Source organism: Polypterus senegalus, chromosome 8 (genome assembly GCF_016835505.1).
Source record: "Polypterus senegalus isolate Bchr_013 chromosome 8, ASM1683550v1, whole genome shotgun sequence".
In the NCBI taxonomy this organism is placed as follows: Eukaryota; Metazoa; Chordata; class Cladistia; order Polypteriformes; family Polypteridae; genus Polypterus; species Polypterus senegalus.
Window position 1 is genome coordinate 60,522,532 of NC_053161.1, and position 121,896 is coordinate 60,644,427.

General features: G+C 37.5%; 2 protein-coding genes across 2 annotated transcripts in view; both read right to left on the minus strand.

Moving 5' to 3' along the window:
* The window catches only part of LOC120533973 (V-type proton ATPase subunit S1-like), a 65,208-nt gene extending 30,547 nt beyond the window's left edge, over positions 1-34,661 (minus strand). The window contains exons 1-6 of the mRNA XM_039761144.1: positions 34,494-34,661; positions 29,834-29,960; positions 29,680-29,748; positions 26,051-26,244; positions 13,437-13,477; positions 5,306-5,391 (exon numbers count right to left, since the gene is read on the minus strand). Of these exons, the coding sequence (XP_039617078.1) occupies positions 5,306-5,391; positions 13,437-13,477; positions 26,051-26,244; positions 29,680-29,748; positions 29,834-29,960; positions 34,494-34,597 (621 nt within the window). The 5' untranslated portion in view covers positions 34,598-34,661. The remainder of the gene's footprint in view (positions 1-5,305; positions 5,392-13,436; positions 13,478-26,050; positions 26,245-29,679; positions 29,749-29,833; positions 29,961-34,493) is intronic.
* Positions 34,662-45,061: 10,400 nt separating this feature from the next.
* On the minus strand, positions 45,062-121,554 carry LOC120534555 (IQ and ubiquitin-like domain-containing protein). The gene is made up of 13 exons (XM_039762149.1): positions 121,434-121,554; positions 112,909-113,084; positions 109,197-109,352; positions 101,639-101,849; positions 98,711-98,886; positions 95,359-95,529; positions 90,081-90,257; positions 87,744-87,992; positions 83,777-83,962; positions 53,132-53,691; positions 52,921-52,999; positions 49,469-49,582; positions 45,062-45,157 (listed from the first exon to the last, which is right to left on the minus strand). Exons 1-13 carry the CDS (start codon positions 121,552-121,554, stop codon positions 45,062-45,064), a joined length of 2,472 nt encoding a protein of 823 aa, XP_039618083.1.
* Positions 121,555-121,896: the final 342 nt, after the last annotated feature.

A 121,896-nucleotide genomic window follows, 5' to 3' on the forward strand; every position in this document is an offset into this window, starting at 1 on the left:
TCAAAAATTTGAGTGCGAGACAAACTGTTATCACTGTACACTGTTTTTATCATTTCATAAGTTTTTGTGGCCATTTTATTAAATTTCGCAAGAAATTTGATGTTGATTCGCTGTTCAATTTTTTCACCTGACATTACAGCGGCAACTCATGTAGCGATTGTTGTGCAAACATACTGACTGGGTTTATTCCCAGGATATACCTAGCCGGTCGGCAGTTTGAGAGGGCAATATAGTTCTTTGATTCACATTCGGCTGACCTCCAGCCTCAAGCCCAGTCCGGTTATTTTTATGTCTCACCTCGTATTACTTGAAATCTATGAAAATCAAATTGCTAGCTTTTTTCCAGGAAAAGAACATGTATGATTTGTTTAATTTAGTATCATGAATTTTAATTTACTGCTACTTCAGTGCTGATCATATTTGCCCTGAATGAATACTCCAATTAATTAAGAGTCTGCATGAATGTGGGGCTAATTTAAAGTGTGCTGCCCACTTCAGATAAATACATATACCCACACACGGCCATCTATTTTCCAAGGCTAATTAGTGACTCCAACTCCAATTGGCATGTGAGTGGAGTTATGCATGTGTTATGGCCATGTGATAGATTGATGCTTTTGTGATGGATGTGTGCTTTTCACACACGTGCGAATAGGAGTCAACCAAAGGGCTTGAATAATGGCAATTCCACATCCGACCAGGGGGTGGCGGGGTGCACTAACTGTCTCTCCCGATCCCTTCCAGACCATTCTGGGGAAATCTCACAGGGTTCCGGTGCCTTGGGTGATGTCACTGCCAGTTCTGGCACCTGAGCTAACATCACTTCCAGTCCCACCTCTTATGACAGCACTTCCAGTTCAGCCTCTGATGATGTCATTTCCCCCACTGGCCTTTAAAGCTGCCTGTATTCGTCAGTTCTGTTTTGGACTCAGTTGTGTAAACAATGCTCTGTTCTACTAAAAGCCTTTCTGCAGGTAAAGGACATTATACGGGTGGCTGCCCCAAACCTTTACGAATGTCTAAGTGTCGTTCTTGTCACATGCTAAATTTGGATTTAGTAGAATTATAAAATGACTACATGAAGCCTTTTTCCTGCCAAACTTGAAACCCATGTCTCAAGCACTAACACCAATTCAAGTTGTGAGCTGCTGATTAAACTGACTTTGATGTTTGTGAATAAAATGGATACCTAATGGAAACACATGCATAGGTGCAGAGGACCAGCAAACACTAGTGTCAAAACCAATGGTCACTTTGGAGTCCAAATGATGTTGTGGTGACGTCACTACCCACTCTACCATCATGAAGACATGTGTCTATAGAAGTGGGTCTGTACTGTCCATACTTACAGCATATTTACAGTGTAGCACATGACATGACAAGATCTACCCCTGTCTACGACTTAAGCTTACATGCTTGTACATTCAAGCCTCCACTTGGAGTGAAAAGGATGGTCACATAGCTTGCTTAAGTAAATGAAGGATAGCTGCAGACCCTCTTCCTTAGTGTGTGGTTTAATTGTGCTGTACTCACCTAATATAGTTTGTTCACCTTTTTATTTTCTCGTTAAATGCTATATAAAGTTTAACCAAAAACAATGTAGAGAGTATTATGCTAGCATGGAAAAATGAGAGAAAGAAATAAATTGAAGGCTCATTTGATCATTAAACATGACCTTTGCGATGCTTTACCAAATTAAGTAGAAAAGAATGCCATGTTCAGCAACATTTGAAGTAATGTCTTAACAAATGAATTACCACACTGGACTAAACATATTTTAAAAATGCAAGCCTATTTATTTTTCTGCGTACATTTTGAAGGTGATGGCCACAACTACTGATTTTGTTTTGTTTTATAAGCAGCTATTTGTTAAAACTAGTAGAACATTAAGGACTGATCATGTGACTTAATATTTCACTGTTGTGTGTACAGTTGCTTCTTGAATTTGATGTTGCTTAAATAACTCATCCCTTGACCCTGACCTTCCCTCTACTGCCATTCACTCAGTCTATACCAGACAGAAGCAGTTTAAACTGAAATCAGCAAACAGAATGCTGATCATTAGGAAATAGCAGAACACATAAGTTAAAGAAGTCTTAATTAAGATTAGAAAGGTTCCATTTTCTTTGACTGTAAAATCTAATCTTTGAAATGTACAATCCAGATGCTTATCAATTTGATGATCTGTATGCGTTAAGAGCACCGAAGTCAGCCCAACATACACAACAGTCAAAAATGTTAAAAATAAAGAATTGTGGTGCTCTGATGACACACGACTAAAGTGGAAGGAGATGTTTGACTGAATTAAAGTTTAATAAAAGAGTTTAAATTTGAACTGTACCATATATAAGTACTCCCAGGAAAAAACAAAAGGAGTGTGTCTGATCACATCAAAGAAACACACAGAAATAAACAGCATGGTATTGTAAACTGAAAGCTAATCAAATTAATGGCAATTCAACAAAAACAAGACTGGTTAACAAAACTGAACTGAAACACCATTTGATTTGTAATTGTCTTGAATACTTTGGTTCCTTTAGGTGTGCTAGAGAACGTATCTGTCTGACTTCAACAGCAATATTGGGGAGTAAACCAGAGGTGTGGCAAACCAAAGATTTCTTTAATGTAATATTTCAATAAAGTTGAAATGTACATAAACTTTTGATGGATTTCAGCAGTAATATTATGGCTCATTGCCATTACATTGTGTGCTATTAGGCATGCAAGTCTCATGCTGTAAAACATTTTGCTGTTTAATACTTCTGTTAATTGACATTCAATCAGTATGCTCAATATAAGGAACTGCATCTACAATAGCATTTGTTTCCGATTCCAAATTGGTTTGCTGCAAATACAAATTTGCCCATCTCTGTTATTTAGTGCTTTGACCTTAGCTTCTGCCAGACTATTCTTTTGGTTTGCCTTTTAATCTCCACCACTCAATTTGCTTCCCTGTCTCAGTCGCACTTTAACAGAAGGGCTGTCAGGGTCAGGTTTCAGTTTTAGGATTTGCTCAGACACAAATGCAACATTGCAGATTTACAACAGACTTACAGTAGCTTTACTATGCTGGCAAGGAACCACTAAGGCCTGACGTGGAAAAAAGGCCTGAATTTGTGCGTATATTCTTAGATTTGTTTAGGTATACATCCATTTTTAAAACTGTTTAATTCAGTTCAGTACAGAAAAATACATAAATACATCCAAACATCCATTTTCTAACCCCGTTCATGAAGAGCAGAGTTGCAGGAGTCTATCCCAACTAGCATCAGGTACAAGGCAGGAAGAAGCCCTGGACAGGGCCCAGCCTATCACAAGGAGAACAGACACACACACACATATCAGAGGTCAGCTTAGCATTGCCAATCCACCTAACCTGCCTGTCATTGGACAGTGGGAGGAAAACGGAGCACCGAGAGGAAACCCACTCAGACATGGGGAGCACCCAGGACTTAAACTCCAGTCTTCTTGTTGCAGGCAATCTGAGGCATTGTGTTGCAACATAAATGTATAATACACAGAATTAAAATGCTATAGATTGACATTTTATTTGATATCTCTCTATTGTAATAAAAAAATTCTGGGATAAAACAAGACTTTTTAGCTTGGGACAATACGTGACTTTTTCAGAGAGATATTTTCATGAGACTTTGTACCAAGAGATTTAACCATGCCTGGGGCTGGAAATAAAAGACAAAGAATAGATGACAAAGTAGAACATCATAAAGAATTCAAAAACATTGGCGCAATACACATGCAGAGCAGGTTAGAGATCATGAAAGTACTAAAATTCGAAAGTCTCAATAAAATGATACTAAAGATCGCATTAGCGCAAACAAACGGAAATTATTACACAGTGAAATAACAGAACAACGAAAAGAGATTGAACATATTGTTTGGATTTAAACTTTTAAGTCAGAGACTTGTAGATCATCTAATTTGTGTTGCCATCAGGGACAAGTAGTGTTTCTTCCCAATGAAGAGGCCTATCCGCAAGAATGAAAAGATTTGTTGATTGGTGAAAGTGAAATCCACATATGTGAGTGGCAGAGATGCAAAACGGTTGGCACATAGTGCAGGCCGGAGGGGGGTGCTGTGTTGGCGAGTGAAGCGAGCAGGGGGCGGAGCCCCCTAGTATGGTAATATAGTAAGAGTTATTAGGTGCAACATTGGTGTTGTGATTAGCACTGCTCCTGCCTCATGGGTCCAGTGTCCTGGGCTTCAAATCCATGCCCAGATATTGTTGGTGCTGGACTTTGCATGTCCTTCTCATGTTTGCATGAGTTTTTCCCCAGTTCCCTTCCAATATCTCACAAGATGTGGTTAGTTTAGATGGTGACTCCAAACTGGCTCCAACATGTGTGTCTGAGCATGAGTGTGTGTATGTATGTACCTGGTAAAGGACTGAAACCCTTGTTCTACCTTGCATTCATTGCTGACTTGATAGGCTATGACGCCCCACAGTGCTGAAGCAGAGTAAGATGTTTTAAGCATGTATGTACAAGTATATGGAGAGTTATCTGGACAATAGCTTACAGGATAATAAAGATTATAAATAGTATGATCAAAAATATTTAAGTTCAAGTAATAATTGGAAAATGTATAAAGACAACATAATACATCATCCTCAAACTAGCTTAATTTAAGTCAGCATTGCAGGGTGCCAGACCCTATCCTGTCTGCATTGGGGGTAGGGCAGGATAGAGACTGCCAGTCCATCACAGAGACCACTCAAGTGCACCCACACTCACACTCATACTCAGCCAGTTACGAACCAACTAATGTGCATGTCTTTGGGATGGGGTAGAAAAGGGGTCACACTTTAGCTTGGGTATCTATTATAAACCAAATGTTTACAGGCCATAAATATTTTTGAGCTTTTATCAATAAATCATTATCAGTACAAATAAAAGAAAAATTGTTACTTCCATTTTAAATTATGTTACAAAAAGCTGGTTATAATATGTTCTATAACATGCATACTGTTCATAGCTGCTTGTAATGGATACCTCGACTCAAGTATTAGCAGAAAAGAGCAAATTGTTTTTATTAAGAATTTGAAGTGCTTTATAGAAACATATATCCTATGCAGTCTTAGCTTTGGTTTACAACAACCATATCTAATGAATGGATGGTGGTCTTCCAGCCCATCAGTGTCAGAGGTCATCCTCTCAGTGTAAACACTCCCAACATGTTTTTAAAACTTCTGAAAATGATACTAATCCATCAGATTTTTCCCCTTAAATTAATTTGCAGCCCAGAACTGGATAAAAACATTTTAAAAATGTTATGTTATTTTACTTACCACAGAGGGCTGAGACGCTGTAAACATTGCAGTATACTGAATTCCACTTGCTTGCAGAAGTGATATGAAATCTTTCATTATATGATCTGAAACATAAAATGAGTAATCCATACATTAGTTTTTCATTTTCATTTTTCAGCGCTTACATCTGTCAGAAACAAACTGTTGTCAAGCAATTTAGTGGAAGTTAAATTACACAACAAACAAATTGTCTTAAAAATGAACTAAAATGGACTGAAAAAAAATTGATATTTGTTATTCAGTTGTGTTTTTATTAATATAGAAAGTGTACAGTATAGCTAGAGAGGGGCACCAGTGCTGTAAAACTATTGGTTGGTCTTTGAATTCTTGGGCGAAAAACTGGCCTTCTGTTTTCTGTTCACACAGACGTAATGCCAAACAGGATGAATATCACAAATACAAAGCTGGCAGAGAAAAAGCCTTAACATGGAGACAGCACGGATGACAGGTCCAGCAAGGCTGCTCATGTGGGTGTGTGTGTGTGGCTTGTAACCCTGCAGTTCGCTATTCGGGTTTTACATGGGTGTGTTTCAAGTTTGTGTTTTGGCCTTGGCCATTGTTGCACTCCTTCTCTTTTCTTGTTCTCTCTTACTACATTTCTTTAAATCTCTTCTATAATACTGGTCAATCATTCCGAATATGAATTCTCAGTTCTTCTGTGAGATGGAGTCCACTTTCTGCTCCAAAGGGTTATGTTCCAGAGAAATGTTCCGAGATTTACAGTGCCTATAAAAAGTATTCAACCCCTTGGACGTTTTTACAGCTTATCTTTATGCAACGTTGAATCACAGCAGATTTAATTTGGCTATTTTGACATTGATTAACAGGAAAAGACTCCTTAATGTCAAAGTGAAAACAGATATATACAAAGTGGCCTAAATTAACTACAGATTTAAAACATACAATAATTGACAGCTTTAAATCATCACTGGTGTGACCAATTACTTTTAGAAATTACATAATATGTTCCATAATTGGAGTATAAATGCAACTGTATATGGAAGGTCAAGTGTCGGCCAGTCAGTTTCATGGCATAACAACCTACACAATGAAGACAAAGGGACACTCCAGGCAACTCTGTGAAAAGGTTAATGAAAAGCACATGTTAGGGGTAGGAGACAAGAAAAAATCCAAGTCACTGAACAACCCTTAGAGTCCAGGTTAATCAATCATTAACAAATGAAAAAAGTGTGACACAGCTGTAAATCTAACTGGAGGAAGTCATATAAAAAATGAGTGACTGTGCATGAAGTAGAGTAGTGTGTACCAAGAGACCTATGATAACTCTGAAGAAGTTAAAAGCTACAGCAGCTGAGATTGGACAGCCTGTACATACAACAACTGTTTCCTGTGCTTCACCGGCTGCAAATTTATAGTAGAATGCCAAAGAGAAAAAAACAAAGGCTAGAGTTTGCCAGAAGGCACTTGGGAGATTCTGAAATCATCTGGAATAAGGTTCTATGGTGTGATGAAACCAAAATTAAACTTTTTGACTAAATGAAAAACACTGCACATTATCACAAGCATACTGTCCCCACAGTGAAGCGTGGTGGTGGCAGCAATATGCTGTGGGGATGATTCTCTGAAGCAGGCCCTGTAAAGTTTGTAGGCTAGAAGGTAAAGTGATGACTGGACTTCAGAAGTGCAGTTCACTCTTGATGAACATGAAACCTGACAGAGTTTAAACAGTTTGGCTAGGAAGAATGGGGAAAAACTGTAGTGTTCAGATGTGCAGAAAGTGATAGAGGCCTTTGCACACAGACTCAAGGCTGTCGTGGCTGTCAACAGTGAATCTACTAAAAACAGAATAATTATGCAATCAATAATTATTTTATGTTTTTATTTCTAATTCATTAAGATCACTTTGGCAGAGTTCTGTTTCCACTTTTGCATTCTGTAACTTGAATTAAGGAGCATTCCTCTGGAACATAACACTCCTTAAACAGGATACAGTATATCTATCTGTATAGATTATAGATGGAAACAATTTAAATCAAAACCTTTCTGTTATCTCCCTTCATTTGTCTGAAACTGTACCTTCTAGTAGTGTTTTAGGTATGTGTGGCAGATATTCATCATCTCCTAATATTTTACTAGATGGAATTTCCTAGGGGCCAGTAGTGCTGATCAGAATGATAATATGATAAGAATCATTTGCTATAGGTACCCTTAGGTTAAGGGACAGAATTAGTGAACTGGTTTTCTTAGTGCAGTTTTGTCAGTTTTCTTGAAAGTTTAGTGCAGCTGTTGGTTTACCGAGATGTTTTCAGGAGAGGATGCTGGGACAGAAATTAAACAGTAATGTCAATAACTGCTTTAACACATTTGAATTATTGATGTTTCAAGGACCGTGACATAACTGTGAGGATTGCACACTAGTAAAGCACATTTTATTTATTGGAATCATGGCCAACTGATCTGTATGCTGTTGTGTCCTTATAAGCAGTAGTAGACACCTTTCAAAGAAACACAGGACAAGTTAAAATTGTTCTTACAATTTAGTTAATCATTCATTGAATATCTGACTAGCCTGTTAATCTCTCCTTTTAATTTTCTTTAATAACTGCCCTTTTCCCTACTTTGGTCTTTCTCTCTTTCCCAATCTTCTGGCTTAATTTCTCCTTCTCTCAAAAAAATTGTTTGAAATTAAATTATGTATCTTTTCCTTTTGCAGATGCAAGCTGCATTCTCCTCTAAAATCTACATGTAAATCATACACTGATCAGCCGCAACATTAAAATCATCTGCCTATTATCCATTGGCCATCAAAATAGCTCTGACCCGTCTCAGCATGGACTTCACAAGACCTCTGAAGGTGTCTTGTGATATCTGGAATGAAGATATTAGCAACAAATCCTGTAAGCTGCCAGGTAGAGCCTCCATGGACCAGACATGGTTTTCCAGCACATCCCACAGATGCTGGATTGGACTGAGATCTGGGGAATTTGGAGGCCAAGACAACACCTTGAACTCTTTTGTTGTGTTCCTCAAAACAACCTTAAACAGTTTTTGCAGTGTGGTAGGGCACATTATCCTGCTAAAAGAGGCCGCTGCCATTAGGGAATGCTATTGCCAAGGAGGGGTGAATGTGGTCTACAACAATTTTAGTTAGGTGGGACATGTCAAAGTAACATCCACATCAATGCCAGGACCCAAGGTTTCCCAAAAGAACATTTTTCAGAAAATTATACTGCCTATATCAGCTTGCCTTCTTCCCCTTGTGCATCCTGCTTTCCCAGGTAAACAATTGACACACACACACTCAGCCATCTATATGCTTTAAAAGAAAACATCATTCATCAGAAAAGGCCACCTTCTTCCATTGCTCCGTGGTCCAGTTCTGAGGCTCATATGCCCATTGCAGGCACTTTCAAGGGTGGACAGGGGTTAGCATGGACAATCTGACCAGTCTGTGCCTATGCAGAACCAGATTCAGCAAGCTGCGATATACTTTGTGTTCTCATATCCTTCTGTCATGGTCAGCATTAGGTTTTTCAGCAATTTGTGCTACAGTAGCTCTTCTGTTGGATAGGGGAAGGCAGGCCAGCCTTTGCTCCCCACACATTTCAATTTAGCCTTGAGTGGCTATGGCCCTGTCGCTAGTTGACTGGTTGTCCTTCCTTGGAGCAATTTTGGTAGGTAGCAACCACTGAATACGAGGCACACCCCACATGATCAGCTGTTTTGGAGATGCCCTGACCCAGTTGTCTAACCATCACGAATTGGCCCTTGTCAAAGTCACTCAGATGATTCTCCTTCCCATTCTTTCCTGCTACCAACACATCATCTTCAAGAATTGACTGCTACCTAATATATTCCACCCCTTGACAGGTACCACTGTAACGGGATAATCATTGCTATTCACTTCATCCTTCAGATGTCTTAATATTGTATCTAACAAGTGTACAGTGTGTGTGTTTATACGGTATCTATAAACATACAGTAAAAATTATTGTAGTTTAGTATTGGCAGGTTATCTTTTAATGCAATAGCACACAAATTATAGCTACATTCAGAAACCATCACAATGATTACAAAAATTGCAATCAGATTGAATCCCATAACCTGTTCACCACTGATTTGTCTTCCCTACTCTTGAACAAATGAACTCATGCTTGTTAGTTCAGCCGTGGAATCACCTACTGTGCTACGTGTCCCACACCAGTTGCACTCAGGAGGTGGAAGTCACAGTGGGCACCTATTACAGTATTTATGAAAGAGGTAGCTGTCTTCTAGATCTTACATAAAATTGCTTTGTAAATAATACATCTTAAAATATTTCAGCAGTTTGGGAATGATTAGCCATCACAGATGCCTATGAGGAATATGATCTCACATGCAAAACCAATAATTTATTCTGCAATCAGTCATACTGAAAAAAATTTACAGTTTGGATGACTGCTGTGTGGAACATATTACAGCAGAAGTTGAAAGGCACAATTACCTTATGCTTTAGGACCATACTTGTGCTTTACAACACTTAAATCAAAGACTAAAAGAATGAGAATATAGGAAGAGTCTGCAAGAATGTCTAAATTTTTAGGTATCAGACCAGTAAAGGGAGTAAGTATACTGTAGTCAGGCTTGTTTCCACTTAAGGACAGGTAGTATACAGCATAGACCTGTCTCTTGCAATATTAAGGCCATAGGAGTGCAGGAATTCCAGAGTTCTAATTTGCCATTCCTGCACAAAAGCCACTGATGACTGTTAAAAGTACTTCCAGAACTTGATTGCAAGTGAAACCAAGATGGAATTTAAAGCTAAGCAAAACCAGAAAATTGTGCCTGCAGTCAGGAAGAGAACTGAGACAAAGGCTCAGTGGTTGTAAGAAGAAGTAAATTTTATGAGAGACACTGACCAATGAGAAGTTGTTGGTGATATTTGGTGGGTGGGCAAGTAGTTAAGCAACATCACCAGGATGACTGTAGCTCAAGACCATTATATGTAGGCTAGGGGAGGCAACAACATTTTTTTATTATTTTGTTTGTACTTTATGTATACCTTAAATTTCTACTGCAATATTTTTTGAAGTAGAAGATACTGAAATCGAAAGCTAGTTTGGAAATTAAAGGCTTCAAAGTAAATACAGAAAAGACCAAATGATGGGTGTAGATGGGGTCAGTGCATGGTTATGCAATGCATATGGAAGAAGTGTTGGAAGAAACTCAGTCCAATGGATCATTTGTCTGAAGTGGGTTCATAAAAGATGTAGTGTTGTGAAGAGCAGTCTGCAGACTGCAGGTGCTCCTTTGTAGAAAGTGTATGAGAGGTGGCAAAAAATAATGGAGATCTTTTGTAGAAAGTAAGGGAGTTATACTATTTAGGTGGCATGTTGAGTGCAGATTGAGGTGAAGACACAGCAGTGATAGTCAAGTTGAGTGGTGCATGGAGAAAACCATATTCTGACTTTTAAACAAGTCTCTCTGGCATTGAATGGAAAATTTTATGAAAAAACTAGGAGGAGCAGTGTGATCTATGCAAGTGAGGCATGGGTGAGGATAGGTGAAAATGGAGAAATGATAGAAAGAAGTGAGATAAGAATGATCAGAAACTTGTCACACATTGAGAAAAAGATAAGTACATAGTTATGAGAAAGACTTGGTTTGTAAGTTTGTCACCTCAGGAATTTGCCCAGTGCAAAGCCCTCCTTCTCAGCACCTCATACTCTTTAAGGCATCAGTTGTAGGGCTAGTAGATAACAGAGTACCCTTTTACTACAGAGGTAACAATGGGAGTTTTCATTTAACTACATTGGTGAAGAAGAATGTTTTGTAATCCGAAGGCAATGCTGCTACTGTTTCAGGGAGGGCAGGAAGCTGAGTGATGGGCATCATCTTTAGCAAATTCTTGAACAGACACAAATAGTGTTGTGATGTGGTTTTTACTTAGAGATGGAACAAGTGTGATGGGATGGACGAGTGTAGCACAGCTGAGAGACAGTGAGAGCCTATTACTATGTAAGGCATCACTGCAATAAGAAACCCCAAATGGCCATGGTACCAAAAGGAGTTCACTACTTGAAGAGGGCGCTCTGTAATCTGAAGCTCCCAAAGTTTGAGTCCTGTTGGTGTTGTCTCAGGAAGGATGAACAGCTCAGAGGGGTTATCACCTTCAGTGACTTCCTCGTCAAAGACAGGAGATGATAGATTTTGTGCTGAGGAGAAACAGAGTAAGGTGGACTTAAGCCTGTGGATCAAAAGGCAGAGGATGATTAAGTGAAGGGGTGCACCAAAATGAAAGGGAGGAAGATTAAGAAGACATTGTTATAAGCGGAGGCTGATGAAGTGAAAAGAATGAGTCTTCAGGACCACAAAATGTGGTAGAGGGCAACCGACCAAACTGTGTAAACCAAGAAAATGGCCAAAAAATCAGTGATGATGATTTTAATCTGTCTGTCCTTTATACTCTGCGGTGGGCTGGTGCCCGTCCCGGGGTTGTTTCCTGCCTTGCGCCCTGTGTTGCCTGGGATTGGCTTCAGCAGACCCCCGTGACCCTGTAATTAGGATATAGCGGGTTAGATAATGGATGGATGGAAGTCCTTTATACTTCTCCTGTTTTTTTTCCCTTGTGAGCTGTTGTCATAAAAATGTAGCTTGAATCTCCTTGTCATCAGTCTGTATGGAGAGACATGATGAGAATGTACGCAGGAATGCTTTCTGGTTATTTAATGGTAAATGTGTTAGCAGGCATGTTGGAAGGAATACATTTTGTTTCCTGGATTACTTCAGCAGTCTTTTCACTGGGGGAAACATTATATTGTACATGAAACAAAATGAAAGCAAGGTGAGCTTGATGTAAGTTAAAAGTAAGAACAGTTGAGCCTTAGAGAGGAGTAATTATCAGTTGGAGGCAGCATACCATGATGAGAGGAGCCCCACTGTAGCTGCTTGGGGTGATTTATTCATCTCGTTAAATTTTCAATTCACTTGTAATCATCCCTCGCTTGAATGAGTGCATTAGTTACACAGAGAATAAAAAGAATGTTTGTGCATTTATTTTGTAGCTGGCACTTTTATTTGGGAATTATACGAAAATGTGTTGCTGCTCTCCGTGTGATTAACCTAATTTGATTGTCACAAAGGCAGAGTGACAAAAGAGTAACAGAGAACAGGAACACTACTATCTGGAAATGTGACACCCTGGAGGTGCTTATGCAGCGCTCTACAGCCCACTTTGAAGATGGCACAACACTTTGAAGAAGAAGGAAAAAAAAAAGAAAACATCTCCTGAATAATTTTAATTAGTGTAGCAAAGACAGACATTCACAAAGAATGAGGATAATACATTGGACTTATTATTTGTAAAGCTAACCTACACTAGGAAACTAACACTGAAAGTCAGATAATTAGCTCTAGCACACAATAATCGATCTGATGTTTTTTAACAAAGAAAGAAAAAATCTTTGGGGGTTAAATTAAAATTTCATTTAATGTGTTCTATTAGAAATATCCATTGTGCAAAGGCCATTCAAGTAGAAAGTCAAGTTGTTCTTACCATTCAAGCCTTTACAAGGATCTGAGCATTTAAGTACAATGATCTGCGGTCACAAGCAGTAAAAAGCAGCTCTGCGAAATGCCGGGATGGAGCACTGTGATAATTATAAGTTGTTTTGTGAAAGTGCTAGCTGTGAATGATGCCATATCAAACAAAGACTGATTGATTGGCTCTAAAGCTGCTGTGCACTTCTTCTGAGTCATGTACACTGAACAAACACTTCAGCTGTAAAGTGCTTTTTCCTAACACACTGCCGGTTAGGAACAAATTCAAAGCACCCCTTACTGTCATTTGATTAAGCATAAGTGATTTCGGATTGATTTTTGCAATGAGCTAGTCAACTACAACCAAATCTTGACAACCTGTCCATGCCCGAGCAGAAATGAGGATAAATAAAAAAAAGCATCATACTGTCACACATTCTTCATTAACAGACCTCAGTGTCGCAGGCCTCACACATATTGATTTTACGTTTCTGCACAGAGTGCCATCATGGGAATAATGGCACTGAGTAAATCACACCAATTAGATCGGCATTTCTTATTTTAGATTGTAAAAGATTAGTGAATTATGGCCATGGCACTTTAAATTAAGGTGTGATTGATTTGGACTCACCATTTTTTGCTAGGGCGTCTGCATTTAAAACAGGAGCAATGCTGAAAGAAAATACAAAGAATTTAAAATCTTAAAGTAATGCATGATTTTGAAAAAAATAAATAAAAGGTAATAAAATACACCATGCAGGTAACAGCCATTTGTAAACTTATCAATACATTGGATGAAATGAAAATGTGCCGTAAGAGAGTGTATGCAGTGAGAACTTAGGCAGTGCTTTACGCTGCAGTAAAGATGCTATTTGCAACAGTCCTGATAGAGCGAGGAAACACCTTAAAAGAATGAAAATGTCCACTTAGAGCCCCCCAAACCTCCTAAGGGTGCACAATCTGAGATTTTTGACTGTCAGTATTTGCATCCAATGTGTGATAGTCAATACAGAAACAGCAATCAACTTACAATATAAGCCATCAAAATATTCGGAGGACAAACTTAATTTGAGGCTTCAAACATCTATGGTGCATATATGGACAAATGTAGTCAACTGATGGGTGATATAAAACCAACTACATCATAAAAGGAGATAAAAATTCTTTAACGTAATAAAATGGCACAAGTTTTGTATTGATTATATGTGGACTCCAATAGCATTCCTTGGCTAAAATAAAATAAATGGTCTTTCTTTTATACTGCCATTAAACAAAAAAGAGCAGAATCTTTGTGACTATGATTTAATATGCTCATACAGTGTATATTCATTAAGCAACTTTATCCTAATAAATATATTGTTCTTTCATTAACTCCATATTATCATTTTGTGTTGATTTCTAATTTTGTGCTTTAAATATTTTGAAGCTGAGAAAACTATTTGTCAATGTTAATAATTTCAAATTTCAGTTGATTCTGAAGAAATGGCTTATGATTTCTATTTAATTTCTAAATTAACAGTTTTCAGAGGAATTCTGTTTTTACCGTTTAGTTATTCATTTATTTTTACAGTACTAGGGTGTTGTACCGTGTTAGCCATTATTGATGTAATGAGAAGTCACGCAAAATGACCTTTTATTGGCTAACTAAAAAAATGACAATATGCAAGCTTTTGAGACAACTCAGTCCCTTTTCTTCAGGCAAGATACAAACCTTACTATATATTCTAGCAAATACATCTGCGATCTGGATTTCAGCATACATGAATTTAAACAACAGGCATAACTAATTTATATAGTACACGAGTAAGATCAAAAAGTCATGGCAATTAGTTTTCATGGTCTCACGCCCTTGCTTTATGCAGGCATTAACAATTTATACAACCTATTAAAGGGAAAGATATTATTTTCTTAATAAACAGAAAGACAAAATACACTTAATATGCTGTGCTATTTGAATACCAATGTATAATTCTGTATAGCAAAAAACAGTCAAATAAAGACTAGAAGTGGTTCAGTTGTTAATCCACAGCATGCTGAGAATTACTGAGAGACTGCAAATAAACTGGGAGACAAGTTAATTAAAACAAAACAAGCAATTACGAAGTCAGGATAGGCAAAATATCAGAAGCGGATATCGTAAGAAACTAGCAACCAAGAACCAAACAACAAGATGAGAAGTCAAAACCAACAACAAAGTTGAAACCACATCTCCTTGCATTTCAAAACAACTACACTAAAGACCTTTATGAAGGAGTTTTTAACCCCCAAGGGAAGGGCATACTTTAGACACCGGCATATGTACAGTATATCATAGGCACCCTCGACACTAGAAATACAACACTCGTAGTAATCATGTGATGGATCAAACAGGCATCATGTAAACAATGAAATACACGACAGGAAAAAATAAAAACTTTTTCAAAGATGAAATGAAACAAAATGTAAGATTCAGAAACATAATCTCAATAATAAAAAACTGCTACAAAGACCAGAATATATGCGAAGAACAAATTAATATCATATCAGAAAGACGTTATCAAGTAAGAGTGCGACAGGCAGAAACGAAATTTGTGATATCAATAGCTGTACTAATTAATGACAGACATATTTTGCAGAAATACTTTTAGACATCTTCTAAGAAGGTTAGTTTTAAACTCATAAATATCTGTAAATAAAGGGTTTACAGCATCATCTTTTACATAATTCTGTCAGAGATTTGATTAAAAGAAAATTTTAAAAATTCAGATTAAAACAAATCATGTGTTTTACATTTCATATTACTTCACCTCAAACACAGATTTTCTCTCTAAAATCCTACTACTGAAAACCTTTTTCTTTTCTGTGGGTTAAGCTCTATCTAAAAATCAGGTGAGTTTTGAAACATCTCATACATAAACGTAGTGCACAGTCTCCATCGTTATGCATTTCATTTCGCTTCACTTTCACACTGCTTATCCTGGTACCAGTCCAGGCAGAAGTGCAAATAGGGGAGTGTGGACCCACAAATAACCTCACTGCTCCCCATTGCTCTTCTTTCAAATGGGGGTGGTCTTAGGTATCCCGCTGACTAACATATCACTATGGGGCCAAAAAAACATTTTCTTGCATAACCACAACTAAGTAGCTTGATGTGTCCAGGGGATTCATATCCTCAGCAGCTTCTTCCAGCTCCTCCTAGGGCATTCCTAAATGTTCCCAGGCCAGTCGAGATTCATAATAATTCCAACTTGTCCTTAGCCGGAACAAAAATTGTTAAATTGTTGCTTAACGTTATGTATTTGCATAGAAAACAGCCAAAAAATCTCTTATCAAAAATTCTCACTTTTTACTAACAGCTTTCCATAGTCATGTGGTGAGATATTTGCATAAGAAATTAAGAAATGAAAGTAATTATTTACTGATTAACAGAGAAATAAAAAAAAAAAAAGCACATACAAATTAAAATGTCTTCTTACATCACAGAAGATATCTCGCTAGATCATATTTATGTTTTCAACAATGCACATTAAAGCAAAAAACTGAAAAAATGCAGCAAACCCCTTATTGACAGTATTGGGTATAAAGTGGCAATGCTGTGTGACTTGTAAGACATTTCCCATTTTATGTTTCAGTGTTTCCTAGAAACCTTTCTCCTTACATATAACAATGAAACAGTAACATCACCATGACTGCCAGATACTGTATGGCCAATGTTTGTAGCTCAAAACGGCCTAACCTCTGAAGGGCAATAACTGCACTGCTGTAGGAAATTAGTGACGGATTCCTGTTTTGCCCCATGATGTGAGAAGAAGAATTGATTGATTGATTGATGTTAATCAATCAGTTAATTAATTATCAGGTTTGCTTTTGGCAATGCCAGTAATTATTTAAATAACTTGGTAAGGCTCCCACTTTATTTTCCTTACTTTTCTTTGTATGAGAGGCTTCTGACCACTAAATTTACATCAAGGTAAATGAAACCCACTAATACAATTTATTGATAAACACACTGATTATAGAAATGTGATAACTGCATATACAGTATATCAACACAAAAGTCAGGACACAAGACAGATGAAAAAGACAAACATATAACACAGAAGAGGCTGGCTGTTTACTGACTATTTAGAGTTCTAGTTTATCATGGCACAGATGTTTTTATGATACCAAATCTTTAAGGATGGTACCCAATGATGTGTGTAGGTGAGTGCTGATGATCTGGGTTCAGGTGGATGAATCTTCTTGCATTGGTGAGCACTCTTAGCCTTTGTCATGGGGTGGCATGGTGTTTTCCTCAGCTCACTGATAAGCTCATTGCTGTGCATTCTGCAATTTCATATGGAATTGTCTTACTTTTTCTGACATAGGAGTGTGGGTTCTGAAGCTTCCTTCTTGAAATTATGGTTATTTCTCAGTCTTCTCAGTCAGTGAAATGGAGTTTGGTATCACAGAGTGGATCTTAGAGCTGGTTCAGGCCTTCAGGTCCAAGACTCTTAGCAGAGTAGTTTCCTGGCCAAAGTAATTCTATGAGCTTTATACCCTGCAGAGAATGGCTGGCTTATCACCCCAAAGAGAGCAAATTGTTAGCTCATCAGCTGACGAATCAATCATCAGCTTTCAGTCCCAAAATAGAGACAGAAGAAATGAATGCAGCAAGTTTTGAACGAAGGAGTAAGCTCTGGTGATTGGAGCAAAGTCACTCCCAGTTGTAGATCCAGTGCCTACTTATAGAGGCTTTATTTTCTTCATCATATCCAGCTAGAGTTCAGGTTTCATTTACAAGCCTAAAATGAACTTCCATCTGAGCACCGTTTTGTCTGAAAGAGTCCCCGCAGAGGTGTTAGCTCAACTCTGATTTACACCTTTGTTATCAGGGCTCGCCAGTTCAGCCATTCACTCTGGAATGCATGTGAGTGGGGCAGCTGAACTTCTGAATCCCTGTTAAATCTACTGTCTTAGCAGGCCTTGTGTGCCACTAAAGTCTGGTAAAATGGGTTATGCCCACTTCATCCTTCACTGCACCCTCACTGGAAACAAGCATTTATTTCTTTATTCCTTACCATAGTGTACCTTCACATACTCTCACTATTGACTTGCACCACACTCATTTGTACTTTATTTATGTACTGTATTCTTTATAGATCCTAAAACCTGGAACATTTTTCCAGCAGTATATGTTGGCTATTGTATTTACTTGACCCTGTTTCATTAGATCTGTGAAGCCTTATCATTAGAACTGTGCTGTGCTGAACACTTTTAGGACCCCCCAACTGTGAAGAACTGCTTCTCCATTGCCAAGGCGACCACAGGTTCACATCGCAGCAGCAGAGTGCCGCGGAAACAACTATGAGCCAATCGAGATCACGCTATATGCGCCTGTCACCGATGGGTGATGCATTATAAATGCAGGGAACAGTATAACTTAGCCACTGACCTGGCCACGACTATTCCCGTTTGCTGTGTCTGTGTATAGGAGAGTGGTAGCTCTCACTGCAATAAATAACCTTGCTGTTCCTGTTTCAAGCTGAATAAAGCTGGTTTTGCTAAAGTACTGAGACTCAGCCTTGTGTTTATGGGTGCAAGAAAGTGACTCATGCATCACAATGCTAATAAAGACTACCTGAATCTACTGCTTGAGGTAATGTTTAATGTTTATTGGTGTTCTAGTGCTGCCCACTGTGGCTGCAGGTTTTTGTCTTTTGTTTTTTATCTTAAGTGGACTCCTAACTCAATTAAGGAAGCCATTATATAGGAAGGAAGGGAGCCTTTATTGTCATTTTACCACTACAATAAAACTGTAAAAGCTACATCTGTAAACGGTGCAAGTACAACAAAAAATGACAAACAAATACTATAAAAAGCACACATCCTATGACAAATAAATACATACACCTAAATAAATAAGGGATGGAAAGTATTATCCACTAAAGTAATCATCGGACATACAGTGGAAAAAAAATACTCTTTTTTTATGTTTTATTATAATGATCTGGACATTACAAACAGTTTATACTATATTTTTACGGAATGAAGCAGGGATTTATATGTATTAGATGAGTAAGAATTCATTCTTCTTCCTTTTAAACATTCTTTTTTTGTTTTTTAATGTTCTGGTTATTTAGACAGTGTCCTACATGTGAGTATGGGAGGAAGTCTATGGGCTTAACTAAAGGTAAAACGGCAGGTCAGGGGTTGACGATGTGCACTAATGTCTCTTCTCCCTCCTCTGCAGAACCCCAGAATCGAAGACCAGCTAAAGCCTAACCAACTTCCACTTCCCTCTCCAGACCACACCTTCCCACTGACCACACTTTCGCTGGTGCCCTGCTGGACCCTCCTCTTCCTTCCCACTGCCTATAAAGCCAATCAATTGCCATCCCCAGTCAGTTCCATTTTGGACTCAATCTTTTGAGACTACTCTACAGAGCTATTGACTAATACTAATGACAATATACAGTGTGGATCTCCAAACCTTTTTCTTTTTTCGGTGTTCTCTTATACAACAGTTATTTACCAATAAGCACAAAAATGGGTAACACTGAAGTAGTTTCTCATTTGCACTGGTGTCTGCTCTGCCCAACATCAATGTTAGTTTTCAGATAAAATTAAGAAAGCAAACTCCAGAGAAAAAGTGTTTACAAATACAGAAGATCTAGTAACATGGCATAATTCCCTATAATTGTAAATATGACACTACTGCACTTTTCTAAATGCAAAATAAAAGGGAAAAAATGGATCAGCAAATTAGCCAATGAAATCAATTAACAGTAACAATGACTGACTGATTGAGAAACTGGGTGGAACAAAAGCCTGGGGGACCCCCAGGACTGAAGATTGAGAGCCATTGATATAGAGAACAAAAAGGGTGCATCTGTTAGTTATAATTTTTACCATCAGTAAGCATTTTTGTTTCAGGTTTTGATCTTTGACCCAGTCTTGCCCAGCTGTCAGCTCTGCTGGTTTGTTTATCAATAACCTACAAGGACACGAGAGCTGCTCACTGATCACATGCAGGGCTTCTGTAATTTACTGTGTATTTAATAAATGTAATCAACAACTATAATACCTTTTCTGTACTACATGACCCTGTTCACACTGAAATTCCAAGCCAGTATTGTCAGAATTATTTGGCTCTGGACAGCAATTTCAAAAGGCTCTATTTTTGGGGGTTAAGATATTTGGGTAGTGTGGATAAAAGGTGAAAACGGAGACTAATATCTGTTTGGTTTTTTTTTTGGCCAAAGAAGCGTTTCTCTGCGTGTTCTTTTTACATATTTACTTTAAGTGTTTGAATTTGTTTTATTTTCTATTTGGGGCTGATCCTTAATTTAGTGAAGCATGTTGATGTAGGGTTGCAAAAATTAAAGATGCACCCTGTATAGCATAAAAAAATAATGAACAAAATGAAATTGAAAATAGGAGCATTTAAATCAAATCAACACAAACACAAATTACTATAGAGGTAACGTCTTCCATATTTGTTGATATGTGCACAGATACTTCTCTTTCACATCTCTTTAACATTAATTCTTGATTCAGATTATAATTTATTCCTACTGTTAATGGAAAAAAAATGTTGACTATAATTAATCAATACTTTATTTTTATTGTGAAATTGGCATCCCTTGTAGTCAGCGCTTCTGCAAAGCATGCAAATGGCAATGCTGTGTCTGAGAGGTACAGAAAGTCCCAGTTCTTGTGGAAAGGGTATGGGAATGGCACTCTGCATAGAACGTTGCACGGAGTAAATTCTAAGAAAGTTTTCTTAAAAAAAGGCTGCCTGGGACCCTTATTGATAATGTTTGCTCAGCTCTTCTGAGAAAATTGTCCACATTTTAGTGAATATATGATTCTGTTTATGCCTGATGGATGCATGAGTGCTTATTTTATTAAAATAACAAGGTTCTAAATACTCAACTGTTAATAGTGACATAATCACATTATTTAAATTAATAAGAGCAGACAAGGCAGGGACTTTAGGAGGACTGCACTGTCATTTGAGTTAATAGAGAAGTAACATTAGATCATTCAAACAGTATTTCCAATATCTGGGATGCTCAAGAAGGACTGAAGTGTAAATAGCTGTATATTTTACTAATTGTGCTTGATTTTAAACACAATTTTTAAAACATTTTTATTAACATGATGGTGATATTAATGTTTTCTGCGTATTTCGTTCAGAAGATCAATGATCAACTCTGCGCAGCAATCAGGAGCCAACTAAACAGCGTCCACGCTGGCTGACAGTCCAAAGGATACAAAGCGTCTGTCTGCACGCCTCACTTCAGACTCTACAATCAGGCTAATGATTCCTAAAAATTGTATTTTTTTGCTTTATGTGTAATTGTTTCTTGGTTATATCCTTACCCTTTTTCTCACTGCTCACACCTTATTTTTCCAGTCATTTTTGTTCCTATATTATTGATGTTTGTATTTTATAATTGTAATTGGTCACTCACTGTAAAATCTTTGTTTTTTCATCCACATTTTACTTTTGTCCCAATAGTTTATTTTTATTATTGTTTGTTCTTTTCTGCTATGTTTGTTTATTGATGATTATTATTTTTATCTTCTTTCAAATATTTTCAGCCTTATTTTATGTGCCATGCATTACTATTTCTACATTTTAACAACCATGTTTTTTAGTATTTACAATTTCCAGTTCTTATATACTGAAAAGCCTACAGTAAAATGGAAATAAAAAATATTTAACTGTTTGTAATCTTATCGATCCCTCTTAAATGTGTGTTTAGTTTAAAATGGTAATATATATTACTAGGGAGCTTTGCCCAGTGCTTACTTCGCTCACTAATCCCCAGGCCTGCACCATGCACCTGCTACTTCACGTCTCTGCCGCTCACACTTTCACTTTCACCAAACAACAAATCTTTTAATTTTATTTAATAGACCTCTTCATTGGGAAGAAACACTACTATTCCCTAATGGCAACATGACTTAGACGCAAAACAAGTCTCTGACTTAAAGTTTAAATCCGAACAATATATTCAATCTGTTTTTTTGTTGTTCTGTTATTTCACCGAGTAATAATTTCTGCTTGTTTGCGCTAATGCGATCTTTAGTATAATTTTTTTTGAGTCTTTTGAATTTTAGTATTTTCTCTAACCTGCTCTACATGTGTATTGCGCCAACATTTTGGAACCTCTTTATGACGTTCTATTTTGTCATCTACTCTTTCCCTTTTATTTATGGCCCCGGGTGTAGTTAAATCTCTTGCTACAAAGTCTTGTCTCGCGAGACTTGAAAGTATCTTTCTGAAAAAGTCACGTCTCGTCCCAGGCTAAAAAGTCTCGTTTTGTACCAGGATTTTTTAATATAATAGATGTAATAATAGAACACTCTACAAGCAACGGTATCACGTTTTAAATAGTAGTGGGAGTTACATTATATAAAATGAACATTTAATATAATAATATATAGCATTATCTTGAATGTGGGAGTCTATGATTCTTACAATTAGATTGTGCTGTCCATTGATTTGTATATATTTTATGCATGAGGGAAGATATAAATGACAGCTCCACTTGGTGTTTTTTTTACCACTTGTATTAAAATGGCTCATGAAACGATAACGGTAAGGAATTCCACTTTAAAATTTCACAAGAGCATCAGAGTTTTTCACTCATTCATCTTTTCATTTGCACAAGATGGCAGCACACATACATGCAATGACTCCAGTAGTTCCCTGATGTTTGTGCACTCTAATTGTTATTTCAAGCATTTTTCTTATGATGGAAACTCAGCTGCTCATGTATGTATGTATTACTTATGACTATCAGACTCTGTTGAACTTTGGCACAAAATGCAAAAACCTGTTAGTCAGCTTACAGATGTGAACTTTAAACTCTGTTCTCTTCTTAAATCCCATGATGCAGCATTTAAATTTGGCAAGAAGAAGGCACTGAGAGCAGCCAGGAGCAGCTTCAAAGCTGACATCAAAACTGTAAAATGCAAAGAGAAAACTCTTTCCCCAACACCATAAAACCACAGGGCATGGGGCAACGCATTCAGGGAGTCGCAGACTATAACAGTGAAGTCTTCTGTGCAGCAACCCTTAATTGATGAGCTTTTCATCTTCTGTTCTGAATCAAACAACTCACAAATAGCAACACAAATAGCTCTTCCACATGACCAAGTTCTTAAGCTGTCTTTAAATGAACTGAGAAGATCTCCAGTGAGAAGGAACACTCACAAAGCTGCATGTACATTCTCTATCCAAGGCACTGATCAGGTGCTGGGCATATCTTATGCTATCTTCAGTATGCCCCCAGCTTGAGTTACAATGCCCACATGCTTTAAGACAACCACAGCCATCATTGTGTTTGAATGACTACCAGCTTGTGGCACCAGTCCCTACTATCATGACATTCTTGAAGCACTACATCATGGCACAGATCAAGTCCAGAATGCCTGAAACATTGGATTTGCACCTTTTTGACTAGCACAGAAGGACATATCACCCACAGATATTCATATAGCATTAACCTGCTTTTACAAAAGAAACGTGAGAATGCTAGTTATTGCCTTTAGCTCCTCATTCAATACCAACATCATGGAGCTAGCGGCAAAGCCCAGTGCGCTTGGACTGAACACCAACCGGTGTAATTGGATTAAGGACATCCTTACTGGTAGACTTCAGAATGTCAGGTTTGCTGAAGACACATGTAACTGTGTCATTTTGAACAACGGAGTACTTAAAGGCTGTATGCTAGGCCTATGGCTGATTTTCATGTTTACACATCATTGTGCTGCCAAACAGGAAACAAACTCCTTGGTCAGGTTTACTGATGACACAACAGAAGTGGGTCCTGACACCAAAAGCAACTAGAAAACTATGGAGAGCAGCATAAACATCTTACTGAATGATATAATAATGCCAACTTTATATGCAAACCTAAGAAGCTGATTGCGCACTTTAGGGGTCTTACAGAACATCGTGCAACAAAAAGAGGGTCCTAAACCTATGAGATAACAGCATCACGCAATTTATTAATGAACGTATAAACATAAATTTCCAATTAAAAAATAAAATTTGTGTAAAATATATTTTAAAAAGGCATATCTTAAAGTATGTTATAAAATACTATTATATTCTCCTTTGCATATAGATAGATAGATTACAATATACTTTCCAAATTAAAAAAATATACTTCTTAATATCCTTTAAAATAGTAGATACATTGTAGAAACTATTATATTTTTAAATATACTGTAAATACAATTTATATTGTTCTATGTAGTTTTGAGTTTATATTTTAAGATGTTATTTTTGTATATTGCAGTGTATTTTTGTAATATTTTAACTTGGTATTGATCCAGCTTGCCTGAATTTCAAAACGGCAACTCATAATTTGACTCAGAAGTGTGTATGGCCCACACCTGTCTGTATCCACTCCCGACAATTTCTAGTCATTCTCCTGATGAGACGGAGGATGGTGTTCTGGGGGATCTCCTTCCAGATCTGGATCAGGGCATCAATGACCTCCTGGACAGTGTGTGGCGCTACTTGGCGGTGTCGGATGCAGCGATACATAACTTCCCAGAGGTTCTCAGCTGGCTTCAGGTCTGGGAAATGTGTGGGTCAGACAATGGCATCAATGTTTTCAGTATCCAGGAACTGTCTGCACACTCTGGCCACATGAGGCCGGTCATTGTCCTGCACCAGGGGGAACCCAGGGCCTATCGCACCAGCAGTCTGAAAATGGCTCTGATGATTTCATCCTAGTACCTAACAGCAGTTAGGGTACCGTTGCATAGGACATGGAGATCTGTGCCTCCCTAGACCATCACTGACCCACAGCCAAACCAGTCATGCTGGATGATGTTTCAGGCTGCATAACGTTTACCTTAGCATCTCCAGGCTCTCTCACATCTGTCACATGTGCTCAGTGTGAACCTGCTCTCATCTGTGAAGAGAACAGGACGCCAATGGCAGAGCTACCAATTGTGATATTCTCTGCTGAATTGCAATTGAGTTGAATGGTGAGTAAAGGTCCATCATAAAGTCTGTTTCTGACAATTTCGCCAGAAACATGCACACCTGTAGCCTGCTGGAGGCCATTTTGTAGGACTCTGGCACTGTGCCTCCTATTCCTCCTCACACAAAAGGAGAAGATACCAGTCCTGCTGTTGGGTTGATGCCTTTCTACAGCCCTGTCCAGCTTCCTTGTGTAACGGCCGATCTCCTGGTATCTCCTCCATGCTGTTCAGACTGTGCTGAGAGACACAGCAAACCTTGTGACTGTATGTATGATTGTGCCATCCTGAAGGAGCTAGACTACCTGTAAAACCTTAATTGGATTCAGGCAATGTCTCGCTCTACCAGTAGTGACAAGGACACTAGCAAAACACAAAACTAGAGTACAATTAGTTAAAAAGGATAAGGAGAGAGCAATTTTCTGTGGCCACCAACTTAAAAACCATTCCCATTTAGGCGGTGGTCTTGCTGTTGCCTCTCCAGTGCACCTGTTGTCACTTTCATCTGCACAAAAGCAGGTGAAATTGATTCACAACCACATGTGCTTCCTAACCAGACAAATTGTAATCCCTGAAGCTTAACTTACTTGGTGTTAGACTGTGATGATTAAGTGTTCCCTTACTTTTTTTGACCAGTAACTCAAAGATATGTCCAAAGATATTTGCCTGGGATACAATCATAGAATGGCAAAATTAGACAGTCAATTGTATTTGATGTGGAAACAGGTTATCATCTGTAAGAAAAATAGCTCTCTTCACAAGAAGGAGTGAATATGAGTGCTAATAAGCATTTACACTAATTACTTAAAACGAATTTACAGGGTAAACAAGGGCACAATTCAAAGTAGTAACGTACGGCATAAGAGCATTCAACACAGGTCTGTGCTACGGGAGCAGATTGATATAAATACAGCAGAAAATGATAGCAATGTTCAAGATGTGCCTTATTTGCTTTCCTTAAAGGTATACATTAAGTATACTTAATATTTTGCACACGATTCCCTCATGTTAGTGTATCTTTGTTCAACTATCTTATTTTAGTATGATTGTCAGTTGTGTTCTGAAATATAAAATCTCAGAAATGAAAAAATGGCTGTGAATCTGGAGGAAGGGTGTCATATTTTGTTCATTAATAGCCACAATCTTGTGGTTAATACTTAACAAAGACATTGTTTATGCTTTTATGTCACCTATTGTTGCATTTAAAAACAGCATTTGTCAGCACCACATATCAAATTATGTGTGGGTACCTATTAACAAGTGAAGCTTTACCTCCCAGTAGCTGGCAGCTTGACGATGAACAAGCTGGGTTTGGTTAAATTCGCTTCAAGGGTCTTAACAGGAAATTGCTCCACGTTAAAGATTTGCCATTCAGCTTTTTCTTGCAAATACTGAGGTAGTTTTGCTGCAGCCCTCCAGTTTACAGCTGGTAAAATCAGGTGTGAAGCAGATGACTCAATCTCCTTCTGTGAACGGAAAACAAAAGAAATGTCACTGGCAAAAGGTGACATGCTTGAGCAAGGAGTCTTTAGCAGACAGAATTACTAAAACACACAGTGTGTTTCTGTGCTGCATTTGAAGTCTAAACATAAGATAACTTTTTCAAATCCACTTAGGTTAAGGGTTGTGAGCTTTTATTGTGACCCCTCAGAAAAAAAACTGTATTAGCTAAGCCATTGTGAAATTTGGTTATCTTGAAAATTGAACTGAAAACAATGATGAAAGATATTTGTAAAATAAAAAGGACACTTTACACATTATTTAAAAGAATAAGATAGCAGAAAATGATAACAGAAAAAACAAAGCTATATTATCATAACACTATAAGAGTTAAAAACATTAATACTGAAGATGGATGAGACAGAAAAGTTGTCAATTTATGTTTAAAAGAACATTCAGATAAAGAGTTCCAAGACACTAAGTGACGTGTTACTCCAGGAAGATTGTTTGGTCTGCAGGACCATTGCATGTACTGTACTTAATGAGGGGAGCAAGATGTGATGGAGTTAGTTTATAAAACTCTGAAAGTAATGAGAACAAGTTTATATTCGATATTTGAAGAACCAGGCAGCCAGTGCAAATGGTAAAGAACGAGAGTGGTGTGTTCTGAGTGTGTGAGAACTCTAAGAAGCACATTTTAGTGTATTTAAACAGGGAGTTACGATAGTCAGGATGAGAAATAATGAAAGAATGCTCAACTGTTTCTGCATCTTACTGTTAGATTACCAGTAAAGCTAAGCACTATTGAGAAGATGATAATACGTTTTTTGGTAAGTGAGCCTATGTGAGACTCAGTGGTAAGTGATGAGTCAAAATGGATACTTAAATTAGACACAACTTCTGCAGGCTGAAACAGTACACCTATGGTATTAATGATGAAGACTGAAATCTGGAAGGCTAATGACATCCAGTTTAATAAAATGAATTAATTAATGTTTAATTAAGAAATATCAATGTTTTAAAATTCTTGTAAGAAAATTAAAAATACACCATGCTATAAGACTATAATAGAGGATTTCTTGGTGCATCTATTAGTCAGTTACTGCTCTTGTAACAAGACCTTGACAGGCTTAAGAAGCACTATGACAAGACATATAACCCATCTATTATAACATTACACCCTGCGATGGACTGCCGTCCTGTCCAGGGTTTGCTCCTGCCTTGAGCCCTATGCTACTTGGGATAGGCTCCAGCAGACCCCTGAGACCCTGATCTAGACTTATTGGGTTAAAAAATGACTGACTGACTCTTAGAACATTAGAACAATGCTGACAAGGACAGAACATTCAGCCTAACAAGGTCTTCTGTCCCATTCATCTTGATTGTCCAAAATAACATCAAGTGAAGAGTTAAAGGTCCATAAAGTAGAACTATCCAACAAACTATTTGATTATTTATTCCATGTCTTTAGAGTAAAATGTGTGAAGAAAAACATTCTAACATTTGCCCATAATTTGTCCTTAACAAGTTTATAACCATGTCTCTGTTTTTTATTTTAAAGTAACAGCAGTTATCCACTTTACAAATTCTTTTTATAATTTTGAGCATTTCAATCATGTCATCTATTAATTTCAGTTTGTTTAAATTGAAGAGGTTCAACTCCTTCAATCTCTCCTCATAGCTCACTTCATAACCAAACGTTTGTAGACATCTGACCATCACACCTACGGTATATAAGCTTGTTGGGCCTCCCATTGCAAAACCATTGGTATTAAAATTAAGTTCCCCTGCTTTGCAACAGTAGCAGCCTCCACTCTTCTGGGAAGGCTTTCTACCAGATTTTGGAGTGTATCTATGGGAATTTATACCCATTCAGCTGAAACAGCATTTGTGAGGTCAGGTACTAATGTTGGATGAGAAGAGCTGGCTTGCAATGAGTATTTCAATTCATCCCAAAGGTGTTTAACAGGGTTGAGGTCAGGGCTCTTGTGCAGGATGTTCAAGTCCATCCACGCCAAACTGTCTTCATAGACATGGATTTGTGTACAAGGGAACAGAAAAGGTTCTTCTCCAAACTGTTGCCACAAAGTAGGAAGAGCAGAATTGTCTAAAATGTTGTTGTATTCTATAGCATTAGCAATACCCTTCACTGGAACCCAATTGAATAACCCTAATCCTGAAAACCAGGCCATTATTCTTCCTCCACCAAGCTTTACAGTAGGCACTAAGCAGTCCAGAAGGTGGTCTTTACCCAGCAGCCACCAAACCCAGATTCGTCCATCAGACTGCAAGATAGTGAAGTGTGATTCATCACTTCAGAGAACACATTTCCACTGTTCCAGAGTCCAATGGCTTTTGACCACACATGGTATTGCACATAGTGATCTTAAGCTGTTTGTGGCCAAGGAAACCCATTTCATGAAGCTTCCAATGTGCAGTTCTTGTACTGATGTTACTTCCAGAGGCAGTTTGATACTCTGTTCGGAAAGATGCAACAGAGGACAGACGGTTTTTACGCATGCAGTTCAGCACTCTGCATCTTTACTCTGTGAGTTTGCATGGTCTACGACTTTGAGGCTGAGCTGTTGCTGCTCCCACACTCTTAAAAATAAAGGTGCCAGAGTGGTTCTTCAGAGAGTTGCCACAGGGGAATCCATTTTTGTTCCCAAATAACCCATCCACATCATAGTTCCAGGAAGAACATTTATTTATTTGGATCCATAACAGGATCTATAGAGGAAATAACCATGAAAAGTTTTGTGAATTTGTGAAATACAGATAGATCATGATTTGAAAAGGACAGCTGCTTACAGGTTAAGTCTATGTTTTCTTAATCTGTTAGTGTCCTACTAGGTATCTATGAGGAACCACGCAACCTAGTAAAGAACCATACAGTGCTATTAATGAACCAGTATTTTGCAAGAGTGTAGACTCTTCTTCTTCATAATAATAGCACTTATGGTTGATCAAGGCAGATGTGGAGAAGGTCGCACCCTAAGACAATGTCATGTTTAAAGTCACTGAGCTCTTCAGTATGACCCAATCTAGTGCCAATGTTTGACAATCGAGATTGCATGGGAAGATGCTTGATTTTATGAATACCTTTCAATCTGGAAATCAGCCCAGTCACTGTAATATGGACTTAAAAATTGAACATAGTGCTTCAGATCAGGCCTAACCAGTGTGTTATATAGCTTAAGCATAAACTCCCTTGACTTGCACTCTACAACTTGCTTTTATCCTTAAACTTCATCTGCATTGTTCTACATACTGTACAGCAGTTTTATGTGACTAGCAGATGCACTACAGCAAGTCCTTAACACTCGTGGTCTAAAGTGTTACCCCATAGTCAATGACAAAGTTGACTTCTTGTCTAAATAATAACCAGTAAAACCCCCTAAGATTTCTTGAATTGTGTGCCATGTTGCATTGCCCATAATGTGCTAAAGGGAGATACTTGCCTGTAAGTTCTGAAATGGTCCTGCATTTCCCTCATGTGTGGCATAGCTGTTAAAATCATCAAGACTTAGCTGTAAAATGAAGAACAAGCAAATATCAGAGTCATTCTAACAGTCCAAGAAGATAATAGGCGGCTTTCATGCCATTTGATTGGACCTGATCTTGGAGAAAGAGCACAATATTCCTGTTATTCTGTTTAAAAAGCGGCTGCAAAACATCTTTCAGCTCATCTTCTGTGGTAATGTGGCCTTCATAAGTGTAGGCTTGGTGTTGCCAGACAGAACTGAAAGAAACAAATTACACATAAAAGAGAATTATTTTGTAAGTAAGCAGTACAAAAAATGTAAAGCAATGCAACTGTATTTTGCAAAAATACAATTTAAATAGCTTTCTGAACAAGAAAAAATAAAAATGCATTGGCCAAGATCTTTATGAAATAATTCATGTAATAGTGATTTGTGTATCCAAAGTATATTGTGCACTGCATACTGCATAAATAACGATGAGTTTAGTGTGCATTGGATTAAGTAATTTAAGAAAATTAGGCGAAGGGTTAGAGCAAAGCAAGTTGTAGAAGGATGAGGTTAACTGTGGATAGCTCATCTTACATGCCATATTTTCTAAGAGCTAATTATTCAATACAATGAATATGTTTATGGTTTTGTGGGGATTAGAAATGAAAACCTATAGTAAGGTAAGAAATAAGCAAGTTGTAAGTAAGGGTGTGTTTCATATCATGCATGATGATACTTTAAGCATTCCAATCACAATTGGATGCCTGATCAAAGCATAAAACTATCATTATTATTTTGAACATTTGGGTGAAAGCTTAAGTGGAACTGATGAACCTTTCTGTGAAGGAGGCACCTAGAGGTAAGTCGGGCAGGATGAACATAATTTTAAAATGCCAGACTGTGACATTATAAAAGATTCTGAGAAAATATTGCAATGAAATATGGAAATCCTCTACTAGGAATTTGGAAACAAGGAAGAACATGACTTTATATAATTTATGATTCTCAAAGTAGTTGGGCCAATAAAAGGAGTCATTTTGCTTAGCTTTTCTCTACAAAGTAGGTAAATAAATCATAAATCTCTCTCACCGTAATATATATATATATATATATATATATATATATATATATATATAAATATATACAATATAAAATATACATAAACACAATATATAATTATATATATATACACAATATACAGTATAATGTAAACATAGATGTACTGTATATATTGTACATATATATTGCACTCAATGTGTAATGCTATATTCATTGTCTTGTTTTCTGTGCTGTTATAATGATACTCTCATCAGTAGTTTGTGAGAGACATTCAAATATGGATTTCATTGTAGTTTATTCTCATGACAAGAAACTTGAACTTGACCTTTGTTAGCAGTGCCATAGCTGTCAAGTTAAAGCTTTTTAAAGCACAGAGGTTGAGATCATGTTCATGTAATGCTTGACCTTCCCTTGTCAGCTTAATTACCATATAAAGACATTACGAGAATCATTCTTTGGAAGCCACAAAATCTTTCAGCTAATGTACACTGGAAGATTTTTTTATTTGTATTCAAAAAAAAATATGAACACATTGTTACAAGTTTTTTTGCATCATTTTGTCCAGTTCCTCCTGACTAACTCGTAGAAGAAAATCCCCATATATGTTAAACCATTCAACTTGTCTTAATGTCTAGTTATGCGAGACACCAAGCTTTTTGGGTTAGGTTTAGGGTCCATCCTATTTTTGGCACTCTAAACCTGAAAACCCATCATTTGCAGGCCAATTTAGATTATATTTTGTACAGGGAGTTACACCCTTAGGATAAAAAGTAAAGCAATAGGTGTCTTCAACATGGTCAGAAGGATCTGAAGTTATGCATAACACATCAACCAACCCCAACTGTTAAGCCCCTAAGAGGGGTCATAGTTGAACTTCCTTTCCAAAATCCTTGAAAAAAATGGGAATCAGTAACAAGAGGCATGTGGAGTGTTCATTTTATGCTTTTCCAAGGTTGATGATCATGAATATGATAATATTTTTAATATTTGATTCTTTAATGGCCTGTGACCCTGTAGTTAGGGCATAGCAGGTTGAATAATGGATGGATGGATGGATTCTTTAATGGTAGTCCTCTAAGAAGGTTAAAAAAATTACAAACTTCAAACATTTGTATGTGAGGGGTATCATTTTACACAATTTCAAAGCCATTGATTACAAACATCAATGTTATTTTTGATTGATGATCCTTTACTAGGGATCTAGCCCTCTATGGACCTCTATCAGAGGGTGAAAAATGACAGGTTTCTAATAGAATCAAGAATATTTAGACTTTAAACATTTATTTTGAAGCACGTATTTTAATATCTCAAATATCTGAGGCAACTATTCTTATTAATTACGTACTTCTACCTCATCATCATTCCATTTCTTATGAGCACTCTGAATTAGGGCGACTTACGTAAATTTAGACTTTTCTTTATTTTATTTGATATCCATTTGTTATCGAACAAGCATAATGGAATTCTGTATCATGGAGGGGTTGGACAGAGTGTAATTGTGTTGAAGAGCCGACTCACACCCACAAACCAACACACACTCATAGTGGCTGATATAGTACCACCGACTTACTGAATTTGCCCGTCTTTGGTAGGGTAGAAGGAAAACCTGAGCACCTGCAGTAACAATAGTGCAGACTCAGGGCTAATGTGCAATCTCCATGGAGGTAGTGGCTTGATAATAAGGTCCTAGGTGTGTTAAGCAGCAGCACTAACCACTGCACCATCTTGATAACCTTTAACTAGAGCATATGAAGTGGAGGTGACAGACTCCAGAGTACAAACATAAGAATTAGCAGGTCCCATGGATGTATAATTAGGTGTGTAAGGAGACTCCTTTTAGGATCACAATTACACTGAAATGAAAACCTGTTGATGTTCAGGTGCCTCTTGAAAGTACATGTATTGATAAAGTATCATGGGATATCTTAGACATCTTTCTGCATCTTGACTTTTGTCCTGGATATTAGAAGCAACAGTGGAAAAAATCAGTTTTATTTGAGTTGACCTTTTCATCTATTCTTGGTCTCTAGTTTAAATTTTGCTCTCCATTAAATGTGAGGTTTTGTACTTTCTAATCACTTGTGTTCAACGTATTATGGTTTTCTTTGTAAGTCACCTTGGATGAATATGTCTGGTAATAATGAATGATTAAACAAACACAATAATGCCAGAAGATCTATACTGTCCCCTGGATTAACGTTTAATTTATTGTCTACCGTTCTATGAAGATTCACACTGCTTGGGCCTTAAAACTCTTCTTAAAACCCTGTAACTCATCTAATAATTCAATCAACTTCTGGCAGTATGTGGAAATATAGTCAATACAAGATTTTAAATTTAAAGTACCTCTCTGGGCACTGCTGCTTCATGACACCACCAGAGATCAGGGTGTCAGTCTGGTCTCTGTCTGTGTTCAAACTGCTCCGTTTCCCTTTCTCTACATTTTTTTTTCATATATCAAAAAATGCAAGTTAATGTCTAAATTGTGTGTGGGAGTGATTGTGCCATGCAATGAATCACATCAGGGTTAGGAGCCTGCCTAGTGTGTGATACTTCTCAAAGCTCTGTGGTGTAAAAAGACAGTAAATCAATGATTCAATTTTTAAAATCACAGACAAGAAACAGAAGTAAAGTAATCTGGGAAAGATAAACTTTAAACTTGAGTACAATTTGAAAACATTTTTTGCAATTTTAGATTGTGTTGTACTTTCAAAGCAACTTTTATCCCATTGTAAGACTCAAGAGTTAATAATTACCTCCATAGTAGGCTGCTTGCAACAGCTTCTCCTAGGACACAAGGCACATTAACCTGCCTGAAACAGCTAAAATCCACTTGGAACCGGACTGACTCTACTGTTACCAAAACAGACAGAGCAGAGATTTCCCCAACAGAAAGTAGACAGAGCTGTTGTGAAAACATAGTGTTTTCTATTTGGACCTGGCCACACATTTAAAGGTAAATGCTGTGATGTTTCAGTATTAATGCATCTTAAGCTAACTTTAATCTAATACCCCCTGCATTTACAGAGATAACAAAGTCCTTACAGCAGCTATTAAACTAAACATTTTCATCTATCCATCAATTTTAAAACATATTGAATCTAATTACATGGTCAAGAAGGGCCAGAGTATCTCTTTAGCGTGCAAGGAAGGAGACATTCTTCTGCGGTGCTAGGTCACTGCAGACAGGTCCATGTGCTGCTCTGTACATTTATGACTGCAAGTCCTACATTTCAAGCACTATGTGATGAATTAACATCCTTCCCATAGCTGGTTATGGCCTTTACCGGGTGCTAAAGCAGCCCAGAATTGAAATAAGATGGTTTAATAAATAGACAAATGGATGGATAAATGGATAAAGAAGCTGCATATCTTTAACTATATATACAGCTTGTTAGACATACCAAGAGAATGTAAATATCTCTGTCTGTCTATCTATCTATCTTACCTAGAGAATATCTATCTATCTATCTATCTATCTATCTATCTATCTATCTATCTATCTATCTGTGTAATGCACATGTACTTTATTAAGGCTGTACCCTGCCACACACATTGAAATCATCTCAGAATGGACGGCTTTTTTTCAGTTCGTATTCATGCATTTGTTTGATGCTGTCATGAATCTGCCTCAAATAACACAGGAATAACTAGATAGCTCTCCTCCGAGCTTACTTTCACCGAGTTTTCTAACCCTTTCCCACTAACACTGCATTCTCCTTAAGCAGTTAGCCTAAACTCACCTTTCCAAGGACCAGATTAGAAGAGGAATTTGCTCCACGGCACATGACGCCTTCCAAAAGTTGGTTCCAAAAACACAGATAAAGATTGCCTTCCACATTCTCATTTGGTACCTCTCCGAACAGCAACTGTTAAACTTTTGTGGCAGGACATGACAAAGTCTGCAGGCTTTCTTGATTTATAAGAGGAGACCCGCTGTACTGGTTTTATGTTCAGGGCTTACTGTAAACAAGCAGCTTTTGACCTTTTGTGAACGAAACCAGTTGTTGCCTGCTCGGCTGTTCAATGCTATCAACTTGAAAATCTGCATTAAAAAGCTAAGCATTATAACTCTTACAGTCCAAAAATGTGTTTTGGAATGACACGTGTATCTCAGGTAAGGACAATAATTTTAAGTATCAGGTGAAATATTAATCCATCCATCCATTATCCAACCCGCTATATCCTAACTACATGGTCACGGGGGCCTGCTGCTGGAGCCAATCCCAGCCAACACAGGGCGTAAGGCAGGAAACAAACCCTAGGCAGGGTGTCAGCCCACCACAGGGCACACACACACACACACTAAGCACAGCTTAGGATCTCCAATGCACCTAACCTGCATGTCTTTGGACTGTGGGAGGAAACCCATGCAGACACGGGGAGAACATGCAAACTCCACGTAGGGAGGACCCGGAAAGTGAACCTGGGTCTCCTAACTGCGAGGCAGCAGCGCTGCCCACTGTGCCACCGTGCCACCCTTGAAATATTAATATTCTTGTTTATCTTTTCAGAGCACACTTTATTTTGGCTGGTTTAATGCAATGTTGAAAGTGACAGTGATTTAACAATAATAATTTTAAGAAGCTGCTTTGGAGGTTGTGCATTCACAACAGGCAGTACTAATTAATCTTCATTTAGTTAAAAAATGGGGATTTCACTGTATTAATCTGACTGTAATGTAGTCATGTTCCTCATTTGCAATGCAAACAGGATCTATCTGGCAGACAACAAGTCTAAAGGAAATGTAATCAACCTGGAAGAAAAAGTGCAAATTATTGACCGTGTCTCTCCACCACATCCCCATTAAGTATTCAGCATTTTTTAAAATGTCACATTTAGAGTATGAAAGCAGGGTGTTTTTTGAAGGAGTTCATTTTTTATATTAAAGTTAGAATGGTGAACAGAGCTGCTGACTCAGGGGCCCTTGAGCTCTGTCAGTATGGAGTTGGCAGGTTTGGCCAAGTCTGCTTGGATTTTCTGTACTGACTTTGGACGCCTTGCACTTTTTTAGGTAAATACAATGTGATAGCCTGGTGTCCCATTTCAATTCAAGCTCTGTCTTGCGTTCTGAAGTGAATGCAGGCCACCATAACCCTGCAATGGAATAATTGAGACATTTTTCAGAAGGTGAAATGGTGGCACAGTGTGTTGCCTCAGAGCTGCAGATGCAGTTGGTTAATCCAAATCCTTGTGAGGTTTCTTTCATATCCCAGTGGTCTGCATATTAGTTTATTTGAGAGTAAGTGTGAGTGAATGTGTGTAAGAGAAGGCCCTGCAATTGACTAGCAGCTCCCCAGGTTTTATTCTGAGCTTGTTGCATAATATGCTAGTAGGTTAGGTAGGCCCTGAAATAAACTGCCCACTCAGTAAATGGAGACAAGAATTGTGCTGACAACCTGTAGCTTGTAATTGTCATCACAAATAGGCTTTATTCATTTATTCATAGAGTGGTGCCTCATTTCTAGATATCCAAATCTGTGATTACAAGGCATTTCCATCACATATTTCACCTATGGTATTGGGTATTCACTTGTGTTTTAGAATGCTGTCCTAAAACATTTAATACTCAAGACATTTTTTATTTAAACAAGAATTCGTCAATTAGTTTAACTTGAATTTGTCACAAATTATTTTGCAATAAGGTTTAAAATAGTATAAAAATAAATGATAAAGTCAGTAGCACTGATTTAACTGTTTGCCTGTGGGCTATCTAAAGTCTTGAGCAATCTAAGTTTTAGTCTACAAAAATAGTAAACAAGCCTAGAAATTTTGTATAAAAATTCAATTATGCATATAGAAACCCCGATAAATAAACTTAATTTATGAAATGTATTCATTTATGATTGCTTGTATTATTTGTCCTAGGAGTCTGTATACTCATTTGTTTTTTTTTTTTCTGCTGCTATATACATCTAAATTTCGCCTTGGGATTGATCAAGTTTATCTAATCTAATCTAACATTATAGATATATAAATATGTGTGCTCTACATTCTGTTTAGGCTGTCGTTAACTGTTTTCCCCCCACATGCCAAAGCCAGGCAGGTTAGATAAATCGACAATGCCCCAGTGTAAGCGTCAATGTGTGTATGTATGTGAGTGGGCTCTGCGGTGGACTAAAAATCAAAATCTATTTGTCTTTTTTCTGCCTTGTGCTGGGCTAATAGGATAAACTCTGCCCTGCGTGATCTTTAAATAGCGTGCTTGAGAATGAGATGTTATGCTGTGTTTAGTACTGCATTGCAGATTAGTGTTTCTATATATAAATTGTATATACAACACCTATAGTCATTTAATACAGGCCACCAGGATGTTTGCACGTGTAATTTTTATACAACATTTAATCACAGTGGATTTGTTTTATTTTTTTGACACTAATTATACATTTTTGGCTTTGAAATTAACACACAAATTAACACTTTTACTGTAAAACTTCAGTAAAAACAATTTTTTTAATTAACTTTTTGTCAATATTGCATTGAATATTGACTACGTGTTTGGACTTACATCGTGACAACGCAAAGTATAATTGCCCGTGAGTGAATATCGTTTCTTTCTCTCTAATAAATAAACCGACTTTTTCTTATGTTTGTCCCTGTGATTTGTTAATTGTCATAGCAAAAGCTATTGTAACGAGAAACTGTAAACGTTTTAATATGAATGACATATCAAGGTCTCCTTTGGTGTATAATGTTATCTATGGAAGATGTACCTTTCTTGTCGCCTGTTAAAATTTTACATGTCATTGCTGTGTAAACGATCGACAATTTTTGCATAAATTTTGTTTGACTTAATCGTTTCTCTGTGCTAGGATTACCTGTGTATTCATTTTTTCTATTGCTAACCCTTTGGGATGAAATTCTTCAATAAGATTTGGACATAATAAGTCTTATTTTATTGGGAACAAAAATTTGTAAGAGCTGAGAGTGCAGGAACTGTGTCTGACAAAAGCATTCACACGAATGAGAGGTGAGAGGACCGTGGGCGTGGTTGAAAATGATTGAAAGGAGGTCGGGACTTGAAAAAACTCTCTTGGCAATAGTCTTGTCTCAAGATTTTCTTTTATAATAGAGAGATATGCTGTTGTGTAGCAAGCCCTGAAAGGCTTGTGACAGTAAAACAAGTGCAGCAAAATACAAGGAAATAAATGGAGGAACAAAAAACAAAATGATGCAGTCTTTGGATACCAATACCTTGGACACCAAACATAAAGCCAAAGGTGCACAGGAATGGCTTAAAAACATCACTTTTCATGTTGTGGAGTGGCCAAGTCAGAGTCCCGATGTCTCTCTTGGTTAACAAAGTCTGCCTAAACAAGCCAAAATGAGAACCTCAAGCCAAATGAAAATTTGTGGCTGGAGTTGAAAAATGCTGCTCTCTCACAATCCCAATGCAACCCAAGAGAGCCTGATGTGTTTTGCAAAGAAAAATGGGAAAATTGCAATGTCCAGCTGAAATTCATTAAAAAAATACAGATTACAATTTTCATTGTAAGAAAATGGTGTAACGATTCAGGTATTTTATATGTACAAACTGCTTTATTTTCATTATCAATTTTCTAGGTAAAATAACGCCATTAAACAGGATTAAAATCTACTGGTAGTACTAGCTTATCGGTCATCATAAATTGAGATTCTGATTATAAAACCATGGGGACTATGGCACTTTCAGAATGGGGAAAAGAGACAAATCTAACTTTATTAGCATATAAGATCAGTTCAGATATTCAATGTTTCAGTAAACGAATACGGCCTTATTTCCATAAATCAGAATATAGCACAACAGTAATGAGAATATTGAACATAACAGTCATTGATTATCATTATATAGTATTTAAGGTATTGGCATGTTTATTTAAATAGAACTTGTAGATTTACTCACAGTATGGTGGTCTGGGAGAAGGCGTTGTGACATTCTGAGCAGCTCCCCACCTTACCGACAGAGTGTCCTAGGATTGAACCCCATACCCCGTCACTATGCATGTGGAGTTTGCATGCTGTAAGAGGTAACTCTGCTGCTAAAGATTCAGTTTGTGACAACTTGAGCTTTTAAAATAACATTTTCTGATTCTAAACTATGAATTGTTCAATTGTAAAAAAATAAGTCCTAATGGATGCATTTTTGGGGTAATGTGGCCATAAGCACTTTTCACTTACTTTTCCATTGTGTTGAAGGAGGGGAGGTTGTTTGAGCATTCTTAACAGAGAGTAACTTGAAAAAAAAATAATTTAACGAGAGATTAATCCACTTTATACAAAACAATTGCAGAATATACACAAATGCAAATTGTACAAACAAAAAATACAGTCAATAAATAGCACAAAAAATCAAATCTTGGTTTACCAGGTAATTTTCTTTTGAAAAGTGCCCCCTCTCTTACAGATTTCCCTTTTGTTAGGAATTCATTACAACTATTTTTGTTTAGTGACCAGACATATAAAATAGTGAGTACATGACATTATTGAAATAACGGTAAAAAATTAATGAAGAAATTTGAATTAATAACAATCAAAAAATGTAATATATTAAACTAAAATTCTTGTTCAAAGAACTCAGCGCCTTGAAAAATATTGTCCAGGATCCAGTTTTTTAATGCTTGTGCAAGATTTCTGGTCCTTCAGTCAGGAGGGGTGGGTAAAACTCTTGTCTTGACTTCTTAGGCATCCCTTTTTTCAGTGCTGTAGCTCACTTATCTCCTCTCAGATCCTTTTTATATTTGTACATGTTGTCATATAAGTGACTCAAAGATGCAGAGCAGCAGCCTCACCAGTTGTAGGATGCAATGAAAGGAACTTTCTCTCTCTTAAGCTTTGGTTGTGAGAAAGAAGAACTTACATTGAATACCAGACTCATAACAGTCCACTTTTTTAATCTTGGGCAATAACAAATACCAGAAATATCACATGATAAATCTTTGAGTCATTACCCACAGCTCATGACTATAGGACAGAACATGGATATAGATCAACTAGTGAACTGAGAGTTTTGTCATTAGACATCACCACTACATAGTGCCTGCAGTACAACTGCCACACTACAATCCACTTGACAACCACTTGTTCCCTTCTTCCATCACTAATGAACAAAATCTCAAAATATTTGAACTCCACCACTAAGGGCAATTGCTCTCCCATCACTCTTTTCTGAGAGAGAACCATGACCTCAGACTTGGAAGTGCTGATCCTCATTCCTGATGCTTCACACTTGGCAGAAAATTGCTTGATTGCTTGCTGAAGGTCACAGTGAGAATGAGATTATGAGCTGAAAAAATGAGGCTTCCTCACAGATCCACTGGGCTGACAATCCATGATGGGGTGAGAATCTCAGCAATACAAGAAAGTCTCAGAGTAAAGTCAATGCTCCTTCAAGTTGAAAGGAGCCAGTTGAGAAGGTTTGGACATGACACAAGTATGCCTCCCCTAGACGTCTGCACCTGGAGCTGCTCTGGGCATGTCCCACTGGGTGGTGAACCTGTGGCAGACCCAGGATGCACTGGATGGATTGTATCTGATAGATGAGCGGTAATCTGTAAATGGGGAAAGTTGAGACTGGCCTGCTGCCACTGTGATCCTCACCTGGAGAAGAGGCCTCAGAAGATGAGAAGAGATCACACGCTAAAATGTTTTATGGCAATTACCCTTAACACATTCAGAATTAGATTCAGAACCAAAAGTACAAAGAAGAAACGAAAAGAAGTGGTCTTTGTCCAAATCTTAAGGCACATGCTGTACACTTACGTTTATTTATTTTTGGGGGGTTTTGAATCTTCAAAATTTTCTAGAACTACAAATATCAGTAAATTAAAATTAAGTGCAAAGTCATAAAACCAGGAAGTTGTAATACACTTCCAATTACGCATAGTATGTATGAACATTTCTGAGAGGCATGTGAATAGATGAAGACACCTCCAAGACTCTCTAGTCCATGGGTTGTGTTGGTGGGTTCTTTTGGCCAGCTTGAGAGACAAAAGTTACGAGTTAGGAATCTAAAAAAGAAATTTTCTTCTAATTTCTGAAGAGTAAATGCAGATTCAAAGGACAACTAGGTCACAACGAGATAGACCAGCAGGCAAAAACGTTTCCAAACCATAATGCAAATACAAAGATAAATAAAACATAAGGTTAAATAATGTGAGTTTTGAACAGTTCACTTACACTGTTACTCTTTAAAACTGTCTTAAAGACAGGGAGCTCTCTGAACACTTGGGAACAGTAAGTTCCCTTTTATTAAGTCACATCTCCCATCATGTGACTATCAAACAGCTGGCAGGTAAAGCATTATCAGGGCAAAAACCTTTAGAAGGTAAGGGATGTTGGCATGAAACTGGTCCATTGTGACAGAAACACAAAGCGGGAAAGAAAAAAGAAAGTGAAAATACATAAACAAGTCATCAGAATAGATAATCTATGATATGATTAATCAATTACATTATATTTTATTTGTGAATATGCACACAGGGGTGGCACGGTGGCACAGTGGGTAGCGCTGCTGCCTCGCAGTTAGGAGATCCAGGTTCGCTTCCTGGGTCCTCCCTTTGTGGAGTTTGCATGCTCTCCCAGTGTCTGCGTGGGTTTCCTCTGGGTACGCCAGTTTTCTCCCACAGTCCAAAGACATGCAGGTTATGTGCATTGGCGATTCTAACTTGTCCCTAGTGTGTGCTTGGTGTGTGTGCGTGCGCCCTGCCTGGGGTTTGTTTCCTGCCTTGCACCCTGTATTGGCTGGGATTGGCTCCAGCAGACCCCTGTGACCCCATAGCTAGGATATAGCGGGTTGGATAATGGATGGATAGATATATACACATTACAGCATTCATAACACAATCTTTTGAACCACTCCATTTATTTAAATGTACAGAATTCTCATAGATTGAGAGGTGTAAACAACAATGGACAGATATTAACACACAAAGTCACGAAAGTGCACAGGGCTGAACAAAAGACAGCCCTATAAGACTGTGGAGAGCTCTAGCTAATATTCTTCCAACAAAAAAATTAGCTCTCTCAGTCTTTCTTATACGATTTGCGATGGTCATGCCTCTCCTACATTCCAAGTAGAAACTGTCCCCCACTGAGAACATCACAGCTTGTTTCACTTTCAGCTGGAATACAGAAGACATGGTCTTTGGTATGACTTTGTGAGTCACATTAATAGAACATAATTATGTGTTCATGTTCAGTCCCACATTGAATGCATTGTCAAACAGTACTCAAGTACAAGGTGAATGTCACTATTTTAAAAGGCATCAAAGCACACACACACACACCAAAGTCTCAGGACATTGCAGATAAATGTTGAGGATATTAAATGCAAATTCCCAAGCACAATAATATGAATGTAGCTGCATATCATGAACTAAACAACAGCAAACTCTTGTTAGGCTCTTCAGCTTAGCACCGAGGATCACTTAGCACCTTGATTCACCCATCCGTCATCCAGCAGAGTGTACTCTATTGTTCATATTCCAAATCAAAGAAGAATCCATATATAGCTTCTCCTGCTACCTAGAATCAGGAATTTTAAGAAATACCAGAGTCTTTGTAGAAGCCATACAGCCTTATTTTATTGTTGTCATTATACAAGTTCCAGTCAGACCTGCTGCAGAAAAACAAAGATAAAACAATAGTTCCTACATAAAGATATGATACAGGGTTGATGAATATGTTATGTTTTATTTTATTAAATGTTCAATTTAAATTCTGGTATAACTCTGATTTGTTCTACAGGCTGTCTCGGATACATAGAATCTACAAGGCATTCAGATAATTTCAAAGAAAAGGAACAAGTTCTAAATTAAAAACCATAGTTAGCAGCAGATAAAACATGCATCAACAGAATACTAGAGCCAGAATAATATATTTTTTATCTGTTACTTTATAGCAACAGCCAAGATTTTTTGTGTCTTATAGTTTTATTGAGAATGGAAATAACAATGTTTTTACTACAATAGGTTTCAATTGGGTCCAATGCTGAAGAAATAAAAAATATCAAAACAACCATGAAAAAAATCTCCATTTACTATTGTTGCACAATCCATATACCACATATCCAGTCAAATGTTCCAGCTACATGTATTTTTGATAGTGTTATATTAGATATTGTTAAACATACCACTTCCAGTAAATCCTCTCACGAACAGCTAGGGAACACATTCAAATGGAATACAGTTTTTCAATTGAAGACGCACCTCCCCTCTCATTTGCTGGTTGTTAATAGACATACGCAATGCCTTATTTCCAAATTTTTCATCAGTTATTTGAAAACCTGCACTGTTGAATGGATGTTCTACTTCATGTAGCACCTTGGGTAGTCATAAATATGAGGCATACCTTTCCATATGAGTATGTTTTCATTAGCTTTTCTTTAACTTTTAATCTCTAAATGTACTTGCCTCTAACACGACACTTCACAATGTGGATATTATGGAAGGAAAAAATGTATATGTCATAGCATATTAGCATAAATAGCCATAAAAGTAATTAAAGATTCTGAAACATTAGATTAAGCATAAATTAGAATGTTAAGCAAATAAGATAAGTCAAGCAAATGGTAAACTAAAAAATCAGTCATATTGCATTATTTTTTTAAGCTTGAGGCAGAATTGCTAGTGTGGGAAAGAAGGACAGGACAGGACAGGAATGATGCATAGAAACTGCCTGTGCACCTGTGTGCACAAGATAGGAAGCTAAGAACATGGTGGCCTTGGTAGACATGTAAGAAACCAGCTGGATTAGTGAATCAGCAAAAAGACAGCAAAAGGCTTTTGCTATAGACAAGGTCAAAATGATGTAATGCATGAATAACAAAATTAGTATATTCAAGCACTAGCATAAATAAATATAGAAAAATATATTTAAATTAGTGCAGAGATCAAGCCAAATCAAGCATGCCAAACAACTGATTAAATAAAGGCACACACCGTATTTCTTTCAATTAAAGCTTAGCTTTAGGCATCAGACAAACCAGCTTAAAAGTCTGAGAAAGAGGAAGTGACGAGAGGAAAGCCCATAAATGGAAGATGAACATCTGTACTGGCCTTGGCTAGTGAAAGAAATAAGCAAAAATAGAAACTAGAGATAAACAATGGACAGTGAGGACAGGTGCAGAATGAACTAATTGAACGAGGTCGGAGTGATAAGAAATTACTATATAAGTTTTGAGTTTTGAACTGTTCGAGTCTCAGCTCAATTTGGCTGTATTGGGTTGAGTCCATGTTACTATTTGTGTTGTTTTATTGCAATAAAGCTTTAAAACTCTGTTTGCCTATCCTGAGTCCTAATAGCCTTCATTTTCAGGTAAAAAGCCTTCTGGTGACAATTATCATGTGAGGAGAAAGATAACCAATTAACAAGCTGTAACCAGGAAAGACTCCTGACCAATGAACAAATGGGGAGGCGGGGCCTTATTTAAAAAATTCATTCTCATTTGAGCACGCTCCCCAGCTGTTCACAAGCGTGTTTACCGCAAGTGGTGTATTTAACAATATTTTAGCAAAATTAAATAAATGTATGTCTGGAAAGTTGTCAGCATATAACTTGGTATCTGACAGGTGGGTTGTGAGAAACGAGTAAATGGAATTTTCTTCTGGTACATTTTGATATTGTTTGCTATTTGTTCAGGATTGGTCCCCATTGAAGCCATTTGTGCCAGGAACTTTGTTATCTCTGTTCTCCATTAAAATGTGAAGTTGTATTTTTTTTCTTGGCCATCATTACAAAGTGTGTGGGGTAAGTAACATATTTTAAGCCTCCTTATCTTTCTCAACATCCATTCTGTCAAAGAACACTGTAATCCGTTAATGTGTATTTTCAATGCTTCACTTTCTATCAGACATCTTACAGTTTGGTTCAACTTTATATTTTATATCATTATCAGCTGATTTTATTAAATTATAAAAAAATAAAAACAATCTATTTATACAGAGTGGCCAGTAAAATTAAAACATCGACTTGAATATGAATGTTATTATTGAGCTTGAAAAATATTATGGATTGCTTGAATAAACCAAAGGATACTAGTTTGATTTAAAGCAGTCTTACCTTTTCATTTTTGTACATCAATAAAATCCCATGGCTTTTAACTGCAAATGTGCACACTAAAGTATGATATTATGTGTGGCTTGTTCTTTTACTTTTAATGATTTTTTTTTGTTACTTCTTTCAGGCTTCACATAAAAGGACCTGTTGGTGTTGCAATAACCATACTGATAGTCCTAAGGTCCTAATTAGTGTTTTGAGGTTCTGTGAAAACACCTTGTATGGTTTTGAAGGGATGCTGCAGAAGTATACAGTGCAGTTTGGAAGCATCTAAATCCTATAACTGCTTAGCCATAATTTCAATCCTGGAGAAATATTTCTTTCCCAAAACATGTTTCTGCTTGATGCTTTGAATGAACTTCACTTCATAGTCCTGCAAAACAAAACAAAAAAAACTTTTATCATGTAATAATGGTAACTGACAGATATTGCTAGACTTGCACTATTCTCTAGAGAAGTTGTTCAGATATTTTCACAGTGTTAAGCCCATCTTAAAAAAGCCAACTTCTATTATAGAAAAAATACTGTTTTAATGTGATGCTCAGAAAAGACACCAGCATAGCTCTACAAACATTACCAGTCATGTTCAGTAAAACGTGCAACTGCGAATACAAAAGCATAACCAAAGGTTAACCATAGAGTGGCATACTCAGCTGTAGTATAAGAGGCAAAACCCCTGAAACAGCAAATGCACTTACTGCATATATTTCTAAATAGGAATTTGTTGTATTCTGTAATTACATGACATCACAAACAACCCTTCTGAGTATTCGCCATAACATTCCTGGCATGCACATACAATAACACAGAATTCTAACATAAAATGCATTAGAGCTCCTTGACATTTAATTTATATCAAAAAGCGCCCATCTGATGGTGAACACGTTACATCTAAATGACGGTATATGAAATAAACACAAAAAATGACTTCAAATGATAGATAGATAGAAAAGAGAACTTGTAACATAAATAATTTCAAACAAAACCGCCAACACAGTATATGCTGTAAGACGCTAGGGGTCGCTGTTGCCCCTTTCAACCCAACAGACAGACACACTGAACACAGGATAAAATCACCAAGAAAGTTTTTAATTATTTTTCTTCTTGTTGTAGTGCCCTGAAGCACCTCAGCCACCATACACAGGCAATACAATAATAATAAATACAATTAACCATCACAAATCTCTCCTCCATACCTCCCAGCAATTTCTGTCCTCTACCTCCCAACTCCAGTTCACTTGCTGGGTCTCCAATAGTCCTTTATATAGTGTCTGACCCGGAAGTGCTTCAGTTCTTCCGTCCACATTCCCGCACTTCCAGGTCAGCTGGAGGAGTTGAGTCTTCTGTCAGCCCGGAAATTACTTCACAACTTCTGTCCCAGTGACTTGATAGTACTTCCAGGCTATGGAAAAGATACAAGTCCCCAGGTCACCCTGCAACGTCTCCTGGAGGCACCCACAGTATCCAGCAGGGCTGAGAAGTCGAACTCCAAATCCCATGGTGCCCTGCAGGAATCCAGGTCACTGCTATGCTGCAGGGAAATTGCCATCTGGTGTTTTGGTTGGAGGCAGTGTCCCACAGTAGCTGTCTTTGGGCGCTCTGGCCAGGTTGAGCAGCTGACCGTCTGCCACAATGCAATGGACAATAAAACCCTCAGACAAGATCACTGAATTCAAAGTACCATTCAATGCTGAAGAAGAATGGATCTACTGGTGCAAAAACTGAAGCAAGCCATATTTAATTGAATTCAAATTTTATTTGTCACCTACAAATTATCCTTACAGTACAATATGTAGTGAAGTGCTTAGTTGCAAAACACCAAGATTGTGCACTTAAGAAGAATATAAAAGGACAATAACACTTATACAAGACTTTATACATATCAATAAAATGTGTTCAATGAATGTAACAGTATGCTTTATAATAGAATTACAAAGTATGAAACCAATTAAATAACTTGATAACGCAAAGAATTTAATGTAAGAGAGTTAACAATAGGACATCATGTGGTTCTAGACACTTTCCTTATTCAAGACAGGGATGGACTGTGGGAAGAAGTTCAATCTCAGTCTCTCTGAACTGGTTTTATGGTAACGGTGGAATTATCTGCATCTCAGCACAGACAAGTGGCCATTGTGGGGATGGCTGGTGTCATTGATAATTTTCTTTGGTCTGGTCTGACATTGCTCGGTGTAGATGTCTTGCCTCAAAAACAACTCAGGGGTGTAATCTCCTCAGCTCATGCCATCATTCATTATATTGTAGTTTTGATGTCACTTTAATATTTTCATCTTTTAAGATAACTAAATATCTAAAATGTACGCTCTATTGATCCTAAGATGTGCTCACAAAGAGGCAGAACAGGCATCACTAGTAATGAGTGAAACAATTACAGTGAAATATAATTTACATCAATATTGAATGTGCAGAAGAAGGCAGCTGTTTCAGCTAAGAATGAATTCTTAGAAAAAAATATCCCTCGCTTTTCAGATCAAAAAAACATTAAAAACTCCCTAAAAGCCTAATTTTAGTAAGTTTTGCATTTTGCAATTGCAAAATCAGACACACATTGAACTTTAGGAGCAATTTCACAAAACTGTATGCAAAACAAACCACTGCTGTTTTGCCCCATTAGTAGGCATCACCAAGCACATTGGGACACCATCTGGCATCATTTTTTGTCATATCTCAACTTCTAGCACATTATATGTTTAGAAAAGCATTTTCATTTATAATTGAACTGAAAACAAACCATTTATGATGTTATTTATTTAAGAATTTTGAGCAACATTTAATTGGATTAAAACACAAAACGTTTTCAATTTGGCTTTCATCCTGGACACAAAGCAGAAACAGTCTTGACTCACTTGTTAATGATATTTTAATACTCTTAGATGTTACTAATATTATATTTTTAGATTTAAGCACTGGCTTGATACTGATGGCTTTAACATTGTTGCTGGTTCATTTCGTACATAATAATAATAATAATAATAATAATAATAATAATAATATTTATATAGCACCCTTCCCATGCTCAAAGCATTTCACAGAAAATCAGAAAGAACAATACGGCATATAAAACATTGGATACAAATAATATCCACATAAAAAAACTACATACTGATAAATACAAGATATACCGTACAAAGCATTAAAACAGAATAAAAGACAATCAGAAAAAAAATAAGAGAAAACCCTGAACAAATAACATAATTTGTGGTAAAATAAAAGTCTTTCTGGGCATCAAGACATAGATGGAAAACTGAAAGAAGGGTCAGAAAGTCAGAGCAAGTTTAATGTCTTTCTGAACAAATTAATTTTAAATTGTTTTTTGAAAGAATGAATTGAGTCGGCTGATCTCACTAATTTAGGGAGGTTGTTTCAAAGTCTGGGCACTGTACAGCAGCTGTCACCCACAGAGCCCGATGAGATTGTCAGAACCGGTGGACCTTACTTGTGAAATACTGTTCACTACATACAGAGAGGGCTGATTAGCACTCCTCATTACTGCCCACATCTATACAGATGATTTCTCCAAGTTCAGTCCTGGGAGGAATTCTTATTTCTTTTCAGTCATTGCCATTAGGAGATACAATTTGAGAAATCTAAAGTGTCTCCTATCAGCCACACAGAGAGAGAAAGACTTCTAAATTATAATTCTTGTGAGTGTATTCCCAAGCAGTGTATAAGATAAAGTTAAATAGCAGTGTACTTTACTGTTACATACATTACAAAATATATTCCAATAGATAGAGAATCACAAACATTAACACTGAATACACCCAATGAGGTGTAACTGCCAGACAGATAGAAATCAGTCTTACATTGTATTTGCCCTTTACTAAGTTTTAGTTTCAGTTTGTCTGTTTTCATGGTTATAAGGCATTTGCTCCAGCATTCTTAGGGACAGTGTCAACCTTTGAAATCTGCCATCTACTGAAATGAAAAAGCTATTGCGTTTTACTATTACGTGCATTTCTTGGATTAGAAGAAGATGGTGAAGAGTCACTGGCCATTGCTAGCACAAACACTCCTGTTCGGATGTTGATAGCGTATGAGGTGCATCAGGTATGTTTGGGTAAGGAGTACGACAAATTGTGCGGGGCAGTGGACCCCAAGGACTGAGATTAAGAAACCCTGCACTGTAAAGAAGAACAAAAAAGTATTCCAGATAAAATACACTAAATTAACCATATATATTTACACAGTAAAAGATTTTAATACAATAAATGGTTAAAACAATATTTTTAAAAAGGTTATATATTTATATATACATATTATATTTACATTTCAGCAAAGTTTTAACTGCCGATATCAATAAATTGTGAGTATCTCAAAGTGCAGGAGTATTTTATGGATAATGGTTGTATTATGACATATTTTCAATGAGCTGAACTCTGAGAAGAGAAAGGAAGAAAATGAAAGAAAATAACATAAGTTAGTCTCAGAGTTCAGCTCATTGTGAATATATCATAATACAACCATTATCCACCATTAAACACCATTAAGTGATTTAACGTAAGGAAGTTGTAAAAAGAATTTAACTCAAAATGATCATACTTGCTGGCTACTACTACTTTAAGTAGTTATTTCTAAAAATATTACTTCTGATGCACCTGAGGAAATCTGCAATTGTGTGGCTTGCTGTATTTATGTTTTTTTAGATTTTTTATTTTCTTACAATTTTCTGGGGCATTTCTTTTGGCAGATAATTCCACATCTGCAGCTTTGCATAACGGATCATCCGTTTTGCGGGGAGGGCAATGCTATAAATTATTTCTGGTGATCCCTGCAGCTTTAGTTAGTGGGAAAGAAAGTTAAACAATATCAATATCAAACAATTTAAGCTACTGTGGGTTTTGTTTGGCTATGGAAGCTGATTTATATTGGGTTTTGTTTAATAAATAGGCAAAACCTTCACACCCTACATCACAAAAGCAACCTTTCCTTCTCCTCACAACAACATAACTGAAGAAACTTAAGCATTGGTTTGTTTTATTATGTGAAAATGGTTGTCTAATAAAGGTAACTTTGTGTAAGTATTGTTTAAATATGACCTAAGTTTATAAAGGTTATAAGTATCACAACTACTGCATGTGCAAACTATGAAAACTGAATGAAGAGTGATACAAAATAAGTGAGTTACATGAAAAGAATAGAATTAAATCATATACCGGAAAAAGTACTGCACCGTGATGCTATAATAACATAACAAATTCATACAGAAGTAATGTTATCAAAACATACATAATTTACATAAATAAATTTAACTGAAGGAACTTAATTTTTATCTTTTGAAACAAGGCAGTATAGGGCACCATAAAAGCTAACAATTCATGTAAAACCAATGCTCACAATTCAATGAAGTAAAACTTGACAGATGTTTTCTACATGTACAGTATACATAGGGGTATGTAAGCGTACAATTTATTTATCCATTTACTCATCTTTCTTTGGTGCTTACAGCCATGAGTGGTGTTCCCCAGTCCAATTTTACAGCTTTCTTTGCATAGACTGTTCATTATTAACTTTCAGCCATATGCTGAAGGCACTCCATAGAACCAACTGATTCTTCTGAATTTGCCCTTTTAATTAATTGCTAACAATAAAATGCTGGATGACTTTGAATTATATCAATATAAAAAAAAACAGGCATTCTTTTAGCAGATGGTAATTACACAAATAGCATGACAATGCCAACAAATTTAAATTGAACTTTACTTTGTGTGAATCCAAATGAAATGAATGTGTTACCTTTGACACAAATTTTATTATAGTTTAATACATTTCTTCGCTTTTAAGATCTTTCTCCAGCTTGATAAGCTAGTTCATTCATTTGTGTAGGAAGCATAATTAACGATTGTAATGCATGTTCCAATCAGTTTAATCAGTCAATGCTGTTCCAATCAGCCAATTACAACAATTAATTTAACTCCACAAACATCAGCAAGGGTTATAAGTATATATAGTTAATATTAGTTTATCAGCTGATTGCACTGGAAATAAAATGCTCAATTTCATACAAAATACACTACAATACGGCCGGGATCTTGTCTGAGTCTTCTTTAAGCTTTAATTTATATTTCTTTTTTCATTTTCATATACATCTTTTCAATAAAGGCCTTTATTGATGAACTCATTTTTCATGCTTGAGACATTCACATGAGACATCTTGCCTGAAGAAGGGGCCCGAGTTGCCTTGAAAGCTTGCATATTGTAATCTTTTTAGTTCGCCAGTAAAAGGTGTCATTTTGCTTGACTTTTCACTATTTTATCAATTGCAACTGTGATACACAGAAAGAGAGAAATATCCCCCTAAAATAGTGTTTGCTTATAATGCGATTCCCACATCTCCTCAACTAGATACAAATGTAGGCTGACTCTCTAAACCTCATTCTAACTTATTTGCATTACTTTTACTATACACTAGCCAAATTACCTGGCACTGCCTGGGTATAAATAAACAGGGGAAACTGTCTTTTGGAAATTCAACTTGGCGCAACACAACACATGATACACATCAAAATAACCTATTGTTAGACAAAAGCTGTAATCCAGCAAGACAATAAAATTGTTCTCTTGATTAGTTGAGAAGAAAATGCTGTACATACTGTGGTCATTGGCAGTTATAAAACTTTGTGTATGCTAAAGGTTTCCTCCCATCATCCCCAGCACATTTCTTCTGCCTAATGGGAATTGTAGTTTCCTCATATTCATTGGTTGTTGGGTTGCTGCCATCAAATAATAAGTCCCAACATACCATATTGTCTATCTTCTAACTTTTACCAAAGGCAACACTCAAGCAAAATTTTGTGAAAATCAGTTCAGACATTTTTGCATAATTTGGCAGACAAACAATCAGACATCCAAACAGTATAAGGCTTTAGTTATATAGATGTGATACATTATAATATACATATATACTGTAATATATATATTGTGATGGATGGCTGGCAGTTCAACCCGATTGAAACCCCCAAGACACTAGATGGCAACTTCCCTGCAGCTTAGCAGTGCCCCGGATTCCCGCAGGACACTATGGGAGATGGAGTTCGGCTTCACGGCCCTGCTGGGTACCGTTGGTGCTGCCAGGGGATGCTGCAGGGAGACACAGGGACTTCTGTTTCCAATACAGCCCGGAAGTACTCCCAATTCATGGGGATGGAAAGACAGAAGTAATTCCGGGCTGAAGAAAATACAAGTCTCCATCTGACCCAGAAGTGCTGGGGAATCACATGGACGGAAGGACAGAAGCACTTCTGGGTCAAAGACTATATAAAGGACTAGTGGAGACCCAGCAGGAGAGCCAGAGTTGGGAGGGAGTGTGACAGAGCTGCTGGGAGGAGAGAATTGTATTAGTGGTTATTGTTTATTGTGGAGGTTGTGGTGCTTTGGGGCACAATATTGAAAAAAGAAAAAATTAAAATTAATTCTTAGTGATTTTATCCTGTGTCTTGCTTACTGTCTGTTGGGGTAAAGGTGAGCAACAGCACCACCAAGCGTCCACTTTGTGGACCGTTTTTACTTGTGTACCACACGGCCTCGTGTAAGACGTGCACCCTAATTTTTACAAAGAAAATCGCGAAAATCGTTTTGCTCCGTGTACGACGCGCGTTGTGACTGTATAGGAAGCTTTAAGGGCACGTTTTCCGCGAAATGCCCTTCTGTTTTTGTTGCATGCCGAAAGTTTTTCTTTCTTGCGTTGCCAATCTCAAACAAATGACTCTGGAACACCATACTTGCGACCTGCTGCCCGATTTCCTATCTCCTCTGCTTCCAAAATCACTTTTAGTTTCTCTCCAACTATGAAGGAGCGTAAACGCTTGCTACTATCCATGCTGAATGATGACGCCAAACTGATTCAAAAACAAGAGCGAGAGAGAGTGAGAGCACGAGAGAGAAAGCGAGCGAGCCCAAGCACAAGAAGTAAACATTACAGAATTACATTTCTTCGTGTATGACGCGCACCTGATTTTCTAATGCTAATTTTCGGGAAAAAATGTGCACAAGGTCCATGCGTAAATATGGTACATATATATATATATATATATAGTATAATATAAATATATATATATATAAATATAAATATAAATATATTTTCCAGGGGTGTCCCAGCCATCCATCACGTTGCACCTCCCTTAGCTGAGCAGCATAGGTCGAAATGGCCTTCTCCAGGAGGGGCTGTCTGCAGCAAGTAGACCGTGGCTTTGTCCTGTAACACAAGAAAAAGAGAACTGCAGGGAAATATTGTGGCTTTGTTTGCTCTTATTGTCCTCCCCGGTTCTCCGTGGATATTTCCTCCACAAATGGCCCGGCCAGCGGCATTCATAGCACAGCCACCAACCTCCTGACATTCGTGCTCTGTGGGTTTGGAAGCAGGTGGATTGGCTCCCCGCCCTCGTGGAGAGCGTCCCTCTGTAGCACAAGAGCATTCAACTCCACGTGTCGCACTGTTAGGAGATCCCTGCTTTTCCTCGGGATCCCCTCTTTTATCTGGGGCTTAATCACAGTCTGAGTTTCTCTATGAGTAAAAGAGAGACCCCTCACTGTCTGCACCCCTTTAGATTTACAGATGACCGGTGCCAATGTCTCAAGGGTCGAGATAACCTGGAAGTCAGCACTACCCAGTTGCTTATCCGACCCTTCCACCGTACACTCGGTCATCACCCCTTTATCACTTGTAGGACACAAGGTTACTTGACAGCTGATATGAATAAATAGTGATGCCTCTTCACTCTGTGTCCCCTTATTCTGTACGGTACCAGTTTGACCCACCTGTACTGCTGAATTCATCGTCTGGAAAAGCTCCCGACCAAAACATCGCAGGTACTCCTCCACTAGTTTTAATGGTGCCTTGGCCGTCGCTCCCAGCTCCTCAAATATCTTCTTGATTGAAGACACAATCTGAAAAAAAACTTTGCATGGGCTGGATTAGTCTTTCCAGCTCCCTCACATCAATATTATTACATGAATCGACCTGAGGTGGGCTCGGGCCATCATCAGCCCCACTCTCCTGGTTGTGAGCTGGCGAACATGCACATCTGAGGCACATGCACCGTCGGGTCTCGCAAGGACAGCTGGGAATTAGAGTTCCAGGATGCAGCTAATGGCCGACTGTGATCCGCCTGTTTCAATTCATCAGCGGATCGTTCAGTCATGTCCTGGAACTCTTTACCTTGTGGCAAGTGGTGTCTCGTTTGCCTCCCCCTTTCCCTTCGGGAAGTTTGAGTCCATCTGGGAAATGCCGACCTCACCGACAGGACAACGTTGACCTTCTCCTTCCCACAATTCCTCGTGGCAGGTCACGTGTCCTGCTTTGGCAAGATGCAGGTAAACATCCACATAGCGTGCATGCTGGTCATAAAGGCCATCCTCATCTTCGGGATTATTCCAGGCTCTGTGTCATTCTTCCAGATTCTCTTCATCTGTGAGGTATGCGCACGGGACAAAATCTTGCTGGCTACGCCACTGTAACACTAGATGGCGATATAACAGCGCTTAACCCAAAACATAGACAATGATAACACGAGTTAAAAGCACCAAGAAGTTGTTTAAATATTTTCTCTTTGTATAGTGCTCCTCAAGCACCACCGCCATCAATAAACAGGCAAATAACTACAATAGTAATCATAATTAAATCACAATTCTCCTCCACACCTCCCAGCAAGCTCTGTCTTCTACCTACCAACTCCGGCACGCTTGCTGGGTTCCCATCAGTCTTTTGACCCTTCCGACTACGTGACTGACTGGCACTTCCGGGTCTAATGAAGAATTGACATTTTCTTCAGCCCGGAAGTACTTTGGGGCTTCTGTCCTTGTGACTACCTTGTATTTCTGGGCTTAAAGGAAAGTATGAGTCCTCAAGTTCTTCAACAGCTCACCCTGGCGGCACCCATGACACTCAACAGGGCTGTGAAGCCGAACTCCAAGTCCCAGGATGCCCTGCGGGAATCTGTGGCCCCTGCCACACTGCATGGGAGCTGCAATCTAGCATTTTGGGGGAAGCAGTGTCGGCAAGTAGGTGCCTTGCCCTATCCTTCCATTCCAGGGGCATCCTGGCTGGTTTGAGCTGCTGGCCATCCATCACAATATATATATATATATATATATATATATATATATATACACACACATTTATGTATTTATTTGTTTGCTTATTCCTACATGTTTATACTTACCATTTATCTCTTTTTTAGTAGATTAATGTATTCAGTAGAACACAGAGTTCTTTTCCAAAAGCCTAAGGTGTCTAGATTCCTCCAGAAATCAGTCAAGTCCCAGCCACAAAATAACTTTATGGCCTGATTTAGTCCTGCAGAACCATCTGGTTGTAATAGACATATTCAGGGTTCTTATGCTAGCATGTCAACTAAGATGGTAGATGAGAAAAACTCCTTTTCAAGAGAATGAAAAGGAGGGAAGTTTGCAAGAACACACCAATGTGCAGCACTTAAACTGCCTGCTTATTATTTGGACCTAGCTGACTTCTCTGCATATTTTGTCTCATTCAGAGATTCCTTTGCAAGGATCATTTCCAATTAGATGGACGGTCCTATGATGGAAGACTGTAACAGCTGGTAAACTAGGAAGACTAAGAGATGGTGAAGCAACAGAAGGCCTTTGCAGAAACATTCATTCACTCCTGCTCACATAACACAAGACCCTATGTTAAGACCAGTATGTGTCCTACAGAAGATCATTTAGAACATTGCTCAGATTTCCTGTCATCTACAATGCCCACAGGAAGACTTGGCAAAAAATTAATTCCCGCACTTTTCTGAATTAGCACTACCAGGATCCGAAGGGAAAACAGCTAGATGTGTTTTACTGGGGTTTAGGGTATGGGATTCTCACTTACCTAGCAGTAATTTCAGTCTTTAAAGACAATGTCACATTGCATGACTTTTGCTGTGATTTCCTGTCATAGCCTTCATTTGCTTAATTGTAGCAAGTTGGAGGCATTTTGGCAGTGTGCTCTTGTGAAGCACAATATGCCCAGTGACTCACTGCAACTACGCTACAACTCACACTGATTAAATCAAGCAGGTTCGATTTTGTCTTTAGCCATAGGAGAGGATCTGTGTGCATAAGAACTGGCAACCAATGAATATTCAACTAGCAGTACAATTCATACAATACAATGACAAGGAATAAGGAACATGGGTGTTTTGGACTTGTGTTTTATATACGACAGAAGAGAAAAAAGACAAAAAGGGCAGGCAGAGATTGTGGCTGAACTTAAGGAAATGTGTTTTACATGTGCAAGATGCTGTAATGTGAATAGCTCAATTAAGTAGAAGTAGGGGCAAATGGTCATGAAACGTTGAACTCATAACATTATATTACTTTTTTTATAAGAAAATGTGCTTTTCTTTTAGTACTGCTGTCTAGCTGTGTCCCCTTTCTATGTTCTGTACCAGAATAAAATGTGCTGTGCTTTTGCATTTGGAGAAAACAGTTGCAGATTAGATGAAAATGTATATGCTAATGGAACAAATTTTGCATGTGGTGAAACAGTATTATTTTGAGATTTTGTTTGCAAAGTAAAACTAAAAGTTTTGCTGTGAATTCAGTTTTGCAGAAATCATTTGGCTCATCACAAGCCACCACAGCTACTCTTGCAAACAGACTTCACAGTGCAATCTCCCTCTCCGTCTCTCTATGGAGGCCAAAGAATAGAAAAATATAAAGCCCAAAATTTGCAGAACAAAGTACAGTATATAATTGTCAGGAAGTCTACAATCAGCAATTATTTTGTGAAAATAAAAGATGAATCTATGATGAATCTAGATCTGTCTGTAATTATGGCTGTTTCACTTGGCAAGTGTAAAACAATTAAATATAAATTAGACTGTAAATGTAATGCTATAAAATGTATGCCTAAACTTCAAGGTATTAGGCCATATAATAATTTATAGGACATGGGAGTGAATTAGTATGAAAGTAGTGTAAGAAAATGATGATTCTGCAAATAGGTAACATGATTTTTAAGAAGGAAATAAAAAGGCAAGTTATTAACAAGACAAGATAACAGATAAATGCAAAACAGAGAGAGCATCCAATATTTTTAATCTTGTTTTAATTAATGAAACATTTGCTCTAAAGCACATTATTTTACAGAGTACATATCTGTAAAGCACCTTTACAAGTAGAGAAGTTGCACGCTTATTTTCTATAACTTTGCAACTAGAGTACAGTAACATTAAGAAAGTTGCTCAGAGGCAGTTTTTGGGGCTGAACCAGTGGTTCTCAACCTGTGGGGCGGGCCACCATAGGGGGTCGCAAAGTAACAAAAAGGGGGGCGCGAAGATGTGAAAAAAAGAAAACAAGAATCAAACATATGAAAAAAACATCTGTTGAAACCAAAACAAAATAACTTAAACTACCTTCTGATACTAGAACAATAAATATAGAGTTAGATAAATGTCGATAAAAGTTAAGTAGGTATAATAAAATATGTATCTACATTTCAAAAAAATGTTAGGGGGGCGCGATTAAAACTCTTATGAAATCTCGGGTCGCAAATACTTAAAGGTTGAGAAACGTTGGGCTGAACTAGAAAAACATATATATATTTAAAATTCAATAGCTATAGGTAGGACACTAGCAGGAGTTTCATAATTGAGGTTCTAATGCAGTATATGATTCATCTTTGAGTACCAGGTGAGAATACAAGTGTGCAAAGTTTGGGCAGATTTGTCTTGTTCTATAACTATTAACGTATCGTTTGGATTTTGATTAAAATTCCCTTAAACTGATGTGCTGGGTAATTGGAATAAACTATTCTTGTACAAAATGTTTTCAGTCAAAGGTGAATGAAGTTGTTTGCATTCAGCAAGGTGCCACTGATGCAAATAGTGTATATAATTCAGTAACACTTTAGTTTAGGTACTTCAAAAATGTATCTATTATACGTTTACTCTTATGTAACAAGATCATTACAAAGGCTCCTTCATGGATCCTACTGAGAATGACTCTAGCAAGGACCTTGCCCAGCACCGAGAGCAGCATTATCTCCCTTTAGCTGCCATAATCCAGGTAATCACCCTTCCATTTCCAGATAGGGACGACAAGTCCCATTTTTCAGTCAGTTGGGATGATGCCCATCTCCCAGATGGAAGCAAAGACTGTTTGCAATGCCAGGTAGACAGCCTTATCACCAGCCTGGAGAAGTTCACCCAGGATACCACAGATCCCTGCAGCCTTCCCTACCTTCAGCTGGTTCACCACCTGTTCAATCTCAGTGGGACTGGGTAGTTCACAGCTAATTGGAGGATCATCCTCAAGAACTGTGGATCCAACAATAACAACATTTATTTATATAGCACATTTCACACAAAAAAGTAGCTCAAAGTGCTTTACATAATGAAGAAAAATAAAAAGACAAAATAAGAAATTAAAATAAGACAACATTAGTTAACATAGAAAAAGAGTAAGGTCAGATGGCCAGGGAGGACAGAAAAAACAAAAAAAAAACTCCAGACGGCTGGAAAAAAAAATAAAATCTGCAGGGGTTCCAGGCCATGAGACCGGCCAGTCCCCTCTGGGCATTCTACCTAACATAAATGAAACAGTCCTCTTTGGATTTAGGGTTCTCATGGACGCTCTTGATGATGATGGTCATGCAGACGTCTGGCTTTTAATCCATCACTGTTGGAACATCACAGTGCTTTGAGTAGATGGTGGTGGTGCAAGCCACCACCAAAAGGATACCGGTAAAGGAAACAGAAGAGAGAGTAGGGGTTAGTACAGATTTTAGAGGCACCATGAATAGTTATTATAATGAGTTGGAAATACAGAGTATCAGGATTAAATTACAGTGAAGTTATGAGAAGGCCATGGTAAAGTAATGTGTTTTCAGCAGTGTTTTAAAGTGCTCTGCTTTATCAGCCTGGCGAATTCCTATTGGCAGGCTATTCCAGATTTTAGGTGCATAACAGCAGAAGGCCGCCTCACCACTTCTTTTAAGTTTTGTTCTTGGAATTCTAAAGAGACACTCATTTGAGGATCTGAGGTTACGATTTGGAATATAAGGTGTCAGACATTCCGATATATAAGATGGAGCGAGATTATTTAAGGCTTTATAAACCATAAGCAGAATTTTAAAGTCAATCCTGAATGACACAGGTAACCAGTGTAGTGACATTAAAACTGGAGAAATGTGTTCGGATTTCCTTTTCCTAGTTAGAATTCTATCAGCTGCATTCTGCACTAGTTGCAAACGATTTATGGCTTTTTTGCGTAGTCCTGAGAGGAGTGCGTTACAGTAATCTAGTCGACTGAAAACAAACGCGAGAGCTAATTTCTCAGCATCTTTCAGTGATATTAAAGGTCTAACTTTAGCTATGTTTCTTAAGTGAAAATATGCTGTCCTAGTGATCTGATTAATATGCGATTTAAAATTCAGATTACAGTCAACAATTACCCCTAAGCTTTTTACCTCCGTCTTGACTTTTAATCCTAATGTATCCAGTTTATTTCTAATAGCCTCATTGTATCCATTAATGCCAATCACTAAGATTTCAGTTTTCTCTTTATTTAACTTGAGAAAATTACTATTCATCCATTCTGAGATACTAGTCAGACATTCTGTTAGTGAATCAATAGAATCAGGGTCATCAGGAGCTATTGATAAGTACAGTTGTGTGTCATCAGCATAGCTGTGGTAGCTCACGTTGTGCCCTGAGATAATCTGACCTAACGGAAGCATGTAGATTGAGAATAACAGCGGACCCAGGATAGAGCCTTGTGGAACACCATATTGGATATCATGTGTCTTTGAACTGTAATTACCACAACTAACAAAAAATTTTCTCCCTGCCAGGTAGGTTTCAAACCAATTTAAGACCGTGCCAGAGAGGCCCACCCATTGACTAAGGTGATTTCTAAGAATATTATGATCAATGGTGTCAAATGTGGCACTCAGATCTAAGAGGATAAGAACAGATAAATGGCCTCTGTCTGTATTTACCTGCAAGTCATTTACTACTTTAACAAGTGCAGTTTCTGTGCTGTGATTTGTTCTAAAACCTGACTGAAATTTATCAACAACTAGCAAAATACCAGCGCTTCACAGCGGAGAAGTAGTGTGTTAAAGAAGTAATGAAAAAGAAAAGGAAACATTTTAATAATAACATAACATGATTGACAATGTAATTGTTTTGTCATTGTTGTGAATGATGAGTGTTGCTGTCATATATATATGACTATATATACACATATATACAGTCTTTGGGGTGCGAGCAACTGTTGCTGGGGGTGCCAGAATCCATGAAGGAAGAAAAATGATAAACATTATTTGTACAAAATCTTAATTTATTTATCCATTCCTAAATAATTAAATGGGCAGGCCATTTCGTATCAGTGCAATACGCTGCTTGTTAAAACGGATGACTCCCGCCTACGCAAGTCTGCGTGGATATTATGAACTATCGTATCTGTTCAAGTTCTAGTTAAATTTTAAATAGAAGGAATTTTTATTTAGTCGACAGAATATTATTCCGGAATAAATCAACTCAAACCTTAAATAAGTTATAATATTTTGCTCTCCATAAAAATATATCCTGTCTAAATTATACAAGTTAGAAATAAAGTAAATGTTAAAAGAACAAACATTCAAATTTCTTTACTCTTATGTAATTTTATATAAAAAATAAACTTAAATTTTAAATATCCCAAAAGATTTTGCTCTCCATAAAAATGTATCGTCAAAATTATACAAATTCAAATATGAACATGCTGTATAACAAAACCTGGAAATAATATAAATAAAATTTGTTCTTTTTAGCAATAACAAATCAAATCATTCAGTTGTCTTTGCTCATATGTCATTTTATCAGAGCTGGATGCCTGATATCTTTTTTTGGCATGAAGTTTGTTTATGTTTGGTGTGAGGTTCTGTGTTGTGGAGATTCTCAGGATGGACTGCAGGTGCTCATTAGTGAGGCGACTCCTGTGTGCTGTTTTGTTAGTCTTCATGACTGAGAAGAGCTTCTCACACAGATATGTGCTACCAAACATGCACAAGGTTCGAGCCGCAAGTAGACGGAGCTGGAGCATTTGTGCGGGAATGGAGTGAATAAAATAATATGAATAATATGAAAATTGTCGACTATTAAGAGTGCGTCATAGTTAGTAATTAAAATTGACATTAAGCAATAAAATTTCTCAAAGAAAGACGCATTAAATTTAGAAGGTCTATACACGGATAATCCATCCATCCAGAGATGTCCAGTGTCCTAGCTGGAGGATCACTTTAAACAGCTGCTCAAAGCTTCCCATCCCAGTGGGTCACAACTGCAGCATCATCATTGTGGACCATTCCATCACCTACTCTGACTGCGACTCTCTGAGGAACAGATTTGGATGTGTATAATGCTTTGATTCTTCTGTAAGTAGCACATGGGTCACTAGACCATAGACGGTGTGTCACTTCCTCACAGATTCCACTAACAAATGACTCCTTATCTGTACTCAGAGCTCTCGTAGCCAACTTCTCAGTTGCAAAGTCGAGTAAAATGGAGCCATATTCACCATGGTTGGAGGACCCATAGGGACTAACACAATCCCCTTAGCTAGCTCTGTCAGTGCCAACGTTGCACTGAAGTCACTCATGACCTTGTGGGCACCCATCAACCACAAAGCCAAATTGCAAATAGAATTTCTCCCTCACCAAGATATCATTCGCCATGCTTAGAGCATACATTTAGACAACAGACAAGGCATCCAGAGAGTGCCTTAACCCGAGTCTCATAATATGCTTATTGAAAGAAATGACATTGGACACCATCGGGAAGACCACATCTGCCACAGCAACAGCTGCTTCCTGAGTATGACAGCCATCGGACCAATAACAGGTGTACTTACCTAGAGAGATCTGGCCAGTCCCAGGCCTGTGCACCTCAGGGAGTGCCACTATTGAGATGCAGAGTTTATGAAGCTACTCCATCAGCAGAGTAAAATGATCATCATGCTGGAGAGACAAGACATTCCACATGCCTACCTGGATGGGCCACCTCAAATTAGGACTAAAATGCAGCCAGTCGACAACACCTCAGCACCACACCAGTTCCGATCCCAAGCAGGCCTGACCCCAATGGCTCTCCGGTGGTTATGGCTGTTCTGGGGATGAGGCTCCCGAGGTCTTTGCCCCATCCCCTTCATAATGTGAGCAGCCTTTCTGTGGGTTGCTACAGCAGAGCTACTCCCATTGAGTGCAGAAAGGAGCCATGTCTGCCATTTCGGAGCTATGTGAAGTTTTTACAGTAGCTGGATTGGCAATTCTACCAACATCCTCTAAATTTTCCCAGCAAGTTTGAGGACTGTTTGAAAGGCCAGATGCAGTTTAATGTCATACCCAGGACTATGAACATCTGTGTTACGAGGTTTATTTGTCAGTGAACCTTAAATAAAAGTTTCTCAAAGATAAAAATCTTCCCACATCTCGGAGTTACAGCAGAGGTCCAAACACATTGTTACAATGTCTGAATCCATAAAGGTCAATAAGATGCTAAAGCCAAGTTGAATTCTCCCAAGCAGGTACCTGAAATGCTGGTCACTGGCCAATGTATCCAGGCCCAGCACACAGATCTCTGTCATCCAACCAAAAGAATGACTGCAAATCAATGGCTAAGGCAGCAGTTCTCAAACTTTCGTATTTAGTGCCTCCCCCCCCTTTTATACCTGGACCAATTCTGTGCCCCCTGCATAATATAAGATAGATGAGAATAACCCATGATACAACTAACAAAGGTATGAGACTTGTGCGGTGTCGCGGTATCCTATCATTTTTACTTCCATAAGATTTGCATGTGTTCGGCTAACTTTGATGAAATATTTGCAATTTATTTTTTAAAAGTGCTTTAATAACTGTTAAAATGCCTTGTGTGGTTTTTGGTAGTAATTCTAATCCCAAAAACAAAGAATAAATTATTTATTCTTATTTAATTATTTTTTTATATAAAGAAACAAATATCTTTTAATTTTTAAAAATCTCATAAATGAGGACACCAATGAAGTCAATCTGCACGAGACAAACATATTTTCGTCCGAACAAATATTATACCGGTTAGTTGTATCATGAAAATAACCCAATATGCAGTAAATTATTTAACTCAATTTGGCAATATTGGCTACGCTGCCAATGTGGTGCAGTCGCACCGCATCATCACCTGATCTATTGTTACCTAAATATTCGCGAACAGATACCGATACGTCTCGAACTTCCTGGATTGAAAATACCTGACTATAAAAGCAGCAGCAGCGGCGCCACTCGTCAGTTAGTCATTAGATCTATGCCTTAGAAATGTTTTATTTTAATTTTAGTTATAATGCATTTGTTGTGATTATATGCTTGCAAATTTAAATTTGAAATAAAAATGTAAAAAATTTTGATGTCTTGTTCATTTATTCAAAGCCCCCCTTCTACAACTTCTGCGCCCCAACCCCCCCCATTTTCAGAACCGCTGGGATAAGGTCCTTAACTTTTTGGATCCTAACAGTTGCAGCTAGAAGAAAAAATGTCTGCTACAACCAACCCCAATATTGCAATGGTTAATTCCAAAGAAACCTATCATATCCATGATTTGATGCAAGAAAAGAAATATCAGTGTGGATGCAGAGGGCAGAAAACAAACCTTTTTCCTGTAAAATACCATCATTGAGGTGACCCATGACACACCATTGCTTATATTCTAGAGTTCCAGAAGCTCAGTATGGTATGTAATACTTTCTGGTTTTAGGGAAGTTTATGCTCCAGTCATTCACATAGTGCAAACAGGTTAATGCACTGCTGAACACTGGCAGACACACAACTGTACTGAGCTGAGCCGTTTCTCCTCAACAAATTGATTTGACAGTCACAGGTGCATACGTAGAGAAATCCTTGTCTATGTTGGTGATAATGGTATTCTGCCAAACAAAGATTCTACATCATATCATTGCTATCCCCAAATATCTACAAGTTGTAATGTTGGGTGAAGACACCATAACATAGACAACACCAAAAAAAATGTTACTTGGGGGATGGTGTTCTGTTGACATTATAGTCTCACGAATCACACCACCATCATTATCATTTTCTCCTCTCCAAATCACTTTTATAAAGGTAAAAAAACTTAATGATGATAGCTTAAAACACACATTAACTGACATAATTTAACACTTCACTTACTAAACCAAAGCCTGTAAGACAGAAGCATATGATAAAAGAAAGGGGGAATTGACCTAGGTCATCACACTCTAGCCAACTGTGGCCTCCTGAAGGTTTATTTGCTCCAGAATTGCTGCTGACTGGAGTTTTTGTTTTCCTCTCCTCCAGCCACACCTTATTTACAATGTTGATGGACTTTACACTGTCGTGATTTGTTCATGCTAAACATAGATGCTGCTCTGTTTTATTGTGTGTTTCATGTAATTTGTATGTTTATGTAAGTAAATATATGGTTATTGTTAATAACACTACAACTGGACACTGGACACTACAACGCCCTGAAGGACCAAAGGAGGGATTATGCCTCATCTGGACCACAAGAGGGCAGCAGCCCTGGTTGGTATGGGGACCACGGGAACAGAGCATAGAAGCTCAACCCTATAGGGGCCCATGGTCACTGTCAGAGGACGCCCAGATGCCTGAGGAGCTCTGGCCTTCAGCACTTCCGTCACACCCAGAAGTGCTGGGGGGATGAAGACCAGGGACACCTGGAGTGTTTCTGGGTGCACAGCCGGCACTTCCCCCACACCAGGGAGTGCTGGCAGAAGATCATTGGGAGGCACGTGGAGCACATCCGGGTGAATATAAAAGGGGCTGCCTCCCTCCATTCGAGAGTTGGAGTCGGGTGGAAGAGGATGAAGCCTGGAGGAGAAGAGTGGAGGCAGTTAGGAGAAAGAGGTATTGAGGAAAAGTCCTGGACTGAGGGTGATTGGTACGGGGTACTGGGTTGTGTGCATCACTTGTAAATATGAATAATGTAAATAAACGTGTGTTTGGGCACAAACCAGCGGTGTCCACCAGTCTGTGTCTGGGCTGTTCCCCACACCTCATTTGTGCAAGTTGCTTTGAGCAACTAAACAAAAATTAATTGAATTTTGTTTGCCTTTTATTGAATATCACAAGATTTCATGAACCTTTGGACTTTCAAAGAGTTTGGGTGGGAAACAGCAAACATTATGTACCTTGTCTGGCAATCGCATTTGAATCAAACAGATATGCAAACTCCCATACTGTAATTAAGAACATTGCTGATCAAAATACAGTAAGGTGAAAAGTTGGAAAGCACTTGGAGCTGACAGCCATTGGTATCTGTGAGTTTCAGCCAGGGAACTATGTATTGATTTTAATTTCTACCTCACACTCTAAATAAATGATAGGTTTGCTAGGAAAGAATATTTTAAAGAAATCAGAGGAAGGAGATTAAAAAGTAACATACCATTAAACACATATAAAATGAAAAAGGCTTTGACAGAACTGACCCAGAGGCATATGCAGTCTAATGTCTTTAGGAGTGTTTGGAGGAGATTAGAGCAAGAGGCCTAGAATGAAAATAACTATCAGAGAGAGAAAGATGGGAGGTGAAAAGTGTTATGTTGGAGTTGAGCAAGTGAATGAGTGAGTCACCCCATTCATTAGATATGAGCTGAAGCCTGTGTAAATAGGCCCCAGAAGTAGGAAGGATTTCAATTTGTTCATCCTTGCTTTAGAAACATAATTTTTATTTTCCCATCTTGTATGTTTTGCTTTTCCAATAAATAGATACAATGCATTTTGTTAAACCCTGACTTATTACATTAATACAAGTTTCAGACCCTTTGCTGTTAAGCTAGAAATTTGAGTATTAGGTGAGAATAGGCCATTCAGCCCAACAAAACGTGTCAGTCCTATCCACTTATTTCTTCCAAAAAAACATCAAGTCTAAATCTGACACAGGTGCATCCCATTATACTGATCATTGTTCAGATGTTTATACAATCTGTTTGGCACCCACATATGGTTAATTCAATTGATTGGACATGATTAGGAAAGGCACTCATGTTATATATAAACATCTACTTGTGGTTGTGTGTCTGTCTGTCCAGCTCGGAAGTGAGAGGTGGAGTCGGGCTTTGGGCTCCACCTCCGAGGAAAAGAAACTCACTGAGCCTCTAATACACAAGCGAGGCCAGCACATCAGCAAAACAAAACTTTCAAAGAAAGAGATACTCGCTTAGCTGCTAATACAGAAACAAGGTGAGCAAAAACGGTATCCCTTTTACTTTTCCTCCTGCTGCTAATACACAAGCAATGCAAGCACGTCAACAAAATGAATTTTCTTAGGAGAGAGACGCCCAGAGTAGTCTCTTTTTCAATTATCTGACATCTCTACATTTCAGTTTTTTTCTGATAATTTCAATAGAACCCCAGGGTTTTTACAGCATGGGCTTACACAGCTAGTCTGTTTATACAATGTATATCAGACCAAAAAGCCATGAGGTCAAAGGAATTGCCTGCAGAGTTTAGAGACAGGATTGAGTTGAGGCACAGATCTGGGGAAAGCTGCAAAAAAATTCTGCAGCAAAGAAAATTACCAAGAACACAGAGGCCTGTCCTCCATAATTCTTAAATGGAAAAACAAAGTACAGAGATATCCCTTAAAGAAAACCTTCTCCAGAGCACTTGGGATGTCAGACTAGGCCAAAAGTTCACCCTTCAACAGGACAGTGACCCAAAGCAGAAAGCAAGGACAATGCCAGAGTGGCTTGGGGTTGCTTCTGTAAATGTTCTTGAGTGGCCCAGCCAGAGCCCAAACTTGAGTCCAATTGAACATCTCTGAAGAAACCTGAAAACAACTGTCCACTGACAGTCTCCATCCGACCTGAAAGAACTCAAAAGGATCATCAGATAGGGAATGGCAGAAAATACCGAAATCCAGGTATATGAAGCTTATCATTTCATACCCAAGAAGACTCTGGGCCATAATCACCTCTAAAGGTGCTTCAACTAAGTAATGAACAGGTTTGAATACTGTGTAAATATGATATTTCAGTTTTGTGTTTTTAGTAAATTACCAAAATTTCAAGAATCCTGTTTTCATTTTGTTGTACTGAGTGTTGCTTGATGTGTGAAAAAATGAAATGAAATTACTATAGCACAAGGCTGTAACATTAGAAAAGCATAAAGTGTAGCTGTCTGAATACTTTCTGCAAGCACTTTGTTAATTATATACTGTCTTGCACCCTAAAACATGAGGCTGACTCTCAGTACTTTAGCAAAACTAGCTTTATTCTACTTGAAACAGGAACAGCACGGTTATTTATTGTACTGGGATCTACCACTCTCCAATACATAGACACAGCAAATGGGCAGGGTCGGGACCATGTCAGTGGCCAAGTTATACTGTTCCCTGCATTTATAATGTTCCTTGCTTCACCCATTGACAACAGGCACTTATAGCGTGACCACTATCAACTCGTAGTTGCTTCCTGCAGAACCAGAGACTGACAGGTGTATCCCTAATGACATCACTTCCTGCTTTCCGACCTCCTGAACCCACCTCTTCCTGTCCTGCAGAATGAAAAATGGCTCTGCCACCAACTTGGATTTGGTCAACCGAAGATTCATGTCTGAAAACACCATTCTTATTTTCTTGTTTATATTTTGGACTGCCAATTATACAACTCTTTATCTTTATACAATATATATATAATACTATATATAAAAAATGATTAAACTTCCAAACAGCTTTTTTTACATAAATGATTGTCATAATCAGAGATTTTGATCAATTTAATTAGGAGTTATCATTTGTAAATGAATCTTATTCATAGTGCTGGCAAAAAAGAAGGAAAACTATAAACTATTAATTTCCAAAACTGAAATGATAACAAATTTAAGTATTCCTAGACACCACCCCCCAACACCCTTCAGTACTTAAATCACCAATGACGGCAATTACTGCTTTTTGGATAAGCCTCCATTAATCTTCCAAAACGTGATGGAGCAAGTTCTGCACATTCTCACTTGCAAAATTGCTGAAGTTGGTTAGCTGGGAAGTGGCAGTGTACAGTAACTTTTAGTTCTCGCTATGGTTAAGTGATAAGGTTAAACAATAAGTTTAAAGACAGAACTCCAGTTTAGAGTTACTGACAGAGGGGAGCAGTTTTTCCTCCAGGATCTGTCTGTGTAATGCAGCATTCATCATCTCATCAATCCTCGCCAGAATGCCTTTTTGTAGAATGATGATGGGATGGAGTGTTAAGATTTACGCCATACATACCGCTTAGTGTTAAAACCAAAAAGTTCCATTTATCTGTGCCAGACCACAAGACTTTCAGCCACATCATTGCAGTATTTTTCAAAAGATGTTTTCTAAATTCCCTACGGGCAAGAACTTTTTTTCATTTTGTTTTTACATCCAGGGCTTCTTTCTTTTTTGTGCAATGTCTTGGAGATTAGTGAGAATTGAAAGTCCTCTCCAATTGCAGTCACTGACATTGGCACTGACTCGTAACAGCAGCCTCTCTGATACTGTAAGTGCCATTCTTGACTGTTGATTACATTTAAATGGGTGGCCTGATGTAGACAGTGTAGCTTTACTTTCATATTTTTTCCACTTCCGTATGATGTGGAGGGCACTGAGCTGAGAGATGTGCCTTTAAGATGGTCTTGTACCCCTCTTCTAGCTCTGTGCGTCTCTATAATTGACTTGCCTTGAATTCTCTTATGTCTTCACTGGTGGAAAATCCTTCCCATACTAATGGACCTCAGTGACAGATAAAGAATTTATCCTCAAAAATTGCTCAAGGGTAGGAATAACTTTTTAATCTCACAATTTTCAATTTGTTTTTTTTTTTGATTTGGGATGGTGTATGCTGTTTTGTAGAAAAAAATCTAACTTGAATATGACAATAACATTTGTAAATTGTTGTAATGGCTGATTAATTTTTCAGTGCATAGAATATATACATTTATATAACATTAATAGATAAAATTTGAATTTCATTTTATTAGAGCTAAGGTTATGTTACATAACTTCACCTCTAAACAATAAATATGCCACCTCATCCTCCCTCATAAGACTAACAAATATCAGATCAATACAAGAAAACATTGAATATGGCATATTCTGTATGTTTGTGTGTAGCTGGCAGTAGTGGAATGTTAATGACAATACAACTTCAGATATATCATTTTGTACAGTATGAATGGTTATAATAAGAATGATTTTCTGAGAGCATATTATTAAAAAGTTCAGTAGCTAATATAAAAATCTACAAACTTAAGCATAATGACAGTATTTAGTTCTCAGCTTTGCTTGTAAATTTGTATTTATTTCCCCACTGCAAGCTTTACATTTCGAAACAATTTTACACAGTGGACCTAGCATGTATTCTATTATTTTGAGCCTAATAAAATATTATTACTTACTTATGCTTTTGCTTACTTTAGGAGTTTTCATTTCCCTACTGCTTGCCCTGTGTTATTTGATTTAGATCGCCACCTGCTGGTTGACCAGTAAACTTAACAGTAGTCCAAGAACCAAGCAAAATTTTACAGCATTTTTTTCTTCTGAAAGAAAAGTAAATGACTTTATTCTCTGCAAAGACCTGAATTTCTTTATTCCCCTGTGTATAGCTGAAGGAATTTGTGCTATTAATATTTTCTGTGAAAATATTTAATAATTTAAGCTTACATAAAACAATTATGTTCAAATCATTTTAATAGGCAGCACCATGGCAGAGTGGATATCTTTGCTGTCTATATGATCTGAAGCCCAGTTTGATGGGATGCCTTTTATCGAGTTAGCATGCTTTTGGCATTCCCTCCCACTGCCGTGACTTGTGTCTGGTCCACTGCATGTTGCTGCCTTGTGCTCCTTTTTTACTGGGTTGTGTTTATTTTATATTATTACTATAGAAGAAATATGTTAAACAGATTATATGGATTTAATGTACAGTCTAAAATCTGTGTATTAAGTTTAAAGGGCCTCTGTGATAATCTAGGTGGTATTAATTATGCATAATATGTCACTGTATATCCTTTGACAATTGTCATGAGTGTCAAGAGAAGATGCCATTATTGCATTTTGCTTTCAATATTAAAATAAAATGACCTTACACCAAAGGTATGAAGATAGTTATGGATAATTAGTCTAAGTATATGTGCTCAGAGAGGTGAGTGGAGTTTTGAAGGAGTGACTGGAAACATGAAGGAAAGACAAGAAAGTACAATGGTAGTGAATAGCTCACAGAAACCAGCAGCCATAGCCCATGCGCTTCAGAACGTCATCCACCTGAAGCTAAGCATGTTCAGGCCAGGCCAGTACTTGGAAGGGAGACCATCTAGGAAAAGCGTGGGCTGCTGCTGGAAGAGGTGCTGGTGAAGTCATCAGGGGTGCATACCCTGAGGTCTAAATGTGGATCCCATTGCAGTGATGGTGACATTGTGATGTAAAAATGGTGCTGTCCTTTAGTTGAGACATAAAACTGAGGTTCTGTTTCTCCTTGGGCATCCTTTGTTTAGAGCAGAGTGAATCTCAATGCCCTGGCTAAATTGCCCACCACTGCTTAGTCATTCTGGTCCCCTAATCATCCCCTGCGTCTAACTGGCTAACTATCTCACACCTCTCTAGCACCTAATAGCTCATTGTGTGGTGAGTGTACTGGTGAAAAAATGGCTGCCATCACATCATCCCTGTGGATGCTGCACATTAGTGGTGGCTGAAGTGACTTCCCACTCACTGAAGCACTTTGAGTAGTGAGAAAAGTGATATGTAAATCTACAGAATTACTATTATTATTATTATTATTATATTACAGTTGTCCAGAATCAACAAGATCCTTTAGATGCTTCTGTACTAATGATGGGGAATTTGCAAGAGATGGTGCGGGTAAGTAAAGTTCAGAATTAATGGAGCCAGCTACATAGGCGTTGACCCCCAAAAATGGGATTTCAATGTGTTTTCACCTTATGTTGTGAAAAATGGCCACAGCCTATCAAATAATGAGAGTAGAGAGAGAGTGCTTCTAATTTACAACCTTATACTTTATTAGATCTTTTCACCATATTTTATGTTCTAAGCACTATATGTTGCATGTGATTAAGTATATATAATGTATCTTATCTTAATCAGTGTGTCTAAAGTTTATTATTTAGCATGACTGTTGTGTTGTCACTACTCTGTACATAGTTTCTACATTAAATTTTAAGCTGGAGTGTAAAGTGTGTGCAGAGAAATTCCTTTAAAGAAAGGTCTTGTGGCGTTTCATGTTATTCAAGCTCTAGTCTTTCACTATTCTCGAGAATAAAAATTGAGGTGGGAAAAAAAATAGAACAATATGCTAATGTTATTATACAGTACAGTATATAAATTTTTACTTATATTATACTCATTCCAATAAAAAAATTCTTGTTGAATGTTTTAACTGTGCTAAAATCTCTTGCAAAATCTCTCTGAAAATACATGTTCTTTGAATGCACTTTATGTACAGTTTGGGTTCTTCATTACAATGTATTTCTGTAATTTGTGACCTTTCAGCATTATTTAAAATTATATACATATAGGTGCCGGTCATAAAATTAGAATATCATGACAAAGTTGATTTATTTCAGTAATTCCATTCAAAAAGTGAAACTTGTATATTAGATTCATTCATTACACACAGACTGATGTATTTCAAATGTTTATTTCTTTTAATTTTGATGATTATAACTGACAACTAATGAAAGTCCCAAATTCAGTATCTCGGAAAATTAGAATATCAATTAAGAGCAATGCAAAAAAAGGATTTTTAGAAATGTTGGCCAACTGAAAGGTATGAACATGAAAAATAAGAGCATGTACAGCACTCAATATTTAGTTGGGGCTCCTTTGGCCTGGATTACTGCAGCAATGCAGTGTGGCATGGAGTCGATCAGTCTGTGGCACTGCTCAGGTGTTATAAGAGCCCATGCTGCTCTAAAAGTGGCCTTCAACTCTTCTGAATTGTTGGGTCTGGCATATTGCATCTTCCTCTTCACAATACCCCATATATTTCCAAAGGAAATGCAAAATTTACTTTCATCAGAGAAAATAACTTTGGACCACTCAGCAGCAGTCCAGACCTTCTTGTCTTTAGCTCAGACGAGACACTTCTGACACTGTCTCTTGTTCAAGAGTGGCTTGACACAAGGAATGCGACAGCTGAAACCCATGTCTTGCATACGTCTGTGCGTGGTGGTTCTTGAAGCACTGACTCCAGCTGTAGTCCACTCTTTGTGAATCTCCCCACAGTTTTGAATGGGTTTTGTTTCACAATCCTCCCCAGGGTGCGGTTATCCCTATTGCTTGTACACTTTTTTCTACCACATCTTGTCCTTCCCTTCACCTCTCTATTAATGTGCTTGGACACAGAGCTCTGTGAACAGCCAGCCTCTTTAGCAATGACCTTTTGTGTCTTGCCCTCCTTGTGCAAGGTGTCAATGGTCGTCTTTTGGACAACTGTCAAGTCAGCAGTCTTCCCCATGATTGTGTAGCCTACAGAACTAGACTGAGAGACCATTTAAAGGCGTTTGCAGGTGTTTTGAGTTAATTAGCTGATTAGAGTGTGGCACCAGGTGTCTTCAGTATTAAACCTTTTCACAATATTCTAATTTTCTGAGATACTGAATTTGAGACTTTCATTAGTTGTCAGTTATAATCATCAAAATTAAAAGAAATAAACATTTGAAATACATCAGTCTGTGTGTAATGAATGAATCTAATATACAAGTTTCACTTTTTTGAATGGAATTACTGAAATAAATCAACTTTTTCATGATATTCTGATTTTATGACCGGCACCTATATATATATATATATATATATATATATATATATATATATATATATATATATATATATATATATATATATATATATATATATATATATATATACAGTATATATACATAAATTTCATACATACTCTTTTTTCAGAGGTTTCTGAGGTTAACCAAAGCAGGCTTCATCTAAAACATTTTTCTTGATCTGTTTTTCAAGCGTGTTAATCATAGACACACCACAAACTAGAGGCTTTAAAAGGGGGATCAAAAGTGATGGTCCCTGTACCCGATAACCTTAACTGAAAATTTTGAATCTTTTTTGTCAAAATATTTTAACACTTTCATCTCCAAATAACTAAGTAATTCATATAGTTTTATTGTAAATCAGCTTCCTGGTTTTGTTACTAGAGCTGGAATGAGAACAATGAAAAAACTGTGTGCACAATGTAGTAACTGAAAATGTGCAGAGCCAAGTACTAAGCAACAACTCCAGAAGCAATGACACTCCAACACATCAGGACAGAAGCTCACCTGCTTACCTCTGTTTTACGAGATGAGCAAGTGCTAGAATATATAAAATTAGCACATTAGCATCAACAGTCTCCCTGTGTCTGCATTAGTATAGGATCAGGACTAAAATTTTGAGATTAGTATCGATACCAGCCTTTGGTTCTCAATACCAGTACCAAAATGGTTCCAGAACAAATCAAAGAAAACTCCAAAGACTCCCATCTTACTCCAGCTTTTGTTTTTCACCACACCATTGCGTTACACTCCAGATGGGATTTCTCATCTGATTTATGTATCTGGATTTTTTTGTACATAAGCATATTTCCGCTTTTGTCCATACAGCATGTTATAGTGTGAATTCTTCGCACAACGTTATGCATGAGGCCCCAAGAGTTTTATTAGTCTTCAATATATTTAGGGCTTGAAGCACATCTAACTCTTTTATTTTAAAATCTAGAATCTCTGAGTGTTTTTTTACTTCTTCTTGGGAAATTCCATTTGTTTCTTCCTTTACAAATACTTGTTCATTTTGTTTGCTATTTCCATCTCATTTTCAGTTATTTCTGATTGTGTTCCTAAGGTTCCTAAAATTCTCTTTTATCATTTATTTTCCTGGTGTAGTACTGAAAAAAAATACTCCCAGTTTGTTATAGCTGCACTAGTAATTTTTTCAGTTTCTCTTTTGACCTTTTGAATGATTTCTTTGATGTCTTGCTGTAGTGTCCAGTATTAGTCAGAATTGTTTGGCTGTTTTTTTTTAATTTTCTTGTACAGTGGTCTTTTCAATTTTATTTTTAAAATAATGCCCTGGTTTATTGATTTTGCCTAATTATCTTAGTCTTTTTGTTTTATTGGTTTAGAAGTACTTATTTTTAGCCTGGATCAGAATGTCTTTGAAGTGACACCATCTGTCATTTATAGATTCATTATTTACTTTCCCATTCTGTGTTTTCCAGATACTTCAATTAAGTCTGCTTCCTCAAATTAAAAGCCTTCATTTTATGAGATCTAGATAGATGTCGCCACGTTTTGGGCTTGAAACAAATTGGGTGAGAAAACAGTTACTTGCCATCAGCACTATTTCAGTTTTCTCTTTTGTATTTCCAGGGGGGGCTTCCCAATCAATGCTTAAAAAATTAAAACCATCCATGATCACTATGTCTTCTTTCTTGTACATATGCCATGTCAATAACGTGGTATTGCCTGAATTATCAGAATCTGGTAACCTGTAGCAAACTCTACAACCAAATCTCTGTCACTCTTCTTTACTAGCATAACAGACAGGAAAAATATCATTGTGGATTTCTTTCAGCAAAAGTGGAGCTAAAAATCCTGGAAAAACATCAGGAACATGACAGAATTCAGCTTAATGCTGCTGTCACCAAATCTCAATTTAACTGAATATATGAGGGATAGAACTATTCCCCAAAGAGATTTCTCCTTCACCTTAGGCTAATGTGAACACATGATTTTATACATTAGAGCTAAAAAAATCAGCACTTTCTTGAGGGAAAATAAGGGTCCAACCTATTAGGTAGAGTAAAGCATATTGGTGTACACTGAAACGTTGTGGCTACTGTACCTTTTTCTTCAACCATGATTCTATAGTTTAGCTCATTAAATGAATTACCAGGTATTTTAGTCTTTATCCCAACAATTTTTAATTTCGGGGTTATTCATAGTGCAGAAATTCATTACACACCTAAATAAAAAAATTACCTATTGAGAGATGAAGAAATTTTCAATATGATTACAAACCAGAGTCATCAGTCAGTTCAAGTGTGGTAGATTAAGTGAATTTTAAGATGCTCAATGATAGGTAGCCACTTCTACTGGATATATACAGGCCTCACTCATACAAGAGACATCAGTTGGTAGAAGGGACTTTTAGTACTGTAGGCCTCTGTTGTAAGCAACCAAATACAGATCGGGAGGGTGGCAAAAATTCTCTTGCCTGAAAGATCGAAGAGTAAGTCACAAGACTGCTATGCTTTCTGCACTTGATGTTCAATCACAATTTATGTTTAGCAAATGTTTTTCATTATTGATGGGGAGAGTGCTTTTTGGCACCTCCTGTCTTCTTAGAACTGCACACCTCTATCGTGTGTCTTCCATTAAATACTCAGGGGAAGTGTTTCAAAAATTCTTCCACTGACCTCTATACATTTGAGCAAATATATGGTCCTTGCATTCTTTTAAGTGCTGGCCCATTTCGCAATCCTGGAGTTGAAGATTTGATAATATGATCTTCATTTTATATGGTCAAGGTGTGTGATAACATTTTGGCTATGTTGGCCTGTTATCAAAAGTTAGCTTGTTCTAGATATTGTAACTCTTTCTTGCACATATTGTTTTAATTACCTATGTTTGCTTCCCAGGAAACTTGCAGTTCATTTTATTGACTTTTAAATGAATATTCCTCCAAAATGATATGTTACTAACTCCATCTAGTTTGTAGTGAAGGCTGAGAAAACTTTTTAATCCCTCATTGGTCAAGACACCTGTCTTCAATTCAGAATTATGGGAATATGCCTTTCCTGGTTACATTTTACACTGATTTTACTGGATGTATTAATAATATTTTAGCAAAAAATGTTTTGCATATTTTGAGTATTCAATTGGATAATGGACATGTGGATTATGCAACACAAGTAATATGAAATTTTATTTATTTTCTCAATGGACATTTTTCACATCATTTACCGTTCGTTAGAATAGGTTTTCATTATTTTCCATCATATCATGTTTTTACTCATTCTCCATGAAAATATGAGATTAAAAAATGTTTTGGCCATCACTACAAACTACAAAGAGTAACATATTAAAAATATAATTTTGGGTGGACTATTCCTTAAAGCATTGGCCTGGCATGGCCTTTGTCTGGTAGTACATAAGTTGTCCTATGATTTCTGTTGTATTCTCCCATTGTGTAAATCCATCATGTGTCACAGGTAGCTGGGGTGGCGACCCAGCCGGGATGCCCAGGAGGACCGGAGGAGGGCTTGCACCTTCCCCAGACCATCTGGGGGCAACCGCCCTGGTTCCTTTGGGAGCCATGGGTACAGAGCTTTGAAGCTCCACCCTGTAGGGGCCCATAGTCACCGCCAGGGGGCGCCCCCATGCCTTTGGAGCCCTGGACCTCAGCACTTCCGCCATACCAGGAAGTGCTAGGGGGAAGAGGAGCAGGGACACCCGGAGTGCTTCCGGGGATACAGCTGGCACTTCCGCCACACTGGGGCGTGTTGGCGGGAGATTGCCGGGAAGCACCTGGAGCACATCTGGGTGTGGATAAAAGGGGCTGCCTTTCATTCGTGGCGAGAGTCGGGTGGAAGGGGACTGAGCTTGCTGGAGGAGGCAAGGAGGCGGCCTGAAGAGGAGAGTGAAGGCATTGTGTGGCCAGGACTTTGGGGACTTGTGGGGTTTGTGTGGCACTTAAGGACTTGTATATAACAGTGTAAATAAACGTGTGTTGGGTGAAATGTACGTGTCTGCCTGTCTGTGTCCGGGCCAGCCTCCACACATGTTATCATTGTTGTCATGTTCAATTAGCATCAGGAAAGTGAGATGCATTAAATCATTGGTTCATTAATAACTCAGTTATCTGACTTCATATTCTATATTTTTTTGAGGGATATAGTACTCAGGATTATCTTTGAGTGTTTATTTTCAATTTCTAGTTCTTTTAAATTCTTTTCATTTTAAATTTGGGCAGGCTAATCTTCTATGTTTGGAAGAAAATGGACCTTAACATGACTTTCTTTTTTTTCTTTGATTAGTGTCTTTATTACAAGGTACAGCAGCAACAGCAGCATTCATCACTTACATATGAGCTGTGCTTCGGCAACACACACTATTCCTAAGTTGTCTCTACGCATGGTCTCATAACCAGACCTGCTGCTTTGTTTTCTTTCACACAATTCTAGGTTAATTTTTTCATTTTTACTAGCCATAAAAGCATCAAAATACTGTCCCAATAATTGTGTACTTTTAAATTCACAATGCACAACTTAATGAGTGTTACACGATCATAATGGAAAGGTCATCACACACCATGAATTTTTAAACAAGCATTGTATTAAACAAATACTGTAGTGGAGTGGACAATCATCATTTAGGGACTGCAGGCACTATATTAAAAATAAGATTGAACCTGTCTCCAGATGTGCAGAAGGCCTGCTATAAACTTTAAATAAGTGCTCTCTGGAACTCCATTCAGTGCTGTTACATACAGCGTAAATGCTGTAAGACACTGTTTTAATCCTACTTACTTTGCATTTCTTTTGTGTTATCTAAGTGTACAGTATATCTCAAATAACGGTAACGTACTTTAAATTTAAGATCACCTAAGAACTCAGATTTTACATAGTAGTCTCTATTTCTGAAGTACCCTTAATAAGATACTTTTATGATCAAAGCTTCTGGGACAAGCTGTCCATCATCGAATTCATTTGCCAATTATCTGTGTGTAATGCCCAGTTCTTTAGGGAAAGTATCTTTCAGTAAGCATTTGACTTTGAAGCAACGGTGTATTCATTTAGGGCCTTATATCCAGACTTTACTATTATTCAATATGTTGCATATTTTGTTTAGTTTTGTCCATTTCCTATAATGCTCTCAGTAAACGCTACTTTACTTTTAAATCTCCTTATTTGTCAGTATATCTTGGATGATTGAAGTAATAAAGTTGATACGAGGCACCTGGTGTCGGGGGGAATGCCACTTTCTCAAAGGGTTAGCAGAGTGAGGTGTGGGAAGAACACGTCACTACATGGAAAAAAACTAAAGGTAAACAAAACTAAGAACGCAAATCCAATAACAGTACCTTGAAAGAGAGTAGTGGTCAAAATCCACAAAGAAGAGCAAAATTCACAATCGCAATGCTGAAGCTTCATTTCTCCTTTTTATACAGCTGGGCCCACCAGCTGCATCATCAGATGACCCCACCTCCTTGGCCTCTACTTTAACTCTTTCAGGGCTGATGTCGACTTTTGTCAAAAGGAGGAGTTGACAGTGGTAATCGACTGTAAACTGTGAGAAAACTAACCGTTATGTTTTAGTTGGACTCTCTTGGCTAGAAGGAAAGCTGACTTCGTTAGTATGACCGAGATTTCCTGCGCTCGCGTGAGTAGCAAGGCGCAAAAAACGGCAAAAATGGCACTGACATCTGGTGAAAGATCAAAGCGAATGCGTAAAGCAAAATACTCCATGGACGATGTTTTGCCTATTCTCTCTTAATTGAACTATGATTTGTCGGACTCAGATTTTGATACAAGTGATTGAAAATGAATGTGAAGTTCCAGCTTCAGCTGATTGGTCCCCAGCTAATCGTTGTACTTACATTGTTCGCCAGGCAGGACTGCCTTAATAATGATAAGAGGTAGAAACCAGATTGCAATGCACTGTGATTTTGTCCAAGCCACGCAACGATAGCCTGCCGCATATTCTTGGTAAACTGGCAGCTACAGCATGCAACAACAGGTGTTTTATGTTGGTTTCTGTGTGAAACCATTGCTTTTCAGAAACTATGCTTTTTGGAAAAAATATTCAGCTCTCAAAGAGTTAAGGAAGCAGGACGCACAATTAAAACATCCATGATTATTAATACACAGAACAGAAGAATAATAAACATAATATTTATGGAAAACACAGTATCACCTAAATTAAAAGAAAACAAGACAAAACCAATTTGTTATGAATTGTGATGCTCTTTAATTTTTCTAGAATTTTTCTAGCTGAACTAAATTCAAAATCATTACTTTGGGGATGTCTAAACTCAAGCAATTCAGTGTTGTTTTCAGTTTTTTTGCCAAAGTACTTCCTTTCAAAGTTGTTAATATTTTACAGTCATTATCAATGTCATTTTGTTTTATTTTTGCGCTGCATAAATTTGGAGACATTAGCATGTTTCACTGCTATGGTAATCCTTTCCATAATCCTGTGGAAGTGTGCAATTACTGAAGTCATCAGTGGTATGAAGGTCATCTTGCACATTTCCAGCCTTTCCAAGATTTAGATACTAAAATAGTGACAGTGTATGACTTTCATTTTGACTTTATGGTTCTGCATGTTATTTTTCACTACAGTTATCGGTTAACATTATTGCTTTTTTACAGTCTCCTTTTCTTTAATCTCCCAGTTATTAAACACAGCTTTGAACTTTGACCATATTTTTTCTTTGGGCCCTCCTCATAACATTTATAATGACTACTACTTTTACTTATAAGGACACCAATAAGAACACATTCAAAAGACAATAAAAATATTACATTAAAGAAAGTTTTACTAGAGCTAGAGACAAAACCTTGGCTAATCCATAACAGTATTAGCTTCTGTGTGTCTAGGTTGTTCTTGGGGATGAAGGTATATCTGGTGGCACACGTTCAATGTTAATGCAAAAGCTAGTGAATCTTCATGTGGAATACTGAGGAATGATAGATAGTATAGGAATATTTTTTAATCAGTGTCTAAGTGGATAGGGTCCATGCATGAGTGTGTTTCTGACGAAGTGTGTTAAGCTTACCAGAAGATAATAGTAATATACTGCTAGAATACTTCGGAAATCTATGAGCTACCATACTACTATAAATATAAAATAATTGTTTTAATAGGTTTGATGGGAATGTTTCAAAAAGGAGAAGACCAAGCAAGCTCTTACAGCAAAACTTCATGATGTGCTTGTTATATAAATATCAGACTATAAACTGCAGCTCTGGTGCGTGCTGTTAACGTGAAGTTTATGCATTCACAAAACATGTGCTTTTGGCTAAAGACTTTTTATAAATTGGCACATTTGAGTATATGTGGGTTGTCACACATGCGCGTCAGAGGATTCCCTTCCAGGCTCATCAGAGGTATGTAACACCACTGTGGGACAAGAGGGGCTGCTGATGCTAATGGTATCATTTCTTTTCTCATCACCCAGTAGGGGCAGCTGACCCCGTCCCTTCCAGTTGGAGTCCTATAAAAAACTGACTTCCCCAAAAAGAGGCATCTCATTTTGACCAAAGCCTGTCCAGCACAGTTTCCCCCCTCAAAACCGACCCGCTCTTAAGAAGTCAACCCAAGGCGATAATTATCTATTTATTTGTGTTCTTTTGTGCCAATGTGTGCTTGTTTGCTTTTACCAATTCCTGCTATTGGATTATGGCGTGTTCAATCAACAGGGTGCAATGGATTAGCACCTCAGCAGGGTTTGGTTCACATTGTTCACCAGTTTTGTTTGGAAGAGAACTTAGGATCTTAAAATCCTGACCTAAACAAGTCCGTTAGAAAATCAATGGATGAATAGAATAAATATCCGGAAGAGATGAGAAGGAATAAAGAAATTACAATAGTGTGACAATGAACAACACAAGACAAAGTTGATGTAACCTTTGAAAACATAGTTAAGAATTTTCTGCTAATTTTTCACAGGACCTTTAAAGAGGGCTTAAAGAACAGGCTGCAGATGATCAGCATAGTTATTTTATACTGTTGCTCAGCCGTATGTAGACATGGAACATTACTTGAAGCAGTTATTACAGCCCTTGATATTTTATCCAAAATATTACTTGAACATTACAACATTTTCTTAGCTATTATATTTCATTTTTCAGTTCTTCCACTTACCTAATAATGTTTCAGCCATAATAGAAACCTTTGGGGAGGATCCAGCTGCTCCTGAGCCCAGCAGAAGGTGTCTATTCTTGTCAAGTAAGAACCTGATGGTAAGCTTAAGCTCTAGGGATCGATTTGGAAGTTCAGCTTATTGCAAAAGACACAATCTGATGGAGTGGAACGCTCAGTTTATTTCTGGCACAAAGACGGGATACTAAGGATATGTTTAAAGCTGACTGATGTTTATCTATTAAACAGGCTATTACTAGAGTTTTAGGAACAGAATGAGCATTATTTTCTATATTTTGTGGATGAACAACAATAATTTAAACATTTTATAACGACAAGATGAGCATAAGTGGTTCTTTTGTGACCTTGATCAATTCTAGAGGTCATTTGGTTAACCCTTATATCAGATCATAGGTATCTAAAAAATTAAAATTAAAGAATGTAATACCAGTGGCACGATTATATTACTGGTAGAACCAGATGTTTCTGTCCGCTTTACTTCCTATATAATACCATGTGCTAATAAAATTTGTCAAGAGGGGGTAAGTGCCCATGGCTGTAGGCACAGGGGCAACACAAAAAGTCACTATATAATCACCCGTATATTTGATAAGTCACACTGACTGATGCCATTGAAAGTTGAAAGACAGGAGAAGACCAATGTTTTTCCAAAAAGACAGAGACTTTCTATATAAGCTGCTCTCCCTGAGGATTTTGGAGATTTGTGTGTGATATTTGACATTTCATAGGTCAAGTGCTGAAATCATATCTACATTATTATCACTGAATCATAGTATATTCCTAGTAGCACATGCACTGTTAACTGCGCCCATTTTAGTGAAGCCTACGTATGGTCAAGGTACAGAGCTTCACCATGTCATATGATAATCTTGCCTGAAGAAGGGGCCTGAGTTGCCTCGAAAGCTTACATCCTGTAATATTTTTAGTTAGGCAATAAAAGGTGTCATTTTGCTTGACTACATTCATAATGGCTAACACGGTACAACACCCTAGTACTACCATGTCATCAGAAATTCACTGTCTGTAAATACCTTTTGGAGACATTATGTTCACATGTGTTTCAGTACAGTGTAATGAAATGCACCTGAAATTGAATAACAACTCTTTAAAATATGCACCCTTTAAAAAAGTCATGTAAACATAAAAGTTAAAAGCAAAAACATGGAAATACATTCAATAATATCTTAATACATTCATACAAGATTCACTATTATTTTACCAGTTTAAGAATTAAAGTACTGTAAATAAACAATGGTCACCTGCTGTTATGAAGAGGAATCAGTCTGGGTTTCCTGCTGTGATGGACTCCAGCAGAAGTGACAGCTTGCAGCCTTAAGCCTACCCTCCCCTCTGCAGGAACACAGGTCCTAGCGGCTGCTTTGCCCTCCCACACAGTTGTGAAAACACAAACTTTTCCCAAACAAGCTAAAGGAGATCTGCATTAGTACTTGCAACTACTATATTCAGGCTTTGGACAAAGAAATGACATCACTTAAGAACTTTGTCACTGGCTCATTTGAGCTTCTTGCTTTGGCAGCTCGATTTACATTACGGTGTACATATTATCAAAACATTTACTTATCTAACATATTTCCATAAAAAGGTTTAAATATAACATATATAAATATTGCCAGCATTCCATACATAATTTTCTATGAGATGATATGCAAACACCACCTACCACAAAAAGATTACTGCCATGGCACGTGACTGTCACCCTTCATGCAAACATTGTCAGTTGTCACTTATGAATTGCTGGATGGATATCACACAACGCCTAGCAGTCATTGACATTTGGATTTGGGCTCATAAAGCTTGACCCTCATTTACCTTGAGTCAATGCAGGCATCCGAGAACTTTCTTGCATCCCATATAAATCAGTTAGACACCCCAGATCCTCAGACACCGACCTTGTCATTGTCCCATAGACTGGGTACACAACTCTCAGCCAGTGCTCATTCTTCTTTGTGGTTCCAACTCTCCTACTTTCTCTCTTTAAATTATCACATCAATTGTAATGCTCACAAATGCAAAACGCCTCTTCATATTTCGTTTGTAAAAAATGGTCCCTGTATTTGATCCTCTGTTAATATTTAATTTTATATAAATTTGGTACTAAACCTGCTATGCGGTTCATCAATTCTAACAGCCAATCTAATCTCATACTCATTCAGGTCATGGTCAATTATCTTATCATCTGGGTTGTTTTGTGTTAAATTCATAATTGGGCACCCGCTAACTTAAGAATTCACCAACAAATTTTGGAGGCAACTTATTTCTTATTTGATTTGTTCATACTGTAGATTAAGCTGGAGGGAATTTTTGTTTTCTTCCAAATTAATGGCAAACTTAGAAGAGTAAAAAATGAAATCCAAAGTGTGGTAGGATATGATAATTGTTCTTTTGCTTTCCGTTTTATAATTAAACAGCGTACAGTCTTAGGTTATATTTAATGAAGAGACAATACAGGTGTTATCTCGAGTTGAAGAATGGAATATACTGACTGACAATTTTGGATTCTTCCATAATTTATAAACCTATGTTATATACAGTTATTTCCTTTAATTTCATTTGGGTCATAGTCATCTTAGTGTATGTTAGATTATCCCATCAACATGTATAGGTATTATGTTACATGTCTGATTTAGAGCTCAAAATAAAAAATTAAATATCTCAATTTTATGCAGATGAGGGTCTAGCAAATCAATTGATTTGAGGCATTACATAAACAAAGTGGAAGGGTTCCCAAACATCTGCACACATCATGCCACATTTACTATTCTTATTTTTTTAACCTTTGAAATAAATAACAGTAAGCATGTCTGGGCTCAAAGAAATCCTAAAGAATTGTATCTCTTGGCTTTCTGGATGTCCCCTGGTGGTCATATGCTTTTAAGAATATGTTCTGCTTGGGCTGTTATGCCAATGTCAAAGGTAATTTTTGTCTTTTAATATCTGATGCGTTATTTCAGATAAACCTATCGTGCAGTATGATCCACTAACAGAGATGTTGTGAAGTAAAAGGTTTGTCATTATTTGATGTAATTCAAAGAGATGTTAGTTTTCCTTCTTACTTACCTTTTCAACATCTTTCAGTTTGAAGTGTGCTTTAGCTTCATCTTTGGTTAACAGGATACAATTCCATGGAGACCATTCTACATATTTATTCCATCTCACAAGCACAAGTTCAGAGAGCTCATCCCAGGCACTCAGTGCCGACTGGACACCCCAGATGGCTTCAAGCAGGTATTGCAGGTCCTTTTCCTGAAATAAAAGAGTCTGTACTGAAAACAAACCTCACACAAAGTTACAAAATAATATTTCTGCACTTTTAACAAATTGAAATTTGCATATATGCCCCTTCTCACCTACAGTCTTAAATTGTGTGGAGTTAAAGGTTACTTTTGTATAAGTGTGGGTGTACAATGAAATGAATACATTTGTGCTACTTAACATATAGAAAATGAAATAATCTAGTGGAGCAGTAAGTAGAATTTACAACCTTCAGCAGACATTTATTAACTATAGCAAAACAAAGGAGATCCAAACCAGGGGAGAAGTACAAGAAAATTGTATTTTAGGTTTTAAGTAAAAATACATCTTAAGCTTCTTCCAGAAGTTACTGGACTTAATCTGTGAAGCAAAGTTAAGGTTTTGTTAATCTTGGACACCCAGAAATTAAGTCACCTAAGAGAAGTCAGACAGTTTTAGGAAGTTTTGGTACAGTCATGTATAAATTAACCTTGCAATACTTACAAGAAGAAGAAAAGAAAACAGATTTCATAGTAAACGACTTGAACATAGGTAGATTGCTGCTGGCACTCTGTATTGTGGTTGCTCTAAGTATTTAAGATGAGGTAAATTCCATAAAGTGGCATCTCCCTGATGAGGAGAGATACTGAGCAGAGTAAAAGTGAGAATTTAAAGATTCTCTTCATGTCTCTCTGGGTTTTTGCTTCCCATCTCAAAGCTGTGCATGCCAGGCTAGGCAGCACGTTGTGAATGGGCCTGCTGATGGAATGACACCTTTACAACAGTTGCCGCTGCCTGGATAGGCTATGGTTCCTCATGTTCATTTTTACATAAGATATAGACATCATCTCCACAGTATATCAACAAGGAATTTACCCTTTGATTATTTCAGGTAACAACAAGAATCTTTCAATTCAAATTTCAGAAAAGAGATACAAAGCCAATATTCATAAAATACTAGGGGGTTTCATCCCCTGCTCGCTTCACTTGCTAACCCCTTGGCCTGCTCTTCATGCCAGCCACTTTGCATCTCTGCCACTCGCGTATGTGGATTTCACTTTCACCAAACAACAAATCTTTTAATTCTCGCGGATAGGCCTCTTCATTGGAAAGACACACTACTTTTCCCTGATGGCAACACAAATTAGATGCTCTTTAAGTCTCTGACTTAAAGTTTAAATCCAAACAATATCTACATACTTCTGTCATATCACCTATGTCCATATATTCAATTTCTTTCGCTGTTCCGTTATTTCACCGAATACTAATTTTTGTTTGTGCTAATGCGATCTTTACTTTTTTTGAGATTTTCAAATTTTAGTACTTTCATTATCTCTAACCTGCACTGCATGTGTATCGCGCCAACGTTTTTGAATACTTTATGACGTTCTACTTTGTCATCTACTCTTTGTCTTTTATTTCTAGCCCCGGGCATGGTAAAATCTCTTGGCATCATCTCGCGGGACATGAAATTATCTCTCTGAAAATGTCTTGTCTTGTCCCAGGATTTTTTTATATAATAGAGAGACATTTAGTGTAATATGTACCAGCATATCATAACTGAACTAAAAAATTTTAATTGTTTATAAAGTGTACCCAGGGTGATCCAGGCCGTGAGCATTGTTATGATGTACCAGCATCAAGTTTGGGGAATATACTACCTTCAAACCAGTTTGGGCAAAGATTTTTCTAGCTGTCTTAGAGAGTCTTAGATTTAAATTCAACCCTAATGCTTTAACAGCAGAAGATGGGATAATATTGTGCTAAGAAAAGCCTATTGTTATAACCTATAGTACACTATTTGCTCAAAGACAGATTTTGTTTAACTGGAAGTAACCTAATTTACCATCAATAACTCAGTGAAAATATTCTATTCTAAAGGTGTGAAAAAATGTATTTGTTTTATGAGGATCATTACAGAAATTGTTCAGAATTTCATTGAAAAGCAATCAATGTTAATGTAAAGTAAGCACACCAAGCCTGCGCTGATGCCTTTCATTTTATTTTCTGTTTCATTCTATATGAATCACCACTTTAGATGGGGCTTTTTCATATCACATAGCTCTCTAACTCAAATGGGAGCTGAGCACTCAGTTAAATGGATTGTCTTCAGAATGTATTATTTTATTTGCTTTTTAGCACCTTTTTTGTTCTCTTAATGTGTTTTGTTCTTGAAACAAAATGAGAAAACAAGCTGGTAGACCTCACCAAGAAAGGTCTGAGTCAAAATCAGGGACAACAGTGGAAAATCAAAGATGAAAATGAAACGCAAGCAGAGATTCAATTGTTAAACTACCCAAAAACTATATGTAGCCAGTACAGCACTGCCGTTTTTATAGGCAGGAGGTGCTGAAGCAATATGATATGTGACAAGCATTGCCATGGCAACATCCACAGATAATTAGAAAACAACTAACTGGCAGTGCTGGTAAAATTCAAAATGGCATCACACGTAAAAGAAAATAAATAAAATGAAGAATTTACGGTAAACCTGCACATCAACAAATATGCACACTGTGTGCCCATGTGGATAGAGTATGAGCAGTGTGGGCTTGGAAAAGCCCATTTAAATACGGCACTGGCCCAATGTGGGGGCTGCTATAAGGGGCTCCTTAAAAAAGTTAAGTTAAGTTAGTTAGTTAGTTAGTTAGTTAGTTAGTTAGTTAGTTAGTTAGTTAGTTAGGTTAGTGACCCTAAATGCTGGCAGCACAAGTTCAGAATATCCTTCAATGGCCTAGTGATGGTTTGGTAGTTCTGCTCCAAAGTAATCACTACCTCTATATTTTCCTGATTTTTAATATTACAGAGTAAGTAACACTGTGAATTAGTATTGTTGGTGCATATTGGATTTGATTAAGGAAGTATAAATAACAATTGTTATTTTTATACTGGCTAAAATTGCATTTTCTTCTATATTATTGGTACTATTTTGTGTTCAGGGTTTTAACACCAAAAAACAAGAAAAAAAGAACTGATAGCATTGAATGTGAGGGCATTTTGTGCTTTGTAAGAATAAATAGTTCAAGGCTATATTGGTGGCACCTCACAATAAGGAGACTGGGGTTCACATCCCAGGTCATCCCTGCATGGAGTGTGTATGGTCTCCCTGTGTGCATGTGGGTTTCTTTTGGGTGCTCTGGTTTCCTCCCACAGTTCAAAGATATACAGGTTAGGTGGTCTGGTAATGCTAAACTGGCACATGGCCCAAGTGTTTGTGTGTGTGTGTATATGTTCACTCTGTGATAGGCAGGTGCCCTGTCCAGATTGTACCTACCTGAGTATGTTACTTGCTGCAATAGACTCCAGCTGCCCTGAAATTCTTCCTTTAATAAGCAGGAAGAGAACATTGATGGACCAGTAAAATATGAACATTTTCAGGTTCATGACAAAATCTGGACTCCCTGTGGTTTGCGGCCAATTTTGCCCCAGTGTGCAAATCCCAATTGTTAGCTGCCCACATAGGGCCAGTATGTTTGCCCACACTAATTCTACACTTACTTGAATGTCAACTTGTTTGCTAGAAATGTTGGAAAAAGGCTAGATAATTATGACAGCCATTACAGAATTGATTTGGACATTTAATTTGTTACCTATGGCTTTGGTTTTAAAAGTTCAGCAGTAGTAGCAGATATAAACAAAAAAATGTTCAGTAACTTCCCAATTCTGGTATATGAAGGCTTTAAAAATATTTATACTGGGGTCACACTTTAACAATACTCAAAAAAACTACCATTTATTTTTTTATTCTGCTATATTGTGAAATCAAACTAAATTGTCCAGCCAGTAATATTACCTGAATCAAGCAAGCAATCTTTCCTTTTACAGGATAATCGGCTTCTGTTTGTCTAAGATGTTTCAGCATGTCTCTGTATTCTGAATAGTCTTCTCGATGATGGGCTTCATTTTCCAACAGGTAGCAATGCTGACATCGACCAATTGCACTTGATCTTGTTGTTATCTTAAATTCACTGGAGGTCAAGTATCTGTTACAGCCACTGCACAAGTAGATATTCTTTTGCAATGTTAATGGATCCTGTGGAACCTGGTATTTGAAAAGCAATAATAAGAATTTAAAGCAAATGGCTTTTTATATTGAGCATTGTCAAAAAAGATGCCACATCAAAAATCTATCAAACATTCTCTGAATGTGTATATAGAGCATTTCTAAATTAAAGTCGATATTTAACATTAATCTAAATAGACTGGTATGATAACAATTAAGCTGCAAAAACTGGCAACACTTAATGTGATAATAAACAATGATAGATAGATAGATAGATAGATAGATAGATAGATAGATAGATAGATAGATAGATAGATAGATAGATAGATCTATTTTATTGATCCATGCAAAACTGACATTTTTGCAAGTTAATGCCAACAAGATCTCAGTGAAAACAGTACACAAAGGTCTGATTTTATAGACCTGTCTTTTGAAGGCTTTTGTAATAAATGAATTTAGTGAGCCACTTTCTCAAAAAAGTGCCTTTGCTGACATCAAGTATGTGGAGCCCATTGGAAAGTGTGCTGTTTTGGTCAAAGCAAGAACAGGTCATCCCATCGGCCCTAAGATTAAAGCAGCATTTTGGCACACTAGCTGTAAAATCTGCATGTGATGCAAAAGGCTCTAAATGTGCAACTTGGACTGGGATGTTGTGACAAGAGCAGCATCAACTAAAAATAAACTGTTAGGAACAACATTGTAAGGTTAACACATAAAGCAGTCTCTGTAGCCTAGTTACTGAACTTAGTATACCTGAATAAATACATAAAGAGAGAAAGAAAGAAACAAACAAACAAATAAACAGTAGTTTAAAATAAGTGCAGTAGTGATCACCCATTCCATACATAAATGATGCTAATGTATTCACAGTTTGTCACATGACATTGCTTCAGCCTATGGGATCTGGATATGCTAAAAGTTGGTCAAGTAATCCTAACTTTTAATACATGGTAAACTGTGTCATATGTAGAATACAACTTCTAGTGACACAGAGTAGGGAATTTATGTGAATTGCTGTGTGCTTAATTGTACGGCAACTCAGAATGCGCTAGCATTTTTATAGAACTTTTAAAAAACAAAATGCACTTACTTTTTTAAATGACACTGTAAGTAATTAAAAGTTAAGAGCTCCTTAGTTATGTTTGGTCTGCCAGCTATTTTATAAAGTCGCGATAAAGCAACATAAATCACAGCTCAGCTCCAAGGAAAAATTGCTAGGATTTGATCTAAAAGGCAGTAGTTAATGGAAAGCTCATTGTCTTTGATTGGCCATTGTCAGAATCTCCCTACAAAATCAGTCACTTGTTTTATTCTAAGAACTCAAAGCATAGTGCCTTTCATGCACTCAGTTATATAAGTCCATTTCTCTCATTAGTCACTCAATGAATTGATCAACCCCACTTGATCTGGCCAAGCTCTTTATATAGGGCAGTGAACTTTATACTGCATGGAGGTGTGTTTGTTTTTAATTAAAACTAGGGGGCTTTACATTTATATACCGTTTTTCTCAATACTCACAGTACTTTGCTTTGTGAGTGGGGAGCTACTTCACCAGCCGTTTTTGCACCAGTACTCTCACCACAAATTAGCTATTAGGTAGTGAAGTGGTGAGACAGAGATACTGTAGCTAGTTAGAGACAGGGGGTGATTAGGGGACCAAAACAACTAGGCCATGGTGGGCAGTTTAGCCAGGACATTGGGATGCATCCTGCTGTTTATGAAGGATGCTCAGGGATCTTTCATTACCACAGAGAGTCAAGGACCTCAGTTTTATATGTCATCTGAAGGACAACACCATTTTAACAGCACACTGTCCCTGTCACTGCACTGGGATTCACATTCAGACCACAGGGTAAGCGCCCCCTGCTGACAACTCAACAGCTGAACCAGCAGCAACCCCTGTGTTTTTCTAGGTGGTCTCCCATCCAAGTACTGGCCAGGCCTGAACATGCTTAGCTTGAGGTGGGGGACCAGTTGTGAAGTGCAGGTGCATCTTTGTTGTGTGAGCCTGACTGATTACATTATGGACTCAACTAAGAAACCTGCAAATAATCAGCTTCTAATAAAATGAAACCCCTTTAACTAATAAAACTTGGCTGAAACCAAACAGTGTATATGAAGTATTACCTTCAGTAACCTGATCACTTCTGGATTGAATAATGGAGTCTTTATGTACTGAAGAAACAAAGTGGAAATTCTTTGCCTCAATCCTTCCAGGCTGGCCTTCTTTACCCCTCGTGTTAATAGATCTTCTTCCCTGTCAATAAGCTCCACTATTTCTTGAGTAAGCTTACAGTCATGCTCCTTTCAAGGGTAAAAAGGAAAAAACAAAACATATTTTAAAACTTTTTAGCTTTTTATACAATGACATGCAATTTTCTCCTTTCACTTGAAAATAAGAATTTAATCATCTCAACACAGCCATAAATTAAACTAAATTGAGAAAAACTAGGCAATGTATTAAAATATCTCAAGGACATAGCTTAGTGTTAGGATAAGCTAGTGGTGGCTACAGGAGGTTGGCGAAAAAAAAAATTAAATGGTGAAAATTTAAAGAAAGAAAAACAAAATGTGTTATCTTGATGTGTATCAATGCATCCGGTCAATTTTAAAAAATGAGTCGTGGGACAGCATCAGTCTGTTCTCCTGAGTCTAATCTTTAAGTCCATCCCACTATTGTTATGATTTGACTCATTTTACATTTTTATTGTATTGTATTGCATTGGCATTTTATACATTCATTGTATATTGTTGCTAGGAGATTCTACCAAAGACTCCTTTGTGCATGCTTCTTTGATTGGGGTTTCCCTGTTTAGATTTTTTTCCTACTATATTTCAGGCTTAGCATTTTGGCTTCATGATTTGACCTCCTGGGTTTCTTTTTAGCTTGTTTTTTCGACTATGCTTCATCTTCTAGTTTCCGATTAAATTCTAATGTCCTCCTGGTATACCTAAGTCAGGACAACTTTCTTCTGAACACTGCTTTAGACAATGTCATGAGGAGCTGGAGCCTATCCCAGCACCATTAAGTGCAAACAGTAACCATCCTGGGTCAGAATGTCCGTCTATCTTGGAGAATACTCTAAAATATGAGCTCAGTCTGGACTAATTGAAATACACCAATTGACTTAACCTGTAAGAATGCAGGTAAAGTAACAAAACCACAACATACAGAGTAAATCCAATAATAAAGTACTCTTTACAAAGTTATTATCTGAATTATAACAGCATTTCAAGTTTAGCAGTTCTACTTGTGAACCATTCTGCATAGTTGCATAAATGTGGAAAAAAAGTCACCATTTTTTCCCCTTATCATCTTCTTCTTTCCCTCTGGCTTTTCCCTTATCAGGGGTGACTGCAGTAGAGGTGTATCTCACTTTTCCATCACATTCTGTATATATTTTGCATTTATTTTGAGTATCCATTAACACACTGCAGTCATAACCCTTACAACAATGTTCATACTGAGATAAAATTACATTTTACTTTGATGCTTTTATGTGCTTGCGCTTATCTCAAATGTATTCCTTTTTACATGAATGCAGTATGCGATTATAACTGTGCCCAAGCTGCCAGAGCTGGCCAGGGATGCCACACTAAAACCTGATTTATACTCCTTGGTGAGGTGCACAGCCACAATAATGTAAATGCAGACAAATCACTACATCTTAAGACTTCTGATCAACTGTCATCTGTAGTTATTACAGTGAAATTCTTATCTGCATTTTGTTCTAAGAACAGTTGACAAAAATAGAAACTGTCCCTGAATCTACTGATGCTAGGGCCAATGGCCTTGTACCGAGTGAGAAAAATGGCTGTGTAGAAAGGGCTAATTTAGAAAGCTTGACTTTCTAATGTAGCAAGTGTTGTATATGTCCTAAACATAAGGCAGCTGGGTGCGGTTAATATTTTGTGCCATCTTCATCACTCTCTGCAGTACTTCACATTCTTGAGCCAAGCAGGTGCCACAGTAGAATGTGATGCAATCACTGACGATGAACTCTACTGTGGACATGAGAATATTTGGAAGAAATATGAGTTTTTGTCAGACGTCTGATAAAGCAGAGGTGCTGGTGAGTTTTTTAAACAAGAGACAAAATTTGTTCTGCACACATCAGTTTATCAGTTATTGTTCCTCTATGATGTTTATAGCTGCACAGTTTCAACGGTATTGCTGCAATGTAGATGGAAGTGGAGTTAGCCTTCTGCTTCTGGAAGTCAGCCTTCTGCTCCTTGGTTGTGGTTGAATGTTATCAGTGAGATTATTGTCCTGGCACCACTGAGTCAGAAGGTAGACCTCTTTTCTGTAGGCCATCTCATCATTGTTGGTTATCAAGCCAATGACGGTGGTTTCTTCAGCAGGTTTAATGATGGAGTTGGAGCTTTGACTGGAAACACAATCATAGATGAACAAGGAGTACCTGTGTTCTGCTAAAGCAGAATGATTTATTATTTTGGAACCACAAGATGAAATAAGAACAAAGCAGAGTACCCCCCGGGCTCAAAATCAAAGAGACAAACTGATCTTTCCCAAAGACAGAAAAGTGAGAGAAGAATCAGAATTGTAAATCAAATGGTAAGTCAGAAAACTGAGAATGAAAATAGTGAGAAGTGCAGCTCAGGTCTTTAAGTTTGACCCAAAATAGCACATGAACAGCACATAAATGACCTTTTTTAAAGGGTCAGGCTGATGATGTCACGTGAATATGCTCCCATGGACTTCTGGGAGGTTGACTCAGGAATGGCCAACAGGAAAATCATAAAACAGAGATGTCAATCAATATTCCAAATGGTGGTGTAAAGTTAAAAAAATACAAATCATTCAGGAACCAAGATAGGATGAAATAAATGCCTTAAACAAGTTCCTCAACCTAAGAAACCCCACGGATAGCCCCAAAAAGTCACAAAAACGCCACAGGAACATTACAAAAATCCATCCATCCATTTTCCAACTTGCTGAATCCAAACACAGGGTCACGGGGGTCTGCTGGAGCCAATTCCAGCCAACACAGGGCACAAGGCAGGAAACAAACCCCAGGCAGAGTGCCAACCCACCGCAGGACACACACAAACACACCCACGGGCCAATTTAGAATCGCCAATCCACCTAACCTGCATGTCTTTGGAATGTGGGAGGAAACCCACGCAGACACGGGGAGAACATGCAAACTCCAAGCAGGGAGGACCTGGGAAGCGAACCCGGGTCTCCTAACTGCAAGGCAGCAGCGCTACCAATGTGCCACCACATTAAAAAAATGAAAATGAATAATTAGCACCAATCACAATAGCGTGGAGGATATGATGCCTATCCACACAGGTCAATGGCTTATTAAGTCGAAAATCCGATTGCAAAGGGTGACAGTAAGTCTTAAAACTGAGGAGTTAGGTTAAGTGGTGACTCTTTTGCCACAGTAAAATTTGTGTGTGTGTGTGTCAGTGTACCTTGCAGTGACCTGGTGTCCCATCCAGAACTACCTTCTCATTTGTACATGATGCTGCCAGAACTGTTCTCCGTCTTACCAATATCAAATAACTGGTCAGAATGGGCTTGACAATGGATGGATTTCTTTCATATCACTTTTAACAGATTCATGTCTTTCTTTTTGTTTTTTCACTTTTGAGAATTTTTTCTCTTTTTTTAGAACAAAAATATACATAGGAATATGGCTTGCTTTTTTCAGAAATTTTCTGTGCAGTTTAGTTGCATTATAATATTTCCTGAATATAATAATTAATGAATTAACTGCACCACGACATTATTTTGTTTTGTGATTGGGCACTGCCATGTTATGATTTCCATTACCAGCACACTGCTTCTGGGCGGCAAAGGAGCAGCACCTTGCATCATCAGTGTGACCCTTCAAATTCAGAGCAAAGACTCATTCTGTATCTGTGATTTGAATAAAACCACTAGGTAACACTTTATAATAACTGCATCTCAGTTCTGGCTTCCAATCTTAATGTTTTTTTCTCTGACTTTGATTTCTGGTTACCGATTAGGCATTGGTGCAAAAAGGTTTCATCATGAAGGTTCTGACACATATCTGGTATTGAATACATTTCATCTCCTGGTCCTCTTCTTGCCCTCAAGCAGAATTCAAGCTTTTAAAGACTCTAAGTCTAAGTTGCATGGCAGTGCCCATGCAGTGCTCCAAACCTATTCAAGATGCCATAAGGTTCCTAAACAAGTGAGGCAATCTACTTAACAATAGTTATATACCACTAATGGCACACTTAAGCTGGCACTCAAGTCTTCAATCTTCCTCAAGAGTGATTTAAGATATGAAGGGGTAGGTGAAGTGAGGGTGAAGTTGGTAGGGATGAGAATGGCGCCCGTACTTGTGTGCAGCACGGGCGTCCTTCTGGCTGCTGCCGAGAGTTGATTCTACAATAAAATATAGTAAAAATAAAAAGAGGAATAACCTTGGAGGTCAATCATCACGCAGAAGGCAGATAGTGGACATCACGTAGTATTTGTATACCAAATTTCAGGTTAATAGGTCAAATGGTTTGCGATCTACAGGTGATTTAAAATCCTGGACAGACAAATGAACAGCCACTGTAGCGTATTATATATAAAGATAATGTAAAGCTGAATGATTGACTGACTCAGTCACTCATCCAAAAAATCACATTTTTCTTTAATTTAAAAGCTAAAATTTTGCAGGATGGTACGTCTCAGGCAGTAGGCATCTACTAAGAAAGGACATTATGATATATTAATATTTAAGGGTAACCCCACTTCACAACAGAAAAACTAAATATCCCAAAATCTTTAAAACCCTTTAACTGATTTGATTGAAATTTGGTGATGTTATAGAAAAAAGAAAATCAGGTGACCTGCGTTTTTTTATTTAATATGCTAAAGAATATGCTCTGTGCTGAATTTGGAGGTGGTTTTATGCAAATGAATGATGCAGCAAAAGTGATTGACATTACCACTAACCAATAGGGTGGACAGATGACTGAGGAAGAGGTGGTGTCCTAGACAGGAAACAAGAGATGTGATCACATTTTCCAAGTATAGTGAGGTGTGAAGAAGAAAGAGAAAGTTTGGAGAAGTTCAAGGAAGATGTGAAGCTCAATGTTTAGCAAATGTGCTACCCTATAATCCTAAAGTGCTGATGCCACACGCTGTGGCTGAGAGTGTAGGTGTTACTTTGCTAGAAGCAAAAAGGGATAGAGGGAGATGTAGGGCAGAAGTGGTGTCCTCAGATCCAAAACAAGGGGAACAGATGGTGTAAGTTTAAATTTAATGGGTCACCCATGAGCTACTTGATTGCAATATACATTTGCAACTATGAACTTAGAAATGGAACCCAGAGTGAGAGTAAAATATTGTTCGGACACAAGTATAAATGGTTACAATTTGTTTTCCAAACTGAATGCACATAAAACAAAATACCTGTACGGTGTGCTTCAGGATTAAAAGCACATCCAGTCTCTCTTCTTGGGTTAGGGAGGTCATGTTTACACTGGCATACAAATCTTTGAGCTCTCTGGCTCGAATGGTGTCGGGTGTATCCATTTCAACTATTTTACCATCAAATCGCTTCCATTTCTTTATTGCAGCACACTGCAAAAAAAAAAATAAAAGTACAAGTATAAAATATTTGGCAAATAATTGCAATTATGCATGCAAAAAAGTATAGTGCCATATCATAAACCATTAAAGTAAAATATGTTTTAATTCTTGATCAATTCATAAAAGTCTTTATTTATAGTACAGTTCTGATTTTTCTGGTATTACTGTATGTAATGATTAGCTAAAATTATTCAGTCATATTTATTTTTATCTATTGCTTAGGGCAGATTATTTTGATAAGCAAAACAAACATGTAAAATTTTAAAGTCTGCTGGTTTCCTTTGCATTTCCACAGTTTAGAAGTGGAGCCCAATATATCAGTTAAGCATTTCCTATCTCATGGAGTTTTTTTTTTAATCAAGATTTATTTTTTACCAAATCATTTCATTACAAGAGAAGTTTAATAGTATGACAATCTGACATAAGTCCCAGTAAAACAAAATGGCAAGATTTAAAGGATCTGTTCAATCAGAAATAATTGTAACAATATATCATAGAAACGAATACGATTAATAATCATAAACCACACTAAAACCCATACCCTCACCCAGAACAGAGAGCAAATTAGTAATAAAAAGAGACTTTCTGTATTGTATAACCAGTTATTAATTAAAATAGCAGGGGTTTACTAGAGTCAGAGGCAGGGCCTCAGCAGACTTATTTCAGAATAACATTCATAAATTGTTGCCAAATCCTTAAGAACTTCTGAACAGTTCTACAGAATGAAAATTTGATTTAATTAAAGTTTATATAAAATATTTTCCCATTGAGTTATAGATGGTTCTTTACGATTCTTCCGGTTGAGCAGAATTAGTTGACACACTGACAACATAATGTAAGAAATGGTTGTGTTTTTAATTTGTAAGTTGCTGATGCATTTATCCAAGGTGATTTACAACATTTGAGATACAGTTGGTTGCATTTGTTTTGTTTCTCCAATTACAGCACAGGCAGGTGAAATGACTTGGTCATGGTTACACAGTGTCAGTTGTAGGATTTGAACCCATGACTGCAGCATTTGAAATACAAAGCGTTAATCACTATGCTGCACTACCTGCATCACCAAACATTCGAAAATAACTCCCAAGGCTCCTGTAAGATGATCTGCAGTTATCATAATTCCTAAAATGTCTGACAGATAAGAAAAAATCGTTTCCCAAAAGGGCTTTAATTTTTGGACAGTCCCAGGCCAGAGCTCCTTGGGACTTCAATCTTTGATGTATGGAGAGGTCTTTCTGGTGAACGATTTTCAACTGAATTAAATTAAAGTGTGTTTTGCACAAATTTAAGAAGAATGAATGTTGTGAAATATTGAATTATGTTCTTTATCTGAGATATTGAGAGAAAAGTCTCCTTCTCAGGACTGCCAAAGGTAGTCTAGGGATGTTGGTTTATATCAGGACCCTCACAAGCCCAGACACTTGGACCCCTCACTCAGTCTCTCGAGAGTCCCGATCTGAGCCTCCATCGAAGATCGCCCCACAGCTGCTGAACCCCACTACCCTGACCAACACCCAGTCCATGCAAACATTGATCAAAAGGTGCAAATGTATCTCTCTATTGTTTAAAAAATAATCCTGTGACAAGACAAGACTTTTTTGAAGAGATTTTTTCAAGTCCCGCGAGACTTTGGCCATGACATTTTTTCAAGTCACGCCCTCCTAAGCATATTCAACCACTCACACAATACTCACACCTCTCATTCGTGTGAATGCTTTTGTCAGTCACAGTTTCTGCTCTCTCAGCTCTTATAAATTTTAACGTTTGTCTCACTTTAAGTTCCCAATTAAAGAAGACATATTATGTCCAAATCTTATTGAAGAATTTCATCACAAAGGGTTATCAACAGAAAAAATAAGTACACAGGTAATCCTAGCACCGAGAAACGATGAAGTCAAACGAATTTACGCCAAAAATGTCGATCGGTTACACAGCAAATTGGTTAAATATGTATCAATAGACTATGCTGAAACAGATGGTGATGATTGTGCGGAACATGAAAACATTAACTTACAATATCCCGAAGAATATCTACAACCGTTAACACACTGTAGAAAGATGGCTGTATCCAAGAAAGGTAATGTAGTAAATCTTCTGCGGATAACATTACACAACAAAGGAGGTCTTGATAGGCCATTCGTATTAAAACGTTAACAGTTTCCTGTTAGAATACAATTAACAAATCTCTGAGCCAAATATTCGAAAAAGTAATTTTTATTTAATTGAGAGAAAGAAACGAAATTCAATCACAGGCAGTTATATGTTGCCTTGTCACGATGAAAGTACAAACACAGAATCAAAATTCAATGCGATATTGATGAAAATTTAATTCAAAAAATTGTTTTAACTGAAGTTTTACAGTAAAAGTGTAAGTTTAAAAAGTATTTCCATGTTAACTGCAAAGCCAAACAGAATGAAATTGTATTACTCAACGAATAACGCAACATGAAACATAATTTACTTTCAAATTATTTTGTTTTACTATTTTTTAATAAGGTTAATTACTCGCTGTAATGCAAAATAGTTCTATTATGCATATGTAACAATACCCATGAAAATAGAAATCTGTTTAAATTGTACATCCGCATCTCCATACGCAAGCGGAAGAACTGCAAAGAGGCTAGCGCATAGCACCGGCCTGGGGGTTGGCAAGTGAAGTGAACAGGGGGCAAAGTCCCCTAGTAATTATAATATAAAGATCGCTGGGGGTATCATATGCATTGACTTCTAAAACTTAAATGCTATATAATTAAAGGAGGGTTTGGGTACAAAATTATCCTGTAATGGAGCAGCAGACAGCAGTGCCTTTCAATAAAAGGTTTTCTACATTGGTTCAATATTCTGAGTGAGAGAAGCACAATCTGATTGCTAATAAACTGGTAATAAGCATAGATTTATTTAAATTGTATGAAAAGGGTATAGTTACTAGCAACCACACTTACTTTAAACTCCAATTCTTCTGGATAACTATATCCAGAATTTGCTTTCCTTTTTTTAAAATACTATATAGCTAATCCAACTGTGACATTTGTTGAAAAAGAAAGCAAACACTGATTGCTTGCATAAATCATGGAATGAAAACATGTCATTTCATTTGCATTTTTGTTCTCTCTTCCTTAGAATTGGTTATGAAATACTTTTCTAGAGTGGAATTTCTCTTATTTTTACTAACCTTCTCCAAAAAGGCTTTGACAGACTTTTTCACATTCTCATCACCTGCAGTCAGTTTGTGTCTTCCTATGCAGGCAATAATCTGTGATTCCTGCTCCAGCAGAACACACAATGCTGCCTTCCTGTCCGTCCCTGTAAGAGTTGCATTGATGCGGTCCATCTCCTCCTGTCTCCATTCTGAAGAAAAGAGAAGATTTTAAATTTTTTTTTAATGCATGGGAATGTTTTTTTTATTGTAGTCAAGTGATTATGCCGAGACTCCAATGGCCTGTTTTACAATCATAGACCTGAATCAATCATCTTGGATAGCAATGGATACTTTAGTTAAGAAGAAAAAAAATTGGGTGGAACAGTTTCAGATGTTGCAAATATTTTTATATCTAAAACCTACAGACAACAAATGAAAGAAGAGTATTAAAACAAAACAGAGTGCCATTATGAGCGATTCTGCACATCCTCGCTCTGACACACTACCACTGAGGACTTTCAGCCAACAAATTATTCAGCAGAAGTGTGTCAAGAAACACTATGGGGGCTCCTTTATACCAAGAGCAGTATGCCTGCATAATGCCTCACTGGGACTGTGACAGCCAAGTCAGACATTTTCTTTTAAAAATGGTCTTCTTTTTTAGTAATTCTGGTGTGTGTTCAGGCCATATTGTAGGTGTATATATATTTATTTATCTACCTATTTATGTATTTTTTTATTTAAAGAGCTTCTGTAAAAAGCCAGTTCTCCCCCTGGAGACAGATAAAGTTTTGTCTGCCTGCCTGCCTGCCTGCCTGCCTGCCTGCCTGCCTGCCTGCCTGTCTATCTATCTATCTATCTAGCTAGCTAGCTAGCTAGCTAAGCATATACAAATGATATTGTTATATTGTTAAATTTTGTATGCAAAATGCTTACTAATTGTTAGTAAGCAAATTACCAATTTGCATTCATTTACATTTATTAACATTCTTTTGTGAAGTTGCAATGTCTAGGGCAGCAGATTAGGAAGCCAGAATGCAACATGAAACAAACACAAAAGAAGGCATAAACACAGGAAAATGGGATGTTCAGTCTTCACCCAAATCTTCAAACACTATTCTACACACTGAGAACAGAGTAAGTCAAAGGCGACTCTTTAACTGTACGACAGATTGACTTACACTGAACATCTGAAACTATCTTAAGACACAGGATAGAGCATTTCCCAAACTTAACTTGATTAGCGAAAACAATGGCATTTACTCTTCCTAAGTAAGTTATGTGAAAGGCAGCATGCTGGTCCAGTGGGTTTACTGCTTTTGTCCCAGAGCTCACTGGGTTCAAATTAATGACTGTGTACATTTTTTCTGCTTAGACCCATGTATTCTGATGTCTTGCTATTTCAAGAAAAATGTCAATTTAATTGCCAATAATAAATTAACTATTGTGAGTAGGCGTGTCCAGGAAGCCAGTGTTTGCTGGACAATCTTCAACTCCACTTAGTCTTGAATCAAGTGACAATATGGTTTTACTGCAGAACTGGAATTATTGGGTTTGATGAATGAATGAGCTCTCATACTTTTCTTAAACTAAATGTAGTTTTTGACTTTAGTCCCATTTCGTAACAGTCATATTCGAAGTAAAAAACTCAGGAAAAAAAAACCTAAAATGAACAGACTCATATCAAATAGGTGGGTATATCATAACATTGTGATGATTGCTTCCCAAATTCATTTTTAAAAATTGAATAAACATTTTTTTATACGTTTTCTAATGCAAAGCAAGACTCACTCAGTTAATAACATTTTTTAATGTCTCAAAAAAGAAAGTATAGAATAACAAGTCAGATTTTAACAAGAGCTAAGTCATTACAATAAACGGAAAACAGCTCAGTTAGGCTTCAGGCCAGGTACACCAAGTCAGAATAAATGAGAAAGAAGACATACTCTCAGCTCGGAATACCAAGAGAGGTGAACTTTAACTGTCAGATTAAAGGAACAGGCTATGAAAGCTAGGAAAAAATTGCTATAGACAATAAAAAAATGGAATTCCCTGGGTGAAGAAACAAAGCATCACCATTCCTAAAATGGAAAGAAGCTCTTGTTGAGGTGCACTAGATAAGAATGTGGTTTAGAATAAGGCATCATATTAAAACCAACCTGCAAGGCCAAGTGCAACATCCTAGATCAGTACCTGAAGTCTGTAGGGGCTGTAGTGGAATTAAAACTCAATTAACAAAAACAAGACAACGAACAAAAACTAACCCAATTTCTTATTTCGTACGTGGAGACAATAAGAAGTAACCAAACATATATATGCAGGACTGCTCCCGATTTCAAAGAAAATGGATGAGTGCTAAAAGTAAAGTGAAGATGCTAAACTCCCTGTCTTTCATTCTCACATTTATATGTGTTTCTGTTCTTTGCAGACAGACAGGTCATCAATCCATCACTTCTGAGCCGTAAGTGAGGTATCTTCAGGTTCTCCACTGTTCTTTCCTCTAGGCCAAACACATGCTGTTTAGTTATTTGACAGTGTTCATTGGCCCAGTAAATTGATGATAAAGTTTTTCTTAGGCTGGAGTAATGTCTTGGACACACAGTAAATATCTGGTCAATACACCAGCCTCATTTTACTAGCATTAAAAAAAGAACAGCACCAACTGGCTTATCTTGAGTTTATTAACTGTTGTATGTTGCCACAGAGGAGTTCTGTGATGGATTAATAATGAGTAAAGTAGCTCCAATGATATTAAAGGAAAATTTCTAGTTTTTAGAAAGATGAAAAATAACAAGGTTGATACAGAAATTCTTCTTCTTTACTCATAATTGAAGAGTACGGTTATGAGCCTCAAGTTTAGTTCAGAAAGTTTCAGAATCCTATGACATAACAGGAGAGTTCACTTCCTTACCATAGCAACATAAACTAGTATACTAGTGTTAATGAAAACTACACACTTACGTTCCAAGGTACTGAACACAAGTTCAAAGTCTTCCTTTGTTTTTGGATTCATTCTCCTCTCGAAATCTCTTTTCATGCGGTTTTCTTTTTCAAGCTTCCTTCTCAATGCTTCCTGCTCGACCCACTCCAGGTAGAGCATTTTCTGTTTTCTCAGTTGCTGAACATACCTGGTGGCCAGCCAGCGCCTGGTATGAGTCTGAATGACCAGCGTCTTTAAAAAAAAAAACAAAAGTATCCGTTTACGATAAAATGTGATACAAATTTTGTTAAATAAAAATTGACCCAGCATGCCACAACATTAGTCAGTCAGGTGCATCTTTCTTACAATCATATTGACAAAATTTATATGACTAAATCATATAAAACATGTTAAAAGTGATACCGTATTTTTTTATGGGGTAGTTTTCTGATGAAATCTAGTTGAGATTTTTCAAGAAGCCGCTTGTGCTTTAGCGATGAGGACTGGGAGCGTCCAATACTTACATCTTAGGTAATTTTGTCAGTTAACTGAGAGATCAGTTATAAAACACGTGGCAGGCAATTCACCAGTGCTGTCTAAATGTTTGACTTGAAGATAATCAGTGAACCATTTCTGTTGCAAGTGTTAAAACATTCAAGCAAAAATATTCTAGTGAGGCTGTGCAGCCTGGCGACTCTGATATCAGACTGCAAACCTTTAGATAGCAGATACAAAAAAACCACTGACTTACTGTGTGACACTGAGAAAGAATTAACCTTTTAAGTTAATGAAATGTACATTTTTGCAAAACACTAGCTTTACACATTCACCACAAACAGTACTGCACAAAATTAATGTTGTATGATGAATTGGATAGCAAAGACTGTCCTTACTGTGACAGCAACGTGATCATCTCGGAGAGACACTTTGAAGTCCCGTGAGATTTCTTGCACGTCACGCCCTACTTACAAACAATTTCTCAGAGACACTTTAACATCCCACAAGACAAGGAAGTGAGACAAAAGGACAGCTGCTGTACAGGCTATTAATTGATTGTCACGCAGCGCGACAAGCAGAACACTCAGCTCGGTAGCAGCTAGCAGACAGCCAGCAGCTGATCCGTCTGCCTCTCCTTAGAATGCGTTTAGCCCCCACACCCCCTTCACAACGCAAGCGGCAGAGACAAGTGGCTAACCTGAAGTGCGCCCCCGGGGGTGGGGATTGTGGGGTGGGCATGCGAAGCGAGTAGGTGGCACAGCCCCCTAGTATATATATATATGGAAGAGAAGGTCTATGATACGGTTTGCATATTTGCAGCTGGGGTTATATATACATAGGGAAGCATGGTGGCACAGTGGGTAGTGGTGCTGCCTCGCAGTTAGGAGACCTGAGTTCACTTCCCAGGTCCTCCCTGCATGGAGTTTGCATGTTCTCCCCGTGTCTGTGTGGGTTTCTTCCAAGTGTTCCTGTTTCCTCCCACAGTCCAAAGACATGCAGGTTAGGTGCATTGGCGATCCTAAATTGTCCCTAGTGTGTGGGTGTGTGTGCGCCCTGCAGTAGGCTGGCGCCCTGCCCGGGATTTGTTTCCTGCCTTGTGCCCTGTGTTGACTGGGATTGGCTCCAGCAGACCCCTGTGAAGACTGTAGTCAGGATATAATGGATGGATATACATATATACAGGGGCAAATTTAGCTTTTTACATACTGTAAGTTCTATAAATAATTAAATACATAAATTTGTATCTTTCATAAATCTTTCTTGTTTTGCGTTTAGATAATAAGCAAGTTTGTCCAAGTTACAATGCTATTGAACTTCATTGTTAAGATTTTTTACATCAGACCAGTCCAAGTCCCTTTAATAATTTTTAAGTGAAGGACCAACAGTTTCTAGACAGCATCTCACATGTAGAATCAACCACATACAAAGCTAGATAATGAAAAAGTCAGAATTAATTTGCCTTTGGCTGTCATTTACCAAGATAAAATTTACACAGTTTTTTATGAAGGTAGAACTCTCTCTTGACTTTCTATTTTTACTTTTTATTTTTTTTACTTTCTATTTTTCCGTTATGCTTGTGATATTTCGATAAGAAAATCTTCCTCAAAAGTGCACTGCATTAACACTCTAATAACTAACTTCAGTGCATGTAAAAAATCTAGGCAGTCCGGCATAAATCCAAATCATTTAATTATAATTACACATCTAGATGAACAATGCATTAAAACTATAAAAACAGATTATAGATTAAATAAAAAATATGCACAGAATGGCGCTAATAAAAATAACTTAATTTCTATCTCAAATACCCATAACACACATACAATTCAGTTCTGCTCTTCCGAAACATTAAATATGGCTGTATTAAATGTTAGAGCATTAACCAAGAAGACGTTTTCCATCAACGATCTTATTAGTGATAGGAAAATTGATTTTATTGCACTAAGTGAAACGTGGTTTAGCTCAGATGGTGCGGCTGTTTTAATCGAGTCTGCGCCTCTGAATTACAACATTGCTCATGCGGATCGCCAAGGTAAGAAAGGCAGTGGCTTAGCAAACATTTACTCGAGCCGGTTAAAGTGTAAAGATGTCGGCTTTGGCAAATTCAAGAACTTTTGAGTTATTGAATTAATTTGTTTTTGTTGTTATTCATGGAGCTTCTCAGTTTGCAGTATTATCCGTTGTGGACTATGCCCGGCAGTTTATCCCGGCCAAGACCCCCAAGCCGCCAGATGGAGCCCTCCCTGCAATGTGAAGATGCCCCGAATTCCAGCAGGGCATCATGGACTTTGGAGTTGTAATACACAGCCCTGCTGGATAACGTCGGGGCCGCCAGGGGACGCTGCAGGGAGGCTTTTGGTGTTCCTACAGCCCGGAAGTACTTGCCGGTCACGAGGACAGAAGGAATAAAGTGCTTCTGGGCTGACAAAGAAAGAAGAGTTTTGATTTGACCCGGAAGTGCTAGGAAATCACATGGACTGCAAGTCAAGGAGCACTTCCGGGTCGTGGACTATAAAAAGGACAAGGAAACACCAGAGCGTTGAGCTGAGCTGGGTGGAAGGTGGGCAACGCGTCTGGGAGTCGGAGGATTGGTTTATTGATTATTTAGTATTGTTTATTGAGAATAGTGGAGTGGTGGTGCTTTGTGCACTTGATTATTATAATAAATAATAATTGTTGGACTTTTACCTGGTATTTGGCGTGGTACCTGAGGGTTCGAGGGATCAATAGTGCCCCCTACAGCCACACTGTGTATAGACCTCCTAAATACAATGCGTCTTTCTTTGAGGAATTCTCAGACTTGGTGTCAATTATAATTACGAACTATAACACACTCCTAATAATCGGTGACTTTAATTTTCATATCGATAATCAGTGTGACCCGAAAGTAAAATAATTCATGAACCTCCTGAACTCTTTTGATTTGAGACAGCTCGTTAGTCAGCCTACACACAAAGCAGGTCATACGTTAGACTTAGTAATTACCAAAGGACTAAAAGTTGATGTGACGCAGATCATTGATGTTGATCTATCAGACCATTTTCTGTTACTATTTAATATAGAACTGATGATAGAATATATTCACGAGAAGTATATTGTTAAAAAACTCTTCATTGATTCAGCAGCTTCAAAATTTACAAACATTTTAAGCAACCAGTCCATTTGTAGTGTTTACTACAATAGTGAGAATAATGTAAATAGTAAGGTGGAAATTTTTAATATTAAGGTGAGAGCTGCTGCTGGCATAGTCGCAGCTGAAAAGATAGTTAAAAAATCTTCTAGTACTGTTATATCGTGGAAGACCCAAAGAGTGTCTGATCTTAAGAGAACATGCCGGAGAGCTGAGCGTAAATGGAGAAAAACTAAAGTGACTGTCCATTATCAAATATTGAAGGTTAAAATAACAGGATACAACAACATAGTCCATCTTGAAAGGTGCTGTTATTTCTCTAGAATTATAAATAACAATGCTAGTAATCCCAGAGTCTTATTCTCTACGATTGATCGTCTGCTAAATCCATTGATAGTATTCTTGACATAGTAAATTCGTCATTAGATACGGGGGTCTTCCCAGACTGTCTTAAGACTGCTGTAGTTAAACCCCTGCTCAAGGAAAATAATCTTGACTCCTCTGCTTTTGAAAATTTTAGACCCATCTCTAACCTGCCTTTCTTAGGTAAAATTCTTGAGAAGGCAGTCATTATGCAGCTTAATGACCACCTCAATAAACATGCTATTCTTGATAAGTTTTAGTCAGGTTTCAGAACAAATTACAGTACAGAAACTGCACCCGTTAAAGTAGTAAATGGCTTGCGGGTAAATGTAGACAGAGGCCGTTTATCTGTTCTCATCCTCTTAGATCTGAGTGCCGCATTCGATACCATTTCAATATTCTTAGAAATTGCCTTAGCACATGGGTGGGCCTCTCTGGTAGTGTCTTAAATTGATTTGAATCCTACCTGGCAGGTAGAAAATTCTTTGTAAGTTGTGGTAATTATACTTCAAAGACACATAATGTTCTATATGGTGTTCCACAAGGCTCTATCCTGGGTCAGCTGCTGTTTTCGATTTACATGCTTCTGTTAGGTCAGATTATCTTGGGGTAAAATGTGAGCTACCATAGCTATGCTGATGACACACAACTGTACTTATCAATAGCGCCTGATGACCCCGACTCTCTTGATTCACTGACACAATGTCTTACTTGTGTTTCTGAATGGATGAGTAGTAATTTTCTCAAACTAAATAAAGAGAAAATAGAAATTTTACTGGTTGGCAATAATGGATATAATGAGGTTATTAGAAATAAACTTGATGCACTGCGATTACAAGTTAAAACGGAGGTAAAGAATTTTGGGGTCACTGTTGACTGTGACCTGAATTTTAAATCGCATATTAATCAGATTACTAGGACAGCATTTTTCCACTCAAGAAATATAGCAAAAGTTAGACCCCTTATAACATTTCAAGATGCGGAGAAATTAATCCACGCTCTTGTTCTTAGTTGACAAGATTACTGTAACGCTCTCCTCTCAGGACTACCCAAAAAAGACATAAATCGATTGCAACTAGTGCAGAATGCAGCTGCTAGAATCTTAACTAGGAAAAGAAAATCCGAGCACATCTCTCCAGTTTTGATGTCACTACATTGGTTACCTGTGTCATTTAGAATTGACTTTAATATCCTGCTTATAACTTACAAAGCCTTAAATAATCTCGCTCCATCTTATATTTCAGAATGTCTTACACCTTACACTCCAAATTATAACCTTAGATCTTCAAATGAGTGTCTGCTTAGAATTCCAAGAGCTAAACTTAAAAGAAGTGGTGAGGCAGCCTTCTGCTGTTATGCACCTAAATTCTGGAATAGCTTGCCAATAGGAATTTGCACTTTAAAATACTGCTGAAAACACAATACTTTAACATGGCTTTCTCATAGCTTCATCTGTATATTCAATTAATTATCATGATTATTCATGGTGGCTAGAAAATCCGTACTAACCCCTACTTTCTCTTCAAAGCACTGTGATGTCCCTACATTGACATCATCAAGTTCTTCCATGAGAACCCGGAATACAATGAGGACTGATTGAGGTCATTGATGTTAGGTAGAATGTCTAGAGAGAGCTGGGCGGTCTCGTGGCCTAGAACACTTGCAGATTTTATTTTTTTCTCCAGCCATCTCGAGTTTTTTTTTTTGTCCTCCCTGGCCATCGGACCTTACTTTTTTTTCTATGTTAATTACTGTTTCATTATTCTAATTTTTATTTATTTTGTCATTTTTGTTTTTCTTCATCATGTAAAGCACTTTGAGCTGCATAAATTGTATGAAAATGTGCTATATAAATAAATGTTGTTGTTGTTGTAGAACACTTCAAAAAGATGGCAATCGGAATCATAGAATAATCACAGTGAAGATGTGGACGACAAATGCATATTTTTGCCTTTAAGAAATTTACTAAATGTTATAAGAATATGGTGCTGTTAAGGGCAACAGTAATTCAATTAATATTCAATACACAGTCCTTATCATAAAAACAATCAAGCACAGAAATGTCAGTGTGGGTTTTGCTTTTTTAAGACTAGGGCCCCCTGCTCACTTCGCTCGCCAACCCCCATGCGGGCACTGCCAGCTAGCCACTTCAAAGGCTCCGCCACTCGCGTAAGGGGAAGCGGATGTACAATTTAAACAGATTGTTATTTTCATCGGAATTGTTACATATGCATAATAGACCTAACTATTTTACATTACAGCGAGTAATTAACCATAGTAAAAAACAGTAAAACGTAATAAATTAAAAGAAAATTATGTTTCATGTTGCGTTGGAGGTATTCGTTGTGTTATACGTTTTCGTTCTGTTTGGCTTTGAAATTAACACGCAAATACTTTTTAAACTTTGGAATAAACTTTTCATCAATATTGCATTGAATTTTGATTCCTTATTTGGAGTTACATCGTGACAACACAACGTGTAACTGCCCGTGAGTGAATATCGTTTCTTTCTCTCTAATAAATAAACCGACTTTTTTGAATGTTTGTCCCTGTGATTTGTTAATTGTCATGGCAATAGCCATTCTAACGGGAAATGGTAAACGTTTTAATACAAATGGCTTATCAAGATCTCCTTTGGTGCCTAATGTTATCCTTAGATGATGTACTACATTATCTTTCTTGTCGCCTGTTAAAATTTTACATGTCAGAATAGTTGGACCAATATTGAATACAACTAATCTTGTCCTATTACATAGCCCATCACTCATACATAAATTACGCAATGACATTATGTTACATCCTTCTTTCAACAGTAATTTGGCTGGTGGAAGACCAGACGGTGTTAATGATTGTAGATATTGTACGGGATATTGTTATATAAGTTGATGTTTTCATCTTCTGCACCATCACCATCAACTGTTTCAGCATAGTCTATTGATATGCATTTAACCAATTTGCCATGTAATCGATCAACAATTTTTGCGTTAATTCGTTTGACTTCATTGTTTCTCGGTGCTAGGATTGCCCATGTACTCATTTCTTCTGTTGATAACCCTTCAGTATGAAATTCTTCAATAAGATTTGGATATAATGTCTTCTTTTATTGGGAACTTAAAATGAGGAAAACGTAAAAATTTATAAGAGCTGAGAGTGCAGGAACTGTGTCTGGCAAAAGCATTCACACAAATGAGAGGTGAGAGGACCATGGGCATGGCCCGTTAACCATAAATGGTTGAGATAATAGAGGGACAGATATATATCATCCCTTCCTACCTACCTCCAAGAAAGAAAATACGACAAAAAAATGATACTTTTATTAACAAAATTAACATTACAGGAAAACGTACAAAGAATATCAAAAATAAAAATATCAAAGAAAGTGCTCCTTTGGGCCTCACTTAACAGACATGAGCCTCCGTCTAGCATATGTAGCTGCTCACTCACTTACCTACCACTATGCCTGCTTTCTCACCTACTGTCTCTCTCTCTATTCTCTCCAGGCAGTCCACCCTCTGCTACAATTACCATTTTTTAGCATTGACTCTTTACAATACAGTAAATTAATAACAAATCAGGAAATCTGCAATAATTAAAAGTACAAAACCTACTGCGTGAAGCCTTCTGGCATGGTATTCTTCTGCTGTCATGTACATTCCAGGAGCCAGCAATCTGTCAGTTATGTTTGACACATAACACCCAATCTTGCTCATCTGTGTCGATGTTGTGTTGTTTGTCTGCTGTTGCTGAGTCTTCTCATCGACTGTCTAAACATTCAAGAGAACCACATTTTTTAAAGTTTCTTGTCAATTGTGTTACAGCATTTAACATTTTCAAGGCAAGTCAAGTCAGCTTTATTTATATAGGACATCGAACACAACTACAAGTTGACTAAAGTATTTACAATTTTAAAAAAATCAAATATCCAGTAAAAATACAGTTCACTGAAAAAAACAAATAAGATAATATAAATACAAATAAATAAGTAAATAACTAAAATGCTATACATAGCATTTGTAAATAAGTCTAGACACATTTTAAGAATAACACCTTACTTGCACCATAAGCCAGTAAATAAAAAAATAGGTTTTCAATTTGATTTAAAACTATACATTGAGGGAGAAACTAATTTCGTAAGGCAGAGTTGTTCCAAGGCCTCTGGGCCACTGCTGCGAAAGCACAGTCATCAGTTAGCTTCTGACATGTCCATGGAATGCACAATAGTAACTTATCTAAGGACCTGACAGCCATGGATGGTAGATATGGAGTACAAAACTCAGCAATATATTAAGGAGCACAGCCATGCAGTACCTTATACACAAATAACTAAATCTTAAAATTCACCCTATACTGTACTGGAAACCAGAAAAAGGTGAGATAGGCTCTCTTTTTTTGGTGCCAGTCAACACCCTTGCAGCCACATTCAGGACCAACTGACGATAGACGATTGAGAGATACCAGTATAAAGAGAACTGCAGTAATCCAGGGGTGAGGAGACAAAAGCAAGAATAAGCTTTTGTAAGTCATTTTATGACAAAAAAAGACCTTAAGTTGAATAAAGCAGTTCTTCACAACAGCATTTATCTATTTGTCAAATTTAAGTTCAGAGTCAAAAATTACACTTAGATTTCTTACATATGATCTAAAATATGGAATAGGTGGGCCCAGATAATTTGCAATTATATTGGTAGATTTGGAAGGACCAAGAATAACTTCTGTTTTGGATTCATTTAATTGGAGAAAATTTGATGCCATCCACCATTTTATATGCTGAAGACATTAAAAAAGGTAAGCTAATGGTGTCTTGTCACCAGATTTTTTAAAGGAAAATAGATTTGGGTGTCATCAGCATAGTGCTGATAATCAATGTTATAGTTTCTTAGGATCCTACAAAGTGGCAACGCATACAAAGAAAAAGGAGCAGGCCACAAAATGGATCCTTGCAGAACCCCACATGTAACAGGAACATTTTACCATTTTAGTTTAAATGCTATAGTAACAGCAGTTGAATTCTAATCATGTTTCCAGATTAGGTCACATATTCCCACAAATTTTGTGAGTTACATACAATATGTCTCTTCTATATTTGTTTTCAAAAGACTTAGCCTACAACTACCAAGGAGACACTGGATGTATTAGCCATATGTATATTATTATAAGATTAAATCTTTGAGGGCTGAATATTTTTTCCAAGAAACAGTTTTCTGAAAAGCAATGGTTTCACACAGAAGTCAAAATAAAACATCTGTTGCTGCATGCTGTGGCTGCCCAATTTGCCAAGAATGTGTGACAGTGCATTACAATCTGGTTTCTTCCACTTATCATTATAAGTAGCAGTCCTCCCAGGCGAACATTGCCTTAGGAGTGTCAGCTACATGAACCTGTGCAGCACCACAATTAGCTGGGGACTAATCAGCTGAAGCTGGAACCTCACATTCGCTTTCGATCACTTGTATCAAAATCGGAGTCTAACAAATCATAGTCCATTTCAAAGATAATAGGCAAAAACGTCATCCACAGAGTATTTTGCTTTACGCATTCACTTGGATCTCTCACCAGATGTCAGTGCCATTTTTGCCATTGTCTGCGCCTTGTTACTCATACAGGAAATCTCAGTCAAAACCAATAAAGCTAACTTTCCTTCTAGCAACGACAGACCAACTATAACATAACAGTTGGTTTTGTCACAGTTTGCAGATGATTACCATCATCAACTCCTCCTTTTGATAAAAGTTGACATCAGCCTTGAAAGAGTTAAAGTGCAAAACTATGCAGAGATTCATTGCATCATACACAGGTACATGGCTCCAATAAAGGAGTCGTAGCACTGGCTCTTTAATATAGAAAGACAAGCTGAGAAGAGAGTTGAGCAAGACAAGAATATCCATAGCATGCACCAAGAATCTGTCTGCTAGGATTCTGGTAAAGCCATTAGTATATCTGCAGTGAAGTGGTCAAAGAACATACAGTGCCCCCATTAGAAGTTTTCACATTTTATTGTTGTACAACATTGAATCACTCTGGCTTTTTTGACACTGATCAATGGAAAAAGACTCTTGAATGTTAAAGTGAAATGAGATCTCTGCAAAGCGATCTCAATTAAATACAGATATGGTACAGAAAATAATTGAACAAGTAAGAATTCATTCCCTTCCAGTCAATACTTAGTATAGCATGAAACCAAACCTAAAACAGGAATGACATAAAAACAATAATTCTAATTTCATGGAGTGGCCGGCTCAGAATCCAGATCTCCATCTCATCTAGAATTTGGGACTAGATTCAATAAAGGGTGGAGTGTTTACTCGTGATCTCCATTCAAGCTGACAGAGCTTGAGCAGTTTTCCTAATGAAGACTGGAGAAAAAGGGCAAAGTCTAGATGTGCAAAGTGGACAGAGAGAATCCTGTGCACACAGACTCAAGGCTGGAATTGCCATTAAAGGTGCATCTAATAAATACTGATGTTAAGGGGATGAATTATCAATTATTTTGTGTTTTGTATTTGTAATTAATTTAGACCACTTTGTAGAGATTTTTTTTTCGCTTTGACATGAAAGAGTTTTTCTGTGGCTCAGTGTCAAAAAAAACAAACTCAATCCACTGTGATTCAAGCTCATGTGACAGTAAAACATGAAAACCTCCGAGGGGCTGAATACGTTTTATAGACACTGTACCTAACAGGCTTTGAGAAGATAAGATAACTTGATGGGTTTATAGCACAGCGGATTGCCACTATATAGGGTGGTCCAGATCTAATTATGCAACTTTTAATGTAATGCTGGAAAGCAATATAAGACACAATAATTGTTTGAAATATCTTGTAATAAACGAAAATGGACTTACATTGAATTAATTCAATGATTTTCCATGTAATGTCCCACTTGTGCTCCATTCAGTTGGATACAGGCTTGGAGTAATAAACTTAATAAGTTATAGCGTAATGAAAATTTCATAATTAGATCTGGACCACCCTGTATTTCCATCATCCATCTATCCATCCATCCATTCATTATCCAACCCGCTATACCCTAAATACAGGGTCACGGGGGTCTGCTGGAGCCAATCCCAGCCAACACAGGGCGCAAGACAGGAAACAAACCCTGGGCAGGGTGCCAGCCCACCGCAGCATCATCAAATACTTCTTTCCTATGTATAAATCAAATGATGATGAACTAAATAAGCTACCCAATGTGAAAGAATCCAGAATAAAATTAGTAAAATTAAAATTAATAAAATCTGCAACTTAATATGAATTATTCTAGGGCAAACAAAAAAGGTGTACTTCCAGCAGTAGATTGGAGAAATGTACCCAAAATGCCTACCTGTGTGTCTCTACAGAACTCCTCTATTTCTTTGTCTGGTCGTTTCTTAGGTATTGTCTGCACTGCTGCATGATGGAATTCAGCTCCTGTCATCGTATGTCGGTACCCGCCTATGAAAGGTTTGATACGAGTGGATTTTTCGACCTCAACAGCTATACTTTCGATTGAATTATCACCTAAGGGAAAGGAATGATAGCATTTAGTTTGGTTATTTGTTTTGTAGGTGAAATCCCATTTAAATTGCATTTATTATTACAAGGAAGACCTGAATTACACTGTTCACCGACAATAAAAGCAAAAGTTAAAAGACAAATAATATAAATACAAATAAAGAGAACATTAAGTGATAATGTAAGTCAAGTAATCATCACACAATTCATGTGTAACATTCGTTCATAAATCATAACTAACATCTTTAAGGGACAAGGTCCCATAATTGTGCATTTCTGTGAAAAACACCAAGGGATGCAGTATTGAAATGAATTGCTCTAAACTAGAAAGAGTGGCAGAGCACAGCAAACATTCAGCTCTGTGCTATTATACAATGTATACTAGTTACATTATCTGCATAGATTAAAGTGGAGCATATAAACTCTATGAAACTATCTACTGTATGGTGACCAAAAGAAAACAAGTTTGCTAATTCATACAAGTTATTAGTAAAATATTTCATATTAGGAGCAAAATATAATAGTAAGATAAATGGTATGCAGCATCTGCAATTCTTTGTTTCGATCGATGAAGGATGAAGGTACAATTGATCCTTTAAACTGTTCTCTTTACTGGAGTATTCTAATTGAGATTACAAGGTGCCAGTGTTAATCACAGAAAATAGTTCTAATAACCAGCCATAGACATTACAGAATACACAAAAAACACAGCTGTATATATAAATAAGAATACAAAAACTAATTCTGCTGTATCTTTTTTTCTGGATTCCTGATATCATTTTTGAGTGGCAGAGGTTAGACACTAAAGCAAGAAAATAATTTGTGATCAGAATCAAAGCCAACATTCATAATCTAAAATACAAAGGAAAAAAAAACACCTGTCCAAAAAAACAATGAATTAAAAAATAAAACGGGAGAATACAGAATCTAAACTACGGGATGTGCCAGGGTCAAAGCCTTATAACAAAGACTGCTCTTGTAAAGGAACCTTGGCAGGGCTGTACAGAGAAAGATGTGCCAGCTATGGAGATTAGCAGCTAAACTGTGCAAGTAAAAGCAGCTGGCACTTAAGTAAGAAGGTTAGCTGAACAAACATAAGGAAGACAAGGCAGCCACTGCCTGACTGTATAATGGAAAATGAGGGTGAAAGCATCTGCAGTCTAGTCTCGGCTGGCCAGATGGTAACCAAGCAGACAGAGTGTAGGTAGGATTGCCTGGTAACACAGATGAGGCCAGTGTAGGACAAAATGGCATTGCTCTCTTCCTGCTTGGTATGGCACCAGAGAATTCAGCTGCAAGCTGCAGATGCAAACCTGAACAGCAGTACCCCTTTACTGCTTACTTTAAAAATAAAAAATCACTTCAGCCAAAGTGTTCAGTTACAAAAATGACTTTTTGACAGCCTTCCTAAACAAAACTTTGCACCAATCATCAAGGACAAGTTGGTACTATGAGTACTCGCGAAACAAGTGGCATAATGTCAATTTCCTCTCTATAAACCACTGTAAGCACTATTTCTTTGATTTCTACAATGGCAAAACTTGGATTTAACTGCTGTTCCATAATGGAAAGTGTCCCAAGTGTCTAGGAAGTGGCGTTCCACAAAGGCTGGAGCAACCCTTCTGCTCTATGAGACCATGCTAAGTTAGCTTGGGTGCTGAACTAAGTCTAGCCACACTATAGGACAACAGGTTGTATAGCATAACTAGGACAGGTCAAATGTAAAAGTAATAAAGTATTTTATGCTGCCAAAAGATGTCAATGTAAGATTCAAACACTGTAGCACAGTATACAGCCACCTACAGTACCATAAAAGCTAGTGAAAATATAACAATATAAGAATCTTGACAAATGAGAAGAGACTATTCAGTCCATCAGGCTGATTTGTTTAGCTAATTGCTAAGCTGTCCCAACATCTCATGTAGATACATCTTAACCTCCTTAGCGTTGCATTTTATTAAAAAAAAAAAACATGTAAAAAGTGTTGCATTTTTTTTTGCATGAAAAATGACATTATTAATTAAATCTCAAAAGTATAATAAGGATACACATAATAATGGTGATGATGAATAAAAATAATGAACAATAACATAATAAAAAATAATAACAGTAATAATAGTACTGCCAATGATGCCAAAACAGCATACTGTATAATATCAAAATGAGTCCTTTGTGTGGTAAATCTTAGAGAACAGCAAAAGACACAATCCAACGTCACAGTCGGGACAATAACAGTGTATTTCTTTTCTTATTTTCTTTCCAGATATATCAGTGTTTGAAAGCACACTGCACAGGTACGAGTTGGATTCTAATGTTTTTTTTGGAGGTGTATAATCAATAAAATGTCTACCAATAAGATATTCTGGATTGATTTGGGGTGATGTGCTGAGTTGGTTGCGTCTCTTTAGCAATAGTCTTGGTCTTGGTCTGGAATCCCTGCAGATTTTATTTTTTTTTCTCCAGCCGTTTGGAGTTTTTTTTTGTTTTTTCTGCCCACCCTGGGCATCGGACCTTATTTATTCTATGTTAATTAATGTTGACTTATTTTTATTTTTTATTGTCTTCTATTTTTCTATTCTTCATTTTGTAAAGCACTTTGAGCTACATTTTTTTTGTATGAAAATGTGCTATATAAATAAATGTTGTTGTTGTAGTGTGGTCGGTGGATGTGTGGCAATGATTTGTTCTACAAGCTGCCATGTAGAGTTTGTATAAAACAAATGCATTCCAAATGCGCTGTTCCACGAGATGACTAAATATCTTTTTGTAGTATTTCTTTGGTTGCCTCCACATAACAGGATAGAAAGTCAGTTCTTGATCTGCACGATCTATGCCGCCGATCATGCTATTGTAGTCGACCACAGCACAAAGCTTTGTAACCTGCTTGTTGCTTTTTGCCTGGAATGTGACTGTAGCTGAATTATGTGCAGTGCTAAGAAGACAAACATCTTTCTTGTGTTTCCATTTAAGCAAAAGCACTTTACCCTTTTTCCAAGCTACTAGCACACCTCACTGTAATTTAGCTCTGCCAAAGTCTTCAGGCATGTCACGATGGCTAGGATGCTCTGTTCCATATGCGTCTGTCTTTCTTTGCAGCAAGATGTTAAATAGCTCTGGTGAAGTATAAAAATTGTCCATGGTTACATAGTAACCTTAATCCAGCAGAACATCTATCAAAGGCAGCACCGATGATGTAGCAATGCTGTAATGATTGTATTTCGGATCAAGCATTGTCCCCATTCCTTGTGTACAGAACTCAATTCCAAAAGTATCCTGTTTTAGAAGTTTATGCCAAATCTTGCTCTTTTTGACACAATGTACTGTCTTCACTGTTTGTAAAATGTAGATATAATTAGTGAAAATCTACACTCAGACATAATTTTTCCAAAGAACGGCAGCACGGACAGCACTTTTACAGCCCGAGTGATTCTCGGTTCTAATGCTTACTCAAGACGCATCTGTACAGTTGCCCAAGTGACACTCAGGACTTATTTGAACGCTCAGGTCTAACACTAAGGAGGCTACAGGCCAACTGGAAAAAGAAACAAAAAGCACACTTCTCACCCTTCTCCTTCCATCTGTTTCAGTAAAAAAATCTCTCCATTGTCCCTGAAGAAATAAATTAAGGACAGTTTCACCTTCACCCTTCAAGGTGATAGGAGCTGAATAAGAATAGGTACATTATTGTTTACTAGCCAACCCGCGGCGTACCATACGCCGCATAATCAGGCCGGTTTTTTAATGATTTTTAAGCACAGGGAGAAAATTAACATTTGAAAAATCGGTAATGTAATAAATCAGCAAGAAAAGCAACTTTGTAACAATGCACGGAACAAACCAACACACAATCGTCCGTGCGCTGCTCAGGCGCGGAGGGTGGAACGGGAGGAGAGGAGAAGGACGTCCACTCCGCTCCCTCTGTCATGCTAGTCTGCTGATTTCTCGTCCAGTATGCACTGCCTGCTCATGTGCCCACCTCCTACTCGTCACTTGAGTTGTTGTCATCTTTGCACAGTCCAGATGCACCTGTGACTCACGTAGACTTTTCATTGCTCTGTGCAGTTTTGGCTGCCTTTCTATATATAATCAAGCAAGACACCCGACCACGGTAGTAGTGAGGTGGGAAGGCGGTGTGTATAAAGTGCAGGAGCATCTAAGAAGACGCATGTTTGTCGCGGATGCAAATTGCTGTATGTAGCGTGTAAAACAGTTTGCAATGGTGCACGCTGTCGTGCGTCATAACCGAAAACTCGGTTTTTAAAGACTATTTACTTCATTGTGTATACGACTGTAGGTGAATGAAAAGATGTAACTCTAGATAGGGCAACATACAATACAGCGATTCACATTCGCAACAAATTGTTTTACACGCTGCATACAGCGATTCACATCCGCGACAAATATGAATCTTCTTAGATGGTGCTGTCGCGTCCACCCTTGCACTCGAAGCATACACACTGTCTGGTCATGTGCCCGGTCACAAGAGCAACTGACAGAGACCTGGCCACCGAGTCTAAGACAATGGGAAACCCCTCGGAAACTGTTTTACACGCTACATACAACGATTCACATCCGCGACAAACTGTTGTACACGCCGCATACAGCGATTTACATCCGTGACAAACATGCCTCTTCTTAGATAGTCCTGCCGCATCGTGTGGTGCCTCTGTGTGAACCGGTCAGGCACAGAGAAGGTCAGCTGCTGAGAGAGCGTCTCGACTGTTGCAGGGCCTGCATTGGTGAAGCAGATGAGACAGTAATGAAACAGAGGCACAGGACTTATTGGTTTTTAAAGACTGCTTCCTTCATTGTGTTTTAACCTCAGTTTTAAAGGATTGTTTTAAGGATCCCATGGGATACCCCTCACAAACTGTTTTACACGCTGCATATAGCGATTCACTTCCGCGAGAAACATGCCTCTATGAACAGTCAACGTGGCTCAGAGCTGCATGTGGACTCTGCGACAGATGAACATAAATGACGCCATTTTTCCTGTGTCATCGCGTCCGAGTTGGTGGGCGTGGTTCTGCGAGTTGTCGTCGTATCCAATGGTCTTAGAGTTGGTGGGAGTTCCTGCATGCGCCATGGGCGTCTTACTTGTCGGCGGCTTAGTGAATCCACGCCGTGCGTGCTTTCCATGGGTGTCTTGCCTTAGTGAATTATATATATAGATACTTTACAGTCGGAGATATTTCTTGTAAACTCACATCTAGGGGTAAAGCCAGGGAATGCAACAGCATATGTATTTGATTAAGTGTATTACTTAAAAGTAATAATCTGTGTGACAGTTAAATTTTTACCTTTTAAAAGTTTTTACTGCTAAATTTAATAGAACAACTAAACTATCAAGAGCATGTTCCATTCAGTCATAGCAGTCATACCATATGACTGGTTTAATTTTGTTTTTTTACTTAATTTTTCATTGCCTTCTCTTTGAAACATTATGCTCTTTAATCATCCCTTCTTTGAGTTTGAACTATGACGATTTAAAATATTTGGGTGTTTATTTTAATACAAATTTATTTTAGCATTGTTGAAAATATGTTGTGCCATTCTGACAGCATTTTCTTTATAGACATTGCACCACCATTTTGTGAATCTGCTGTCCAAACACCACCCGGGAGTGTGGCCTCAAAGGGTGTGCACAACCTATCGATAATTACTAAAAGTTAATGGGCTGATACAGGTGGGCATTTTTGATTTCAATTTGTGGATAAAACCCTAAAATACTAGCATGATTCATTCTTTACTTTCTCTCAGACATATGACTTTTGGCAACATTTTTTAACATGATTTTTGTTTGTTGGCTTATTTGTTAAGTGCGGTTTGACCTTTGGCTTTGGTCTTTGTGTCTGTCTTTGAGAACATCTCATTTCTAGTGCTTCTCTTTTAAAGAAAAATACTGTCTCTCCATTTAAGACTGTAAAATGGCAAACATACAAACACATACATGTGAACACCCTCTTAGAGGAGTTGGGGGAGTGATAACATGCTGTGCTGATTAGCTGTGAAGAAAATCAGTGCCTCTGATTAAAGCCATGCAAATAATTAAATACCTCTAATCTACAGAACACTTTGTTAATTCAATGAGCTAAAATACCAAAGAGCTTAGCAAAGCATTTCAAAGTCAGTCCCGAATTAATACATTTACCCTGAGCAATATTTTAGATAAGAATTAAGGAGTGGAAATAAAATTCATAAATTTGTGCCCCTTTGCAAGTAGAATAGTAGAAGACCAAGCCAACAAATATTTTCTATATACTGTGCTGCTTTATTATTTTATTGCATCTGTATACCCACTCATGTCTTATTATCCACATATATTATATGAATGAACTGTATTATTTGTTTATTATTAAAAGCATATTTGGGTTATTTATTGAAAAACGTATTATTGAAAAATAGTCACATATAGAGAAAATGAAGGATGATTTATGTATCCCTTTGCAAATTTAGGAACAAAATTGAAATTCATACATCTTCATAGTTCTGATAATCACACAGTATAGATGTGAGCTAAGGGTGACACTGAATTGCAACCAAAATTGGATGAGCCAGAAAACAGCCATTTAACAAGCAAGGGATTGTAGCCATAAACCTAACACAGAGATCGTCTCAACTCAAAGTGAAACCCAAAAGGGTAAGGCAAAAATCCTTTCAATGCATAAATGAAAGAAAACTGTACACAAAGATTTTAACAGGAATCTATCCGACTTGGATAAATATAATTCTGTCATGCAAATCTTTTCGCTAATGCACTGGTGACTTAACTCACTCAAACTCCAGGACAAACACTGATGCAACAAAATGGGCATTGACCAGAAGTAAACAAAAATAAGGATGAACTTTTCAAAAATATATAATATACATATGCAAATGAATAAAATAGAAAAGCATGAGTTAAGAAAGGACTTATGACAATAAGGAGAAATTAAACAGCTACCAAATGGTTGTGAATAAGGAAGCTACATTGAAAACTGATAAACAAAACTGGCGTTGACTGGATGGTGGCTGAACAGGAGAAGAAAGGTACATGAAAGGTACATGGGGAGTGATTACACAGGGCGTCTCATCTCTTCTTCTCTTTCACTCTCTCTCTACCACACTTCCACTCCTCCAGTTGAGTGCTGCCTATCTCCATTCCCAGCTCTGACTCGACTGGATAAAGCAGTGTGTTCTCTTTTATGGAGAACCTGGGAGTACTTCCAGTGCCAGTGCTTCACCCGTTGGAAGTACTTCCGGGTCATATGGAAGTCTCAAACAGTATGGAGTGTAACTCCCAGCAGCACCCCACTGTAGCACCCATGGACCCCAGCAGAGTTATGCTACTGGACTACAAGTCCCGGCATTCCCTGCTGGTACCTGAATGGGTACCGATATTCAGGTCTACTGCCATCTAGCATATTGGGTGAAACAATAGGCTAACCCTCTCCTTCCATATTATTTGCCACATAAGGATCCCAAGTCAACTCCAGCTGGGATGACAAACCTCAGGTGTTGTCCCTTACAGGGGGTTGTTTGGTTAAGACAAACATAACACCACGAAATACAATGCCACCCTGCTTCATGAAAGACCAGAAAGAAATAACCTAACTTTCTGAAACTGGCTACTTGGGCAGACATAAAATAGCTGCCACCTTGGTAGGGAGTCAGTTTACATAAGCAAAACTTTGACTGTAAATGTGAGAAAACGAGACAGGATAACCATCACTCAGAAAAATGCATACAGCCGTCCAGGAACATAAAGAAACAGGTTAGAACTGCTGCTCAGCAAGTGATGATTACCTTAGGGAAATAAAACATTAGCCACTGAACCAGAGACAACCAGATGGACATAAAAAAAAAAACACAAATGAAAAAGCTTTGAACTGCATTGGTACTGAAGCCCCAGGTCTCTAACATTAATAAAAAGAAACAAAAGCTTCTTTCCTCCTCAAAAAAAATCTTTCCTTTTTTCAACTACTGATGCCCTTTCCTAATGAAACATCAGCAAAATGGTGCCCATACATGATGACAGCTATGAAAAATGCATGACAACTGAAACAAAACAAAGGACAATAATGCAACAAAGGTGCAAATTAATGGAAATGAATGTGTTAAAATATACTAAACTGCATGAAAGCAAGTCACAAAACCTTAAAACTCTTGACAGTGACCCACCTAGTTTGCCAGTTTGTTCCACTATTGTATACGTTTACAGTACTAGGGGGTGTTATACCGTGTTAGCCATAATGAATGTAGTGAGAAGTCAAGCAAAATGACATCTTTTATTGGCTAACAAAAAATGTGTCATTTTGCTTGACTTCTCACTGTATCAGTTTATGAAATATTAATATGGGTAAAATGCTAAATTACCTCTTTGAATGTGAACAGTTATAACATGAGGCATTTTGTAATCCTGCTGTTGTGGCCTCTCTGGATCAGTAGCAGTTATTTCAGGCTGGGTGATCTCAGTAGGTCTTTCCTCCAGAGCCATTATCGTTTCAGTCTTAAATATTTTCTTAAGTTCTTTTCATAATCTAAACACTAAACAAAACAAATCCTGGTAAATTCTAAAGTAAGTATTAACAGAACTAAATCAGGCAAAGAACACAATGTTATTTTTGATAAACAATGAAACAGTCTTCTTTAAATGATGCTTTTAATGGTCATAGTAAGAACACCTTTAATAATTTAAATTAACATTTTTTTTTTTAAAGGATTTCAGAAGACACTTAAAAGGTGATAACTAAAGGACAGTTTGGCTTTTTATAAAGCTGAACTTTATCACATTGATGGCTTACATTGATTTTCCATGGAAACTGGAGTATTCTGTTAA

Coding starts and splice junctions, on each gene's coding strand:
- LOC120534555 (XM_039762149.1), bottom strand. CDS start 121,554: ATGGCTCTGGAGGAAAGACCTACTGAGATCACCCAGCCTGAAATAACT. Junction 95,530..98,710: donor TCAAAGCCTTTTTGGAGAAG/GTTAGTAAAAAT, acceptor TTTTTTTTGCAG/TGTGCTGCAATAAAGAAATG. Junction 90,258..95,358: donor TCCTGAAGCACACCGTACAG/GTATTTTGTTTT, acceptor TACCCTTGAAAG/GAGCATGACTGTAAGCTTAC.